Below are 123,007 nucleotides of genomic sequence, written 5' to 3'. Positions count from 1 at the left end.
CACTTCTCCCCCTTTCTCTAGGGGCAGGGATGGGTGCGTTTCCTGTGTGCTGTGTGCCACTTTGGCCACCAGGTGGCAGTGCAGCCCCACCGTGGCAGTATCACAGCCCTTGGGGACTGGAGCAGCCTGTGATGAGCAGGAGCTGGGCCTGGGGCAAACCCCACTGCCACTGCAAAAGGCACTAGCAGAGGGACTCGCTGGGGATCTCTGCAGGCCCTGCCCCTCTTCTACTTTCTATTGCCTGGGAATCTCCAAACTCCCAGATTGGCATCAGTTGAAGACGGTCTGTGACCTAGGCTCACCTGTAGGCCTCCAGCCCAGGGGTCTGAAAGAAACGTAAGGTGCATGTTGGGCGCCTCTGCTTGGCCAGACAGCATAGGCTAACATTAGGGACAGGGTGACCCAGGCTCAGTTTACAAAGGGACCAAAGTCAGCAGGGGATCTGGACAGTGGCAACTGGAGGCTGCCCAGGCAGAGGAGGCCGGTGGTTTCCGGGGAGGAGCCACTTCCTGTATGCGATGACTGGCGTGGGGGTGGGGGCAGGCGACTGGGGGTTGGGGTTAGAGAGAGAACCTCCTCTTTCCTGCCTTTGGAGTCTCCAAAGACAGGGTCAGGGAGGGGAAACAGGTGCAGGCTGTAGTCCTAGAACCCAGCCTCACCACCCCACCCCATGCCCGTGACCACCAGTGCCCAGCCCCCTTTTCTCAAGGGCAGGTGGGGGAGGGGATAGGGAAGCCCCAGGTACTGCTCAGTCGTTGCTTCTAGCCGAATGGGGTTGGAGCAGCTGCAGTGCCAGCACAGATGGTCCTATAAAGTGAGGATGTGGACATGGGAGTGCCACAGTGGTGACCATGAATTACTTGTTTTAAAGATGCATTTATTTCTTTATTTGAAACTCCGAGTTATAGGGAGAAAGAGAGAGAAAGAAAAAGGGATATTTCCATCTGCTGGTTCATTCGTCAATGGCCACAACAGCTTGGGCCAGTCCAGGCTTTAACCAGAAACCAGGAACTCCAACCAGGATGTACCACTGAGTGGTAGAGACCTACGCAGGCCATCTTCTGCTGTCTTCCCAGTGCACTGGAGGGGAGCTGGATTGGAAGTGGAGCAGCTGGGAGCTGAACGGGAGTCCATACAGGGTGTGTGCTGATGGGACCCCCATGTATGAGTTCTTGATGAGCCAGTAGGACTCACCTGTGTGCACATGTGGCCTCCAGGACATAGCATGGCTCAGCTGCTGCTGGAGCCCACCAACCCAAGCCCATTCCTCCCTTGAGCCTTCCCACTTGAAGCAAAGATCCCTCTAGGCTCCCAGGCCAGACACTGTCCCAGAGTCTCTTTCCCTTATTTGGCCAGGGCAGCTTTTCCTTCTCTCTGATCTCCATTCAGGAGTCACCTCCTCTGTGAAGCCCTCCATGATCACTTGCTTTAGAGAAGCCCCCATGTTTCCACTGTGCTGACTCCCAAGTGTGTCTGCACTTTGGAATCTCCCTGGGTGATGGAATAGGAAAGGGAGACTTCAAAAGCACCCCTGCTGAATCTCACCCACACGGGTGATGGCAAAATGCTCTCATAGCCTGGGCTTTGGAGCAAACCAAGCCAGGTGATTCCAGTGGAGACTAGCGTGGGAATGGCTGTTCTCATGCAGTATATGGTTGGAGTCTCACGTATGGCCGATGAGAGATGGTATCCTACTCACTCCAAGTCCCCAGCCCAGACACCCCCTTTGAGCTCCTGGAACCAAGATTCCCCACATACTAGCTCACTTAAATCTTACAACAACCCTCTGGGGAACCGTTAGGATTTCTCTCCCCATCCCTGCTTTTTTTTTTTTTTTCTTTAAGATTTATTTACTTATTTGAAAGGCAGAATTACAGAGGGAGACAGGGAAAGACACATATTTTCCATCTTCTGTTCACTCCCCAAATGGTCCCAATAGCCACGGCTGGGCAGACCTAAGTCAGGAGCTTCATGAAGCTTCTTCCAAGGAACCAAGCACTTGGCCATCTCCCGCTGCTCTCCCAGGCACATTAGCAGGAAGCTGGATCAGAAGTGGAGCAGCTGGGACTTGAACTGAAGCCCTCATGGGATGCTGGAGATGCAGACAGAGGTTTACCCTGTTGTGCCTCACGCCAGCCCTGAGATCCCCACTTTACAGAGGACGAAGTCAAGGTACAGAGAGGTCAAATGATTTCCCGAAGATCAATAGGTGGCAAGGGCAGGGCCTGGACTTGAAACCAGGATACAGTCATCTGTGGAGTAGTTGGTACCATCCTACAAGTAATGTCCTCCAGTGAACTTGCCTCCTCTGTGCCCCCGGCCAGTCCCTCCACCCATCCCAGCCTACCCCCGTGGCTCCTCTCATCCAGGGTATGACCCTCGGTCCCAGAGGGCACTACCAAGTTGTCCTAATAAATCTCCCTGTTTCCACACTTGTCTGTTCTGCACACAGAGCCAGACCTGTAGCGTCAACATCCCAGGTGGCACAGCAAGTTAAGCCACAGCATGCAATGCCCGCATCCCATATTGGGGTGTCTGATTTGGATCCTGGCTACCCCGCTTCTGAAATCGCTTCCTGCTAATGCACACTCCCCGGAGGCGGGGGGGTGGGGAACAGCAGCAGATGCTGAACCAAGTGCTTGGGTGTCTGCCACCCGCCTGGACCCAGGTGATCTTGCTGGCTCTTCTCCTGCTCTGCCTTTCAAAGAGATGCATGAGCCGTCCAGTACACACATGGCACCCAGTGGCTGTTATCACACTCGGAGCAAAGCCCTGCCTTCTTGCTGTGGCTTCCTAGGGCTCACCCAGTCGCTCCTAGCCCAGCAGGTCTCACCTCATCTCCTCCGCCCTCTTTCCCAGCTATAGTGCCCTCGTGTTCCTTCCCCGAAAATGCAGCAAAAGGCCTGTACTGAACGATGCTTGCCATCAAAGCAAGGCAGGTGTGAGGTCTGGGGCGCTCCACCTGGGCGCTCTGAGGACAAGCACAGGTGCGTGGCTCTCAGGGCAGCTCAGCGGCTGGCGCACGGGGGCGCGCGATCCCTTCGGCTGAGTGGGGGGCGAATGGACGGGCGGACGCGGCGTGATTGAGCGCAGGACAGCTTTGACCCGTGAAGCATCCCTCAGGGCGCTTATAACGCGCGCAAGGGACACAGGAGCCTCCCTCCCCGGCCCTCGGCCCCCGGCCCCGAGCCCCTTTCCCAGGCAAGGCCACCGGGGCCGGGGGCGTGACGTAGCCGGGGAGGTGTGTCCGGGACCGACCCCCCGTGCGCTGATTGGCGTGCGCGAGGCCGCGGTGACCACACCCCCGGGCGCCGTGACCGTGGGAGATCCCACGAGCACGGCGAGGTCACCGCGTGTGTGGTCGGCCACCGGGCGTCCTCTGCAAACAGCCGGCCAGGCGGAAATGGGAACTGGGAGGGGACGTGCGCGGCGGAGCGGGGGGTGTGGCCGCCCCCCGGGCGCCCATCCGGCCAGCGCAGCTATTTCGGGGGCTCTGAGCTCAGCAGGAAAGTCCCCGCAACAGCCGCGCCCTCCGGCCCTCTCCCGGACACCTCCACCTCTTCCTCTACCCCTGACTCGGACCCCAAAGGCGAGCGCGCCAAGGTGCCCGCGGATCCTGGAGTCCCTGAGCCTGCGTGGTCTTCAGCCAGGGTCGCCCTTGTGATCAGCAGCCAGCGCGGCGCGGTGACACCTGGGGGGAATGACGCGGCGTGTCGATGTCCCGCGTGCCCGGGGACGCAGACGCTGTCCCTGTCCTGACATGTTCTGCCACCTAGAGACATTTCGTCTAACCATTACTGTGGCTGTGGGCATGGCCTGGCCAGCTAGGACCTCCTGAGTCATTCACTGGGCAGGACCTACCTCCTGGTTCCAGCCAGCATCTGCCCGGTCCTTTCCAGAGGGCCACCACCACCACCCTCTGCCCCTTCTTTGCCCATCTGTCACCACCTCCAGCTCTGGGTCTCCTCATCTGATCGATTGTCCTGCTCTCTGAGATGGCTCTGTGACCCCACGACTGGGGCCTCTGGGCTTTGCAAAGGCCCTGCAGAGTCTGTGGCTCTTCAGGGATGTTTTATTGTTGTGTTTGTTTGTTTGTTTTAAGACTTCATTTATTTGAAAGAGAGTTATGGAGAGAGAAATTAGGCTGTAGCCGGGAGCCTAGAACTCATCCAGGTCTCGCCAGTGGGTGCAGGGCCGCAGGCACGGAGGCCATCTTCTGCTGCCTTTTCAGGCGCATGCCCAGGAGCTAAGTGGGAAGTGGAGTAATCAGCTTGCTCTTGCTGCTCCCCGTGAGAGGCAGCAGTGATAGCTCCAGTGCTTGGGAAACCTGTGGGCAGTCCAGGCTCCTGGCTTCAGCCTGGTCCAGCCCTGACTGCTGTAGGCCTCTGGGGGAGATGGGGGTCTCTCTCTATGTGTCAAATGAAAAACTAAAAATTAAACAAGGAAAACAGATTCCTGCCACTGGCAGAGTTGGAAAGACCCCCCACCCTCACCCCAGGGTCTCTTCATGTTCTCCCGAGGTGGGTCACTGCCTGCTCAAATCCTTCTGTTGAGGACCACTCAGCAGAACTCCCGGGCTGTGGCTCTGCCTGGGTCTGCCAGGGCTCCTCTTCTGCCTGCTGCCTGCCGCTCGTGTCCCCATCCCCGTGTTGCACACACCGTCCTCCCGAGCAGGGGTCAGGTCTTCCCCAACCCAACTCCACACCTTGCACCTGGCTGACTGCTTCTTCTAGACCATCCAGCAGAGAGGAGGTGGATTCTGTCCCCTAAGAGGGACTCCTGCTCAGCTGAGCGCAGGCACGACCCTTGAACTCAAACATGCCCCTTCCTCTGCACTTCCCTCCATTTGCACTAAACTAGCAAAGCCCTAAAAGTGCCTGTCTTGAGCCTTGTATGCACTGGGATCCCATGTGGACACCGGTTTGTGTCCTGGTGGTCCCACTTCCCATCCAGCTCCTGCTTGTGGCCTGGGAAAGCAGTCAAGGATGGCCCAAAGCCTTGGGACCCTGCACCCGCGTGGGAGACCTAGAAGAAGCTCCTGGCTCCTGGCTTTGGATTGGCTCAGCTCTGGCCATTGCGGTCACTTAGGGAATGAACCAGCATACAGATCTTCCTCTCTGTCTCTCCTTCTCCCTGTAAAATCTGACTTTCCAATAAAAATAAGTAAATCTTTTTTTTTTTTTTTAAAGTGTCTGTCTTACCTGATTCTGGGCTGTGTACCTGCTGTTGTCCCCAGCCCAAACTTCCTTCCCTGCTTGTCCCTGACCCTCTGTGTAGAAGTCACGAACCTCTGGGACTAAGAGGTTCCAGGGTCAGCCCTTACTGTACCTAGCATGCACTTGCTTGGCACCTAATAATGTCTTTCTCCCCTCCTTGAATGGCAGAGTAACCCTCTATCCACACCTGTTCACGCTGTTCACAGATCTGCAGAGGCAGGGAGCGCCTGTTTGTTTTTTATTTTGTTTTTTAGGATGTATTTATTTAAGAAAGGCAGAAAGATGGAAATACACACACACAGAGGTGTTCCGTCTACTGGTTCACTCTCCAAATAGTAGCACTGGCACTGACAGGCCAGTCCAAAGCCAGGATCAAGAAGCTTCTTCTGGGTCTCCCACATGGGTGCAGGGGCTCAAGCACTTGAGTTATCCTCTGCTGCTTTGCCAAGCGCATTAGTAGAGAGCTGGACCAGAGCAGACAGAACTTGAACTGGCACCCATATGGGATGGTGGTGCCATAGGTAGAGGATAGCTCCTGCTCTGCGGCAGCACTCCCCCCAGTTTCTGACCAGCGTGCCCAGTGCTGAAGAGCTTCCCTGGGCCTGAGACGCAGCTAGGATGTGCACCTTGTCTGAGGCGCTTGGTACAGAGCCAAGCCCTGGTCCACCAACCATCCTGAGAGTACATCCAGGCTGTCATGGCCCCAACAGGGTCCCAGGTGTCAGCCCTGGCTAGGCCCCACTCTACCAGGGTCCCCTTGCAGGACTGGAACCTAAGAGGCTCCGCCCAGCCTGTTTTCCCCTTGCCTGGAGTAGCCAGCCAACACCAGCTGGGCACAGGGAGCCCAGGTTACCATCCAGAGCTAGGAGGCTGGGAAGGAGGCACTTGTAGGTGCAGTCACCAGCTGGTCGTCATGTGCTTGAGGGGCTTGAGGAAATGAGCCTTAAGGGCAGACTGGCTCTTGTCCAACAGCCTTGCTAAGTGCGTTGCAACTCACCGCCCCCCGGGAGGGGACTGCTGAGGGGAGTCTTTCTAGACCTTGTCCCAAGGGGGGGACATGCCCAAGGAGGCTAGGAGGCCCAGTAACCCTGGGCTGATAAGGTCCTGGGAGGAATTTCAGGAATTCAGAACTGAGAAAACTCCCCGCCCAGCAGTAACCCCAAAGAGCGAGGCAAGAGGAGATGGGGAGAGGTCAAAGCCATGGCCAGAGAAACTTCAAGCTGAACCCCAAGCTGAACCCTGACAGACCAATGCCATCTTTTCCTCGCGGTGCCCACTGGGGCTGCCATGTGTGATCTCTGCCACCAGTTCGGCTGGCATGCTCGCTGTTGCTCCCTGTCTCGGGGCCAAGTTCTTTCTCCTATCCCGGTTAACCAGGCCGGCTCTTGCTCTGCAGGGACAGAGCAGGGTGCCATGGCTGCAGGGAAGTTGGAGACAAGGCCCTCAGAGCAGCTGGCATGGGATGCCCCCAGCCTCATTCCACCCCCAAGCCAGCCCCTTCAGGCAGAGTCCATGGTGTCCCCCCACCCCCTCTTTTTTAATACTTATTTATTTTATTGGAAATACAGATGTACAGAGAGAAGGAGAGACAGAGAGAAAGATCTTCCATCCACTGGTTTACTCCCCAAATAGCCACAACAACCAGAACTGAGCCAATCAGTTGGTAGGAGCCAGCCATGAGCTTCTTCAGGGTCTTCCACGTAGGAACAAGGTCCTAAGACTTTCTTTTGGCCATTCTTCCCTGCTTTCACAGGCCTCAAGCAAGGAACTGGATGGGACATAGAGCAGCCAGGATGTGAACCAGTGTCCATATGGGATGCCAGCACTTGTAAAGTAAGGATTAGCCAATTGAGCCATTGACCCAGCCCATGGTGCCCATCTTACAGATACACAAACTGAATTTTCTGCTGGAATGCTGTGTGCATACGGGCATAAATTTGATATCAAATCAAAACCTGATATCAGGGCCCGGTGGCATGGCCTAACTGCTAAAGTCCTCGCCTTGAACGCCCCGGGGATCCCATATGGGCGCCGGTTCTAATCCCAGCAGCTCCACTTCCCATCCAGCTCCCTGCTTGTGCCTGGGAAAGCAGTCAAGGACGGCCCAAAGCTTTGGGACCCTGCACCCACGTGGGAGACCTGGAAGAGGTTCCTGGTTCCTGGCTTCGGATCGGCGCGGACCGGCCGTTGCAGCTCACTTGGGGAGTGAATCAGCGGATGGAAAATCTTCCTGTCTCTCCTCCTCTCTGTATATCTGACTGTAATAAAAAATAAATAAATCTTAAAAAAAAAAAAAACCCTGATATCAAAGCCGGACTTCTCTCTGTCTCTCCCTGCTTACATGCCATGTTCCCAGGCTCGTTCTGCCCTATGCACCCCAAGGACTGGAGGGTCTTTTGGCTCCTGTTCCTGACTGCTGGGCCCTACCTTCAGAGGGAAGCCTCATTTGTGCCTCGGCAGCAGCCAAAGACCAACCAAATGCCAGGAATCACCCCTACTTCTGTCACTCCCCCACCCTGCAGAGGGACCCAAACAGTGGCAGAGGAGCTGTGCTGCAGGGACTAAGCCCTTGAATGTGACCTAGGCCACTTCCTTATGGCCTGAACTTGAACATGCTCCTTTCCTTCTCAGAGTTTCAATCTCAGGTCCACAGAAGGGGTGAAACACACCCCAAGTCACAGCTCTTCCCTCCACCCTAAGTCCTAGCCCCTCCCAGCAGTTCCTCTGGCTGTCTTGACCCCCTGAACGCTATGCACCACACAGCAATCCCGGATCGAGGGGAGGTCAGGACATGCCCCTCTCAGGCCCCTCTCGGGTCTCCTAGTGTCCCTCCTCTCTCTGGCCCACCAGGCCCTGCCTGTCCCACCTCCTCACCTCCCATACTCTGCCTCCTCCATTCCTGCTGCATTGGCTGCTGTGTTTCAGCTGGCCAAGCTTCTGCCTGAGGTCTTTGATCTTGTTCTTATCCCAACAGGCAGGGCTCCCCCCAGGTGGGCTCCCATCCCTCACTTAGATGTCTCCCCTCATCCAGGGGCCTGCCCTGGCCACTCCCTAGTCTCGCACCTGCTTTCACATCCCTTTTCTTTTATATTTATGTATTTGAAAGGCAGAGTGAATGAGTGAGAGAGAGAGGCGGAGTTTCTTCCAGGTCTTCCACATGGGCACAGGGGCCCAAGGCCTTGAGCCATCCTCCACTACTTTCCCAGGTGCATTAGCAGGGAGCTGGATCAGAAATGGAGCAGTCTGAACATGAACCAGCCCCCATATGGGATGCTACCCAATACACCATAGCGCCAGCATCTACTGTCACTTTTCTTTCTTTTTCCTTTTTAAAGATTTTTTTTTTTTTATTACAAAGTCAGCTATACAGAGAGGAGGAGAGACAGAGAGGAAGATCTTCCGTCCAATGATTCACTCCCCAAGTGAGCTGCAACGGCTAGTGCTGTGCCCATCTGAAGCCAGGAGCCAGGAACTTCCTTCAGGTCTCCCATGTGGGTGCAGGGTCCCAAGGCTTTGGGCTGTCCTTGACTGCTTTCCCAGGCCACAAGCAGGGAGCTGGATGGGAAGTGGAGCTGCCAGGATTAGAACCGGCGCCCATATGGGATCCCGGGGCGTTCAAGGCAAGGACTTTAGCCTCTAGGCCATGCCACCAGGCCCTACTGTCACTTTTCTTACCACTATCAAGTAATACATAATGATTACAAGTCCCATGAGATCTCCTGTGGTTTCCTAACCTCTCAGAAAGACAAAAAAAAAAAAATGTAGACAACTGTCTAGAATGCCTTGTACCTAGACAAGTGTTGCATTAATGGGATAAAAATAGCCAATAGCTGGCAGGCATTCTGGGACTGGTTAATGCCAAATTTGTGTTAACTATACCAGTACACCAGCATAACTGACTATTCTTTTTGTTATTTTATTTTATTTTTTTATTTGTTAAAGATTTTTTTATTTTTATTACAAAGTCAGATATACAGAGAAGAGACAGAGAGGAAGATCTTCCGTCCGATGGTTCACTCCCCAAGCAGCCACAACGGCCTGAGCTGAGCTGGTCCGAAGTCAGGGTCCAGGAACTTCCTCCAGGTCTCCCACGCGGGTGCAGGTTCCCAAGGTTTTGGGCCGTCCTCGACTGCTTTCCCAGGCTATAAGCAGGGAGTTGGATGAGAAGTGGAGCTGCCGGGATTAGAACCGGTGCCCACATGGGATCCCGGGGTGTTCAAGGCGAGGACTTTAGCCACTAGGCCACCACACTGGGCCTTAATTTTTTTTATTTTAAAGATATGTGCAGAAGGCAGAGAATGCTGGACCAGAACAGCCCACCCTGGCCTCTAGACAGGGGGGCTACAAATTGCCTGGGACAGGGAGTCTGTGGACTTATTAGAGTGGGAGTGGCTGAGGGCACGTTTGATAGGGCAGGAATGACTTCTGGGAGCTTTCATAGACCAGGCCACTGTACTCACAGGTAGGTAAAGGAGCTGAGACAGGGTGGTTTAGAGGGAGGAATTTGGAGAGCATGTCTGGGTCAGGCCAAGGCACCCACCCATGTGGGATTCCTGAGCTGGGCTAAATAGTATCTCCCACTGCACACTGGTGCACACAAAAGCTGGGACTAGGGTGGGGGGAGGGTAAGCCTGGCTGGGCTAGGCTGCAACACATGCCAGCCAGAGCTGAGACTGCAGGTGGGTCATGCCAGGCTGGGTTGAAGCACCTGCCAGAAAGCACAAGATCTGGGGCTGGGAACAGGCCTGGTAGAAAACTCTGGGGGCTAGGTTGCAACTCCCACTTATGAGCATGAGAGCCAGTGCTGGGGTAGACAAGTCTGGGCAAGGCTGAAGCACTTATAGTCATGCATGTGGGCTGGATCTGGAGGTGGACTAGGCATCTCACTGGCACTCACAGAGCCAGAATGCATGTGGAATAGGCCATGCTAGGGCATGACACTTGACATTTCACATGGGAGCCAGGTCTGGGGGTGAGCCAAGCTGGGCTAGGCTCTAACACCCACCAGCAAGAGCCGGAATGGGTGTGAGCCAGTTGGGCTAAGCCATGGTACTTGAAGGTGAGTGCCAGGACTGGGAACCAGCCATCTCAGACTGGGCCACAGCACATGCCTGCATACACAAGACCCGGGGATGAGAGCTGGCCTGGTAGGGGAACTTCCAAGACTCCCTTGCTAGACTGCTGCTTCTCCTGGTGAGATTAAGAACTGGAACTGGGGGTGGGTCAGATTGGTTTAGGTTGCTGCACCTGCTGGCAAATGCCAGGACAGAGTGTAAGTCATGTCAGGCTGGACCACATTACCCCCTGGCAAGCGCAGGATCCAGGGCTGAGAGCAGGCCTGGTAGAGGAACTGTAGGCCTTCCCTTCTAGGCTATAGCTCCTACTGTTAAGCACGAAAGCCAGGGCTAAGTGTTGGTCAGGCTGGTCAAGGCAACAGTACATGCCGGTATACATGTGTTGAGCTAAGCTGCAGCACCCATGGGTGTGCACGAGAGCCAGTTGAGGTGCTGGATGGACCAGGGTAGGCCCCAACACATGCTAGCACATGTGCTAGGGAGGGGCCTGGTGGGGATTATTGGGTGTTGCCCCTACCCAACCTGCTGGTGTACATGAAGACCTGGCCTGTAGTGAGCTGGCTGTGCTAGGCTGCAGCACCCATCAGTTAGCATGAGACATGGACTGAGCATGGAGCTGACCAGGCACTGCATCCACCAGTATGCGTTTGGCTGATGCAACTGACAGACTGAACCTGATCCTGCATTGGCTGACACACATGAGTCAAGTCTGAGGTCATTCCAGACAAGGTTTCTTTTTTTTTTTTTTTTTTTAAAGATTTATTCATTTTATTACAGCCAGATATACACAGAGGAGGAGAGACAGAGAGGAAGATCTTCCGTCCGATGATCCACTCCCCAAGTGAGCCGCAACGGGCTGATGCGCGCCGATCCGATGCCGGGAACCTGGAACCTCTTCCGGGTCTCCCACGCGGGTGCAGTGTCCCAAGGCATTGGGCCGTCCTCAACTGCTTTCCCAGGCCACAAGCAGGGAGCTGGATGGGAAGTGGAGCTGCCGGGATTAGAACCGGCGCCCATATGGGATCCCGGGGCTTTCAAGGCGAGGACTTTAGCCGCTAGGCCACGCCGCCGGGCCCAGAGACAAGGTTTCTTGAGGGATTCCACAACTGGACTGCTGGACTCACCCCAGTCACAGGGAAAATTACAATTTATGTATCCTCTCCTTGGAGTGCATATCAAGACTGGGCCTCCTCAGTGGCTGATGCCTGTGCAGTGGACAACATACCCAGATACACATGGTGAACATGACAACCAGCTCATCTAGGCCAGAGGAAGATGGAGAGCAGAACAGGTTGGACCACTCTCCTGGCCAAGCTTTGCAGCATGTTCCTGGGCCTGGGGATGCATTAAGGTAGACTTGGTTGGTCAACAGACCTTGGAAAAATTTTCTCAACCCTGATACAACAAAGTCTCAGAACTTTATCAAAACCACTCAAATAACACCCTCAGAACACTCTCCCACAACATTGTCTCTAAGGCATCACCAAATGACTGGCCTCTATCCCTGGGTCCCAGTGTGACTTGGCAGCAAGGAGTGGCCCCTCTGCTTTCCCCACTGGGGACACAGGAGAGAGAAAAAAGAAAACATTTGTCCCACCCACATTCCTGCAAACCTTGACCCTGCACACCCTAATCAGAGACCTACTGGGGGGTGTGCATCCCTCTCAACTATGTAAACAATATTAAAATTAAATTAAAAGAAAAAAAGAGTCTACTAGGAAAATTATGAAAAAGAAAAAGAAACAGCACCAAGAACACAGGACTACCACCACTCCCTGTAACAATGTTTCAAGCCTCAGTAATGAAAACAACTCGGTTTGGGCTCAGGAAGAGACAGACTCACGGTCTAGAATAGAAAGTCCAGAAATAGCCGCAAGTGCACACGGGAATTTCGTATTTGATAAAGGTGGCATCTCAAAGTGGCTGAGGCCTCTTTAATGAGTGGTGTTGGGACAGCAAGGCCACCAACTGGGAAAACAAAACAGACCTGTGGCTTGCATGGAGCACCTGGAGCAGCGCCCAAGGGATCAAAGATTTAAATGTCAGGAAAATCAAAATGCAACCCGGAAAGCAGCAGAGGAAAACACGGGAGAATTTATAATCTCATGGTAGAAAAGGGCTAACCTGACTCAAACATCAAGCAGATATATATATATATATATATATATATATAAAAAGATTGATAAAGTCAACTATATTAAAAATCAAAAGCTTCTTTGTGGCAAAACACTATAAATCAAGTCATATGACAAACGACAAAACACAAGAAATATTTGCAATATTCCTGGAAATTGAAGGAAAGGACCGATAAAATAATAGAAACATATACATAGGATATTAACTGACAGTTCCCCAAAACGAAATACAAGTCAGTTAAAAATCACTCAAAAAGGGCCCGACACGATAGTGTAGCAGCTAAAGTCCTCGCCTCACATGTGCTAGGATCCCATATGGATGCCAGTTCTAATACTGGCACCCCTGCGCTTCCCATCCAGCTCCCTGCTTGTGGCCTGGGTAAGTAGAACAGCCCAAAGCCTTGGGATCCTGCACCCATGTGGGAGACCCAGAAGAAGCTCCTGGCTTCGGATTGGCTCAGCTCTGGCCAGTGCAGCCACTTGGGGCGTGAATTATCGGATGGAAGATCTTCCTCTCTGTCTCTCCTCTCTGTATATCTGATTTTCCAATAAAAAAAAAATCTTAAAAATATGTATATATCACTCAAAAAGGAGCTGGTTCACAGTGTAGCTGGTAAAGTGGCTGCCTGCAGTGCTGGCATCTCATATGGGTGCTGGTTCGAGTCCTAACTGCATCACTCCGGTCCAGCTCTCAGCTAATGGCCTGGGGAAGCAGTGCAGGCTGGCCTAAGTGCCTGAGCTACTGCCACTTACATGAGAGACCTTGAGGAAGCTTTTGGCTCCTGCCTTTGGGCTGGCCTGGCTCCAGTTGTTGGAGCCTTTTGGGGGTGTTGAAACACTGCATGGAAGAGCTCTCTCTCTCTCTCTCTAACCTAACCCTTCAGATAAGTAAAGTGAATAACAAAAAGAAATGCAATCAGGAAAAGTATACTGATATACCACTTACCAATTTTAATAACAGACTGGGAGCATTTCTCTAGGGACATAGGACATTCACACATGTTCCCACAGCTTCTCGCACATTTGAATATAAATTGGTACAGATTCCAGAAAGACCATGTTGACAAAATGTATCAAAATAATAAACTGCATCTGGGTATCCAACTTCAAGGAATGTATTCTTCTCAACTCTTGCCTAAGTGGGAAGTGATACGGTTAAAGTTATTCACTGTGGCCAAGATAAAACTGGCAGAGGGTTGGATTAGTAGGTGCAGGATGCACCCACCAGATTGGATAGACACTGTTTGGGACGCCCTCGTTACAGGCTGTAGCATCCCCAGGATGAGAGTGCCAGTTCTGCTTCCAAGTCCAGCTTCCTACTAATATACATCCAGAGGGAACAGGTGATGGGTCCCAGTACTTGACTCCCAGGCTGAACCCAGGTTTGATCCAGCTCCACTCTTTGTTGACACTTAACAGTAGCTAGCATCTCACCAAAAAAAAAAAAAAAAAAAAAAAACCACAAACACACAAAACCTAAGTGATAAATAAAAATGTTTTTGAAGGGAGGTTGCAGGACAGACTATGTGAGATGTCACACCATTTGAAGGAAAAGAGAGATAACACCTGTCCCTACTGAGTAGCTACATAACCAGCCGTTAAGGGCAGAAACTCGGAGTTCCAATACAAGTTCTGTTACTCCACTGAGTGGAAGGTCAAATTGGATCTCAACAAAAATCATGCCCACCCAGATCCCAGGAATGTCATCTTGCTTGAAAGTTGAGCATTTGCTGATATAATCAAGATGATATAATTTATCAGGGTGAACTAAAAAAAAAGATTTATATATTTATTTCTAAGGCAGAGTTACAGAGAGGGAGAACAGAGAATTTTTTCCATCTACTAGGTCACTGTGTGGACAACCCTAACAAGGATCCTGGAATTCCATCTGGGTGTCCATGTGGGAGCAGGGGGCCCATACACTTAGGTCATCTTCTGCTGGTTCCCAGGCACATTAGCAAGAAACTCCATCAGAAGTAAACAAAGTGGGACTTGAACCAGTAACTACATGGGATATTGGCATTGTAGATAGTGACTTAACCTGCTATGTCAAAATGCTGTACCCCTAAGGTGGGCCTTAAATCAAGAACACTGGAACACTACCTTACAGAAGGTAGACAATAGCACCCCTTTCCACCCCACCCATACCACCCTGTCCCACTCCCACCTGTGATGCCAGAATCCCATGTGGCACCAACTCAATTCCCAGCTGTTCCACTTCCAACCCAACTCCCTACAGACACACCTAGGCAAGCAGCAGAAGATGGTCCATGTCTTGGGCCCCTGCACCCACATGGGAGGGGTTGGGTTCCTGGCTCCTGACTTTAGCCTGGCATAGTCCCACAGCCAGAAGCTATTTCCTTCTCTATAACTCTTGCCTTTGGACACAGAGACAGACCTGCAGTGGGGAAAGCCATGAGAAGACTGAGGCATAGGCTGAGGCGTCTCAAGCCAAGGAGGGCCATGGCTGCTGGCACTCCCCAAGGCTCAGAGGGGTGAGGGCCCGAAGCTGTGTACAACACAGCCCCAGAATCCGCAAGGAAAGCTCTTCCACGTGTATAGCCACCCAGCTGCGTTCATTCGTCATGGGAGTGCCAAGAAGCTGACGCAGGCACACAGGTGCTATGCAATCTGGCACAAGTTACTGGGCCTTGCGGTGCTCTTGCTTGCTTGTCTCTAAAGCAATTATCCCCCCACAACGTAAGATTGAGTCCTACACCTGATGCTATAACCGAGGATGGAGGACAGAATGAACTGATCATCTACCCCAGCCAAGTGTTGGCAGTGAATATTTGGGCAAATGGAAACTCTAAGGTGGACTGTGTCAGCCCGTGGATTCTGGAGAGATTTCATCGTGATTGGAGTGGCGAGATTGGCAGCAATTCAGAACTGTTGAGCTATCAAAACCTCTTGAGCAGAACCCTCAGAGTGTGCCCCCCATTGGGGACCCTAGGATGGTTGGGAGGCTGGGTGTGCCTTCTCCCCTTATCTCCCCACTTTCCTCAGATACAGGAAGGAAAAAAGAGAATGTGGAAATAATAGTCTTACCCACTTTCCTCAAGCCCTTCACCTTTTGCACCCTAATCAACTATGTAAAAATCATCAAAAAATTAAAAAAAAAAAGATTGGGTCCTAAGAAGACTCAATGAGTTAGCTCTTTAGAAATGTAAAACAGGGACCCGGCATGGTAGCCTAGTGGCTAAAGTCTTCACTATGTATGTACTGGGATCCCATATGGGTGCCAGTTCGAGTCCTGGATGCTCTACTTCCCTTCCAGCTCCCTGCCTGGGAAAGCAGTGGAGGATGTCTCAAAGCCTTGGGACCCTGCACCTGCATGTGAGACCTGGAAGAAGCTTTTGGCTCCTGGCTTCGTATCGGCTCAGCTCTAGCTGTTGTGGCCACTTGAGGAGTGAATCAGTGGACAGAAGATCTTTTTCTCTGTCTCTCCTCTTGGTATATCTGACTTTCCAATAAATCTTAAAAAAAAAAAAAAGGTAGAATGGGGGCAGCTTCACTTGCAATGTCACGATGCTGGTGTCCAATCTGGATGCCCATTCTAGTCCCGGCTGCTCCTCTTGCCATCCAACTACCTGCCTGAAACAGCAGTGCAAAACGACCCAATTGCTTGGGATCTTGTGCCCACATGGGAGACCCAGAAGCTCCTGCCTTGGACTGGCCCTGCTGTGCCTATTGTGCCCATTTGCTGAACGAACGAGGGGATGAAAGATGAAAGATCTCTCTAATTCTTCCTTTCAAATAAATAAATAAATAAATAAATAAATTCTAAAAATCAAACAAACAAATGAAAAACATAGGACAAAATATGACCCACAGGGCCCAGTGCAATAGCATAGTGGTTAAAGTCTTCGTCTTGAACATGCTGGGATCCCAAATGGGCAGCCAGTTCTAATCCTCGCACCTGCGCTTCCCATCCAGCTCCCTGCTTGTGGCCTGGGAAAGCAGTCGAGGATGGCCCAAAGCCTTGGGACCCTGCACCCACATGGGAGACCCGGAAGAAGCTCCTGGCTTCAGATGGGCTCAGTTCTAGCTGTTGCGGCCGCTTGGGGAGTGAACCATCGGACGGAAGATCTTCCTCTCTGTCTTTCCTCCTCTCTGTATATCTGTCTTTTCGATAAAAATAAATAAATCTTTTTTTTTTTTAAATGACCCACAGTAGGTGCTATAGAAATGTTACATGGGGCCCAGAGCTATATGGCTCAGTGGCTAAATCCTGGCCCTGCATGCACTATGATCCCATATGGGTGCTGGTTCACGTCCCAGCTTCTCCACTTCCCGTCCAGCTCCCTGCTTGTGACCTGGGAAAGCAGTTGTGTTCTAGGCAGCTTGTTCAGGATCATGAGGTTGAAAAACACACCTCCTTCACCTATGATGCTCACCTAGAACCTGGGGCGGGGGGCAGTGTTGTATTGTTGTGTAATCACTGCCCTCACAAGCCACCATGATGAGGGGCTCTCTCTTGGTCACGTGCTTCCATCACACTGATACTCTGAGTCTTGGCCTCCTCAGTGCCTGCTTGCCCTCTGGCTTCACACGGGCAGATTCTGAGGACAGGTATCCCCTGAGCATGGCCCCTGTAGGTCTGTATTCCTCACCTTCTGTTCACTGCTTGGGTGAATCAGTGAAGATGCAAATACTAAGATGCTTTGTATTTCTAACTTGTATACTTTTAAGAGTTCCAGGAGGGGTCCAACGCAGTAGCATAATGGTTAAAGTCCTTGCCTTGAACGTGCTGGGATTCCTTATGGGCGCCAGTTCTAATTCTGGAGGCCCCACTTCCCATCCAGCTCCCTGCTTGTGGTCTGGGAAAGCAGTTGAGGACAACCCAAGGCTTTGGGAGACCCAGAAGAAGCTCCTGGCTTCGGATTGGCACAGCACCTGCCGTTGCGCTCACTTGGGTTTGAATCATTGGACAGAAGATCTTCCTCTCTGTCTCTTATCCTCTCTGTTATCTGACTTTGCAATAAAAATAAAATAAATCTTTTTTTTAAAAAAAAAAAAAGCTAAATGAATGTGTGCTTTCACCTGCATTATTTGCATCGTGGAGGGACAACCAAGAAATTCACTAACACGGCTTGCAACAGGGAGGGAAGAGAAGACAACGCATATTGTGGCACAGCCAGGTGAGTGCTAGCTCAGGTCCTGGCTCCTCGGCTTCCCATCCAGCTTCCTGCCAGCGAGCCCTCGGGGACTGCCGGGGAGGACTCCAATGCCAAGTCAAGTGCCAAGTCTCCCACATGGATAGAGTTCTGCCTCTTGGCTTTGGACCTGACCCAGCCTTAGCTGCAGCAAAGAACTGGGGAGTGAACCAGCAGACAGAAGATCTCTCTCTCTGCCTTTCAATGAAAGAACAATACAAAAATAAATTTTAAATCACAGACATGAACTGCAGAGGGGGTGTGCAACTTTGCACAAACTGCTTTTTAATACTTTTCCTACACTTTCCTTTGGGCTCCAGGTGCTTTATATTATCTGTTCAGAAATTAAACATGATCTTTGAACATAAGTTTTAGCTTCTGCTCAGAAAACCTCCAGAACGTTCCCATCCCATTTTCAATAAAGTGGAATTTCCTTCTGGTGGCTGCCAAGGCCCTCCCCTGGGTACCATGGATTCCTTCCCTTCCCCCACACACTCCCCAGTGTCCCTGCACCCCAGGGTCTTTGCACAGGCTGCCCTACAGCTTCACTCAGGTCTCTACTAAATAGCCTCTCTGCAGAGAGACCTTCTCTTGTGGAAAACATAAATCAATAAAGCAGCCCTGACCCCTAACTGTCAGTCTGTCCTGACCCTTGGCCTGCTTTATATGCTGCGCCCACCCCACCTGCCTCCCACCCCGTCGCCCACCCCAGCACACATCCCCTCCCACTGAGGGTTCTGAGAGCAGAAGGGCTGGTTCAGGCTGTTCATGGCTGCTTCCTCAAACCTTGCCCAGAGCCTGGCACACCCCCTGGGGATTTGCTGGCTGAATGAATAAACAAAGAGACAGCCATCTGTAAAAGACTCAGCCCAAAGCCTGGCCCAGGTGGAGGCTGGGTGGATACGGGTCCCTGCCCTTCCCGCTACACCTCCCTACTGTTCCCCCTCCCCGCCCTTCCAGGAAATGTCACCCCCCACCCCTGCTCTCCATTTCCCTCCCAGCTCTGCTCTCACCCTGCCTGCTGGCCTTTCTATTTGACTGTTGACCTAAGGGTGTGATGTGTCCCCGCCACCCGACAATGGTTAGCCTGTGCAGGGACGGTGGGAACTCTGTGGTTCCTGCTGGCCCCGTCTCCCTCCAAAGCCAGAGCTCAGCCACAGGAGCTGCCTACGGGGATGACATGCCATGTCCTGACTCTGGGGAGGAATTTCCCTCCCTCTGGCTTGTTCCTCCTCTCTGTCAGTAAGTGCCTTCTGCAGTCCAGCTGGCGTCATTCTTGCTGCAATAAAGAACCCAAGTTTCCTCTTAGGTTACCCAAGGGCCTCTGAAAGAGGAGCTGGGCCAATATGTTCCTGTTATCTTCCACGAGTTGTCAGAGTGTAGGCACTGCTAGATGGCCAGTCTAGGCTCTCAGCAGCTTCCCTTTATTCAGAGTGAGAATCTCAGGGAACCATGGGGGCAGCCAGCACCCCGGGACTGACTGTGGACCGCCAGGCAGCTCGGACCCAGGCACGAGACACAGAGTGTAGGAGCTCGTGAAACTGGATGGTGGAGAACTTGACACTGATAAACTTGACTACTTCACTTTTACCCACTCTCCTCTTTTTTTTTCTCTTTTTTCCCACTCTTAATTTGTTCACTTGTGCGCTTCAGAGCAAACCCATCATCAAATAGCATCACTTAGGGTCAGCACTGTGCCATGCAGGTTAAGCTGCCGCCTGCAGTACCAGCCTTCTGCTCCACTTCTGATCTGGCTTCTTGATAATGCTCCTGGGAAAGCAACAGACGGTGGCCAGAGGGATTGGGCCCCTGTAACCATGTGGGAGACTCAGAGGGGTCACCAGGTCCAGCCCCAGCCATTGCCTTTCAGGGTGTGGGCCAGTGTATGGAAGATCTCTCCCTCTGTCCATTGTCTCTTTCTCTCTCCCCTCCCCCTGAAATTCTGGCTTTCTTTTTTTTTTAAGATTTATTCATTTCATTACAGCCAGATATACACATAGGAGGAGAGACAGAGAGGAAGATCCTCTGTCTGATGATTCACTCCCCAAGTGAGCTGCAACGGCCGGTACGCGCCGATTTGAAGCCAGAAACCAGGAACTTCCTCCGGGTCTCCCACGCGGGTGCAGGGTCGCAATGCATTGGGCCATCCTCAACTGCTTTCCCAGGCCACAAGCAGGGAGCTGGATGGGAAGTGGAGCCGCCGGGACCAGAACCGGCGCCCACATGGGATCCCGGGGCGTTCAAGGCGAGGACTTTAGCCGCTAGGCCATGCCACCGGGCCCGTGGCTTTCAAATAAATTAATAAACCTTAAAAATAGGTACCAGTGTCATGGCGTAGTGGATTAACTTCCTCCACATGCCTGTTGTCCCATGGGGCGCCAATTGGAGTCTCAGCTGCTTTATCTCTAATACAGCTCTCCATTTGTGGCCTGAGAAAGCAACAGAGGATGGTCTAGATCCTTGGGTCCCTTCACCTACATGGCAGAGCAAGAAGGAACTCCTGGTTCCTGGCTCCTGGCTTCAGATCAGCCCAGCTCTGGCCCTTGTTACCATCTGGGGAGTGAACCAGTAGATAAAAGATCTTTCTCTGTATCTCTTTCTATAAATCCATCTTTCCAATAAAAATAACCAAGTCTTAAAAACAAACAAGATAAAGTGCTGCCTGGGGCAGGTATTGGGCACTGGGGTTAGGATGCGGCTTGCTATGCCCTCACCCAACATTAAAGTGGTTGCTTACGACCCTGGCTTCCTGTCAATGTGTGCCCTGGGAGGCAGCAGGTGACAACAGAAGCATCAGGTCCCTGGCACCCTGGACTGGGCTCTCGACTTCCAGCTTGGGCCTGGCCTAGCCACAGCCGCTCTGGGTGTTTGGGGTGTGAATCAAGCAGACAGCAGCGCTCCCTGTCTGTCTCCCCCTCTCTGACTCCGCCTTTCAAATCAACCAAGATTTTCAAGTGCTGACTCTGCTCTGGGCACCAGCTCTATCTCCTCTAAGTCTCCTCCTCGTTGTTTCTCACATGGGGAAACAGCAGCAGCAGCTTAACAGGCGTGGTAATTATGAAGACCAGGCAGTTGAAGTGTGGGAGGGCTTCAGCCAGTGATTTCTTGCAATTCGGTCAGCAAGCTCTGGAAGCAGCGTTCTCTGGGCCAGCACTCCAGACCTGGGCCTAGGCCAAGCCAAACTGGATTACTGATCCCCTGATGACCAGGCCTGGGGACTGCTTCCCCCTGTTCCCCTCTCAAGGTCTCCAGACGTCCAAGGGAGGGGGTGCAGGTGGGCCCCAGTCAGAGGAAGGAACAGCCCAACCAGAGGGGGCGGGGGAGACTCTGGCCCTGCAGCTGAGAACCACAGAGAACCACAGCACCGAGGTAGCTCGCTGCACATTGCACGAGCGTGTGGCGAGCGTGTGGCCACAGGGCGCAGGGGCGCACTGGGCAAGCCTGGCACCCCACCAGGGAGAGCCCACACCTCTTCCGTTCACCACGCAACAACACCTGCTCTGAGACCTCACGGGGTCACTGAAGCAGGGCCGGCTGAGGGAGGGCCCAGTGCTGTTCCCACGGAGGAACCAGGGACCTCAAAGCCCAGAGGCTGTAGGGAGGCTGCCAAAGGGACCCTGGCCACATGGGAGCTCTGAGACACACAACGCCCTCTCTTTCTGTGGGGAGTCCCGCTCTTGACGGGAGGCTGCTGGGAGGGCAGACAGGCCTGCATACAGCCCTCATCTTCTGTGAACTTCCAGGATCCCTGGGCAATTTACCCCCAAGTACTGCAGTCTTGCAAGCCACAGGGACGCCACTTCTCCTTACCCCTCTGCCTTAAGACTTTCATTCAACTTTGACCCTCTAGTCCCCCTAACATATGCCAGCCTCGTGTGTCATATGTAGCACCCCATTTTCTTTTTTTTAGAGGTTTGATTATTTATTTGAAAGGTAGAATGTCCTAGGGGTAAAAAGAGAGAGAGATCTTTCTTGGCTGATTCACTCTCCAAATGGCACAATGGCTGGGGCTGGACCAGGCAGAAATCAGGAGCCTGGAACTCCATCTGGGTCTCCCACACGACTCTCCAAGCACTTGGGTCATCTGCTGATTTCCCAGAGGAATTGGGAGGGAGCTGGATTAGCAGTGGAGCAGTTACGGAATGCTTTAGCATGCAGGTGGTGGCTTAACCCACTGGACCACAATGCCAGCCTCTTGCACCCCATCTTAACACTTCAGTCCCTGACACATGCCAGCATCCTGTCTACTGTGCACCCCACTTTAATACCCCCAGACCCTTCTAGGTGCGTCCGGAGTACTCTAGCTCCACGTGGGTGCTCTGGGCCTCTGTGACTGGCCTGTCCTAAGGGAGGGTGGCCGTGCTGCCTTCCTTCAGTGGCTCCCATGAAAGTTTTTAATCTGGCTCCTGCTGCCTCTCCTGCCCTCCCAGGGCTCCCCTGCTCCTGGACCAGGCACAGGGCAACTGGCATGCCCTTGAGGGGCTGCTGTGGGTTGACCCCATGGGCTTCCCTCCAGCCAAGCAGAGACCAACCATCGCCTCCAGCAATCTCCTGCCAGCCCCAGGATAAGGCCCCACTGACCAGAAACACGGGAGCAGTCACCAAAGGCTAAGGACACTCAGGACCCTGGCCACCTACCAGGTTGACTTGCCTGAGCATCCTGGGCCAGGGCAGTCCCTGGCTTCAGCCACCACTCCTCGCCACTGTCCTGTGGCTCCATGGTCCTCCCAGTGAAAAGACAGGCAGGTCAAGGCTAAGCACAGTGACCCGGTTGGGCCTGTGGTGCCTGGGGCAGGCTGGGGTTTGTGCATGGCCTGGTGCTGCCCATGTTCGCCCCCTTCCATAAGGGCAGGTACATGCAGAGCCTGCTGAGTCCCTGTTAACAAGTTATAGGTTCGGTGTCTGGAAGGAAGTAGACTCCAAAACCAGTTGTGCTGTGCTTCCCAGGGGCGCATCTTTCCCTCTCTGAGCCGCCACAGCTTCCCCTGTGGCACAGAGGTCATGACCTTTGACCTGCTCCCTCACGCCTCCAGTGAGACAGTGGTTAGAAAAGGATGCTTCTGGGGAGGGCGTGCAGCAGCACGGTGAGGTATGTGCTGCTAAGGACGCCTGCTTCAGAGTTCTAGTTTAAGTCCCATCTACTCTACTCCTGTTAATGCAGCATCTACATCTACTCTGGCTCCCTGTTAATGTGCCTGGGCGGCAGTAGCTGCCATCCTCCAGGCTCCTGCCTCCCCTGTGGGAGACCCAGATGAAGCTTCTGGCTCCCAGCCTCATACTGGCCCAGCCCTGGCAGTTGCAGGCATTTGGGATGAACCAAAAGATCTGAAAAAAAAAAAAAAAAAAAATATATATATATATATATATATATATATATGTACCTATATATATATACCTATATATATATACACACATATATACATACATATATAAGCAATGAATCATTCAACAAATATTTGCTGAACACTTATTACGACACATAATCCTAAGGCATTTATTATTTTTTTTAAAGGTTTATTTATTTATTTGAAACTTATAGTCATAGAGGAAAAGGGAGAGAAAAATCACTTGTTGATTCCCCTAAATGGCTGCAATGGCTGGGCCTTGGCCAGACGGAAGCCAGGAGCCTAGAACTGCATCTAGATCTCCCACAAGGGTGGCAGAGGCCCAAGGACTTGGACCTTCTCCCTCTGCGCTTCCAGGAGCATTAGCAGGAAGCTGCTTTGGAAGTGCGATATCGTGCCAGAATGCCGGCCTGGGTGTTGTTATTTCTCGTTCATCAATCAGTTGACAATTTTGAAGGCACTAGAGTGAGAGAAATCTTCCATCTGTTGGTTCACTCCCCAAATGGCCGCAATGGTTAGGGCATAGCCAGGAGCTTCACCTGGGTGTCTCACATGGGTGCAGCGGTCCAGGTCTTTGAGCCATCTTCTGTTGCTTTCTCAGGTACATTAGCGGGGAGCTGGGTGTGAGAAAGAAGAACTAGGACACAAACTGGTGCTGTGTGACATTTGGTGTGGCAGCTGGTGACTTAACTTGCCATGCTACAATGTGAACTGCCTGTTTATGTTCTTGGCAACCCTTTGTTCACTTGCCATGTGCGAGGTATTTCCTCTCCTTTTAATAATTGCTTATTTGAAAGTCAGACTTACAACAAGATAGGGCGAGACAGAGACATCTTCCATTTACTGGTTTACCCCCTAATTGGTCATAATGAACCCAGGAACCTCCTCCAGGCCTCCCACATGAATGCAGGAGCTGTAGGACTTGGGCCATCCTCCACTGCTTTCCCAGGCACTTTAGCAGGGAGCTGGATTGGAAGCGGAGCCAGGACTTAAGCCAGTGCCCATATGGAATGCAGGCATCGCAGGATTTACCTGCTACATCACAGCACCGGCCCCCAAGCCATCATTTCCTTTTCTATCTGTCCCAGGAAACAAGCAGAGCTCATCTTGCCACATCGATGGGGACACTTTAGCCTAGAGTGATTGGGTCACTTGCCTAAGACAGCAGAGGTGACACTTGCATGAGAGCCACACTGCCCCTCCCTCTGAGGAAGGGGGGGGGGTACCAGCCTGGCTCCTCCACAGGCTGGTGATGAGCCGGTCAGTTCCTGGGGGTCGTGGCGGGGAATCTCCAGTGCTGCAGACCCCAAGAAGACACCTGAAGGCCCACTGGACTTCACAGGCATCCTGTCCCACCCAGACCAGGAGCCAGAGGCCCAGAGACAGGCTGACACACTCGAGGTCACACAGCCAGTTGGGCACTAGCTGTCCTAGCCAGGACAGACTTGCTTCCTCGGAAAAAGCACGTGGTGTCAGGGGCCCCCTGGAGGGCGATATCAGCATCACAAGCGGAAGCTTAAATCACTGTGCCACACCATATCAGCCCCCATTGATGATTCTTTAAATTGTATTTATTTGCAAGACAGGCAAACATGGAGAGGGAGATTTCAGTCATGCCATAAATGCCCACAACAGCCTGAAAACAGAAGCCTGGAATTCCATCTGGCTCTCCCACATCAGCAGGAGCCCAAGCACAAGGGCCCAAGCCGTTGGTCATCTTCTGCTGTCTTCCCAGGTATATTAGCAGACAGCTGGCTCAGAAGCACAGCAGCTGGGACTTGAGCTGGCGCACTAGCATGAAACACTAGCATTTCAGGCAGCCACTTAACCTGCTTTGCACCTGCCTGAGCTCACATCTCGCTGATGAGACAACTTTCCTTCATCCACTGCAGTTCTTATCAAAAAGACAGGATAAAGGTTTTATTCTCTATGAGATGGTGTGTGTTTTCTTTTTCACGAACATGTTTGCATGTTGTGGCAATTCTGTGGATAGGGAGAAGGGGATGGTGTGGGAGAGGGGTGATAGAGCGCCTGAGGGCCTCAGAAAGCACACGGACTTGGTTGTGGAGGGAAGAAGGATAAAGGGCAGGACGTTGGAGGGTGAAAGAAAGAACACGGCCGGTCATCTAGGCAGGGCCAGAGTTGGTTTCCAGGGAGAGACAGGGAGTGGCAGGGCCAAGTAGAGTCTTTCCGAAGCTGGGCATCATGTGTAGCAGGTGGCATTTTCCTTCCCCCTCAGAGAAGGTGCCAGGTAGGATTCCTGCAGCTGAGTTCCCTGCAGGGAGGAAGAAGAGGCAGGGCAGTGGTGGCAGAAGGACTATAGGAAGCAGGCAGGCTGGGAGCAGAAGGGCCAGAGGGAGAGGGCTGTTGAGATGGAAACCGATTAGCACCTACAATGCACTCACTGGCTTTGCAGCTTTGGGTTTTGTTATTGTTGCTTGTTTGTTTGTTTTTAAAAGGCTTATTTATTTTTATTGGAAAGGCAGATCTGCAGAGAGAAGGAGAAAAAAAATCTTTCATCTGCTGGTCAACTCCCCAAATGGCCACAACAGCCAGAGCTGTGCCAGTCTGAAGCCAGGAGCTAGGAGCCTCCTCCAGGTCCCCCGCATGGGTGCAGGGTTCCGAGGACTTGAACCATCCTCTGCTGGCCCTCCCAGGCCACAAGATGAGAGCTGGATGGGAAGTAGAGCAGCAGGGACTCAAACTGGTGCCTACATGGGACCATGGTGCCCACAAGGGGAGGATTAACCAATTGTGGAATCGTACAGGGTCAGGGCTTTGGTTTTGATATTAGGGTTCAGAATTGCTTTAGGGATCAGTGCTCTGACGTGACCTTTGTTGCTGACATCCAGAATGAGTGTAAGTTTGAATTCTGGCTGCTCCACTTCGGATCCAGATCTGTGCTTGTGGCCTGGGAAAGCAGCAGAAGAGAGCCCAAAGCCCTGGGACTCTGTACCATGTGGGAGACCCGGATGGAGTTTCAGGCTTTTTGCTTTAGCCTGGCCCAGTCCTGCTGTTGCGGCTCTTTGGGGTAGTAAACCAGTGGACGGGAGTTTCTGTCTTCCCATCATTCCTTCTCTCTGTACCTCTGTCTTTCAAATAAGTAAGCACTTCTTTTAAAATTTAATGAAGGAGCATATGAGCAGGGGCAGGAAGGATAGGGGGCTGGGGTCAGAGAGCAGGGTTCTACACTCCCCTCTTGTGACCTCTTTGTCTTCTGCCTGCCAATGTCCTCTGTCACACAGGGGGCAAGACTGGGCTTGTGTGATTCCTCCCTCAGACTCAGGCACCTGGCTTGGGACAGAATAGTGATGCAAAGCTTTGAAGTCTGATTGAATGAATTAATGAACTGTCATTTATATGACAGTACCATTGGCCCAGCACTCACATGAAAACTCACTGATTTCTCCACTAACCTCCTGGATTTGTTTCCTTCCTTCCTTCTTTCTCTCCATTCCTTCTTTTCTTTCTTCTTTTTTCCTTTCTTTTTATTTTTTATTTAATGGAAACTCCTAGTTACATAGAGAGGGAGAGAAAGAGTGAGAGAGAGATCTTCCATCGGATTCACGCCTCAAATAGCCACAATAGACAGGCGGGACCCTGGAACTCCATCTGGATCTTTTACATGGGTAGTGGGATACGAGCATTTGGGTCATCCTCAGCTGCTTTCCCAGGTGCATTTGCAGGGAACTGGATTGAAATGAAGCAAATGGGACTCAAACCGGAGTATTGGATGCCAGCTTCATACGTGAGGGCTAAATCTGCGGCACCACAAGGCAGGTCCCCTAACCACGACCAATCTGAATGGATGAATAAGAGCGTGGAATCACCTGTCTCTGTCCTGAGTAGTACCAGGTGGTCCCTGGGACTGAGAGCCTGGATCTGGTCAAGGTGCTAAACAGTGAGCAGAGAATGATGCTATGCCAGATCCCAAGGGACTTGAGGAGCCCTCCCTCTGGTGGGTTGTTCACCTGAGTAGGTCACCTCTGAGAAGGTGACACTCCAGGTGGGAGATGCAAAGGAACAGGAACAGGGGTGGCAGGTGGCACAGCAGTTAAGGCAGAGCTGGGGACATCCACATCCCATATGGAGTGCCTGGGCTCAGGTGTCCAGCTTTGTTTCTGATCCTGGCCTTCCTAATTTTTTTTTAAGATTTGCGCATTTATTTCTTATTTGAAAGGCAGATTTTTACAGAGAAACAGACACCTAGACCTAGAGAGAGCTTCCATCTGCTGGACCAGAATGGCCAGAGTTGGACTGGTCCAACGCCAGCAGCCAGGAACTTCTTTCAGGTCTCCCACATAGGTGCAAGGTCCCAAGGCCCTGTGTCATCCTCTGTTGCCCTCCCAGGCCATTGACAGGGGGCTGGATTAGAAGTGGAGTATCCGGGACACAAACCAGTAACCCTCTAGAATGCCAGTACTTGCAGATAGAGGATTAGCCTGTTTAGCCACAGGGCCAGCTCTCCCAATCCCTTTTTATTTTTTTTTCTTAAAGAATTATTCATTTTTATTGGAAAGACAGATCAGATTTACGGAGAGAAGGTGAGACAGAGTGAAAGACCTGTCTTTGGATGTACATGAAGTTTAGCCAATATAAAACCAGGAGTCAGGAGCTTCCTCTGGGCCTCCCATGCAGATGCAGGGTCCCAAAGCTTTGGGCTATGCTCTCTTTGCTGCATTCCCAGGTCATCAGCAGGGACCTGGATAAGAAGTGGAGCCGCTGGGACACAAATCGGCTCCCATAAGGGATCCTGGCGTTAGAAGCGGGGATTAGCCAATTGAGCATCACCCCAGCTCCACCCCATACCCCCCAGCCTTCCTGTTAATGTGCACCCTGAGAGGCAGCAGGTGATGCCTCAAGTCCTTGGGTCCCAACACATTGAGTTCCTGCCTCCTGGTTCAGCCCAGCTGTTGTGAAAGTGAACCAGCCAGTGGGAGGTCTTTGTGTGTCCTTGTCCCTGACTCTGTCTCTCTCTGCCATTCAGATAAATACATAAATAAGAGTCCGCACAGGAAAGGGCAAGGGAAGAGTGTCCTGGGAAGAGGCAACAGATTGCAAGAAGGCCCGAAAGCAAAATTCCATATATCTCAGGAACTGAAGAGGATTATAGTGTGGGACTGGAGAGGTGGCAGAGACCAGGCCCCCAGGCAACCTGGGAGACCTTGCAAGTTTTTGGATTCTATTATTTATTTATTTATTTTTATTACAAAGTCAGATATACAGAGAGGAAGATCCTCCATCTAATGATTCACTCCCCAAGTGACTGCAACGATCGGTGCTGTGCTGATCCGAAGCCAGGAGCCAGGAACTTCCTCCAGGTCTCCCACATGGGTGCAGGGTTCCAAGGCTTTGGGCCATCCTCGACTGCTTTCCCAGGCCACAAGCAGGGAGCAGGATGGGAAGTGGGGCTACTGGGATTAGAACTGGCACCCTATAGGATCCAGGCATGTTCGAGGCGAGGTCTTTAGGCACTAGACCACAGCGCCGGGCCCATATTATTGTTGTTGTATTTTACTTGTGTTAATTCATTTCAAAATGAAAGGTAAGCCACTGGAAGAGTTTAAGCAGGGACCAATGTAGCCCCTCTGCTATTCTACAATGCAGGAACGATTGGTTTTTTTCTGTTCATTTGTTCATCCAGTGCCTGAGCCTTAAATGTCTTCATTCATTCTGCCTTACTTTTAGTTCTGCATTTATTTGATTCGTTCACCTGCTTATGTTTTTGTTTCTTCGATGGAGTCAAACATTCTTCTTCCCAGAGCCCCTGTTGCTGTGTGCCAGGCCCTTGACAGGCAGCTGAGATGGCTGCAAGAGCCGGGCCTGGTACTGACTCTTGCCACTCCACGTCCCCCAGGAGCCAGGAGCCAGCAGCGCAGCAGCAAGTGGAAGTTCCTGGGAGCCCCGCTGAACTGGGGTGGGGCGTGTGTGCGTGTGTGTGTGTGTGTGAGTATGTGTGTGTATCAGGGAAGGTACCCTGCCCAGACTTCCTGAGTCAGGCAGGACAGTCCCTTCATTCCTGGCTCCTTTGCCCCCCAAGGCTGGCCCCTTGGGAATAATGCTGTTTGTTTGTGAGCATGGGAACCAATGGCCAGTCAGGGAGCTTGCCAGCCGTGGGAGGCCATCCAAGTTCCTGCATCTTCCCTGGAGCTTCCTGCTCTCATTTTCCTAGGAGAAAAGCATTCCTATCTGTATCCCACCACTCTCTGCTACCTGACAGTCACACTGGAACACACCTGGGTGTGTGAACACACACAACTCAACACATCCCTCCCAGTCACAAACACACATCTGCCTGCATCACAGGTCCCATCAGTTCACTGAATTGTTGCTCGTAATCTCAATCTCAGTCTCTCTCACTGTCATCCTCACTGCCTTCGAAACTGTTCATAGTTCATAGTTCATAGTTCATAGTTCATAGTTCCTCCCTGCTGCCCCACCACAGCCACATGCACACGCTTTCCCATCAGCCTTCTCTTCGCTGCCCCCACGTCTCTCTCACCCAGGCAGGGGAGATTTTTCTGGTGCTTGGTTTTGTTTTTGTCTTAAAAGCTTAACTAATCTATTGGAAAGGCATAGTGGCAGAGACAGAAAGAGATCGTTCTGCTGGATCACACCCCATGTAGCCACAATGGCAGGTGCTGGTCGAAGTTGAAGCCAGGAGCCAGGAACACCATTCATGTCTCCGGTGGGCTCAGGGACCCAAGCACTTGGGTCATCCTCCACTGCTTTCTCAGGTGCATGAGATGAGCTGGGATGCTGGCATGCCACGGTAAGTGGTTAAGTGCAGCACCGCATGAGGACCCCTGGTGCTTGGTATATAAGGCTGGGCAGCTTCACCTGCACTACCATCCACCCACTCTGTTAAAAAAGTAACAAAGGTAGAGAAGGGGTGGACCCCAGGCTGAGGGGTCACACATCACCACTGGAGGAGAAGATTGGGGCTGTAATTGACTTTAAAACTTCTAAAACTTCTAAAATTTATAAAACAGGCACTCGCCTGGCCCATCGCGAAGGTCCCTAGTTCCTCCTACACAAGCACTGCGACTGCATCCAGAGCCGCTTTCGATGACGGCGCTCTGAGGTTCTCCGGTTCTGCACACCTGCTCCTCGGATTCCCAGCACCAGCTGGGGCTTCCCACATCCCCACCCCCACCCCAAATCCAACAAGGATTCCTGAAGCGCAGGTGCTTGGGGTCAGCCTGCCCCTCCGCAGAGGGTCTTCAGGAAAGGCATTTCGTGGGCAATCGGGGACTGGGGAAGGATCCCTCGCGCAGGGAGTGGGCTACGGGGGCGGGAAGTGAGGGCAGGCGCGCCGGGATCTGGGGGCCCCTCCCCGCTGTTGGGCAGCCAGGTCGGAGCTGGGGCGTGACAGTGAATGCTCCGCCACCACTGCCACCTACCCGCGGCAGCAATAAGAGAAGTCCAAGGCGGCTTCCTCCCTCCCTTGCCCAGAGGGGCCGGCTGGCAGAGGCGGGCAGCACCCAGCTTCTCAACCACGCTGACACACCTGGCTGCAGGAGCCCCTGCTAGCTTGCCCAGGCCAGCCAGAAACAGGTTCCTTTGGCACCAGGTAGGTGGCCCAGACAGGTGGGGGCTGGGAGGGGCGGGGAAGGGGCGGGCAAGGCGGGTGGGAACTTAGACCAGCTGTGGAAGTTCAAGGCTGTGGGGACCCTAGCCCAAAAAGCGCCAGGGCGGCATAAGGGCAGAAAACTGGAGGTCTAACGTGAAGCAAGACTGAGGGCATCTGGGACTTTAGAGGGGGTCCGGCGGGGTAACAGGAGGGCCCCTGCAAGGCGAGATTGGTAGGATCTGGAAAGTGGGGTGACTGGGGAGGAACTAAGGGGATCCTGAAAGGGAGCATTTAGAAAGCAGCTGGGAGGATCAAGCGTGGGCACTTGCGGGAAGCAGGTGCGGGAGCATTTTCTGAGCGAGTGGATTGAGGATACAATTCCGGGGGCCCAGGGAGTCCCCCAGTCCCGCATTGGCAGAGACAGGGGATCAAGCTTAGCCAGCAGGGCCAGGGAGGCCGCCCGGGGCAGCTGGACCCCAAAGCGGTCCCGCACCGCACTGGAGGGGCTTCCTGGGGAAGTCCCCGCCCTCAGCAGGGCCGGGCCTCGCCGGGCGTCCGCAGCTCGCCCACGGTGAACGTCTCACTCCGCATTCCCCGGGATCCGGGAATTGCTGGCCGCCCCGACGGAAATCCTGCCTTTGACCGTGGAGGCGTGGAGGGGCTGTGTCCATGGCAACCAGAGGGCGGAGAGGCGAGCTGGGCTCTGGCTGCTGCTGGGCTCCTCGCGGCGGGCAGGCCGGCGCAGACCCCAGGCTGTTGGCTTTCGCCTTTGCCAGTTTGGGTTCTTTTGGGTGGACGGCAGGACAGAAGGAGGAAGCGGTGATGCTCCATGTTCCAGGGTTCTGTAGCCTCACAGATGTGGGCTCTTGGTCACACTGGGTCCTCAGTTGCTGTGTTCTCTGGGCCTCCTTCTTCCTGTCCTAGCTGTGGAAATAAAGCATACTGAATAAACCTGCCTGCCCCAGACCTAAAGAGTGAGCTTTGCTGAGGGTCCTGAAGAGGCTAAAGGACTCTATCCTTTACCTTCTTAAAAACTTGGAGGGGCCTGAAAGCCTACTGCCTGGACCTTGGGGGGCCAGGCACACAGCAGGTGTCTAATAAATGGATGCCTGTAGCACTCTTGAGGACCCATACCAGGGAGGTCAGTAGGACTGAGGTCTGTCCTCCCTGCCCCTGGGTGCCACACCCAGGTAGCGTAGCCACCATCCAGGCCAGCAGTCCCTCAGGAATTGTTGGGCCCAGGCCTCTTTCTGCCTGTGTCGGTGAAGGGAAAGCAGGCTGCTGATTCCCATTCCCCAGATGGGAAGATGGAGGTTTGGCAGCTGATGATCAGCAGGACCAATAGCCAGGACTAACAGTCCAGGGCATCTGGGCTGCAAGACCTGAGCACCTCCCCTCATCCCTGCCACATTTCTTAGCATCCCCCAGCCCTACCCAGGGAGGAGGAAGAGGTACATGAAGGAGGAGGATGTGGGGTTCCTGGGCTCCACCGCCAGCTCCTGCACCCACAGAGGGCGCGAAGCTGTAAGTGAGGGTGTGACAGTGTGTGCATGTGGCTGGGGCGTTTAGTAAATGTGCATGAGCCTGGGAGAGTCCTTGTGAGACAGGGCTTGTGCTGCACCCCTGAGGCTGCTATGACAAAGGAAATGGCCCAAGCTTGGGAGGCCCTTGTGCACACAGCAGGCTGAGCTGCCCAAGGTGGGAGAGGACGGGGACACCCCCCATCCAAGGCCAGGGAGGGGATTTCCTGCCTGCCACATTGTGGAAGCCAGACTCCTAAGCCCTGAGCTCCTCTCTGGATAGTGCCTGGAGCCTAGCTCCTGAAAACCCTGTTGCCCAGGCTGGATGACACAGGGCACCGTGTGTTAGATTTCTGGTGGAGGAGGTCCTGCACAGGTAGGAAACCATTTTCCTGGGGGAGTTTCCTGAGTCAGTATCCTCAGGAGCCAGCTTGAGCTAGATAGGCCACCTGCTCACCCCCACCCTGCCACTGCAGACACCCCCACCTTCCCATCGTGAGGAGAGACAAAGTAGACTGCACCTGCTTGCCCCAGGTTGGGTCAGAATCAGGCCTAAAGAGTGAGCTTTGCTGAGGGTCCTGAAGAGGCTAAAGGACTCTATCCTTTACCTTCTCAAAAACTTGGAGGGGCCTGAAAGCCTACTGCCTGGACCTTGGGGGCCAGGCACACAGCAGGTGTCTAATAAATGGATGCCTGTAGCACTCTTGAAGACCCATACCAGGGAGGTCAGTAGGACTGAGGTCTGTCCTCCCTGCTCCTGGGTGCCATACCCAGGTAGCGTAGCCACCATCCAGGCCAGCAGTCCCTCAGGAATTGTTGGGCCCAGGCCTCTTTCTGCCTGTGTCGGTGAAGGGAAAACAGGCTGCTGATTCCCATTCCCCCAGGGGACAGCAGAGGCTTCTGGGGATGTGTTCTTGGTCCCTGGGGGGTCAAGACAGGACAATGTGAGAAGTGGGCGTATGGTTCACCCTGGGCAGACTTCAGTGGGTGCAGGGATGGAGATGCCCACAGCTAGGAGCTCTGGGAGTGGGGACATAGTGATGCTGGGTTTACCTGCTTGACCTCACAGACTTTCAACTGTGCGCCCCCCAATTCCATGCCCTGCCTTGCCTCTGCCCAACAGAGCCCCGAGTAGAAGCCGGAACTCTTGCAGGACAGTGGTTTCCGGCCACTGCCTAGAGTCCAGTTCCCTCTTGGTGAAATCCCCCACGCAAGGCTGGGGCCAGCTCAGCCCTCTCAGCTCTCCTGGGAACTTCTCTTTTCTGTCTGCTCTGTCCAGTTCTGCCCCCTCGGCCTTTTCCCCACTGCACTGCAGGGCCTTCCTCAAGTGAAAAGGAGAGAAGTGAAAAGTTGGCTGAGCACCCTCTGGGGGCTTGTGTGGAGATTTGTCTCCCTGTGTGATACGTAGCCCCAGCTACAGCTGGGGGGGATGGTGGCAGGTTGTGGGGGTTGGGACAGGATTTCAGCCCCAGTCGGCTTCTAGATCATGCAGGCTGGGGGTAGAGGGTCCCCAAAACATCCTGTTTCTACCTCAAAGCTCTGATGTGGCATTTGGAAGTATGGGTTTCCAGAAAGGATGGATGGGATCTGGGACTCCCTAGTCCAGAAGTGGGGGGCCATGGCGGGGCAGGGGAACTGCCTGGTGTGTCCATTGGTCAGCGGCCCGGTAGAGAGTCAGCATTTGGCAGCTGAGGCCAGCACAATCTGCTCAGGCTTCTCTAGCTCTGAAGTCCCTGTTGGGCTGTGTGACCTTGGGCACATTGCTTCCCCATCACACACAAACAGGTTGCAGCAAGGTGGGGGGGTTGGATGAGTGTGAACTGGCCCCTGGGGGCAGTCCTAGCTTTGCTACCTGTGGATGTCAATGTCACGGGGTCACCACATGCCTGGCAAGAGCCTCACATCATTGAACCCTGATGGCAGCTCTGCAGAGCTCTGCAGACAGTATGGTTCTGCCCCTCCTCCAAAGTCACACAGCTCCTGCTGAGCAGATTTGTGGGGGTGGAAGGGAGGGCTGTCCAGGGGCATCTGCTGGAGGTGGGAGCAGCAGGGTCCAAGGGCAAGACTGCTGTTCTGATGCCCATAACAGGATGTTGCCCCTGACAGGGCTTTGGCAATCGGATGCATTGGTTCCTACCAATCAGACGTCCAAGAGGCAAATTTGGCAGCTGGCATTGGGGCGCAGTGGGTTAGCCTCTGCTGACTTATGATGCTGACATGCCAAAATCAGAACACGGGGGTGCTGCTCCGCTTCAGAACCAGCTCCCTGCTAAGTGCCAAGAACGTCGCAGAGAATGGCCCAAGTGCCTGGGCTTCTGCACCCACCTAGATGGAGTTTCTGGCTCTTGGCCTCAGCCCCGGGCAGCCCTGCCTGTTTGTGGACATTGGGGCATGAACCAGCCAATGGGAGATCTCTCTGTTTCTAACCCTTCTCTCTTTCTATCGCTCTCCTTTCATAAATGAACACATATTTGAAAATAAGAGCCACGTTTGTCCGACAGCCCAGGTCCCAGCAGGGTCTGGCAATGCTGTGGCCACCGTGGGCTGCTGTTTGGTGTTAGCAGGCTGCAAAACCTGGTGCTGGAAAAAGAAAGACAGGTGTGGCTTCACATTTGGTGATCAGCTGAGAGATGCTGGAAGGAGGATTGAGCGTGAAGCACACAGCAAGTATTCGTTCAGACACACATTGTTACTCCTCGTGGGACAGTCAGGAGCAGTGCTTGGAGCAGGCTGTGGAGCTGGCTCCATGGGCGTCGTGTTGTTCTTCTGTCGCTCACCTGGCTGTTGGCATCTCCATGCCTCAGTGGCCACATCAAAAGGACAAGAGTTGATCACAAGACCTGCCTTTGAAGGGTCCCAAATGGTGCCACACGTGGGGACTGCTTGGCACAATGCCAGCTGCAGTGTGATTGTTTCATAAACTAGCACACACACGATGGATCTGTTTTGCAACCCAGACTTGGAGGAGGTCACATTCCTCCCCATATAATGGGAGGCACAGGTGTGCGTGCAGCCAGAGTGGGGGCTGGGAGGGTGACATGTGGCATCCTGGGGACCATGGTCATGCAGAGCCCTGAACGGAGGGCACTCGGCTGCTCCCTGGCCCTCACTGCCTTTGTGTCTAGTTCTCTGCCTGCCTCCTCCTTGCTTCTATTTGCCTTTTTCCTCTGCCTCTTCCCATGTCTCCCTGGCACTCCTTCTCTTCACCTTGCATTTCTGTAGCTCTCTCTCTCTCTCTCTCTCTTTCATTGTCCCTTCCTGGCAGTGATATAGTCAGCAGAGCCAACTTGTGCTGGCTCAGGCTGGTTCCGCTTCTCTCCTCCCAAGCCGGCATTCGGGGCGTCACTCTGTAAGCTTTAAATCAGCCACCAGAGGAACGGTGCCCCCCGGGTGCCAGTGGGTGCTGCAGCCCAGCATTTCCTTGCGAGAGGCAGACTGCAGCATGCTGCTCTGCTCTCCCTCTGCCTGTCTGTATGTCTCGCAGGCTAGCTCAGTCTCTTTATTTTTCTCTCTCCCTTTCTTTTTAAAATATGAAATATGCTGTCCAAAGGGTCACTCTCCAAACACCCCCAGCAACCAGGAGCCAAGAACCTCACGCAGGTGGCAGGGACACAATCCCCCAAGCTTTCATCCCCTGCTGATGCCCAGGGTGCGCACCAGCAGGAGCCCAGGCCCCCTGATGTGGGGAGGTAGGCACCAAGGTGAGTCTTAGCCCCTAGACCAGATGCCCACACTCCTACTCCCACCTCTTCTATGTCCTCATGTCTTATTTCTCTTCTGACAAAGCCACGGGAGCCAGGACACCTTCAGTGCGGCTCCCTGTGTTGGGCCAAGTGGACCCCAGGACACCATCTGCTCCCCTCCACCCTCAGCATCCAGGTCCTCAGAGAGCCCGGCCCAGCTAGGGCTTCAGGCCGCATCAAGCATGGCAGTCATAAAGCCCCGAGCATGGCGGCCTCTGCTTGCCGCCCACACTGACGGCCCTGCCAGGGTTCTCCTGGCCCACAGAGCTTTCAGCCTCCTTGCCTGGGGCAGACAATCTGCCACCAGCACTTCAGAACAGGCCAGGGACAAGGCAGGGCTGACGCGACCGACCCACTGCGACACTGGGCACGCAGCTGTTGTTAGAAGTGACAGCAGTGTGTCTACGTGTGAAGACGTGCACAACCCTGGAGGGCAGAACCCTATGCGGCTCTGAGTCCCAGCGGGACACTGCGCCACTGACACAAGGCAGAAAAGAGCGGCTGAGAGCCAGCACCCAGTCAGGATACACCCTCTGTGTAGTGCAGGGCAAATTAGAACTTTCCAGGGGTCTCTGTGGTCTCATCATCAAACCCAGGAGCCCAAGTTTGCCCAGAGTGCCTTAGGTGGAGGGCTCTAGCCAGCGCCTGACTGGTCCTGTGCGTCCTGGTCCGTGCCTGCAGATCTTTGGAGAGGTCACATGTGTGCAAGGTGGATGGGCCTGGAGGTGAGCATCTGTGGGGAGCGTGACCACAGCACCAAGGCAAAGGAGCCACGGGTCTCCCGAAGAGGCTGTGGGCTGCCGGGGACGTGGGTTAGAAGTGCTGTGTGGATCTGGGGAGCCTGGGAACTGAGAGTGGTGGTACAAATGTGAGTTTTCTTGCAAGGCTTTACTTCTTATCCAGGAACCCTTTTGCACATCAGCCCCAGCCTGGCTTCTCTCACAGCCCTGGCCCTTCCCTTCCACGCCCCCTCTGTCCTCTCTCTTCACCATCACTGACCCTGCACCTGCCTGGGGCCCCATGCTTCACCCAAGGGGAGGGGTCCTAGGCAGAAGATGTCAGCCTGGGCCCAGCGACAGTGGCTATTTTCAGGCAGGTCTCTCACCGCAGCCTGCTTCGCTGTTGACCACATGGGTGTCACCCCACCCCCCACAACACACACGGGAGCACAGTGACAGCGGAGGGTGACAAGGCCAGTGGGGCCTGGGTGGTGGAGAGCAAGGCAATGAGGAGACAGAATCTTTGACCAGGAAACTGGGCCCAATAGATCCAGGAAGGCTTCTTGGAAGAGGTGAGTGGTGCTCACAGGAAGGGCAGGCCACACAGAGAGGAACAGAATGATACCAAGGGGACTACCTGGAAGTCCAGAGGGAGAACCTGGGAGTTCCTTTAACCAGGACCTTCAGGCCCCTTGGGGAAAATCGGAGTTCACTGGGCGGGCCCCACCCTAGCGCTGCATTCCTGCCACTGCTTAGGAAACCCAGCCCTGCTGGTGGCTAGTTCCTCTCTGAGTGGTGCAATGGCAGTGGCTATGTGGGGGTGGGGATCCTTTGCTCAATGACCTCCCCACACTGGTGCTCAAGGCGATTCAGCTACAGGAGGAGGCCTGGATCACAGCTGGTTGGGGGCTGCCCCAGGGGCACTGGCAGCCCCAGCTTCTGACTCTCCTCTACGTGAGGATGGAATAGGGCTTTGCAGGTGGGTGCCCAGCTTACCTGCTCCACCAGAAGCCACCCAGGGGCACACACAGCCCAGGCAGGGTGAGGCAGGGCTGGGAGAGGGACTGGGGTTTGTGAGATGGTGATTGGGGTCCCTGGGGAACGAGCCAGACTGGGGCAGGGAAGGGGAGATCCACCTAGAGATGGCCCAACCCAGCAAGCTGAGAGCACTCGTGTGGGTCCACTGTGCTGCGAGGGAGGCGTACCTGTGTGTGTGGCCAGATATGAGTCCATGGACACATGCACACGTGTGCATAGATGGATATGTTAGTGTGTGGACTATATGTTGCTAAGCTCACGCTTATACCCACGTATGTTGGTGAAAGTGTGGGGTTTGGGGGTGCTGGCCTGCAGGGGAGGGTTGAGTGCTATTTCAGCGCGGTAACAGAAGTCACGCTAGGGCCCAACCCGGCTGTCCGACTTCCCTCCAGGGCAGAAGCCAGGCCGGGTCATCCTCCACCGTGTCCCCTTGCCTCCCTGCAGGTCCCCAATCCCTCCAAGCACCATGGTACAGCCACGCTGACGCAGAAGTAGGGGCCTCAAGGGTGAGTAGTCGGTGGGGAGGGGAGGACTAGGGACTTTGGGGATCAGGAAACAGAGTGGCCTTGCTGAGCCCCACACCTCCTCCTAGCCCCCACTCCTCCAAGGGCCCTGTTGCTAGGTAACGGATGGGGGAGCCAGAAAGAGGCAGCTGGATAGGCCCAAGGCTGGACCGATGACAGGAAATGGTCTTGATCCCCCTCTGCAGGGAACCTCCAGGTGCTGGCACGCACTCCCGCTCACACACGGTCCATGTGCTATCACCATGGAGCTGTGCACCCGGTCACAGACACATAGACACAGCTCTGGCTTCTCACACAGACCTGCATGCACACACACACACACACACACAAAGGCACACTGTACAGATGTGCACATACACAGGTACACTGTACAATCACATTGATGCAGACTTGCATACACTCAGCCAAGCAGGAGCAGAGATGGGTATTCACACACACACACACACACAAAGGCACGCATGTGTGCAGACTAGCATCCTAAGAGACACACGGACCCAAACGCCCCGAGGGAGTCACAGGAACACAGCCTATCGCAGCCATGGGAGGCAAAGAGCTGAAATGACCGCAGCAACATCCTGATGTCGAAAGGCGGGCTGTTGCTGTGGGCTGGAGCCCGGCTGCAGGAGCGGGCAGCGGCCACTGAGAGGCGGACCCAGGGGGCTGGGGAGAGGGCCTGTGCCACCTTCTCAATTCACAACAGGGGACCAGCAACCCAGGTCGGGCTGTGTGTCTGTGCGAGGACGTGTGCAGGTGTGTGTATGTGCGCCTGTGTGTGCAGGTGCGTCTGGAGCACCCTAGCAAGGACCCTGTGGTGAGGTGTGCCCTCTCAACCTGTGCAGCAGGGCACCTGGAATGGGCTGTTTGTTCTGCAAGAAGCTGGAACGGGGGTCCAAGGAGGATGATGGCCTGGAAGGGAACTTCAGGGCCTCTGGGGCTGCTAACCGCTACGGCCCCGACCCCACACAGGGCCGGCCGGCCTCCTCTTTCACCCACATCCCCAACTACAACAGCTTCTCCCCTCAGCCAACCAGTCACACCTTCCTTGGAGCTAGCAATGTCAAGGGCATCTCAGGTGAGTGGCGGAGGTGGTGGTTGGGGAGCCGGGAACAGGTGCTGCCTGAACCTTGGCAGAGATTGGGAGGTTGGGGAGGGGAGACATGGACTTGACCCCAGGAGAGCAGCCCTGTTTCCAGGACTGCATTGGCTGGCCATGTGGGGGCCTTCCAGGGAGTGGATCCAGCTCCTCCCCCAATCTTAGCGGGACCTGGTGGCACAGAGCCCCCTGACCTTGGCCACTTGGGTGCATAATCCAATTAGGAGATCTTCTTGATGGGGGTGGAGGAATGAACAATATGGCACCCCAGGGTGGGCAAAGGAGTAGGGGCAGAGATGCACAGGGCATTGGCAGCCACAGTGCTCAGCCCTGAGCCTGGCTGGACAGTGGACTTCTGGGAAGTATGGCCCCTTCAGGGCTGCTGGCTTGTGCCCCGCTTGGCTCAGCGGTCCCTGCCCTGCAGGCAGTGGGGTGACCCTGTTCATCGCCCTATACGACTATGAGGCCCGCACAGAAGATGACCTCACCTTCACCAAGGGCGAGAAGTTCCACATCCTGAACAACACGTAAGTGACCCAGCTCAGCTCAGACCCTGCTCTGAAGTCTTTTTTTTTTTCAAGATTTATTTTGTTTTGATTGGAAAGTCAGATATATAGAGAGGAGAGACAGAGAGGAAGATCTTCTATCCAATGATTCACTACTCAAGCGGCCGCAACAGCCGGAGCTGCGCTGGTCGGAAGCCAGGAGCCAGGAGCCTCCGCCGGGTTTCCCATGCGAATATAGTGTCTCAAGGCTTTAGGCTGTCCTCGACTGCTTTCCTAAGGCACAAGCAGGGAGCTGGATAGGAAGCAGGGCCTGCCAGGATTAGAACTGGTGCCCAGATGGGATCCCAATGTGTACAGGGCAAGGACTTTAGCCACTAGACCATCATGCTGAGCTCCCTGATCTGAAGTCTTACCCTATCTCTGCCTTCTGAGAACTGTCGCCTGGCTGGCCATATAACCCCCAAGTGATAGCTGTGCTAAGGGGTGGAGGGACCCTGAGGAACAAGAAGCACAGAGAGAAAAAACACACCACCAAACAGGTTGCCCAGGGTGGTGATTAGAGCAGGCTTCCTGGGGGAGGTGATTTTTAAGTTGAGTCTATAAAAATGAAAACTAGCAAAGGAGAAGATGAGCAAAGAGGATGAGAGTGAGAAGCCACCAAGTGGTTTGTCAGGTCCAGATGAATGATGAAGGATCAAGTGTGGAGTAGAGAGTGCAGAGGCTGGGCAGCCGGTGGCAGTGGAGTCTGCGAGGCTTGTTCACGAAGGCTTGCTTTCCAAAAGGGAAAAAGAATTCGTCAATAAGTTCATGGAAAATCTGTATTATGAAAAGAAATGAATTTTAAATATGTTTGCAACAACATGAACTCATCCTTTCTATGCTCTCTTTTTAAAAAAAAAAAAGACTCTTTTAAATAAATTGTCACGTGAAAAGCATATTTATAGAGAGACAGAGAGAGATATCTTCTGTCCACCGGTTCACCTCCCAAAATGGCCACAATGGCTAAAACTGAGTCACTCTGAAGCCAGGAACCAGGAGCCAGGAGCTTCTTCTGGGTCTCCCATGTGGTACAGGATCCCAAGACTTTGGACCATCCTTTGCTGCTTTCCCAGGCCACAAGCAGGGAGCTGGATTGAAAGTGGAATAGGGGGATGCGAACCAGAGCCCTTTTGGAATGCCAGTGCTGCAAGATAGAAGATTAACTTGTTGAGTCATCGCACCAGCCTATATATTCTCTTGTAAAATATTTATTTGAAATGGCCCAGTGCAGTAGTCTAGCGGCTAAAGTCCTCACCTTGTACATGCTGGGATCCCATATGGGTGCCAGTTCTAATCCCTTGGCCCTGCTTGTGGCCTGGGGAAGCAATCAAGACAGTCCAAAGCCTTGGGCCCCTGCACCCATGTGGGAGACCCAGAGGAAGCTCCTGGCTCCTGGCCTCAGATTGGTTCAGCTCTGGCTGTTGTGGCTGGTTGGGGAGTGAATTGGGATGGAAGATCTTCCTCTCTATCTCCCCTCCTCTCTGTATGTCTGAATTTCCAATAGAAATAAAATAAATCTTTTAAAATATATTTATTTCAACGACAAGTTAGAGAGATGGAGACTGAGAAAGAGAGAGATTGAAACTCTTCTGCTCATGCCCCAAATGGCTCCAACAGCAAGGGCTGGGCCGGCCAAGACCAAGAGTCAGCAGCTATATCTGGGTCTCCTATGTGGGTGCAGGAACCCAAAAACTTGAGTCATCCTGTGCTGCTTTCCCAGGTACATAAACAGAGCTGGATCAGAAGTGGAGCAGCCAGGACTTGAACCTGCGCTTATATGGGATAAGGGCATTGCAGGCAACAGCTTAACCCATTGTGCCACAACAGTAACGCCTGAACTTATCTTTTAATTTCATGTTTTCTTTAAACTTTAAAATTTATGTATTTATTTATTTACAGTCAGGGACAGAGCTGATACACTCTCTCTTTAACATTTCTTTTCCATAGAGTATACATACTGAGAAGTGTTCAGATCAGCGAGTTTCTTTTGTGATCTGGTCACCCTTCTAACCAACATGGTTCACTTTCCAAATGCCTGGAACAGGAGGAGCGGGGCCAACCCCAAGTCAGAAACCTGGAACCCAATACAGATGGGCCCCATGGGCAACGGCAGGGACTGCAGCACTCAGCTTTCCTGGCCACCTGCCTTCCAAGGTCCCAGTGAGCAGGAAGCTGGGCTGGCGCCAGGGCCCGGATGAAGGCACTCTGATGTGCACTGTGGGCATCCCAGTCAGCGTGTTACCTCCTGGGCCGACACACACACCCCTTGGTGTGTCCTTGAACTCTCCTTATGTGGAGCCCTTGGCAGGCTTTCAGTGGGGAAACAACATCCTCTGCTCTTTGCCATCTCCCTAAGCCCCAGGAGACCCGTGTTTTCCCACTCTCTTCTTCTGTGGGCAGAGCAGACCAAAGTCCCTGCTTAGGGAGAGGAAGGGGTGTATGTGTATCCCAGGGGAGGGGACAGCTGGGCAGTCTCCAGCAAGCCTTTTTATGGCCCTATGTGGCCCTTGAGGTGTCACAGGGGCATGTGTGTGTGTGTATGTGTGTGTGTGTGCATACACGCATGCAAACGCATCTGACATGCCCTGTTCTGTGCCTGCAGCGAGGGTGACTGGTGGGAGGCTCGGTCTCTGAGCTCCGGACAAACTGGCTACATCCCCAGCAACTATGTGGCCCCCGTGGATTCCATCCAAGCTGAGGAGTGAGTGTGGGCTGGGGCAAGGTCAGCTCTCCGGGTGACACCCTTGGGGCTAGATGGTAAGGCTACCTCTGGGCCAAGTGCTTGTGTGGGCCCGAGCCTGGCTCTTTGTTTCTGACTCTCGCAGGTCGTGCAGGGAATGGTGGGGAATGGTTGTAAATGATGGGGACAGGGCACAGGGGTACATGAGTCGGTGGCACCCACACTACAGCGCTGTACCCAGGGCACAGATGGGGTACATTCTGGGTAGCAGCAGAATCCAAAGCTCCTGGCGTCTCCTTTATCCTCCTTATAAAGGAGGCAGCTGGGTCAAGGAGGAGGTCAGTCCCCTGCCCACATTCCCAAGGCTCGGGAGTGACTGGGCCGGAACGTGACCTTGTACAGTCTGGCTGCACTTGCTGGGCCATACAAGTGCTGACAACGGTGAAGGGCCTTTACAACATTGCCAACTGCCAATACACGCAAAGAAGCATATCTCAGGGTTAAGCATGGTCCTGCCACTCACGGAGCCCCTTACCTCGGTTTGTTATTAAATTCCCACAATATGGTCACTGAGATGGCTATGATTCCCATTTCACAGATGAGGAAACTGAGGCCTTCCCACATCCTGCACATCTGGGGAATGAGAATTCAGGAGATGTTGTAGGAACTTGGTGGCTGATGGGCTGTTGGATACAGGGAGTGAGAGGACCCAAGGGGGACTCAGAATCTTCCTTGCCAGCTGGGTGGGTGGTGGTGCCATTCACTCGGGGTGAAGGGTGAGGAGATGAACTCAGGGGTCGGAGGCTTGTTGGGACTGGGCTGAGGCTCCTGGAGCCCTGGTTGTGTTGTGCGTGTTATGCATGGGAGTCACCCGTCCAGCCAGGACCAAGTCAGGCCCCTGAGTTAACCCAAAGGAAGAGACAGTGTCCCTCACTGTCACTAAGATGCCTGCTTGTCGCTGGCATGCCCAGGCTGCAGTGGAAGCCAGAGCGAGGCTGCCAGTACAGGCTGCCTGGGAGGCAGGAGGGAGGAGAGGGAGGGAGAGGCTGGCTTGAACCCAGCTCTGAAGAGCGTGGCCTAAAAGCAGCCAGTAGAAGGGGAGAAACACAAGGCCAGGCCCATCAGACCTCTTGGACAAACAGGAGAGGCAGTGGGGGTGAACCTGGTGAGAAATGGGGATGAGATGGGGTGAGGGTGCAGGCTGGACAGAGTCCAGCGGGAGAGGACGGTGAAGAAGTGGAGACACAGGTTAGAAGCTTCGGGGGGGAAGGGATGGCAGAATGTGGGTTACAAGGTCTGACTGGACAGAGCAGGACAGGTGGGCGCCTTCAGGCAGGGTTCAGGCTTTTTGTGTCCCGCTTGGGGTGATGGGTGGGAGGCAGCACCTGCAGCTCGGGGACGCTGGGCGCGGTGGTGTGGTTAAGTGACTATCATGGTCAGGAGCACAAACCCAGAGCAGGCGCTGGGTTCCTATTCTGAGCTCCGTGGCCACGAGCAAGCTGCTTGGCCACTGGGGAGCGTGATTTCCTCTTGCATCTGCTGAGGGGTAACAATAGCCCCCCATTTCAACTGTGGTTCTGAGAGGTGAATGGACACATGCAGTAAGGGCTGTTATTCTTAACATTGCTTATTAAGGAAACCGCTGACATAGGAGAAGTGGCTGGGGGCAGGGCCATGAGGAAACCTGGGCATGCGTGTCCTGTCTACACCCTGCCCCCACCTGTCTGAACTCCCGGACATGAGACTAACTGCCTATGCCTTCTCCTGCTCCCCTAGTACTCGGCCTAGTACCCAGGTGTGGGCTGAGGGACCATCCCAGACTTCGTGGAAATTTCCACCTCCTTTGAAAAACTATGCTCCTTCTAATTCATCCCAAGATGACCACAGGCCAATTTTGTCATCCCAACACATCTGAGTCTCCTCCGACACTGTGGGGCCGTCAGACTGTGACTACACGCTGGCACAGCTGGTTTATGGCTACAGTGTCCCGCCAGAAAGGGTCATCAGCAAAGAGCAGGAGTGCTGAGGACACTCCGAGGGGCATACTGGGATGCAGGACACCTAAGAGAGTGGAGGAGAAGCAGCCATCGGAGGAGAAGCATCAGGGAGAGACTGCTGTTCCACAAGCCAGCAAGGAAAGGGGCTGGGGACGGATCTGCAGGACTGCTGGGGTCATGGGTCAAGGGCTCCAGGTGGGGCTCCTCCTCAGCCAGATGCATAGGTGGTCACTTCCCCTCTCTCTGAGTGAGGGGCCCAGATCTCCAGACTGCTGGCTCACTCCCCAGATGCCAGCAACAGCTGCAGCTGGGCCAGGCTTGAGGCAGAAGCCAGGAACTCCAGCCCCTAGTCATGCTCCTGGGTGGCAGGGGCCCAGGGACTTGAACCATCAACTGCTGCCTCCCAGGGTGCATGGGAAGATGGGATTGAGAACCCAGCCAGGATTCAAATCCACATGCTCCAGACTGGCAGCGGGTGGATGCAGGTGTCCCAGCTGGCATCTGAAATGCCACCCCAGTAAGGGGGGGATAGTTAGCCTTCACTGGGCAATTGCAAGGGGCCAAGGGATTGCACAATTCCCACCTCCCTTTCTTGGGGTCCTCACAGCCAGGTGCTAGGCGAGTGTGAGAGCATTGAATGCAGAGTGATCTGAACGGCGCGTTCCTGCCCCTCTCCTGCCCATTTCAACAGGTGGTACTTTGGAAAGATTGGGAGGAAGGATGCTGAGAGGCAGCTGCTGTGCCCGGGTAACCCGCAGGGGACCTTTCTCGTTCGGGAAAGTGAAACCACCAAAGGTAGGCACTGAGCCTTAGGGTGCAGGGCCAGGAGGCCTAGCTATGATGCTGAAGTCAGAGCCAAGCTAGGGTCTGGGCTGGAGAGCTGGAGACCCCCTTCAGGGATGGGGTCTGCCAGAATGAGACTCCCCAGCCTGTGGGGGCTCTTCTGGTTGGTTACCAGACAGGGCCAGCAGATGGATCCATATTGACCCTCTCCCACCCGCAGGCGCCTACTCCCTGTCCATCCGTGACTGGGACCCGAGCCGAGGTGAACATGTGAAACATTATAAGATCCGCAAGTTGGACACGGGCGGCTACTACATCACCACGCGGGTCCAGTTCGACTCAGTGCAGGAGCTGGTGAAGCACTACAGGGGTGAGGATGGGCACCTGTGGCCCCCGGGCCCACCTGCTGACACCCTGGTTCACGTGCAGACATGAGGCATGAGGGGCCATACTCTGGCGAGGCGGGGAAACCGAGTGCTGGGGCTCCAGGTTCAGAATCCCGCCCTGAGGGATTCACCCGGAGACAGAGGCGGGAAGCCCACCATGGCCGAGCAGCGCCCCCTACCTTCAGAGTAGAGAACTGGCCAGTTTCTGGCTTCAAGGCCGGAGTCCCTGGAACATCTGTCACAAAGTCTTGAGCAGTGGTGAAGGCCTTCCATACCCTCGGTTCCCAGGATATGGGGATACCACAGGGCCCTGGGCTCTGGAGAGATGCCGTGCCTGTTGGTGGGGCATAGATGCCAGGGATCAGATGGAGAAAGCAGTGTACTGGCAGGCAGAGGCCACCAGGCTGGGGGTCAGCAGGTGCGGATCAGCACTCTGCCTGTTTCCCATTTGGATTGGTCAGGCAGAGGATATGATGGCATGGAAAGGTATGGGCCTCACATTCATACCTTGGGAATCCCCATCCCACTTCTACCTGGGCCAATACTTTAACCTTTAAGGCCCAGCTCCTGCGTACCAGCCCCCTCATCATCACAAAGATGTTCTGTCCCTCGGGTGGCACACCCTTCCCAGGGCACTCACATGCTCACCAGTTCAGGGACTGGGATGGGGGATGCTCTCCCAGCCTATGCCCTTTTGTTGGGGGGGGTTGGTGTTCCAGAGCAGGCTGCAGGGGGATGAGATGTGGGGGTGTGGTCCTGGTCCGACTTCCATGCCCCTCCCCTGCAGAAGTGAATGATGGGCTGTGCCAGCTGCTCACTGTGGCCTGCACCACCATGAAACCCCAGACGCTGGGCCTGGCCAAGGATGCCTGGGAGATCAGCCGTGCCTCCATTGGACTGGAGCGCCGGCTGGGCAGCGGCTGCTTCGGGGACGTGTGGCTGGGTATGGAGTGGAGGTTGGGGGCAGGGTGGGGCAGGGCGGGGAAGGGAGCAGGTTCTGATGAGTGGCGCTGGGGAGGGAACAGGCACGTGGAACGGCACCACCAAAGTAGCTGTGAAGACGCTGAAGCCGGGCACCATGTCGCCAACGGCCTTCCTGGAAGAGGCACAGGTCATGAAACTGCTGCGGCACGACAAGCTGGTGCAGCTGTATGCTGTGGTGTCAGAGGAGCCCATCTACATTGTGACCGAGTACATGTGCCATGGTGAGGGCGCCAGCTAGGCTGGGCACGCAGGCTCCAGGGCATCTTGAGGTGGGGTCTCTGGGAACAGAGCACGCACGGTGATTGGCAAGGGGACCAGTTGTGTGAGCGACTGACCCCTATGGGTGAACTGGGTAGGGTCCTGGGAGTGGGGGCGGAGCCTCGGGCATGGTTGGGGCATGTCAGCTGGAGGGTGGGGCTTGAGTTAAGGAAGCCAGGACTTGTGCTGGGCAGAGCCCACATGGGACATGTCCAGGAGGAGAGAATCCCCAGTTTTGACCCTATTCAGAAGGCCTGGGCTAGGTCCTAAAACGGGTTCTGGCTTCTGGCCCTCAGGTAGCTTGCTGGAGTTCCTCAAAGACCAAGAGGGCCAGGATTTAAAGCTGCCCCAACTGGTGGACATGGCAGCCCAGGTAGCTCTCAGCACCCAGCCTCCCTGCCCGTAGTCCCCTGTGCCCTGGGGATATCCCTTCCCCTCCAGCTCCTACGGGTTATGATCCTGTGATGTCTCATGAGCTCTCGGGTCTTCTCTCACTTTGACTCCCAAGGTGGCTGAGGGCATGGCCTATGTGGAGCGCATGAACTACATCCATCGTGACCTGCGGGCCGCCAACATCCTGGTCGGGGAGCGGCTCGTGTGCAAGATCGCCGACTTTGGCCTGGCCCGCCTTATCACAGATGATGAGTACAACCCCCGGCAAGGTGCCCTGCTCAGCCTGGCCCCCCTCCTCCGCCCCCATGCCTTAGTTTCCCAGGACTCTTCCCCACTCTGGGTCCCCTGGGGCACCCTCATCCCCAGTGTTCCAGTCCCAGCCCACCCACATGCCAGCCTTGTGGCATGGGCAAGCTGTCCCTCTACTGTGAGGGGCCCTTCCATGTGGAAATGGAAAACAGGCAGATGGAGTGGGCTGGCCAGCCACTAGCCCTGGGCCGGGCTCTGCAGTGAAGAGCAGCAGTAGGAGTTCTAGCCACCGAGCTGAGCTCCGAACCCAGGTCCCCAGCCGGCCGGCCGTATGACCCTGTGACTCCTGTGACCCTAATGAGTCACCTACCTGCTGTTCCTTATCCACTGCCCTGGGCTCCTGGGCGTATTGATGCACATCTGTCACTGCCAACAATGTGGGCACGCGAGGGCTGCAGCTCTCACAGTAGGGCTGCAGTGTGGGCAATGTGTCCCCTCCCCATATGAGGTGCCCCAGTGCGTCCCAGATGGAGCCTATGTATTCAGGACCCCCAAGCTCTCCTCTCCCTCTACCTCCTAAATTTAATTATTTAAAAGACAGATTGACAGAGAGAGCTGTACCATCCTCTGGTTTGCTCCACAAATGCTCACAAAACCCCAGGGCTGGCTCAGGCTAAAACCGGGAAGCCTACACTTCCTCTAGGTCTCCCACGGGGGTGGCAAGGGCCCCAGCACTTGAGCCTCCCAGGTGGACATTAGTGTGCCACCTTCATTGACTTCCCCTTCTCCTGCGATCTCTCCAGGAACCAAGTTCCCCATCAAGTGGACGGCACCAGAGGCCGCACTGTTTGGCAGATTCACCATCAAGTCAGACGTGTGGTCCTTTGGGATTCTGCTCACAGAGCTCATCTGCAAGGGCCGAGTCCCCTACCCAGGTGAGCAGAAGGGAAGCACTTCCTTCCAGCTGCCAGCACACACACACGTTGGAGGGAGTGACCCTGCTGACTGATGGGGTCCTCCTTTGCAGGTATGAATAATCGGGAAGTGCTAGAGCAGGTGGAGCATGGCTACCACATGCCATGCCCTCCGGGCTGCCCCGCATCGCTGTATGAGGTCATGGAGCAGACATGGCGCCTGGAGCCCGAGGAGCGACCCACCTTTGAGTATCTACAGTCCTTCCTGGAAGATTACTTCACCTCCACGGAGCCACAGTACCAGCCTGGGGATCAGACCTAGCCAGTCCCAGGTGCCACCCATCTTGCGGAGATGCCCAGCAGCCCTTGCACAGCCCCGGGACTCTCAACTAGAGCCTCTAGGCTGTGAGCCCCATAAGGTCAGGGTCAGAGGAGGCAGGTGGTCTGACACCTGTCAGGCCATCCTGCTTTACAGATGGGGGCAAGGGGCTCCTGGAACTCAGCCCTCCTCCACTCTGCCCCAGGCGCTGCTTTCCCCCTTCCCACCTGTGTCCCCCACCCCAAGCCTCTCTGTCCCGCCCCCCAACTCAGACCTTGTGTGATTATTTATAGCACTGCAGAACCCCTTCCTAGCCTCCATTCTGCACCTGCCTTCCCACCCTCCTGCTTCCTGTCCTCCTGTTCGTCCTCCCTGTCCTGGGCCCAGGCATTGACCCCCCTGGCTACTGTGTCACGGTCTCTTGGTGTGTGTATGTTGGGGGCGGTTCTGCTGGGTAGAGGTCATGATGGCAGTCCTGCACTAAGGGGGCGGACTGCTGAGGGCTCGCCTCCTCTGAACAGTGTGTGTTCACTGATTGTGTAAATAAGGAAAATGACAATATAAATCTTGAATAGGGGCCTTGAGCATCTCCCGGGTGGCCTCTGGGCAGGACAGTAGTCGGAGAGGTGAGGGGCACAGGTGGAGCTCTGAGGAGCCGATCGGGTGGGTAAGACTGTGCCCAAGCATCTTGCGCATAGGGGACACCCGAAAGTGCCACCGGAGACCAAAGAGGATTAACATGTGCCTTTGCTTTTGATCTGTGGGTGAGGGGCTTACTCCTGCTTTGCCAGGGTTCATACATTTGCCACCCATCTGGGCCCCACCTTCACAGAGGCAGGGCAGCTTTGAGGGTGAGGTAGACACCACAAAATGGAGGAGGCTGGGAGAACTGAGGGCTGCCTGGAGCTGACTAGCTCTCTTTGGGGAAGTTCTGGCCCCAACGGGAGAGATTCTGTGGCAGCTTTGTCACGTGACTGAGGGCTGTGACCAGGGATACAGAACAACCTGCAATACACATGCGCCGGGCACCGCTCCACTTCTGGCTCCCCTTTTAGAAACTCTGGCAGTTAAAGGGCCTCCCTTCTCTGGTTGGAGAGAGCAGGGAAATGTGGGATGTCCCCTGGATCAGAAGGGGAATAGGGCTGGCAATCACTATGCCATTGACAGCATGCCACGGACCTCCACAGGGCCCTTGGCTCACCTGGAGCCACACTTAAGACCTAGATCACTAGCAGGCTGCAGAGGAGCATGGTGATGGTGATGATGATGATGATGCAGTGATGGTGGCTATGGTAATTGTGATGGTGGTGATTATGTGGTGGTGGTGATTATGTGGTGATGGTGGTGATGATGCGGTGATGGTGGTGGTGGTGGTGGTAATTGTGATGATGGTGATGATGTGGTGATGATGGTGATGGTGATGATGGTGATGGTGATGATGGTGATGGTGGCGGTTTTGGTGATGGTGATGATGTGGTGATGGTGATGATGGTGATGATGATGCGGCAATGGTGGTGGTGGTGATGGTGGTGGTGATGATGGTGATGGTGATGATGGTGATGGTGGTGGTGATGATGGTGATGGTGGTGGTTTTGGTGATGGTGGTGGTTTGGTGATGGTAAGATGTGGTGGTGATGGTAATCATGGTGATGATGCGGTGATGGTGGTGATGGTAATTGTGATGATGGTGATGATGCGGTGATGGTGGTGATGGTAATTGTGATGATGGTGATGGTGGTGATGGTGGTGATGATGATGTGGCGATGGTGGTGGTGGTGATGATGGTGATGGTGGTGGTGGTGATGATGATGCGGTGATGGTGGTGGTGGTGGTGGTGATGGTGGTGATGGTGATGGTGGTGGTGATGATGGTGATGGTGATGATGTGGTGATGGTGATGATGGTGATGATGATGCGGCAATGGTGGTGGTGGTGATGGTGGTAGTGATGCTGATGGTGGTGATGATGCGATGGTGGTCGTGGTGGTGACGGTGATGGTGGTGGTGGTGGTGATGGTGACGGCGGCGGTGGTGGCAGTATGGTGATGTCAGTGATATCTGCCAAGTGGCAGCTGTTCCGTCTGTCCTTTTATCCCTCTAACCTCCAGCCTGGCTCTCTGATTCATGCCATTTGCAGATAAGAAGACTGAGATTCCAAGGTTCTATGACGGAGCCAGGTCACACAGCTGGATGAGAGAAAACTGGGATTACCTCCAAAGCCAGCAGTTTTTCCTTTTGATCTCCTTGCCTCTGGGCTGTGGGAAGAGTGTCTTCATGTGTGAGTGTGTGTGTGTGTGTGTGTGTGAGAGAGAGAGAGAGAGAGAGAGAGATTGAAAGAGAGCTCTCCTCCCTCCAGTCATTAATGGAGAGTTTCTGGCAGCAACCTCCCCGCCCCACCCCCAAGGGCTTAGTGGTCAAAGGAAAGCAGGGCAAGGCAGGGGGAGGGGACCCTGTGTACAGCCCTGCAGAGGGACTGCTGACAGGAAGCAATGGGGTGGAGGAAGGCCCTGGGCTGCTCCCAGAGCTGTGGCCTCTGCCCTGGCACATCAGCCAACATGTGGCCTGTGTGTCTGCTGTGGAGCAAGCAGGCAGGAACCAGGGCTGAGGCTGAAGTAGAGGTTGGGACTGGAGCTATGGGCTTGGGCCTGGGGCTGTGGGCCTGAAGCTGGGACAAAGACAGAGGCTGGGGCTGTAGGGTTGGGGAGGAATAGGGGGCTGGGCAGGGCTGTGGGGGCATTGGGTAGGATTGAACAGGGCTGGGGCTGTGGGGATTGGGGCTGAGGGGCCTGGGGTGACTCTGCCCAGCCCTCAGCAGCTGGGTGAAGATACTCACCTCTGTCTCCTCACCTGGGAGACAGCATGGGGACTGCTCAGGGTGAGTGGTGGCCCTCGTCACCACTCTTCTCCATGCCCTGCTGAGTGTGCGCAGCTCTTTACACCTTGCACGCCCACACCACCAAGAAGGCTACGGGCCCTTCCTTTGGCAAAACACAACACCAAGGTCCAGTGAAGTCCATGAGTTCCTGCAAGGTTATAGGGCCATATGACGTGTAGGAGCAGGGGCTTTAACCCCAAACCAGTGCACCCAGTCTCTACAACTTCCCTTTGGAACCTGAATGTTCTTTCTTGCCTCACGGAACCCGGCCTGGCACCAGGATGCCTGTCGGGCTTTGGTGCAGGGCCATGCTGGGTGGCCATCAGGCCCTGACTACTGTCCTCCAGGGGCCCCAGATTCTCCAGGGCCTGTGCTCCCAAGGCCAGCCGTTTCCCCGTCTCCCTTCCTTCCACCCCCAGTGTAATCACGTACATTCTCTTCGGCACCCCCTTTTACTGGCAGCCCTCTGTTCCCTTCAGATAGAGCACAATGCAATTGATTAGGTCTCTGCTTTCTCAATTTCAATCACATCCTCGCCCTGCCTCCCTGAGATTACAGGCGGGTCACCTTGATTGCGGTTTGCACCATTCACAAAACTCTTCAGTCGTTTACAAAACCATCTCTCGCCTCATTCACTCCCCCACCTGGCTCTTGTCTGCCATGCGTGGATTTTACTGGCTTAAGACTCAGAGGGCAATTTTATTTCCAAGTTCATGGCAGGGGGGAGAAGGCCACCTAATTGGCGGATGCTGAGTGCTTCACATGCCTGCTCTAATTGGATCCTCACAGCAAGGCAGTGCTGAAGTGTGATGGTCCCCATTTCACCAGGGAGAGGACAAAGACACTGGGCAGCTGTTACACTCACCCAAGGTCACCCAGTTGGTTGGCAGAGCCAGGATCTGAACTCAAAGTCTTGGGCGCCCTGCATTGTGACAGCCCTTTATTTGATGGGGCAGGTGTGATGGCAGCCGGCATCAGGCCCTGGGAGTGCTTGGAGCACCCCACACAAGCTGAGGAATAGCCTCCTCAAAGGACTTGGCCAGGTGCTCGTTTGGCACACACTAACTGACGTCTCCTGCAGGTTGGTCCTGTGCAGGAGGCAGAACCGTCAACAATGACAACATGACAGGACAAGGTCATTCTGGGGCCCCAGGGAAAGTTCTCAGAATTACAGGAAAGAAAACTCAGCCTTATGAGGGAGCTAAAGAGAGGTCATCTCTGGCAGAGGGAATAGCATGTGCAAACTGCCAGAGGCAGGGTAAGGCAAGGCCCACTGGGGTAAGTGCTAAGATCACGCGCAGGAGGACCGATGGTCAGAGGAGACAGAGAGGAGCGTTGGAAGGGGATCAGAGACATGAAGTAGGAGAGGGAGCCAAGAGATAGGGCCCATGAGTTGTGGGGAAAGATGAAAAGGAAGTCGGGGGTTCAGGGAAAAGGACCTGTTGGGTCAATCTATCCTGAATCCCACTGTTCCAGGACTGGGCTGGATAGATCCTCAACCCAATCCAGGAGTTGTCTCCCTGGTGCAGTGTGGGTGCCTCCCTCCCTCCTCCCACCTCTACCTGTCACTCCATTTCCCCCTCCCCAACACACATGTGGGCTGCCTGGATGATCCTGCAGCGATGTCCATGCTCCCTCTCGTGGGAACTCGAGGTACTACAGAAAAGACAGATGGAAACTTTCCCCTGGGATCTTCAGAAACCTCCCTTCCTGAGAGGGGGTGGTCAAGCAGGTACAGCACAACCCTGTCCCACCTCCAACCCCAGAAAGGTTTAATGGTGATGGGAGTTAAGGGAACAGACACGGGCAGAGAATGTGGGTGAACAGGGAGGGTCCTTTCTCAAACGGCAAGGGGAATGTCTGGACGGCTTCCACAGAGAGCAAAGAGTCAGGGTTTGGTTGGTAAAGAAGGTAAGAGGAGGCATGGCAGACAGGACAGAATTAAGTGAGCTTGGAGACAAAAGTGGAACTGTGCAGGAAGTCAGGGTCTTGCTGGAGCCACGGGTGCTGTCTGAGGGGAGCAGGAGTCAGGGACTGAAGGCAAGAACGGTGAGGTCTTATCGGCCATACACCTGCCTGGGCCTGGCAGGGCTCACAGGCTGAAGTCACTTTTGTGAAGGAGCTGTCTGGCAGAGGCCTGACAGGAAGACAGGAAGTGCAGAGGGACAATTGTCTTGGACACAGGTCACATGAACAGAAGGACATGCAGCTTTGATGAGGCTGGGAATCGGGCATGTGCGTGAGGACACCTACTGATGTGTCAGCAGGACCCCGGGCTGAGCACCCGCAGACAGATGACTGCTCAGACCCGGTTAGACCGGGACCCCAGAGCCAAAGGCTGCAAGCACACAGTGGCCCCTCGCTCACCCTGGTCATGGCTGGCGGCCAGCGAGCGCTGTGAACACTGTGATGGACACAGGAATTCACACACACACACCGTGTGGCTGTGCAGGGCCCTCCCCTGCCCCCACGGGTCTTCTCCAGGTCCCTCACCACCTCCGGCAGGAACAAAGCTGCCCTCTGCCCTCTACCCTCTGGCCTCTCCTCCCACACCCCCTGCCCCAGAGGGAGGAGCTGTTTGAAGTCTGGACTGCAGCTGGGGTTTCCTGTAGCCTGGAGGAATGTGGGAGGACTGGGGGGGTGGGGGAGGGAGAAGGGCTGGCCCAGGAGGAGGGCTGTGGGGGCCTGAGGCCCCCCACCTCCAACTCTGCCACAATCAGGGGAGCTTCCTGCTTCTTGGGCGTCAGCTCTAACCTGTTCTCATTCAAAGGAGGGAAAATCCAGGCGGGCCAAGGCACCTCCAGTCCCTCCATCTCCAGCTCAGCTCAGGGGTTAGGAGGGGCCTAAGGCTGCCTCCTGCCGCCCAGGCTGACCACTGGCTCCACAACATAGTCTGTCCATCTCTGCATTCTTTCTTCTGTCCTTCCAGGGAGCCCAGGACCTGGTTCACATGACGATGATGAGCAGGCTCCCCTTGCCCTTGATGGCTTTGCCAGTGCACTCCCATCTGTGTGCTCAGTGAGTGTGCTCAGCAGCTCTGTCTCCGTCTTACACACACACACACACACACATACTTAGACCTAGATGGCTGAGGACCACCAGGTCTGTGCTGCTCCTCACCTGCACAGGCTCTCACCTGTGGGGTGTGGCTTGACCACCTGCTGTTCTCAGGCCCTAGGAGTGGTAGGAGGCAGCTAAGCCTGCAAAGGGATGAAACAGGCTCCTTCCTGCAGCACCTGGATCCCCGCTCCCCAACCCCACCACCCGCTTCTGGCATTGAGGCGCCCCGCCAGCCCACAGCTGCACAACAGTTTCAGGCATGAGACAGTAGGTGGCAGCAGCGGTCCACAAGAAGCCTGGGCTGGCGCGTGGGGAGACCCTGACAGATTTGCAGAGGGGGGGGAGAAAGATCAGCCCCCAAATAACAGCGAATCCCTGAAATGATTGCTTCCCATGGGGCAGCTGACATTTTAGGGGGTTAATGACACCCCTCTTTTGTGGAGAGGGGCAAGTGAGTGGTGTGGGGTGGAAGGGGCACAATTAGAAGACCCTTCCTACCTGTCCTCCCCTCCCACTCATGGAGTAAGGGGTGGTGGTGAGGGGGGTGGAAGGGTCACTGCCCCCTCCCAGGCTTTTCCAAGCTCACCTTCACCCAGTGTACCCGGGGCTGTGCACCTCCTAGAAGCCCTTCTGTGCTGCCTCCCAAAACTTGGTGTGGATGGGGTCAGGTCCTCATGGCCATGGGCAGAGCTGGTGGGTGAGGAGTGGGGGACATGAGAAGGATCCTGGGCAGGCATCTGGCACCCTCCCCATTCCAGCGTCTGTTCTATGGGGGCCAGCTCAAATGAAGCACCAAAGCCTCACCTACTTGTAAGAACTTAGGATTCAGGTAACAGAGCTGTGAAAGGGTCTTCTAACGGCACGAACCCCTGCTTTACAGCTTCCTCATTCCAGAGCACTTCCCGTCCAAAGAGTAGGACTTTGAGCACGAGGCCTGATGTATCTGTACAGATGCTGCCCCTGGAAGGAGGCCTTCCTGCTGGTATGTCAGATCAGCAGGTGTACTGCTTGGAGTTACACCACTGCCCAACACCGTGCCCCCTTCCCAAGCAAGAGTCAATGGACCGTGTCCCTTAGACCCCGATTCTGTCTTCTGGGGGCTCCAGCCTGTTCAGTACCAGGGGCTCAAGAAGCATGTAGGTGTGGGGAAGGTGCATCCTGGGAATCAACTTCAGCAAAATGCCATCCCCTGCCCTGGCCTCACAATGTTGTCACCCTGTATGTAGGCTGAAGGAGTCAGACACAGGTGGGCTGAGGACAATGCTCAAGCCAGAAGGAATGGCAGGTCAACCACTTGGTCAAGGTGGGCTGGGACAGGACCTCAGGGCTGGGCTTGGCCTACAGCGAGGCCAGGACAGCAATGGAGCAAGTCCCCTGCACGGCGTGCATACCTTAGGGGACATCTGTTGAACTGAAGTGCCCCGGGAGGACACAGATGCACTAAAGGGAAGGTCACTCCCAGCGGGGGTAAGGCAGGGGACTGGCAGCTCCCGGCCTGTGGCCCCAGCCCAGGGAATAAGCATATGGGCTCTGGAGTTAGCCAGACATTGCTGGTTCATATCAGACTGGGCTCAGCGCTTCCCAACTGGGCTGCCTCCCTCCCACCCCCAAATGGAAGTAACAGCCCCCCTTTGCCGGGATGCAGCCGGACATCAGGGCCCTGTGGGGCCCGCGTGCCTGTGCTACTCCCGGGGCTGTCCAGCAGGGCTGAGGCCCTGGGCAGTACACATTTCCATCTGCGGGTCAGGCCAGGCAGGGGGCCCCAGGGGCTGGGGGCTGCAAAACAGATGTGACCCGCAGAGGAGGTAGGTGAAAGTGCTGAGCCCAGCGCAAGGCACAGCAGGAGCTCCGGGCTAGGAATCTCAATGGCCGGCCACTTCCTCCGCGTGGGGCTGCCTGTGGGCACAGGAGGGGCCGCACCGGAGCTTTGAGACAGGAGCAGAGGAGGGGTCGCTGACTGAGGAGGCGTGTTCCTTGGGTCAGAGCCTTGGTCTTTACCGAGTAGGAGGGTGCCCCCGCCAAAACTGAGAAACTCGGTTCTCTTCTTGCCCTCTCTCTGAACCGGGACGCCCCAGAAAGTCGCAAACCCCGTGGGCTAATCCTCCGCCGCTTCCCCGTCCCACTCCCATTCCAGTCTCAGGCCCCGCCCCTTCGCTCCCACCCGCCACCTCCGCCCGAGCCCGAGCGCGCAGCACAGGGCGCAGGGCGCCGCGCTCCCGGTCCCGAGCGACCCTCCGCGGCGCCCTCCCACAAACAGCGGGCACGCTCCCCGGGCCCGAGCGGGGCTCTCGCGCCGGCCCGCTCCCCGTGCGCCCCGAGCCGCCCCGTCGGTGCAGCCGCGCGCGCCCCGCCCGCCCCGCGCGCGCCGAGCGGCCGGGGCGGAGACTACAAGTCCCGGCGTGCCGCGCGCGCGCTCCCCCCTGGGGTTCCGGATGGTGAGCGGCGAAGGTAAGGCGAGCTCGCAGAGGCAGCGGCGGCGGCGGCGGAGACGGAGAGCGGCAGGCAGGCAGGGCGAGGGCGAGAGACGGAGGGCGGGAGCGAGCGAGGCAGAGCAGACAGACAGACAGGCGGGCGGGCAGAGCGAGCCACCCGCCAGGCTGCGCTCAGCCCCGCTCGCAGCGGAGCGAGCAGAAGGCAGGAGGAGGGAGGGGAAGAGGGGGAGGGAGGGAGAGAGGGAATCCAGCTACCACCACCCAAAGCCAGCGTCTGCTTTCTGTCATCATTTCCTTTTTCCACCCAGCTCGGGGAGCAGAGAAAGGCAGAACGAGCGAGGAGGGAAGACAGCCAGAGAGACAGACAGACAGCCAGACAGCCAGCCGGGGAGCGCGGGAGGGCGGAGGGCGGCGGAGGAGGAGGAGCAGGCGGACTACGCGGGGCGCGTTCCCTCCCAGGTTTGCAATTGGGGGGTGGGGGTGTCCAGGGCCGAGCGAGTGTGTGCGCGGCGGGGGGAGCGAGGGGCGCCGCGAGAGCCGGGAGCGGCGAGGCGGGGGGCGCCGCGTCCAGCGGAGTTAGCGGCGGAGAATGTGAGCCGAGGCGCGAGCCATGCTGTCAGCGACGGCGGGCGGCTCAGGGTTCCCCCACGACTCCTCTCCCCAGCAGCCCGGCGCCCGCGTCGCTGCTGCCGCTGCTGCTGCTGCTGCCGCTGCTGCCGCGGCCGGAACACAGACGCCCCCCAAAAGCCCCTCGCCTGACTCGGACCCGCGGAGCCGGCAGCAGCCCAGCACTCCGGTGAGTCGCTCCTCCTCCCCTACCCTACACCCCCGCCGGGGGGACTGGCCGGCCGGGCTCTTTTGTGCAGCGCGCCCTGGGGGGGCCACCCCCCAACCTCTGCACCCCCGGTCCGGTCCGCCGGACCCCGCGGCTGCGGTGCCCGCGGTGCGATCGGTCTTTGTTTCCACCGGGGCCCGCGGCTCGGCTGGGCTCGGCTCGAAGCCTGGCAGGCAGCGCCGGGAAGGGGGAGGGGGAGGTGGACTGGGAGGGGGGGCGGAGAGGGGGGGTTCTCGGGTTTCCTGGCCGCCCCGCCGCTCCCCCGGCTCGGGGGCGAGGTGCGCGCCCAGCGCTGCCGCGCGCCCCCTCCTCCTTCCCCCTCCCTCCGCCTTTGGATTTAAAACTGCAATTTGCTCTCCAGCTTGCTGAGAATGTGGGGGGGGGATGAAGGGGGACCGTGGGAGCGGAGAACAAGGCTGGATTTTAGGATCGGCACTGGAAAAGGGGAGCCTGCGGAGGGAGGAGCCCCTCCCCTCCGACCCCCCAAATCCCAAGGTTCCACAGGCGCTCTGGGAGTTGAGGGGCGGGGACCCGATGACCCACAGGGGGTGTGGGGCGGAGGAGGGATTTGGGGGCGGCCAGGACCGGAGGGGTTGGGCCGCGTGCCCGGTTACCTGGCGAACAAAGTCGACTCACTTTTGCATAAATAAATAAATAACCGCCTATCAATGCGTCTCCTCTGGGGCTCTGATTGAATCGGACCCCCTTCTTCCCCAGGGGGTGGGGTGCTGAGTGACAGCTGTCAGCCCCCTAGACCGAGAGCTGGGGGTGAACCGTGGGATCTGGGTCCCTGTGCTCTTCACCCGAGGGCGCCTTCCCCTGCTGGGTCAGGGTCCCTGGGCTTAGCCCGAGGGGCAGGGGGCTGGCTTGGAGTCTAGGAAATAACCTTGTTTCCTGTTCGACAGGAAAAGGGACAGCAACCCAGAGTTCGGGGGCTGGGGGATGAGGACTGATGGGAGCTGGAGCTGGGGGGGTGGTGACTCCCCAGCAGTCTGACCCCCCAGCCTCCTGCCTGGCGAAGGGTCCAGCTGAGGGAGGAAGGATGTGGCCTTGCTGGCCGGAGGCGGGATCTGGGGCTGTCCCTGAGGCGGGCAGCGGGCACAGAGCAGGAGGAGGGAGAGAGAGAAGCGGGGGCGGGAATTCTCTACCGCAGACCCTGGGGGCCAGGGCCAGATGTGGAGGGGTGGGGAGGCTCCCCGCCCTCCCAGCTTGCCCCCACCCCCCGGCTGAGCTTGGGAGGGGCTGAGCCTGGTGCCCTTGGTTCTGCACCAGTGGCTGACTGGCAGGGCCAGCTGAATTTGGGCCCAGGCGTCACCCCGGGAGGCAGGGCTGGGCTGCACCAGTCTGCTCCTTGAGCCCGAGGAGGGACCCTTGGGGGCCTGAGCTGGCCTGGCTGGGCAGGCGTTTCCCGCCGGACCAGTTGGTGTCAGGCGGGACTTGGCCCCAGCTCCCTGGACTGAGCTGAGGGTGTGAGGACAAGCTTCGCCTCCGGGGTCAGGGTGGCCACATTTTGTCCGCTGCTGCTGCTGCTGTTGCTGCCACTGGCAGGGCGGGGGCATGTGCCTGGGCCTGGGCACAGTCCTGCCAGGGGCATTTGGGGTGTTTCTATTGTTGGCTTGTTCCTGTTCCGTGTGGCCCGGTGTGTGTGTGTGTGTGTGTGTGTGTGTGTCTAGGAGCTGGGGCTGGGAATGAAAGGTGACTGTGTGTCCATCCTGCCCCCCTCCTCCAAATCAGGGTGGTAGGCAAGAAGGCTGGGCTGTGATGATGAGCTGCAGGGGGAGACCCCCCAGGTGGCGTGGGCATGCTGTTGCCCTTACCCTCCTTTGAGCAGATGCATATTTATTTTTGTAGTAATGGAAAATCAAACTGGAGAGTTAAGTTGAATTCATTTTTTTTTCTCCTGCTGTGTCAGTGCTTGGAGTAACCCCCAGACACCGGTGAGCTTCTGCCCCAGAATGCCCACCCCTCAGAGGTGGCAAAGACCAGGGAGGACTTGCACTTTGGGGCCAGTGAGCACCAGTCCGCTGCAGTGACTTGCCCCCCCCCAGGGCCTTGAGCTGGGGCAGGTGCCCAGGTGGGCAGGTATAGCCTCTCCCCCAGAGCCTCCCCCCCTCCACGCTCCGCACCCCAGGGTGCAGGCTGGCTTCTTGCACACCTCCCTGATCAGTGCCCGTGATGTGCCTGAGCCTTCAGGGACATTCCCCTGGTGGGCTGTCTCCCCTGCCTGGGCTCCCAGCCCACGTGCTGATATTTATTTTCTGTAGTAAAATCCATTTTTAATGCCGTTACTTTTGAAATAATATAGAGAGAAACAAATGTGATGTGTTTAAGTTGCCCTCTGTGAGTTTTTAATGTGATCTATGGCTGAGGTAGTGATGGAAGGAACTGTTGGGCTTGGAGAAATTTGGTGTCATAAAGAAAAAGAGCTTGCTGTTTATTGTGGTTGCTGGGCTCGGGGTCTGGGGAAAGGATTGGGGGGCTTGGGGGGCAGAGGGCTCCCACCTCTAGGTGCTGGGGGGTGGCCAGCTTGGCTTCATGTTTAGCCTGTGAGAGTTCCAGGAGTCATTCTGCCTTGCTTCCCAGCCCATGGTGGGGATTTTGGTGAAGGGGCTTGGGAATTGGGGGCTCAGTTCTTCCCGCTGCCCGTGCTTAGTTAGGTCTCAGCGGGGAGGCAGCTGGTGGAACTCCCTGCGGAGCAAAGCAGGGAGGTGTAGTAGGAAGGTTGGACTTGCCATCTAAAGATTAGGGGCTGGGGTCTCCACCCCTCTGGAGGTCGCTGGGGGCTGAGGGGGCTCAGGCACATGTTGGGGTGTTGCTGGAGTGGTAGAACCAGGGGATGGCCAGCCCTTCCTCTGATCTGCCTGAGGCGTTGACTTTGAACCACTCCCTCCTCTCTGCCTCTCTTCCCCATTGGACAGGGGCTTCCTCCAGGCAAACCTGACCGCCCTCATTTTCTTCTTCCCCCTCCATCCGTCCCACCCCCAGGTCAACTTTTTTTTTTTTTTTTTTTTGGTTTGTGGAATACAGAGCTCTGTGTCTGATGCCAGCCACCCAGAGCAGGAGGTGCCATGCCTGCGTACCAGATGCCCAGGCCCTTCTGAGCTGGCTGGCTGAGGTCAAGCAGACTCAATATTATGGGATGGAGCTGTCTCTGGGTCCCCTGGGTCTCTTGGGAAAGGGGGGGGGGCACCAGGATGGGGTGGAGCTAGAGACTGCAGGAGAGAGCAAGGCTAACATTGTTGCTAATGCCAGCAGATGGGCCCCCCAGGGAGAGAAGAGGGGGAGTCCAGAGGGGTGGGGAGGAGAGAGGCCCAGACAGCCACATGCTGGGGAAGAGGGGAGGATGGAGATGGAAGCCAGGATGCCACTGGGGGCCAGAAGAAAGCAAAGCAGGGCCTGGCTCAGGGTCCCTGGCATGGGGCTCCGGAGCTTCTCCATGTAGCCACGCCCACCCTGCAGTAGCCCAGCACACCAGGATCAAATACTGGGACTGTTTCCTAGGGAAGCAGATTGTAGAGGGTGGGACAGGTGGGGGTGGGAAGGGGGAGTATGCCTCCTACTGGGGAAGGAGAATGGGGACCCCAAGGCAGGGAGAGGAGACCTAGTTGAATGGGAACTGAGCTGAACTCTCCCTGGGAGCTGGGGGGGTGGGGCCTAAGGTGGGTCCAGCACCCACAGGTTGTAGGGGTGCTCTGTGCCAGGAAGCCTCTAGGTTACAGAAGCAGGGAACCATTAGGGCCCCAAAGCCATTGGCATCCTTATCCTGCCCTGCAGGACAGGAGGCTGCCAAGCCTGGAAGAGGGGAGCCACTGGGGCAGGTCACAGGTACTGCGGGCTGTGATCTAGGCTCTTGGCACTGTGCCTTCCGGAGCTGGAGAAGTGGAGCAGCTGCAGGGGGCCTCCTGGGTGCTGAGGGGGCTGTAGCCTGGGGAGAGGAGCAGGGAGCAGGCAGGCACCCTTGTGGCCAACCCCCCCCCCCAGGGGAGGGGGAGGCGCCACTGCCATGAGAGAGAGGAGAGAGGAGGGGAAACAGTGAGTCAGGCTTCCAAGAGCTAAGGATGAGAGCGCCAGAGCCGGAGGGAGAGGGCAGGGAGGGCTGCTCGGGAGGGGGAAGAGGGAGGGGGCCCATCCAGGGGCAAGGAGAGTGAGAGCAGGCGGGAGCCAGGCCCTGGCCCAGACCCAGCGGCAGCAGCAGCAGCAACAACACCAGCAGTGCTGTGTGGAGGGTGCCGCCAGTATGGACTTTGCCCGCGGTGGGCCAGGAAGGAACCAGATTCTGCCCCTGCAGGCAGCATCTCTTTCCTCATTCCTCATTTATGATCCTCTTTCCCCTGCCCGGGGTCTCCCGAGGGATACCGGCATCTTCTCCTCCCCTCCTCTCGTACCTCAGCTTCCTGGAGGCCCAAGTGCTTGTGCTGGGGTGCTGTGAGCCTTGGGAAGGCTCCCCAGTGAAGCCCTGGAGTTCATGTCACAGCAGTGGGTGCTGGCCTAGGGGAGGTGGGATGCACTGTGGGGGTGAGGCCCTGGTCTGGCAGTGGTAGGGGCTGCTGGGGGCTACTCAGGATGACCAGTACCTGGACAGGAACATGGCCCTCATGTGTCAGGGACAAATCTCCACTGCTTCCAGAGCTGGGGGAAGACGCTATGGGGTGCCGTCCTGTTGCACTATGTAGCTCTGGGTAGGTGGGGAGTAGAAGAGCTCCCATGTAACTGGCAAGAGCTGCCTGTCCAGCCCCTCATGCCCTTAGCTGGGAGCAGGGTGGGAGGGGTCCCCAGGGACTGCCTGGAAGGGAGGAGGGAAGATGCCCTCCGCCACTGCCTAGCTGACAGGAAGCTGTGGCTCCCAGCTCCTTCTTCCTGCAAGGCCTGGATCCCAGGTCTCTTCCCTAGGCCAGGCAGAAGGAAGGTTGGCACTGGGGGGTCACTGGGCTGCAGGCCTAGCTTCGCAGGGAATGGAGAAGTAATGCCCGCAGCCTCACTCCGCCCCCACCACAGGCTCAAGTTCTGCTGCAGTGAGGCCCTGCTTTCTCTGCTCTGGGGTCCTTGGCCTGGGAACCCAGGGGAGAGGCTGCGCCTGCAGCTGGCTGGCCCCGAACTCCCTGTTCAGCCCAGCTGTTAGTGAAGCTTCCAGAAGCTGTAGTTTGAACACCCCCCTGCATCCTGGGAGCCAGGGGCGTGGGGGGTGGACTTTGCTGACCCGGGGCAGTGTGCCTCAGGAGCAAGTGGGTCCCCTTGAAAGGACTAACACAGGCAACCAGACAGATGGGCAGTGGGACAGACAGAGAGAGATGCACAGATGGACTGGGACAGAGAGAGAAGGACGGACGGAGGCACTGGCAGAAAGAGGAGCCTGAAACCTTGGAGGAACCTGATGGGAGGGGGCAGGGAGGAAGAGAGGCAGAGACTCTTGGACTAGCCGGGGTGCCTGAGATGGGAGGAGAGAGACAGAGAAACAGGAAGAGATAAGGAAAGGGGGAAACCCAGCCGAGAAAGAGAGGAGAGGCTCTAGGCTACAAACCACAGGCAGGGATTTGAGAAGAATCTGGAAGGTGTTTTCTGCCTGTTCCCTCCCAAAACCCTGGGGCCAGCCAAGTCTCCATTCCTTCCACCCCCTAGCTTTGCTTCCAGCTGCTGAGGCGGTCAGAGGGAGAGGGAGGGAGACAAGCAAGCCCTCCAGAACCCCCCTTCCCTGCTTGGCTTCCCTGGGGAGGGGCAGTGTTGGGGGTGGGGCAGGGTGGGGAAGGAGATGGGGGGGGAAACAATTCCTTGAGCCCTGACCCCACTGCAGATGTGCTAATCTCTGTCTCCAGAAAAAGTCCCCTCACACTCAGTGCTTAGCAGAGGGTGTCCTTGTGAGCGCAGCCCCCACATTCACACCTGTCTGCGCAGGCCCTGCTCCCCCTTCCACACACACAGACATTCATGCTGTATCTCACAAACAGAACAAATGAATGCAACCCATCCCTGACCCACAGGCCCTGTCGTAGGATCTTAGAACACACATACACTCATAGGCACATTCATGCCCTCACACCTACAGTGGCCGTCTCACACTGGAGCAGAGAGAGGGACTCCCACACTGACCTAGCTGGCAAGGTACAGGGACCAGAGGGCATAGCATGTTAAGGGCAGCCCTCCTGGGAAGGTGTAGGACCTGGTCTGGATCCCAAAACAGCCATAGGTGATTTGGGGTGGGGAGCAGGGGGAAGCAGCTATCTGATAGCTGGTGAGAATGTGTGTGCACACATGTGTAGGTAGGAGAGATTGTGAGGGTCTGGCTCCACAGAGACCCAGCACTTCGGGCCATGGGATCTGTGTGTAACAGGGAGCTTCAGAGTGTAGGGAGTGGGTGGGTGTATGCATGCCAGTGCCTTGTCAGGTATGGGAATGTGTGTTCCTGTGATGTGTGTGCAAGACGGGTGTATGTGACAGCACAGGGCTTGCTGAGTAGGAGTATGGAGACATAGTAGATTGCATGCGAATGAAGGGGTGCAGGAGCCATGTGTGAGTGTGGGGTGTGTGCTAATCGCAGGGTGTCACTGCAGCTATGAGGCCTTGAGCTTGCTACCAGACTTGGAGAGGGGCTGTCCAAGGCTCCAGGGTCACCTGAAAAGGGACCGTTAGTGCAGCTGTAGGAGAGGCAGTGTGGGCTCACAGCTGGGTGCTGAGCCACACAAATGTACCCTAGGACAGATGAGTCTATGGCTTCCCTCCTCTCCGGGAGGGCTTTCACCGAGCAGGCCCTGCCCCAGCCTGGGCCTCTTGTGACACAGTGGTGCCCTCCAGGCCGCTTGGTGGGAGCTCCTACCTAGACCACCTGGAGGCAGGTGGGGGGCCAGGACCCCTGCTGTCCCCCAGAGATCTTGAGATGGCCCTTGCTTCTCTGGCTTGGGCACATCATCTTCTGACTGGATGCCGCCACCAAGGTGCAGCAGATGGGTTCTAGCAGGTTGCCCCCCAGCTTGGCCCCCAAGCCAGGACTTTGCCCCTGGACTCCTCAGGGGAGCCTCCCCCTCCTCCAGCAGCTCCAGCACCTCTCTGGGCACAGGGATCTGACTACAGCCCCCAACACCTCCTAAATAAACAAACACAACTGCCCCTCACTCCCAGCCCTTCCAAACACAGCTGCCGGCTGCTCGGCACCACTACAGATACACACACATAGCTACTCTGTGCCCCCATACCCCTGTGCCTCCCTTCGGGGCCGCCTACAATTCCAGGACTCCAGGGGCACCTGGTGGCTGGCCACAGGTATCCTCCCTAGCCCCTAGCTCTCGATCAGACACAGGTCCCCACATTGGTCTTTCCACAAACAGCAGGTAGGGAAGATCTCAAATGCTTCTTGCACACAGCTCCTGCCCCAGTCCAGCAGCCCCTCTCCGACCCTCGCAGCCCACCCTCTTCCCCATGCAAGTCCCAGCAACTTCCAGAGACACTGCCCCAAGCTCCTCCCCCAAGCCCTGATTGCACAGCCCTGATAGCCCTCCCAGCCCCTTCCACTGTATTCTCAAGCCATTCTACTCCCTCTCCCCTCTCAGCGTCTTGCCCCTGTCCCCCAGGACCTGCTTGAGACAGCGCAAGTTCTCTTCCATATTCAAACTCCCAGAGTGCCAGCTCTGCAACCAAGTACCCTCTCCCTGTCGCCCCGGCTCTACCCCAGCCCGGCAGCTACACACACGCCACACTCGCTCCAGCAGGAATGCTCCGTGTCGCTGCAGCAGCTCTCAGACACAGAGGTGTTTTACATCAGCTTTGCATAGCTCCTGCAGACCCCAGTAGGCCCCAGGAGTCCATCTTGGCCCCACAGGTGCACACCTGCAGCTTCTGTGGGTCACCCCTATGGCCACAGCATTCACCCCTTTATGCTCTGAGCAGTGCCTGCCTGTACCCCGCAACACCCTCTCTAGGAGCTCATCTCACTCCCACCAGCCACACATTCCAGTCCCAGTGTTGCCTCATCTGGCAAGGTATCTCGGCCCTCCACTGCCCCATGCCATCCATGCCTGCATGGTGAGGACCCCTCTTAAGAGCTCCCCAACTCAAGACCCTGTGCTCTGCTTCCATCCCACCCCAGCCTGGGCTTGGGATTAGAAGCTGCTTTGGGAGTGAGGCAGAGCATCTTGACACCCCATTTTCCCCAGACATGCCCTGGCTCTGGCATGTCTTGGGGAGTTTCCCAACCTGCATTTCCCCACGGCTTGCCACCACCCTCCCTGCCCCTCCAAACCTAGGCTCACCTGGGAGGGCCCTGGAAAGGGTTGGAGAAGCTGCTGGGTTCACAGCCCTCCAGGCTTCAGTGCTTGGTCTCCCTAGGAGTCAGTTCCGACAGGGAAGGTTACTTTACGGGAGATGCATGATTTTAAACGGAATCTCCACCATCTGTTCCACCCCCTAATTACAGATGCACAGAACCCGCCTTGGAGGGCAGCGAGCTAGGGGAGTGATTTAGAGGCAGAACTGCTTCTGCCTGCATTAGGGCTGGGGATGCTGGGCTATGGGTGAGGGGAGTGAGGGGGCGGTTCTGGGTATTGCTTACAGCACCCCCCCCCCAGTCCTGTCTCTTTCACAGGGGCCCCTCATGCCTCTTTTCTTGCTGGGGGAAGGCTCATGGAAGGGGCTGCTTGACCACCCCCCTGAAAGAAGCAGCTGCAGTGCTATGGGGGGGTCCCCAAGACGGCCTGTGCGCTAGTTCCTCAGATCCTGGGATGCAGGTTCATTAGGGCCTTAACAAATGCAGTGCACCGATTTTCTGCCTGCCTGCCATGGCCTGGGGAGCCCCAGGCACAGTCTTGGCCACTGTCTGCCCCCTTCTCCCCACTGCCCCAGGGTTGCAGGGATGGGTGCTATAGGGAGGGGACAGAGCAGAGGGAAGGGCGACCATGTCCTGGGAGACCAGGCACAGCAGGTGTGCCCACCCACCAGGTGTGTCGCCTTCCAGTGCCCTTCTACCTTGGTGCAGCTGGCATGATTGGCCCCTGCCAGAGCCACGGTCGGTCTGCACCAGGGCCTGGGCCTGAGAGAGGCTCCAGGGACACACTGAGGGTGGGCCTGTCTTGGCCCAAGGGTGCCAGGGCCCCAGCCTATTCAGTGATGGTGACAGCAGCAGCAGCAGCAGCAGCAGCAACAGCAGACACACTGCAGTAGGCGCCGGAGCATTCACTGCGGGGAGAAAGGCTGGGCTGGAGGAATTTTAAAGATTGCTGCAGGCAGGAGGGTCTCGGGAACCCTGCGGAGCGGGCAGTCATGCAGAAGTAATCCTATGGCTGCTGCCCGCCTGGAGGAGCAGAGTAGAGGGGGCTGGGAGGGAGGCAGGGCCCATCCACTGCCCCTATGCCACCGGTCCTGCCTCCACCAGTCCTGCAGGGGCCCCAGGGGCCTTCCGTAAGGAGGCACCTTCTCGGCTTCGGTCCACCGTGGCATGTGCCCCCTAGAGGGTCAGTGCCACAGCTGTTGCTCAGCATTTTATAAATAATGCAGCACCAAGGTGGGGGCCAGCTCCACCCACAGTCACCTTGGGTCACCCACTGTGGTGCCTCCAGCTGGCAGTCCTGAGGCAGAGCCCCTCTCCCAGCCTGAGCCTCCTCTGCTGTGTGAGCTGAACCCAGAGGCCCAGCCACACTGGGCTGTGCCAGGGGCAATAGAGTGTGGAAGAGCCTAGAAACTCATCCTTTGTCCCACCCACCCCCAGCCCTCACAGGTAACCTGGCAGCTGGCTCAACCAATCCGGGTCCGAGAGGGATAGCCTGTTCTACCAGGTCCTCACCAACTCCTGGCCCTCCATTTTGCAGATGGAGTCACCGAGTCCCAAGTCCCAAAGGCAGAAAGATGGTCAAGGGCGGCCAGCTGCTGAACTCCCTCCTTCCTTCCCCTCAGGCTCTTATCCTAGCCTCTGCTCAGCCGAGAGCAGGGCCTGGATGGCGGTGGGGCGGGGGGCGGCGGGGAAGGGAATGGTATGTTTGGGAAAGTGGTTGCGGCTGAGAGGTTGCCATGGCGATGCTGCAGGATGCTGAGATGAAGTGGGGGTCCCACAGGGTCTCTGGAGCCCCCAGCTCCACACCCCTGTGGTCTGTTCCTCCCCATCTCCTGTCCCCCACCCAGATGCCTGTCATTGTGGCTCCTGTGACAGGCGGGGTGGGTGACAGGTGGTGCAGGTGATGGACTGGGTGGGTGACGAGCTGGGTGGGTGACAGGTGGTGCGGGTGCGAGGCAGGCAGGTGACAAGCTGGGTGGTGACAGGCTCTGGGGATGACAGGCAGGGGGTGTGGCTGGCAGGGATGCTGTCTCCTGGCTGGTGGCCTTATGCCGCCCCTTACCCTGGTATGTGTGCATGCCCAGATTCTGGGCTCAGAGCTTGGGGCGAAGATACTAATGAGGCTCACTTGTGTGGAGGGGCAGGTGCCTAGGCTCCCTAATAAGAGGCCATTAATGAATCAGGGAGGCAGCTAGGGGGCTTCATGGAACTCGGCTGACCCTCGTGGGTGTCCTGGCCTGGCCTTCATTCTCCAGCCAGGTCAGCAGCCCTCCTGGCCCTCTCCGCATGCTTCAGTTTCCGTGCCACAATCCTGACTGTGGCCATTACCGTGTTGGGTGTGGGATTCGGCCCTGGGTGTGCATTTCCCCATTTTAGCTCAGTGGTCCTGGAGGGAGGCACTAGGACTCCATTGTACAGAGGAAGACCCTGAAGCACTCATGCTCTTAACCACCCTACTGGCAAAATTTGGCTCTAAGTGCAGCCGCAGAACCTTTCTTAGGGCCTGCTTCCCTCTTCGGAAAATGCACTGGATGCTGGAGAGACCATCCCCAGGCGCTCCTCAGCTCGGGTGTGGGTAACTTTAGGGACTCCTTTGAGTAGCTGTCACAGCCTTACCCTGGATTCTGGGTGACATCCTGCACTGGAAAGGAGGCAAGCCTTATCACGTGGGCGGAGCAGAAGGGGGGATGCCTGGCATGACTGTGCCGCTTCCTGCATCATGTGGAGGGGAGGCAGAGGCCCAAGGCAGAGCAATGAGGGCCCAGGGTCACACCCCTGAGCTCTGTTGGGTCCCAGGGGACCCTAGGGCTCTTGGTTGATTGGAAGGGTGTGGTTGGGTGTGGTGGCAGGGCTAGGAGGTTCCCTCCTCCAGGCCTCTTCCCTCCCACCCCCCGTGGCCTGGTTCTCTCTGGATGTTGGGAGCCCCCAGCTTCCTGGAGGCGGCAGAGGCCTGTTGGCTGGCTCTTCTCTGGAGCCCTGCTCCCTTCCCATCAATCTGGGCTCCTAGTGTCAGGCAAACCCCTCCCTTTGGAACCCCCTGGGGTGGAAACTCCCTGGCAACAGCTGATGGATGGGTTCGGGGCCTTGACATTGGCTCCAGGCCACAGCATGGTCCTGGAGGGACCAGACTGGGGCTGGGGGGCTTGGAGGGGAATTTAAGGGAGAAGAAAGAGGCTCATAAATCCTACAGCATCTAGTTTCTCCTCTTGGACCTTAATCTCTCACCAAACCTGCTTTCCAGCTGTTCCTCTAAGATGCTGGGGCTAGGGCCAGTGGGAGCCCACCTGCCCACTTCCTTCTCCTGCCAGCTGAGGCTCAGCATATCTCCTCCACAGGTTGCACCCTCCCTGGGGAAAGACAGCCACTGTTGTTGGCAGGGTTAAGATGGTGGTGTCCAGGCTGCTGGGTTTTGCCCATGAGTCATCAGGGGAGGTAAGGTAGAGGGCTCACTGCCTTAATTTTTTCAACTTGGGGTTGGTATCCTCCCCTGGAGGTTTTCAGCTGGGACCCGCAGTCTCGACCTGCCCAGAGTGCCCTGCCCCTGGGAGGGTCACACAGCCCTGCCCCTAAGGAGCCCTCAGAACCTCAGGCGAGGTCTGGGGTCCAGACTAGGGGCATGCTGGGTGGCTGCCCTGGCAAGACTTTCTCTAGCAAAGGCTGGGGAGGGCTTGAAGGGGAGCAGAGGAAGCAGGCTGGGGGACCCGGGGAGCCAAGTCCGCTTGGAAGGCTCTGGCTTTCCCACGGGCGCAGGCAACAGTAGGCTGGAGTTCTGGGGCCCTCCCAGCTCCCCAGGGAAGCCGTTGCTGCCTGGCCCCAGGGACCCAGGCGTCCTGGCGGGTGAGGGCGGGTCTCCAGCAGGCGCCCTGCCAAACCCCGCAGCCTGCTCACCAGGAATCTTGTTGCTGAGAGATGGAAAATCCCGGCCGGCCGGGCCTGCAGCTCATCCCTCCCCTCCGGGAGGAGGAGGGGCCCAGAGATTCCTTCCTGCACCCGCCCCCCCTCCCATCTCGGGACAGGGCCCTCCTAGGCAGTGGGAGGGGCTGGGGGCCCAGGACAGGCCTCTAAGGCCCGGTCACATGTCCTGGAGCCCTGCCCAGCCCGCAGTGGGCACCAGGGCACTCTGGAGTCAGAATGAGCCTGGCGCAGCAGAGGGGGTGGGGGTGGGGAACTGAGGCCAAAAGGGTGCCTGGGTAGGGGCTGCTGCCTGGCTGCAGCCCTACTGGCTCCCCCAGGGTAGAGGGTGAAGAGTGGGTTCTCTTCCTTGGACAGGAAGACGAATGATCCCATTATGGGAGCGTGATTTTATTCCACGTGTCACGGAGTCTGAGATTAACTTGCTCACCAGTCTGTGACAAACCTCACACACCCACACACGCATAGACACACACAGCTCTCACACAGATCAGTATTTCCACACAGAGACACAAGTACACACTTACACTTGGCTATGCCAAGGTCTGGGCCCACCAGCTGAGGAGCACAGCATGGCCTGCCGGCACTCATGGCCAAGGCCACCCAGATCCATGGCTGGCAACAGGCGGTCCAGAGGATCTCACATTCTCTTGCCTAAGCACGCACAGAGTCAGGGACACACGGTGTCTCTGACACACACGGAACCAGACACAGTCATGCAGTAGGCGTTGACCAACAGCCACACACCCTGAGACAAAGGCGCAGACATACATGGAGACAAAGACAGGCGCAGGCACATGGCCGGCTGTGCTTGCACAAGCACAGGCATGCACACCCGGACACAGACAAAGACAAATAAATGCCCAGAGGTTTTGCTGTGGACAGATGTGGAGGCACACGGACATCTGGGCTGCCTCCTCGACCTCCCTGCCTGGGGACATGGTAATCTGGCGCCTGTGGCTCCAGGGAGGACGCAGCAGACTCTTCAGCTCAGTCACAGCCCCCCCCCCCCCCCGGCAAAGCCTGGGCCCCCCGCCAGCCCCCACCTCTGGCACTGGGCCTGGGACTGAGGCCACAGCAGCCACGCCCTTCACAAAGCCCTGATACCTCTTCCCATGGCTTGCCAGTGGTCACGCTCCAAGCACACCAATTTTTCCACACATGCCCTGTACCCATGTTCCCTTCCCCCTCCAGGCTCTGCATGTCTTCCCCAGCAGACACATGTGTCATGCACACATACACACGCGTGCCCACAGCCTCTGTGGTATGCACAGACACACATACCCTCTCACCCGCTTCTCATGCCAGCTAACCCACAAATGCAACACGCATACCCGTTCCTGCCTCTGGGCCCACACCTCTTTCTTGCACGCACATGTGTACACACCCTGACATGGACGCTTCTCTTCCTGCATCTCACACTCCTGCCCTTTGCCCAGAGTGCAGCTTGGCTAAGATCAGCCCTGGCAACATCTGTCACTGCGTCCTTGGCTTTCCTGGCCTCCACCTCTCCCCTTCCACCTCCAGCCCTGCCTGTTATGGCCTTGTAGCTTCTTGTCACTGCTCTGCTTGGTCAACAAGGACAACCAGCATTCAGTTGGCAGACACCGATGAGCGGGGGCTACAGGGTGAGCCCTGGGGAGGCTGCAGTAACCAAGGACCACGTGGGCCCTTCACTCAGGGCCCTCCATTCTGTGATTAGTCTGCTTGTTGGCTGCCTGTAACTGCCAACAAGATGATCAGGTAACCCTGGAGTTTGCATGTGGAGAGATGTGCAGTTCACAAGGAGAATGTGGAAGGGCATTCCAGGCTGAGGGTGCAGTGTGCACAAACCGAGGAGTCAAACCAAAGTCTGGTGTGCTGGGAAGACAACACAGGTGGTGCTCGGGGCTCAGAACAGATGCTGCAAAAAGGCAGAAGCCACATGGCCCCAGGTGCAGACGCCATGCTCAGTGGGCCACAGGAAGTCATGGCAAGTCTTTGATACCAGGACTCAGTAGGCAGCACAACAGGTGGGCAGCGGTGGTGGTCGAAGCCAAAAAAGGCGAGCTAGGTGGAGAGGTTGATGGAGTGGCCTCAGAACCTGAGCAAGGATCACTGTGAGGATGGGGCAGTGCAGGGGATTGTCACTTATTGGCTGGGCATGGGGGGAACCTCACAAGAGATTTCCCAAGCCCTCCTGAGAGCTAGGTGCTGGGGCGTGGCCCATAGGCAAACCACCCCAGCTTCACAGGGCTGCCCTGAGCATGCCATCTCACAGACAGCAGGAGCTCAACAAGGGCTGGAAGGCCAGCACCCTGGGAGCTTATGGCCCCTGCCTGGCTGTGAGTGATTTTGTCGGGCAGGCAGCACAATCTATGACCAGCAGGCCCAGGGCCAAGCTCAGAGATTGGTGGAGTCCTGTGCCTACCCAGTGCTACTGTGTGGGACATCAGACAGGGAGCAGCCATGCTGAGCGGTGCTGGGGGGCGAGACCTGGAATGTGACCACTGAGGATTCCACTCTGCTTTGATACTCACCCTCTCCCCACCCTGTTTGCCCATCTGTGCCATGAGCTGATGGGTTTTGTCAGGGAATTCTAGCATTGGGTGGGGAGGGGCCTGGGCTGACCACCTGAAGTACTGTCTGTGGCTTGGGATTCTGGGCCTCATCAGTGTGTTCTTCCAGAGCATTCTGAGTAGAAGGGCACATGGTGGTTGGATTTAGGGGACTCCCAAATGAGGGGTGGCAAGCTCAGTGCCAGATGAGAGTGCTGTATCCAGATCTGACTTAAAGTCTCACAGAGAACCAAGGAGAGTAGCCTAGGTTTCTTGTCCCTCCCGCCTTGACCTGTGCAGCAGTGGCCTGGGCCATGTGCCCAGGAGGGCATAGTGCCCAGTCTCTGGCCTGGGGGTGAGGACCCTTCCTGCCCACTGACCCGGAAGAGGGCTTGGGTTCAGGAATGTGACTCAGCACTTGGAGTCGGCTGGGGGTAAGGAGCCAGGAAGCCAATGTCACAGTGGCCAAGCCCAATGAGTGCCATTGCACTGAGGTTGCTGGGAGGTATAGTCTAAGAGTTGTCTGATGGGTCCCCATGACCACTTGGTTGCCCTGGATCTTGGCTGCGAGGAGCCCTTTAAACATCTCACCTGTGAGGTGGGGTTGCTAGAGAACTAATTTCCTGTGCTATTTTAATTTTTACTGTATTTAATTTGCTGTTTATTTTAATTAATTAGCGGCGGGTAATCGCGACCGTAACTTGCTGCTGCCAACTCTTCCTTTCGGGAGGGGAGGAAGCCAGCCAGGTGATGGCTGGGTAGGCTGTGGGGGACCGGGAAGCTCTGGTGGGTAGGCCCCCCTATGCGCATCCCACCCCAGGGTCTTCCTCTCTCCCCCTGGCTCACCCCAAGAGGCCCTCTGCTCCCCTGCTCTGCCTTTCCTTCACGTGGGCTTTGGCCCTGGCCTACAGTGTGGTGAGGAGTGGCCATGTCTGTATTGTCATGTCCTGGGATGCTCACAGGGGTCTTGCCTTGGGCAGTATGGGCTGGTGGGGAAACTTTTGAAAAACAAATTTTAAGTTAGTTTATATTATTTTTGAAATATTTAATTTTGTCTGAAAGGCAGATTTACAGAGGGGCGAGACAGAGAGAGATCTTCCATCTGCTGGTTTATTCCCCAAATAGCTTCAGTGGCCAGAACTGTGCCAATCTTCCTCTGGGTCTCCCACATGGGTGCAGGGTCCCAAGACTTTGGTTCATTCTCTGCTGATCCAGCACCCATATGGGATACTGGTGCTTACAGGCAGAGGTGTAGTCTGTTGAGCCACAGCTCTAGCCCCTAATTTATTTTTATTTTATTTGAATGGCAGAGAGCCTTGGAGACAGAGATTTTTTTCATCCACTGGCTCATTCCCTAAAAGCCCGCAACAGCCAGGCTGAAACCCCGGGGCTAGAAGGTCAGCTAGTTCCCCCATGGGTGGAAGGGACCCAGGTAATTGAGCCACCCCTGTCGCATCCCTGGTGTGCATTGGCAGGAAGTTGGATTGGAAGCAGATGAGGCTGGACTCAGTAAGACTGTCCCCCAGACTGTCCCCTCAACATGCACATCTGCTGGACAAGCTCGTAGTGATGCCTGGGACTAATTATTAGGGGCAGTGCCACTTCCCAGCCTGGTGCCCAGCACCATTCCCTTCAGGTGTCCATTCACCTCAAGGATGCCCCCCTCGGGCCTGAGGAAATGAAGAAGCTGAGGCTCAGAGAGGCCCAGTGACTTGTCCAGTGCTACAGAAAAACAGGGTCTGCATCCTGGCCATCATCTGTCCAGCCCCATGACATGAGTTTGCAGCAGCTGGAGGGAAGGGAGGGAAGTGTAGTGGAGATGAGGATGGGGAGACTGGGTCACAAGTCTGCTGGGACCAGGAATGGGATCCCTAGCACAAGGGGTTTCTGGAAGGTCCAAGAGCTATTTTGTCTCGTTTCCGTGCTCTGGCTGGCCTCAGCTATCCATCTGCATCTGGGGTTACTCTGTCACTTGTTTTTTACTCCACCGCAGGGACCCTTCCATTGGCCAGGAGGAGCCCTGCTTTTATGAGTTTGCCCAGTCCCAAAATTCTGCTGATCCCTAAATACATATTCATTTCATCACCACAGCCACCCTAGGATTATTGTCCGTACTTGGCTGAAGGAGCCTTTGACCTGGGAACTAGAGTTCTCCTTTTAAATCTCCATGTTGTCTTGCCCCAGGAATTTCCTAAGGGGAGCTGGGAACCCTGAGTTTCTGGGAGGTAAGGTGTCTTTGGAGAGTCTGTAAGGCCCAGCCTTGCCCTCATCACCCCTAAGCCTGATAGGGCAAGCACAGCCCACAAATCAGGGTCTGCTATGGGTGGACACATGTGGGAAGTCCATGTGTACCCAGATGATGGGGTGCCACTTAGTGGTCAGAAAGATTTGGGGAGCACAGTGCATGTTTCCACAGTGCCAGGCACCAATGGGGGCATGTGGCAGGGCTGGCCCCAGAGATCTCACTGTGTAACCAACTGGCAAAGTGAGTGGTTGGTGGGAGCACTTCCCAATAGTTGTAGAAGACAGTGGGAGAAAGTCATCGTAGATGACCAGGATGCTGGTGAATGGGCCTGGACTTTGAATCCTGTATGAGCTTAGTTACTTGACGCCTCTCTTAGCCTCCGCTTCTCATCTGCCAAGAGGACTTGATGGTGATGGCACTGTCACCAGAGGGTCCTGTAAGCCTCAGAAGAGAGCAGGTAGGGAGAATTTGACCTTGGAAGCTGGGGTGCGGGGGCGGCGCACAGGGAGAAACTGCCTAGCCCCTGGAGAAGGAAAGGTTCTTATCCCTGGGTGAACTTTAGAACATATCAGGATGGGAAGGGTTACAGACCCCAACCATGGTAACTCATTTGTCCTTCGTCAGCCTTGATTTCCTTGTCTGTAGAACGGGTATAATGGTAGCTTTTCCCCAACCCACCCCCACCTCCAACCTCCAGGGAATGAGGGTTAAATTGGTTAATTTATTCAGTAAGTAATGTTGAGCACCTGCTGCATGCAAGATGCGTTTGCAGTCACTGCAGAAGGTAAGGGGCTACAGCATCTATTAACACTTTTTTTTTAAAGCAGTCTTAATGTTATCATCCTCATCTAGAAAGGCAGCAGCAGGCTGGTTGGACAGGAGAAAAGAGAGGGGCCTGAGGCTTTGAGAAGAGAGTTAGCAATGTGATAAAATGCTACCAAAATAACAGGCTGGCATTGATGGAGTGCTCACTGTGTGCCGGGCACATCCACTTAGGAATCAGGTGCTCAGATTATCCCCATTTCGCAGATAGGAAGCAGGTCCAGACAGGTAGAGTGAGATGCCCCAGGGAAGTCAACTTGTAGGAAGAGTGGAACTGCCGGCTGAGAATCCATCACTGTGCTGTCAGTCACAGAGCTTTAAGCTTAAGAGATGGGGTGCAGGGGGGCTGCAGGTGCAAAAGAGGAAGGGAGGGAGACCTTTCTGGGAGGGGGCAAAAGGAGTAGAAGGGAAGGGACAGAGGTGGGCTAGGCCTCAAATTCAGCAAACAACTGGAGGGTGGGCCAAATCAGCCAGGGCTCCTGCAAGCTTTGTTTTATTTATTTTTAAATCAGTCGCAAGGCCTTAGCTCAGGAAAGGCAGCCCATGAAGAGTAGATGGAAGGCTTCCTGGAAGAGGTGAATCTTGAGAAATGGGTGACGTCCACAAAGGCCCTGGGGTCAGTGGGGTTTAGGGCTGAGAAGTGGGAGGAAATGGCTGAGCAAAGTCTGAAGGAGGATTAGGAGGGCTCATGGCCTCCAGGCCACAGGGAGGGTGGCAGCTTCAAGAGGCTTTGCTAATGCCGAGATGGAAATAACCCCCATGTAGACTGGAAATAGAGCAAGGTGACAAGAGGGCAGACTCCAGAGTCAGGTCCCTGCGAGGTAGCTTTCTACCGCCGCCGGCTGGGGCAGGTCCCCTGACGACTCATTTTCACGATGGTGGTGGTGGTGATGATGGGCTGTGCCTGCCACGTGTGGCTCACAGAAAGCACCTGATTCCCTCTCTCCGCTCTCAAATGCATCCTTGGTACCAGGCACTTTTCTATTTTCTGGGACACAACAGCAGTGAACACAACAGAGAAAAATCCTTGCCCTCCATAAGCTTGCAGTTAGTGGAGAAATCAGACAGTGAACATGTGGCTCGACGGTGCTGTGAGATGTGGAGGATGAAGCAGCAGGGGGTGGTTTAGGGAGAGCCAAGGTTCAGGGTCATGGTGGTTCTAAGTAAACTTACACATGGGGGCTGCACTTGGTGTTATCTGGGTAGTGGGGCATATGAGAAAAAGGCACCTCCCAGCCAGGAGTGCTGTGTGATGTTCAAGTGTTGCCATCCCCAGTTTCTAGAGGACCCTCCAACCCCTGGGGGTCCTGACTTAGAGGGCCATCCTCAGGTCCCTGGGACGTGAGCAGAACTGTTTGAAAGTGAGAGGAAACAGACTGAGAGAAGTAGATCAGCGAGGGCGGAGGCAGTGCCCAGGCGGTCCATGTCCATGGGTGAGTGGAGAGCCGGGGCAAAGGCTCATTTCCATGCAACGGACTTGTGGTCCGCTTGCCCAGGCCTGGCTGCTGAGGGTGAGCCCCGGGAGTGGCTGACCCCAGGGCCAAGCCCCAGGGCAGAGCAGGGACAGTAGGCCAGGTCTGAGACACTGTGGTTGAGCAAAGGGGCAGACAGTGTCCAGAACTGAGTGAGCCTGTGGGTGGTGTTGAGACTAAGGCTGGGAGGGGTTGGCTGGGGGGGGTGTAGTCAACTGGTCACTGGAGAGGGAACAGCCGGGGGGTTGGCCAGTCCGGAGCTGGCCATGAAGGCCCTTGGATGTCAGGCCCAAACCCTCAGCCTTGGCATTGTGGTTAGCGGTAGAGAGCTCTGAGACCTTTCCAGGTAGAGACAGGGTCATGAAATCCCTCTGCCCTAGGTGGGGCACATGGCGTCCAGGTGATTGCACAGGGGCCCCTAGGGGACTTCCTCAGACAAGCAGGTGAGAAATGATGGGTCAGGTCGGAGCTAGCCTGAACTGGGAGAATGTCTAGGACCCAGGTGACTGTTTCCCTGGTGCTAGCCCTCTACCTGACTTTTCTCTCTCTGCCCTACTTGGGCTGAAATTCAAGCTCCTTTTCCATTTATTTGTTTATTTATAATAAAAAGGCAGATTTTACAGTAAAGGAGAGAAAGAAAATCTTCCGTCTATTGGTTCATTTCCCAGATGGCCTCATGGCCAGAGCTGGGAGCTCCATCCAGGTCTCCCACTTGGATGGCAGGGACCCAAGTATGGGCCCATCTCCCACTGCCTCCCAAACACATTAGCAGGGAGCTGGATCAGAAGTGGAACTGCTAGACGAATTCATGATGTTGTTAAAGGGGCAGAACAATCCTATGAAATAGGCCCTGGTATTATTACTCCATTTTTATAGCGGTGAAAACTGAAGAGGCCTAAATAGGGGGAATGATTGGCTCAGGGTCAGAGCTCAGGTCTTGACTGTCAGCTACAGGACCTGAGATCCTAACCACAAGGCCAGGCCAGGGTTCTCGGACTGAGGAAAAGAAACATGGCAGGGTGAGGGGCAGACCCAGGAGGATTCTTCAAGGACATGGAGAAGGGGGCGGCTGGAGGTCAGGGGGGAGGGGGCAGTGGTTCCTCCTCAGCCAGAGGCAACCTCAGTGGGCTAAAGGTGAGGTGCCCCCCCCCCCCCCGCTGCCTTCCAGAGGGCTTGGTGCCTGTGCCTAGGGAAGCTCTGGAGCCCACAGGGCAGGGGTGTGGCGTATGGGGCTGATCTGCTCTTGGTCTGCCCCTTTGAGGAGGTGGACCTCCAGAGTCAGCCATGCCCTCTCCGCCCCATGCTCCATCCCAAAGCCATGATCTGTCTGGGGGAGTCCTCCCACCCCAGAGAGGAGTCCTGGTACCCATTTGCCGAGACTTGAGGAGAACCTGGATGCGAAGCTCCTTGGGGCCGGGGTCAGGCTCTGGTTTAGATCCTGGTGACAGCATCTTCCAGAACCACAGCAGGAGGTGGTGTAGATTAGAGCAGGTCTTGGCTCTGACTGGAATCCAGATTTCTGGGGACTTGGGTCTGTCAGTCATGTGGGACAGGAGTTTTCTGTAAACAGCTGGAGAGTAAGACTTCCAGGTTTTATAGGTCATTTGGTGTCTGTCCTGAGTACTCAACCCTGCTGTTGTGCCTTGAAAGCAGTTACAGACAATGCAGAAATGAACTTGGCTGTGTTCCACACAAATCCAATGACAGGCCAGAGTTGGCCTCTGGGCCACAGTATGCCAACCCCCTGGTCTAGACGCTTATTCTTCTTAAGGGCCATGTAGATTTAAAAAAAAAAAAAGAAGAAGAAAGATTTATTTTGGAATGTAGAGTTACAAAGACAAGGGGGAGAGACAGAGAGATTGTCCATCTGCTGCTTCACTCCTCAGGTGACCATAATAGGCAGCGCTGGCCCTCGCTGAAGCCAAAAACTTCATCCCTGTCTCCGTGTGGATGCAGGGGCCCAAGCACTGAGGTCATTCTCCACTGCTTTCCCTAGGTGCATCGGCAGAGAGCTGGATCGGAAGTGCAGCAGTGGGCACACAAACTGTTGCCCATGAGATATTGGCATCTGAAGTGGTGGTGGCTTTTACCTTCTCTGCCACAGTGCTGGTATAGATATCAAATCTGATGGGGACCTAAGAGGGCAAGCTTCGGGGGGGGGGGGGTCAGACTGGAATCTAGATCTGTGGCGGGTTAGTGTGGAAGGTGATCCAGGGCCGCACTCCTGTTGGGCTCTCTATTTTGAGAATTGATAAAGAAAGGTACCAGATGGTGGTTTCAATCAGATCCCTGGTAGAGTCTTGATTTCCAGACAGCTGGGGTGGGGAGGTGCAGAGACTGAGACCCACTTATCAGGCTGTGGTCTGAATATGGGGCAGTGGGTGAGGTAAAGCCACACAGATACTGATCTGGAGCAAGCCGAATGCTGGCCCCAGGCCAGGGCGCCACAGCATCTCAGAGCAGGTGTGTACAACAGCAATGAAAGCCACATAGTACAGTTTAAAATTTTCTAGTAGCCACATGAAACAGTCAAAAGATAATGTGAAATTTATTTTTTAACAATGTATCTTATCTAGGCCAGTGTATCCCAAACATTATCCTTTTAACATATAATCATTATAAAACAGTATTGAGATGTTTTACGTTCTTTGTTTATAGGCCTGCAAAATCAGGTGCATGTTTTATACTCATTGCACATCCTGATTCAGACCAGTCATCCTACTGGTGCCTAGGCACCACAAGTAGCCAGTGGCTACTATCTTGGGCAGCACAGGTTTAGAATTATGTTTTTCTTGGGGACCATGAGCCAGAGGAGTCATAGCAAGAAGGATCTGGACTAAATAGGGCTGGATGTGCCAGAGGTCCCACCCTTAGGCGACGTGAACTGGGTGTGGCCAACCCAGCCCAGGAGAGCATTTGGACTTGGGGCTGGCCTAACACCACTACCACTCTCCTGCCCCCAGAGTCCGGACCTTCTGGTCCCAGATGGGACCTGTGTTGGGGCTCTGCGTCCCCCAGCCCCTGCATTCCTCCCTCCCTCATCCCAGTTGTCACCTCTGCTATCTAGTCCGGCCTGGCAGGTGGGGCGGGAGGCAGGGTGGCAGCTGGACTCTTGTGGGAGCTGAAGCTCCACCCCTCTCAGCCAGCTGCTACAAGCCTTCCTGGACTGACTGTGGAAACAGGGGGCCCAGAGACAGAAATAAACTGCCAGGTTTCCGGGGCGGGGCTGGGGGGGGCTGCCAGTCTTTGTGCTTCCTTGCTGGGGGGTAGTGGTTAGCAGAGCCTGTCCTAAGCTGTCCCCCCAGTATGCCATCTCTCCTCACCCCAATGACACTGGGGCTAGAATTTGATGAATTACTGCACCCTGGACTTCTGGGACACTTAGCTGGGAGCCTGCCAGGTGCTTAGACAGGAGTAATGGTCCTTGGGTTGGGGAACCCACCTTTGCTAGTCACAGCTGGAGGCAACTGGCACATCTTGCCTTGAGCCTAAGTCCCCTCCTCTGTACCAAAAATGTGATGTTTGTCCTGTGCCACTTGCGTGACCTTCGGCGGGTCACATAGCAACAAGGGGGCTCGTCATCAGCAACAAGGGGGCTAATACTGCCTTCTCCATGGGGACCTAATAATAGGTGAACAGGGGCAGCGATGGCCATCACCCTTGAGCGGGGGTGGGGCTGAGGTGAGTTCCAAGTGAAAAATTTATGGTCCAGGTGTGAACGTTTTTCCAGGGAAAGACTCCTCAGGCCTCCTCACTTTACAAGTAGGAAAGCTGCCCCCACCTCAAAAAAAAAAAAAAAAAAAAAAAAAAAAAAAAGGAAAGGAAAGGAGTGTGGCCAGCCAAAATTGGATATGGTACTCACCAAATAAAGCCCGATAGCTCGTCCCCAATTCACAGGTAAGGAAATCGAGTTCGCTGATTGGCCACTGGTGCCCATTGGCGCTATCCAGTGAGGCCCTAGTCCGCCGTCGGCAAGGGTGCGTCCTGGTCGCCTGCGCTCCCCGAAGGAGGGGAGCGCAGGTAGCGGGCGCCCTGGAGCCAGCGCCTGAGCCAGGCGCTCTATTAATATTCGCACCGCTTGGCCCCAGCTGAGAGCGTAGGTCCGGTCCGCGGCAGGGCGCCCTGGGCCCCGGGCCCGAAGCGCCCCTCCCCCCGCCACGTGACCCCTCTCCTCCCCCACCCTACCCCCTCTTCTTGGGCAGCCGAGGGCCGGGCCTGCGGGCGGGGGGCCAGGAAAAAGCCGAAAACACCAAGGCTGGGCCGCTCCCCTCCCGCTCAAAATAGCCCCCAGTCGGGGCTGCCACACATTCCGCTGGGCCCGGGGCGCGGGAAAGGGTGGGTCCCCGCCCGACCCGACGTGGCTGGCCGGCCTGGTTGGACGGGGTGGGGGGCGAGGGCGGGCCGCGCGGCCGGTCGGCCGGCCGGCATGTGGCTCTCCTTCGGGGATCCTTGGGATCCTTGGCAGTCGGGGCCGCGCGCTGCGCCGGGATGATGGAGAGCTTCTGGAATTTCCTGCAGCTGGAGAGCGCGCGGCCGGCCGGGGAAACGGGCCGAGCGCGCCGCTGGCGCAGGGGCGCCCCGACGTCCGGCCCTAGGGGGCGCCTTGGCGGCTTGGGTGCTGGGAGAGGGCTCCCCGCCAGAGCCCCGGCTGCGCTTTTCTCCTCCCCGCCCTTTTAGAGGCTGGCGGGGGGTCCAGTCCCGCCCCTCCCACCCGGGCCGGGAGAGAGGGGCCAGGTGCAAGCACCGCCCCTCCCCCAGCCGCCTGGTTTCCCTCTCGGCCCGTCACCTCCTGGAGTTAGGAGCTCCGCGGCCTCGTCTGGGAGGGGGCGGGGGTGGCCAGGTAGCCTGGGAGGCGGCGGCGGGAAGACAGCGAGGCGGACGGACCGATGCCTCCCGCTGCAGTGAGAGGCGTCTCAGGGCTTCCAGGACGGGGTCGAGACCTGGGTCTCCACTGCCGAGCCGGTCGGGGGCGGCCGGGCTGGAAGAGCCTTGGGTTCTCTCCCCGACGGCGGGAGGAACCTTCTCTGGTGGCGGCCCTTGCACCTTGCCGGACCGGGAGGCCAGAAGAAGGGCCCCTGGGCGAGAGGGGGGGCCTCATTTTCCTGGAGCCCTGAGACCCAGGAGAGTAGGTAAGTGAGTGACCTCCTGGGCTCGCTGTTGGTACTGCTGTGGATTGAGGGAGGGAAAGAGGTCCACCCTGTTCTTTGTGGGGGAGGGGAGCTTTCCCACCACGCCATTTGGTGCCTCGCAAGCTGTTGAACGTTTGGCTACTCCGCAGGCATCTCCCCCGCCTGGGGTGGATTCCCCCGCCCCCTGCACCAGTGGCCCATGTTCAGTCTCGCTTCCTTCCCCGCCTCCCAGCCACCCTTAGCAGCTTACACAAAAACCTTGAGGATGGGCGCAGCTGCAATGCCTTCTGTGTCACTTGCTGGCTGTGTGACCTTGAGCCAGTCCCTTCACCACCTCCCTTCCCTCGTGCCTGAAAAACTGGATGTTATTGGGGCCCCTAGTCACGTGGTGCGTTCAGGTGCAGAGAGGGTGCAGTTTGCCCACAGTCGGGAAACCTGTGTGCCATCCAACCTCAGTGAGGGGAGCAGAGGCAGCCCTTGAAAGTGCTTGAACTTCCGCTCCCACAAGCAACACTGAACTTGGGAAGGATGGAGAGACCGAGTTGTGTGGAGTTCGCTTATTTGTGCCCTAGATGCTAAAGGGAGAACCTTCTGTGTGGGCACTGGGGACTGAGAGACCTGCTGGTCACTGAATGTTAAAACTAGACAGACCCTTTGGAAGGCCTTCATGCCAGACCAACTCTTAGAACCGATGGGGAAACTGAGACCCAGGGAGAGGGCCCAGCTTGCTCACTGTGCTCTCTTGTTACCCCACTGGGGGGAGCGGCTGGCAGAGTGGCTCTGTCCCAGCCCCCCATGCTGGTGAGGCTGGTAAGGCCGGTGAACTCTGCCTCCATCTTCCCGATAGTTCACTCTGCCACTGCCAGAGGGATACCCAGAGTCAAATCCATGTCTTTCGCTGCCCCTCCACCCCCAAGTCCAGTTCTTCTTGTCACCTGCTTAATTGGCCAACCTTGGGAGCTGAGAAAGATGTGGTATACTGCAAGGGGGTCAAGGCTGTGTTTGTTGTCTATGTGGGCTTGAGCAAATGACCCCACCATGGGCCTCAGTGTGCTTTCTTGCAAAGTGATGTTGATATCAAAACTACCTCTCAGAGTACCTCTTCATCCATGCTCCCCATGGGTTCCTAACAGACATCTATTAAATAAGCTAAGGCAGGGAGGTCCTGGAACCGGAGGGCAGTTATGTTTAAGGCCAGGGACGGGGAACAGGGAACACACCCTTCCCTTTGGTTTGGGTCAGCAGCTTACAGTGGGGTGAGGGGACAGGAAGTAGAGCAAGGATGTCCACAGGTCGTTTTGGCAAAGCCTGGGCTGAACCACGTTCATGTGCCCAGGCTCCTGGCTGCCAGGTGCTCCCATCTGAGCACACTGGACAGTTCTCGGGAACAACACATGGCCCCTCCCAGCCAGTCCACTCCCACCTCCCTCTGTCTTAGGGCTGACTGTGTACGCCACCCCCACCCAACGCACGCCTCTCTCTCTCTCCATTTCTCTCCAACTCCTAGAGGGTTCCCAGGGAGGAACTGCCAAGAGAAGGGCCTGCTGCAGCAGCCGGCTGTGAGGCTTCAGGCAGCAAGCTGAGACCCAGAGAGCCGACTCTCTGACTCTTTCTTTCAGCTTCCTGCTGCCTGAGGAGGCGGCTGGATTAGTGCCTCCCTAAGGCATCTTCTAGCTCCGACAGGCTCCTAGCCCATGTTGACTGATGTATCCTAGGAGATAGAAGCACACAGAGAACCCTGTCAGCTGGGAGATTCCTGTCAAGGTATCCCCCCCAAGGCTGCTCCCTCTCTGACACACCCTTCAGGGATCCTGGTAGGGGCTGGGGATGGTGGAGGGGGCCCCATCTCCCAGGTGAGTGGCAGTGCTGACTTCCAGGACCCCCTCCGCCTAGCTGCGGAGACCTGAAGCTCTGGAGCTTTTATCAGCGGGGCTGTGAGGCTGCAGAGCCCAGCAAGGAAGGTGTGAGTCGGGGACCAGTCAGGCAATTGGGTGCTAGGCACGAAGCTTCAGGCCGGTGAGTCCAGGAGAGCTACCACAGGGGCAGTGTATGTGCACAACAAAGAGGCTGCCCTTGCAAGGAGGGGAAGACACACAGGAATCCTAGCAGCCTTCCAGGGCGGTGAGGAGCAAGGGAAAGCTCAGCCTTGCCTGTGCCTGGGTTTGTTGGCTTGTAGGTGGATGTTGAACTCAGAACTACAGTTGTCGGCGCTGTTGTGGGGCTGTTGTCCAGCTTGTCCAGGCTGTGTGGACAGGCCTGCAGGACCATCTGCAGCTCCTGGCCCTGTGACGTGTATTAGAGCGTATCGGGGCCATCATCAACTGGTGTTTTCTTCGGGCTGGAAGGTGTTCTGGAGCCTCGTTGCCCTTCATCCCCTGTGAAGGGAGAGGCCCCAGGATCTAAGGAGGGACATCCCCAGGCTCAGTCAGTCCTCCGCAGGTAGGCAAGCAAACAGGCAGGCAGTCACAAGCCAGCTCACTCTCACAGTAATTTTACCACAGTGCCTAAGTCAGGAACAGGCGTGAATTGACCTTTTAACCCCTTCCCCACCACGGGATTAGACTCTGTTTCCTGTTCAATCTCCTCCAGAACCAGTTCTAGCCCGCCTGGTTTCCCCCCCAAGTGGATAAGCAGTCCCCCCTCCACCTTTCTTCTCTACCCCCCACAGGCCCTGGGGGAGCCCGAGGGCCAGGCTGGTGCAGGGTCTGGCAGGAGCTAAGGGCCCAGGCGGGAGTGATAAATATTGAAGAGGAGGGATTTCGGTGTGGGCTGGAGCAGCTGCAGTGGTTCGAGTGTCACACTATCTCTCCCCAGGTTTACTGACCCATTTCCATTCACGCGGCTGCCGGTTTCCTAGCAACGGCAACAGTCCCCCCAGAACAGGCGGAGTGTGTGTCTGCCATTAGCGACTGCCGCAACTGTGTCAAGGTTACCCAGCTCCCTGCAAACCCACCCCGGCGGGTTTGTTTTCTGCCAGTGCCTGGCACACACCGTGCCAGCCGGGGAGGAGGAGGGGGCTGGGGGCCAGCCCAGGGGCTTGGATGGGGGTGGGGGGCTGTGGAAGTGCTGCAGTTCCTGGTCCAGTGGGAGCCAACTTGGACTGAGGCCGAAGCAGCCGTCCTTCCTCCACACACCCCCCCTTGGCTGGTGGAATTCCTGAGCCTGAGGGGAGCAGGGGGTGGGGCTGTCCCTCAGCCCTGACCCCCGAGATTCCAGAGCCTGGGGGGAGAGGTGTGGGATGAGGGGCCTCTGGGAAGCCTGCCCGGGTCTGACCCCACCTGGCTTGTACTCCTGCCCCGGGTTCCTCCCACTCGCGCCGCCGCAGCTCCCTGCTCTCGTGCCATTCCAGCTCTTTGTCCTGGCGGCCTCCACGCCTGCTCTTCCCCCGTCCGACTCCCCAGGGCAGGGTTGTGTTTCTCCCATCAGACTAGGGGCTCCTGGGGTTGGAGTTCATGACACCTCTTTTTCTTCCCTGCCCTCAGCACCAACTCCTGACAGTTTCCCCTAGTGTCCTGGGACATGGGATTAAAGCATTTAGCATGGCAAAGGGCAATTTTCCTTGATAGAGACTAGCCTGGCAGATACCCACACCCCCACCTCCACCCCGTGCCATTCCCCTCAGGCAGCAGACTCTGCCTACACACACTTCCCCGCCACCTACAGCCTTCCTGTGAGTGCCAGACTGCAAAGGGTTAAAGCAGCACCCCACCCTCTACCCCCATCTTGGTATTTGAGCTCCCCCAGGCTGGGGGAGGGACAGGATGGGGGGCTGTCACCTTAGAGCTGAGACCTGACCAGTCACATTCCTACCCAGGAGGGCTAGGGCAGGTGGCAGAGGGCAGGGCAGGGGCAAAAGGGGGGGAGTGGTGCCTGGAGGGCCAGAATGTGGGGATCAAAGTGGGCAGGCCAGAAGATGGGGCACAGGCAGATGGGAACAAACCTTGAGCCTAGGCCTCACCCTCCCACATCTTTCCATCTTCCTGGTGATCCATGTGTCTTGGACATAGGTGTGAGTCTACACAAAGTGTGGCAAAGGTGGTTCCTGACAGGCAGGGCAGCGCAGGGGCTTGTGGGTAGCCTGCCGTGTGACTTTCTGGTGCCCGGCGGAGGTTGGCTGGGGCTCTGGCTAGGTCAGAAGCCCTGAAATCTAGGGTACGGAGCAGACCGTGCTGGGACAGTGGAGAGAGACCTGGGCGGGCACCAGGCAGCCTGGGTCCCTGCCCAGCCATGGTCCCTGATTCCTCACAGTCTCAGTGTCCCCACTGGAGTACTGCAGGCTGGTGGTCTCTGACAACCTGCCTGTCTTGTTAGTGGCCCGGGTGAGAGGTGGGGGGCCATGGTCCGGAGGGATGTGGGAAGCTGTCAGCTCCAGGGGGAGTTTGCAATGTGATCCCTGAGCGAAAATAGCCCAGGTCATTTTCAGCTGCTTGGGCGGAGGTATCTGATCCCCGCAGGGCAGCTAGGGCAGGGAGGAGCAGCTCTGTAAAAGCTGTCTGGGAAACCGGACCCTGAGACCAGGAGGGGAGGAAAAGGTTGGCATGCCCAGCCGGGCTTCCTGGGACCCACCAGCCTGGCCCTGCTGGGGAACCCAGAAGAGATGAGGCAGGGACAGGGTTAACTGGAGGTGAGGGCTGGACTCCAGCCCCCTTTGGGTCCTGGCCTGGAGGAGGTGAAAGGTCAACCCCCAGTTGCAGGAGCACAGCTGGGGAAGAAGTAACCCGATCATTCTCCCTAGCCAGGCTCTGGGGATCACAGCGCCGGCTCCCCTAGGATAGGTGCTTTGAGGGCCCTAGCAAGGAGTTTGTTTCAGCTTGTTCTCAGCAGGGGCTTGGGGGCTAGGGGAGGGGCTGGGTCCTCCAGGTCAAGGAGAGTTGCAGGCACTTCCCCCGCCATTCCTGGGGTCGAGGGAAATAGAGGTAAACCTGTGGGAAAGGTGCATGGTGGTCTTTGCTGGCTGCTGCATTGTCACTCTGGGCCCCCATCTGTAATGACTCTGAGGGCCAGTATCCAACATGGGGGGGGGGGAGCACAGAAGAAGACACTTCCCCTGCCCCCCAGTCCATGTTCTCGATTAGTGAGAAAAACCAGCCCAGTGACATTGAGGTGTGTTTGGGCTTTGCTGCCTGGTTTGTGGACTGTGGGGCACTGGGAGTGCGAAGATGGTAAGGTAGGAGACCAAGGCGACAACACCCGGGTGAACCTGGTGTCTGTCAGGCAAATTACTGCCCTTCTAACCAAATAGGACGACTACCGGGTGGGATCATTAGGATTGCATGAAGTAAGTGCTCAGTAAAAATAATCACCTTAGTAAGACGCCTTGCGGACCACCAAGGTCATCCAGTGTACACCTGGCATCCAGAGGAGTTGGCAAATTGTAGACTAAGATGTATGGGAAGGGGCTCTTGGAGATGGAACTGGGGCAGTGTTGTGCCCCTGCTCCGGGGCTGCAGTGCAGGTGATGTGACACACGATGAGGTGGGCGTTCTTACTGCCCACCTCCGGATCTGTCCACAGCCGCCTTCCCCTCCCCGCCCTGGCAGGCTTTGTGAGGCTGTAAGGGTGTAGCTGTCCCCTGAGTGTGGCTGTAGGTATGTTTGAGAAGGCGCAGGCATCCCAAGCAAGAACAAGTCCCCTTTTGTACAGATCCAGCCCCAGGCTGGGCTGGGCGCTCTCTGGGGGATCCCCTGTTTCCCCGCCCAACTCCCCGCCCACGAACCCCCGACCTGTGGGGTGCGGTGAGGTAGGGCGGGCTGAGCGCCTCCTCCCAGGTACTGGGGGGTGCGGTGTGGGACAGGGGGCGTGCCCGAAGCCCCTCCCCCCTGTGACGACATTCCAGGTGCGGCCAACCCCGGGAGCTCTGCCTGTGGGCGGCCCGCCCCTGGCAGGCACCGCTCCCCTGGGCTTGGGCCGCGCAGAGGGTGGAGTCGGCAACGGGAGGTGGAGGAGGAGGCAGAGCTTGCCCATGGGGCGGGACGGCTGGTGCAGTCCTCTTTCTTCCTGCTGTGAGCGAGGTTGTGCACGCGATCTGGAGACCTTGAAACTCCCTTCCCTTGCAGAGCCGTCCAAGACCCCATCTCCCCTGGAGGGCTCAGTCCTCTTGCCCAAGCCTTGCTACTTGCTGCTTTCTGCTGGACGCCTCCCCTCCCGACCTGTTTTGGTTACACCTGCCTGCATGAGCCATCGGGGCCCTCAGCAGGAAGGCCAGCTTGTTCGGGGGTTTATAGACACCGTGGGGTTCAGAACAGGCACTCCTGAGGGTGGACGGCGGATAAGGAGACAGGCCTGTGGGCGGAACAAGCAGAGCTAGAAACCAGGGCTCCAGTGGGTGGCCAGAGCTGCTCTCAGGGCCTTCCCAAGTTCTGGAGGAGGGCCTCTTCCTCTGTAGTGCTCACATCACGGATGAGAACCCCTGGCTTCCGGCAAGAGGAGGGCACAGTGTGGGGTGAGCTGGGGGAGATTTGCAGGCCCCAGGGGACAGAGCTGCACTGCCTGGTTCCTGTGGGCCCAGTGCCTGTGGGTACCAGTTCTGGGGGAGGCACGGATTTCACTTGCCAGGTGGGAGGTTTCACATCAGGCAAGGAGATGTGTGGGAGCCATAGTGTGTGGTGGTAGTTCGGGGCAAGGGAGGTAGGGATTAAGCCTTGCCAGCACTGCCCCCGCCAAGAAGCCTGTCCTGTGGAATGCTGGGAGGCCCTGGGATGGGGCCAGGCAGCCAAGGTGTCTCTGGTGGCAGGGAAGCAGTTAAGAGCTGCCTCAGCCCGTCCCTTCAGACAATTAGTGACATCTCGCTTGACAACACCACACTGAGCCGATGCAGACCTCAGCCCCCCGCCCGGCCCCCCCACAGCCGCTTCAGCTGTTTATTCTTGGGCTTTAACAATTGGGATTCTGACTTGGAGGAGCGGGCGCCCCGCGCTGCCCTCTGACCTGCCGTCGCCTTGGCAACTGGAGCCCGGTAGGCCTGGGCTCTGCGTTAGGATTACAGATCCTGAATTCACAATCTTGCTGCTCCTGTGCAAGCAGATACAGCGGTAGTGGTGGCAGTGACGGCAGCAGCATGCCAGATCTTCAGCTGGACTCGGGGGGGTAAGAGAAGGAGGCCCAGGTAGGCACCTGGGATGCCCGCGGTCCTCCTGGAGAGTGGTGCCCCCTGGCAGCCCCCATGGAATGGAGCAGGGTCCTAAGATCCACTTCTCCCAGCATCTCCCATCCACACTCTCTAGAAACTTACTTTCCTGTTGAGCCCTGGGGGCAGGGGTGAGGCTGCTCCATCACACCCCCCTCCTTTCTTTCCCCCTCAGCCAGCCCCCTACCATGCCCAGAGCTCCAAGTGCCAGCAGACTGTGCCCCTGCCGTGCCCGCCGCCATGGCAACAGGCTCCCCTCCCTCGCCAGCTCAACTCCTTTTCCCCCTACCCTAGCAGCCAACTGCCCTAGCTGAAACCGGAGCCCATGCATCTGTGAGCCTCATGCCCAGGCCCACATTCCATTTCGGTCCTCTGTCCCCCCTAGCTCTGGCGATGACATCTCCCCTCCTCCTTTCCTCATACCCCTCCCTCCTCGCCCCTGCCTCCTCTTGCTGTTCCCCCACCGTGCATCACTTGGTATGCCCCCTGCCCACCCAGCCGTTCTCCAACAGGGTCTCACCCTCTCCACCGTCTGCTGGCCTCTGGGTGGGTCGTGCCCTCTGCCCAGCTCCAAATTCTAGCTCCCGGCTCGCGTGTCCCCGTATTTGGCCATCTGTGTTTGGGGAGGCTGCTCTGCTCCTGCCCCCTCTCCCCACAACCTCACCCCAAGTGTGTCTCTTCCTCTTGCTGTGTGTGTGGGGCTTTGTCTCTGCATCCTTCTCCTAGCTCTCTTTGTCTTCTCCTCCTCCTCATTTCCTCCTGAGGTTCTCTTGCTGTTTCCCTCCATCCAGCCCACTCCCCCTCTCTGCCTTTCATCCTCTCCTAAGCCTCATCGGCCCTGTGTTTCCTGACCTCACCTTCTCCTTCCTTCTGTCTCGTTCTCTGCCTTGATTTCTCCCGCCCCCTCCTTGCCTTTCGGGTCTCCTTCCTCTACTTCCTACTTGATCATTTCCCTTGAAGCCCTGGGCTGGAGAGCAGGGTGTGGGGTGTGTGTGTGTCTGCACTTCCTACAGTCATCCCAAATGATTCCCCTTCCTGGTAGGGACCAGGTGTCTTGGAAGCCACTTTTGGCGCGCAAGGTTGAACCTGGAATGGGGAGATTTGGAGGTTAATGAACCTGCAGGGTCTGTCCTCGGTCCATCTAGTCCACCTTCTGGCAGCCCAGGCAGGGGCAGACAGTAGTTCCAGGGGCTGTGTCCACCAAGAACCCCCTGGATCCTGGAATTTGTCTCTCCCAGTTACAATATATTTGTCCCAGACCATACCTCAGTTTCCACACATGGCTTAGGGTTTTTGTGCTTGCTTGTCTATGACTTCTCTAGAGTAGTTTGGGTTCCTGTGGTGAAGTCACAGTTGTGAGGAACAAGGACAGGCTCAGATGGCTCCTACTCTCTTTACCAGTGCCACCAGGAGGGCTACAGGCAGGCAGGGCCAGGGCCCCCAGGGAATCGAGGCCCTGTCTCCTTAAGTGGAGGGTGGGGCATAGGACTGGCCGCCCTGCTGTCCAGCCTCCTTCCCTCCTTCCCTCCCTCCCTCCCACTTCACCGCCTGGCCTGGGCAGTGGCCTCCCGGCCTCCCCTCTTCAAGGAGGAAGCTTGGACTCCTGGGCAAGCTGGCCCTGCAGTTGGGGAGCCAGGCCCCAGGGCCCAGTTCTGGCCTCTGGGGGCGGTGAGACCTGGTCAGGCAGACAGTTCTAGGACCCTGGGTCTGAACACTACTCACCGAGGGGCCAGACGGGGGAGTAGGGGTGCCTGGGGGAGGCGGGTTGCACGCAAGGCATGCTGGGCCCCCTCAGCGGGTGGGTGGGGGGGAACAAAGCTGGCATCGAGGCCTCAGCTAAAATTAGCCGCTTCCCTGCGCGGGAGCAAGCATGCCTGCCAGCCGCCCAGATCGCCGCTGCCTCGGCAGGCCATCTGTCGCCACGTTTCGCTCAGTCCCCGGGGGCCCTGCAGCTCCAGCCACCCCCAGGGGCTAGAGGCTGTCCCTGACCAGCTCTGCCACTGTCCTGCTGTGTGACCTCAGGGTAGGCCTGTCCCTCTCTGGGCTCTGGTGACCTGAGCAGGCCCCAGACATTGACATCCCACATACCACATTTCTTCCAAGCAGCAGGTGCTAGAGGGCTGCCATGTGCCTTGCCCCCGTAGTCTTAAGGTTTAAAGGTGAGCTGAGTGGCATTTAGGGTAAATGTCAGAAGGGGTGTGCAACAGACCCCTTGGCAGATCCCACATGGTAGGATCACACTAAATCCAGCTCCACACTAACCACCCAACACATGTGCACACCCTCCTGCAAGCAGCCATAAAGAACAGTTCCAGGTGGGCTGCCTGGAGCAACTGCTGCTACTGGCCCTGTGGCTTAGACAAATGTCCTGCCCTCTCGGTTTAGTTCCGCCCCTCTTCCATGAGATGCTTCCCAATTCTCAAGAACCTGCCCACCTGCTACGACACTGTCCTGCAACGCTTACTTTACTGTCCCTGCTTTACGGATGAGGAAACTGAGGCATAGGAAGATGGGATTCTCTGTAAAGAAAGGAGGGATCTAGGGGTAGAGTGGTTTCCTAGATCCTTCCCTTCCCCCTCCCACAGTGGTTTCCTGGATCCAGCCCCTCTCCCCCTCCCCAAAGACAGAGAGGCTAGGCGGCTGCTCCAAGGTCATCCAGCTTGGCCCGGGAAGAGCTCACACTTGAACCCCAGCCTCTTGGCTGCTGGCCTCCCTCACCACTCTGGCCAGCAGGCTGGGCCTGTTCCCTGGGTGAGTCATGCCCCTGGACTTTGGCCTCCTTGTCCCCGGCTCTGTGGCCTGAAGTTGGGAGAGAGGGCCTTTATAAGGAAGAGGGGGGACCCCTGGCAGTAGCTGGGGACCTGGGCCCTTATCCCACCCTCTCACTGGGTGCCTGGGGAACAGCAAACTACTCCCCACCCACCTCAGATCCTGCCCCTCCTAGGAGCCACAGCTACCATGTGGAGTAGAGGTGGGGCAGGGTAGGGGCTTGGGGAGGTGGTATTTTCCAGGCTGTGTGTCCAGCAGCTTCCTCCTGGGCACTTTTCCCCGGCCCCATCAACTCTGGGTTCCCCAGGTGGAGACCACAGCACCTCCCCTCCTGGTGCCCAGGGAGCAAGGTCACACCCAGGGCCCTGCATGTCTCCACCTCCTGGGGCCAGTGGTGTTTATCACTGGGGCAACGTGTGGCTGTACCCGGCCCTGGCAGTGCTGGGGTGACATTCATGCCCTGTGAGCTGTGACACTTCTGCAGGCCAAGGATAGCACCCCCACCCCTGGGCTGGTGGCGTCAGTGGGGGAGGGGGTGCATTGGGCTGCTACCTGGCTCAAGCAGTCAACGAGGTGACATGTTGTAGACCCATCCCACAATTCTGGAGGGAGAACTCAGTGGGGGGGTGGGGCAAGGCTGTGCCCGTGCCTCTTGCTGGGGGGCAGTGGCGGGAGGCCTGTGCCTTTCTCATTTTGTGGAGCTTGGGGTCAGCACTGTGACGGTTCCTCCCTCTGCGTGTCTCTCATCCGGTTAGTGGTGTGTGTGTTGGGGGGTGGCTGCTTATGTTACAGCACCATTGTGACAGGTGACAGCCCATGACCTGTCTCATGCCATCTGGGGACAAGAGATGTGCCCATTGCACACTTGGGGAAGCGACAGGTTATGTGCTTAACTCTTCCTGTTGGGAGGGTTGTCGTGTGCCTGTTTCTCTGGCTGTTGTGTGTGAGCAGTGTCACCATGTGTCCCTGTCGTGCTGTTGTGGGGAGTGACTTGTGTTAGAGCTCCTGTTGGGAAGTTGTCAAGAACTGGGGAGCTTGTCTGTCACCCCGAAGAAGACAACCCGTTACCCTGGGATGGGGAAGCTGGCAGCTGGTGGGCCCTTGTGGGGTAGAACCCGTAGCCCAGAGGGCGGGCAGGTCTTGGTCCCGTGTCACCCACCTTGGGGCTGGGGCACGAACCCTCAGGACCACTCCTCAGGAGGAGGGGCCCCGCGTTTTCCCAAGGTTGTGGACAGGGGTCCCTAGGCCCTCAGGGCTGGAGTGTGAGTGACTAGGCAGGTGAGATGAGTGGGGTCTGCAAGAGGATGGGGGGAGCTGCATCCCCACAGGCCTGGAGGACCCTGTTCCTTGCCTCTTCTGCCCCTGAAACTGTTAAACTAATTAAAGCTGTGGAGCCGCAGGATTAATCGGGGCAGCTCGGCGCGGGCCGGGAGCTCAGGTAGTCGATTAGTGTGCCGCGAGGATATTGGATTTCTGAACCGCAAGTCAGCACTATTCGGCCTGTTATCTCCCAGGCCCTGGGGTCAACAGGCACGAGGCCGGCAGCCCACTCCCCGGCCCGCCTCCATGCCAGACTCCCGTGGCACCAGCTGGCCCCCATGGCCCTGTCTCCTCTGTCCTTGCTGGCTGCAGACTCACCCTATGCCTGTCTGACCCCACACCCAGTCCTCAGCCTCTGCAACCACACCTCCTGGTCCTTTCCGCCTCCACCTCGGGTCGCTGTCCATCTTCACTCTCTGGCTCTCTTTTTGTGTCTATGTGTGCCTGTCCCTCGCCCTTTCTGCCTGTGTCTCTAGTGTCCCTGTCTCCCTTTGTGTGTCTCTATCTCCCTGTCTCTCCCTTTAGCTGGCTGGCTGGCTCTCTTTCCTCTCTCTCTCTCTCTCTCTCTTGTGTGGTCTCGGCTGGTGTCTGCAACCAGAACAAATCTCCCCCAGCCGACACCCCCTGAACAGGGAGGCCAGAGCAGCTAATGGGAAACATGTGATGCTGCTTTGCGCCTGGAGCACCATGAAGGGAGCCTAGTCGCAGCCCAGCCGCATTCCCCCGCCGTGCTGCCCTCTGCCTGCCTCCCAGCCCAAGTAGGCACAGTCCGGGCTCCCAGACCCTCGCACTTGCTGGGATTGTGGGGCGGCCAGCGCAGCCTTGCTCCTTAAATCTCCCTGGCCCCCGCGGCTGGGCAGAACTCTGTGGCTCCCCCACACACACGCACGCATACATCGCCGTGTGCAGCAGAACATGGCCAAGAGGAGCTGAGTGGTGGGGACCTGGTTGGGGGGCAGCCAGTCGGCCCCCACCAGAGGGCTCCAGGGCCATCCAGATTTTTATCTTTTCCACCTTCCTGGGCCTCTGGAGAGCTACAGAAGTGGGGGCTCCCTGAGGGCTTGGGAGCTGCTGGGCTGCATTTCTGTGCCCACCCAACCACAGGGAAAGGGGGGAATGGATCAGAGGGAGGCTCTGGCAGGTTGGAATTCTCCTTCTCTGCCTGTGGATAAATTGTCCCTAATCCAGGCTTGGGGAGTTGTCTGGCTCCTACAGAGAGAGAGAGAGAGAGGGAAAGAGAGAGCAAGCAGGAGCGAGGGAGGAGGGAGGAAAGAAGCAGGAATATACAAACAGTGACACCAGCACACACACACTGTCACACAAATGGGCTTCCCTGTGCACACACCCGGACTGCACGAAGGGGCCATCCAAACGCCGAGGCACCATCACTGTGCACTGGCGTGCCAGACACGCAGCTGTAAGGGTGCAAAGACGACGTGCCATGGCACAGGGCCCCACCACCATACCCAGGCACAGTGGGCAGCTGGGCAAAGCCACACACGCAAGAACACACCCATGAGCACACACAGACCCATGGGGATATTGTGACCACTCACACAGAGGCCCTAGGGGCCAGGAGCAGAGTGGAGGGAAGAGGGAGACAGGGCTGATGTCCAGCAAGACCAGCACCCACGGTCACAGGCCTCGCAGTAGGAAACCTGCGGGGACAGTGGAGGATCAGCCGCCCACGCACACCCTTCCCCCATCGTACACGTCCCCAGAGCTCTGACACAGGCAGGAGCCGGCTTGGCTCCTGACACAGCGAGATTCACAGCCAGGCAGAGTGAGTGCACACGCCCGCCCTGTCACACACAGGCATACACTCCACCTCTGAGGCCTCATGAGTGGGCACACAGCGGGAGGGAACAGAAATCTGAATAAGCTGAATCAGGCCCTATGCTCAGAGGACTATAGCCCCCACAGCCAAGGCGAGGGATCCGCGGGATCACACCACGTTGTTACTCTCGAGGGCCAAAGACACAGAGCAGCACGTACAGGTGTGCAGACAGTTTGGTACCATCAGTCAGGCTTGGGTATCCACACTGCTGAGCAGACAGGTATGCATCTTGCAGCCAGAGTGTGACATACAGTGGTCAGAGCCTACAAGCAGTCCACAAGGCCACCTTTCCATATTCTTTGCGGCTCCGGCACAGAACCAAGGGAGGCAGGCAAAGGGGCAGGAAGCGGGGCCTGCGAAAGAAGGCTATCAAAAGGCAAAACTCAAGGCTGGTTGGTTGTTGATGGAGACAGATGAAGGCCAGCCAGCTTGGGGGTGGGTGAGGGGCCGTGTGGAAACCTGCCTTTCCCATCACTCTGAACAGCACCTCAACCTGCACCATGCCTGACTTCCCCGGAGTGCTGCTCCTCATTGCCGAGATCGCTTCCCGACTTTGTAGCTGAGAAATCTGAGTCTGAGAGGTTAGCCCACTGGCCAAAGATCACACAGACAGGGTTGAGCTGGGGACTGACCAGCAGAGGCCCTGCCACCAGTTTGGGTATGCACGTGTATGTGCATGTATCCATGTTCCTAGACATGCAGGCACTTCTCAGTAGGCCCCCAGTTCCCATCAGGGTGGAGGTCAGATCTGAAAAGGGGGTCCCCATCTAGGATAGCCTATGGGCTTCACATTGTTCTGCCCCTGCCCTCTGACCAGCTCTGCCCGCACTTATGCCTACGGGCCCTGTGTTTGCTTCCACAGATGGGAGCTTGCCTGACTATCTACCCATCAGCCTGGACCCCAGCGCCTGCCCAGCTGAGCGTGTGCAGAGGGCCCTGGGTGAGGGGCACCTCTCAGGCCACAGCAGACACCACCCTGGAGATGCTGGTGGAGATAGGCCTGTCCTGCTAAGCGAAGCCTATCGGCACAGCCTGCTCAGGTAAGGAGCCAGGCTGCCCCCAGGAAACTCCTTCCCACTCCCCACAGTGATCCCCTCCCAGCTTGGACCAGAGAGACCCCAGAAGACTCTGGGCTTACTGAAGCTTCCCACTGTCCAGAAGGGGAAATTGAGGCTCCTGGATATACAGTGAGTCCCCCCAGCCCTGATTGCCCTGTGCCTGAGGACACTGGGGGCTGTAGAAGCAGAGCTGGGAGGCCAAGGTGAAGTACTACGAGTGCCTGCAGAGGCCACAGAGGGCGAGGGGCAGGGCCGGCCCCAGTGAGCCCACCCACCTCTGGAGCTGCAGAGGCCAGGTGGGGCCACCCTGCCCTGCAGGGGCAACACCCTCAGTTGACACATGAAGCCTAGGGCGCCAGGAAGCTCCCTAGAGCCAGGCCTGCCCAGGGACCCCACCCAACTTCCAAAGGAGCATTCCTGGGGGCTGAGGTCTGGGGGTGGGGCCTCCAGGGATCACACGGCTGGGGAGCACACCTGTTGGCACCTGACTATGAATATGCTGGCCAGCCAGGCTCATGGGCAAGCAGATGTGTAGGTGTGCAGGGCTTGGATATACAGGTTATATAAGTGGATGGGGCCACAGGAGGGTCAAGGGCTGTGTATGCAGTGTGGTGGAATGGTGAGTGAACAGGGTCCAGGGAGCGTGCGTGCTGGGCAGGTGTGGAAATGCCTGATGCATGTGTGCGTACTGGATGGGTGTGGGTGGGTGCAGGGCGCTGATGTGCACTCACTGAGATGTGGGTAGATGCTCCACACCCTGGGGGTTGGGTGGGTGTGCCCAGAGGGAGCTTCGTGTCCACAGGGGAAGTGGGTGCTCGTGGTTCTGGGTGCATGGTGGGGGTGGTGTGTGCACGTGGCTCCGTTTGTGCTTTGGAGGTGGCTGGGCAAGTCTTGAGCCGAGCTGGGCTCAGCAGTGCCCAACCTTGTGGCCAAATCGCTGAAGTCACTTCCTTTGCAGCAACAACTTTCCAGGAGGAGGAGTCCTCCAGACCTGGGCGGGGAGGGGAGGGGGGGCGGAACAGGGCGCTCTCTGGGGAAGGAGGTGGGCGGGGGTGAGAGGCTGGGGGAGGGCCTGGTGGGGCTGGAGGAGAGAGTCCTCAGGAGACAGAAAGACAAGGACAGGAGTCTGTAAGGGCCAAGGGCAGGAGGGGATGGGGGCGGAGCAGGGCGGGAAGCACAGTCCCTGGGTGACCTCGGAGGGAGGAAGGGAGGGCCGCCGGCAGGGTGACCCTCAGGCCCAGGGAGAGCTGGCAGTGGCGCCCGCACACCTGGCACCCGGGGCAAGGGGCTGGCAGGGGGCGGTTCTGGGGCAGACCTGCTTGCCAGGTGCCCTGCTCTGGGCAGGAAGGGGGTGGGCGAGGGCTGCACAAAGGAGCTCTGTGTGGCTAGAGGTAGAGGAGGATGGGGTGGGGTGTGCTGTGCTGGGGGGTGGGGGGGCATGGCCAGTTCCCCTTGGGGGCATCAGTGGCTCTGAGGGGACACCTAGTGGTGAGGGAGGGTAGTGCATGTGGATGGCTGCAGTGGGAGGTAGTGACCAGAAGCTAGGAGGAGGCTAGATTAGAAGTCAAAAACTGGAACTGATGGCTCAGGATGAGGACAGCTGGAGGAGGCAGCTTGGGAGGGGGCTGAATCTCTGGACTGCAGAGTGGTTTGGTATGCAGGAGCCCAACAAACCTCAAGTCATACTCCAGCCCTATTGAATGACGTGGGTGTTTGTCCTCGGGACAGAGCCCAGCCTCTCTCCCTCAGCCTTCGCCTTCATGCCAGCTAAGTGATGGCTGCAGTTCTTTCCATCACACTGATTGTTGTTACAGTGTAGGGACCAGAATGAGGGCAGGCAATAATCTTCAGATATGATTGGGTAGGTAGGGGGCTGAAGCAAGAGACAGGTGAGACCCAGAACCAGTTCGTGATGGGAAGATCCTGGGCCATGTGGCCCCAGGAGGGGAAAGACCTCCCAGCAGAGCAGCAAGGAAGATCCCCTTGCACGCAGTGTTTTCCATTTGAGGACATCCCTGGGCCTTCAAACCAGGCTGGGAGGGAAATGGAGGGGGCGCAGGGGGGAGTGTGCAGGCTGGAGACACAGGGTCATGAGGCCGGAAGTGAGAGCTGGGGCTGGCAGGCTGGCTCCCCTGGGGAGGTTGTGGGTGGGGGAGGGGGTGGGGAGCTGGGGAAGAGGTGGGGTGGTCACAGCCACAGCGGGGGAGGGTGGGGCTGGGGACTGAAGGATGTGGGCTGGCGCTTCCCGGCACTGCCTACAGCAGGTTGGGGCCCCCAGTGTCCCCGCGGGCAGGGCCAGACACACTGACCCAGAAGCAGACAGGCAGACCAGGGCTAGGTGGTACCCTTGGGAGGGGGCCAAGAGAATGGCTGCCAGGGTGTGGGAGGGAGGGGAGCCAGCTGCTTCCCTCAGATCCTGGAGCAAGCGAGCAGGCACGCAAGCTGGGTGACCAGCGTTGGAGGACGTGGCCAAAGGTCTTCACGGGTGGGTGGAACAGAAGCAGCCATGGCCTCCAAGGAGGGTTCTCCCTCCTGCCAAGACCACACCCTCACGCCCCAAGTGGGAGGTCTGCTGGGCCAGCGAGCCCCACCCTCAGCCAGGGTGGAGCCCGTGGCTTCTGGGAGCACCTCAAAGGGGGAGCTGAGCTGTTGGTAGGAGGCCTTGGGGGTTCCAGCGTTGGAAACCCTTCCCTCCATGTGTTGTGAGGGTGTTCCCCAGGTTTGCCTGTGAGAGCACCTGCACGCCCAGTCCCCCCACAGCACCCTGGAGTGGAGGGAGCCTGAACTGAGAGGGGCGTGGAGGTGCACAGGACCCTGAGAGTCACAGATGGGACCTTGTGGAGGAGCATTGAGGCCCAAGGACCTGCAGAGGCAGAAGGAACAGTGGGCAGAAGGCTGTTGCACCTGGGCAAGCACCAAAGGGCCCTTTCTGTGCCATTTTGGGGCCTCCACGAAGTCTCTCTTCATCTTCCGGTCTCTGTTTTCTCACCTGCCAAATGGGTGGGATACAAGATGGCACTGGAACAGTGTACCCTCTGGGGTGGCTGCTGAGAGATCCAGACCCCTCTGGAACCAGGCCTAGGCACTCGGGATGACCCCATGGCCTGGGTTTGGAAGCCAGTGGGTTAGATTGGGAGGTGCCTCCTGGCCTCCAATTAGACTACAGGTCCAAAAGAAGCTAAGCAGGACTGCAAGGACTGGGAGAAGAGGAAGGCTCTGGCCTAAGGACAGGATTAGGACTGCTGCCACCTAGCAGCTGTGTGACCTCAGGCAAGTTATACAACCACTCTGAGCCTGTTTTAACTCAGGAGTAATAAACCATGCCACCCAGGTTGCCGTGAGGATTTTGTGGGTCACCCGTGAGGGAGTTTGTAGATTGCACATGGCAACTTCTGGCTTAGGGGGGGCAGGGGGGAGTGTTTCTTTCCACACTGTCTTGTGTGGTCAGCTCTGCAGTCCTGCTGGGTGACTCCATATGTCTGTAGGTGGTCAGGGCCAAACACTGGACAGTGGTCAGGATCTGTCTTTATTATTGTTTTTTTTAAAGATACACACAGAAATAGAGAGATCTTTGATCTGCTGGTTCACTCCCAGATGGCCACAATTACCAGAGCTGGGCTACACTAGAGCCAAGAGCCAGGGACTGCTTCCCAGTCTCCCACATGGTTCATGGGGGCCCAAGCACTTGGGCCATCTTTCGCTGCGTTTCCAAGTACATGAGCTGAGAGTTGAATCAAAGATGGAGCTAGAGCAACCAGGACATAAACCGATGCTCACATGTGATGATGTGGCTTTATGGGTGGGAGAAGCCCCCACAATGCTAGGCTCCCAGGGGTCTGTGTTTAAAACCCACCCCCGTTCAGCCCCTGGAAATCTCAGTTGCTCAGGCTCAGCCATGGTCCTGAGGCTTCAGGCTCCCTTGGGAGTCCGAGGTGGCTGGCTCTAAATCCCAGCTGTGCCCTGACCAGCTTAGGGAGTCAGTCAGTAAATATTTATATAGCATCTGTAGCCCAGGCCCCAGGGTCAGCGGTTGCTGTGGCAAACAAACCAGATGTGATCCATGGCCCTACAGAGCCCACACCCTCTAAGCAGGTACCCTGAGCAGCCACACCAGTAATTGACTGCAGTTGGGATAGGGACCCTGGCCGTGAGATGGTTGGGGCCCAAACAAGGACAGAGATGGGACAGAGCGTCGGAAAGGGTCACCCTGATAAAGATGGAAGAGGGGTCAGAGAGTGTCCTGCCTATGCACAGTCTTGTCCCTTTTCCTGCCTCAACATCCTTCTTGGGTCACCTTTGGTTCTGAGAATCAGAAAGCACTTTCTGGGAAAGGTGTGCGGATTTGCTCATCCCACCAGTCTTCCTAGAAACCCTACTGTGACCCCATGCTGTTCTGGCTGCTGAGAGCCTGGGACAGAAAGGGACACTCCTTGCCCTCAGGGTGCCTGGCGCCATTGTGGCGGACTCTGCAACCCCCCTACTTGCAAGTGTGCAGACGTGGTGGGCAGGCAAGTCTGTGTCACATGCCTGGCCCCATGTTGGTCACCAGAGACCGCTTTCTGAAGGTGTCTGTTGTCTTTGCGGGACCACCGAAGTTCGGTGCAGCTCCTATCTCAAAAGTAATGAAATCATTCACCATGTCCATGTTTGTCTGCCCTGGTGCTGTGCCAAGTGGGCACTCCATAAGGAGCAACATGAGAGTGGGTGATGTTCCTCTCAGAGCCTCCACTGGCTCACATGTGGAATGGACTTCGTCATAGCCTACCCCTCAAAGGATGTGGATGCAGAGCTAAAGGAAGTGATGCCCAGGCAGCTTGTGCCAAGTCCCTGGCACATCTGGGGCCTATTCCCTAAACCCAAGCTGCATTGCTTCTTTCCAGGTGCTATCCACGCCCAAGACCTGGGCTGTGCAGCCCTTCCAGCTGACAGCCAGCGACTGGCAGAACCCGTGAGTACAGGGCTCTTCTCTTTCCAGGCCAGCAGGGAACAACATGGGGGGCTTGGGGTGGTGCCTGGAGGGAGGCCACAGCAGCAGGTAGTTGGGCTGTGGGTGGATTTGTGGCAATTCAGGTTCCTTGTTAACTTCTCTCGTTGTCCACAGAGATTTCCAGTGTGACAGCCCAGGCGGCAGAGCCGAGGGTGAGTGGCCAGGATCCTCCTGGCATCCTGGGGCTGGGGCCAAGGACCCTGGGGTGCCCTTCTTATCCTGTGGTGAGGCTTCCTCCTGTCCTGGAGCTATAGTCAGGGTCTACTTGGGTGAGACGCCGTGGGGAATGAGGCCTGGGGACCTGGGGAGGACAGAGGTACTCACTGTGGGCCCACCTGCCCCTCCTGCCCTGCAGGTCCTGGTCCCGGCTTCTCGCACCCTCATGTCAGCCCCGGCCACGCCCGGCGGCCCGCGGAGGACAAGGTCAGGATGCGTGTGAAGCCTCAGGGTCTGGTGGTGACTTCCAGTACCGTGTGCAGCTCTCCTGACTACCTCCGGGAGCCCAAGTACTACCCCGGTGGTCCCCCTACCCCCCGGCCCCTGCTTCCCTCCCGGCCCCCTGCCAGCCCACCTGACAAGGCCTTTTCTACCCACGCCTTCTCCGAGAACCCACGCCCACCCCCACGCCGGGATCATAGCACCCGGCGCCCACCAGTCCTTGCCAAGGGGGACGATCCACTGCCCCCGCGGGCAGCCAGGCCCATCTCACAGGCCCGCTGCCCCACCCCGGCTGGAGACGGCAGCAGCTCTCACCGCCGCTGGGACAACGGGCGAGTGACTCTGCGACCAGTGGTGCAACTAATTGACATCATGAAGGACCTGACCCGGCTTTCCCAGGACCTGCAGCACAGCGGTGTGCACCTGGACTGTGGCGGGCTCCGGCTCAGCCGCCCACCTGCCCCTCCACCCGGTGACCTCCAGTACAGCTTCTTCTCCTCCCCCAGCCTGGCCAACAGCATCCGCAGCCCTGAGGAGCGGGCCACCCCCCATGCCAAGTCAGAGCGGCCTAGCCACCCGCTTTATGAGCCCGAGCCTGAGCCAAGGGAGAGCCCCCAGCCTGGTCAAGGTCACAGTCCTGGAGCCACGGCTGCAGCCACTGGCCTGCCCCCAGAGCCGGAGCCTGACGGTCCTGACTACTCTGAGCTCGCTGAAGCTGACATCCTTAGTGAGCTGGCCTCCCTTACTTGCCCGGAGGCCCAGCTGCTGGAGGCCCAGGCCCTGGAGCCGCCTTCACCAGAGCCAGAGCCTCAGCTCCTGGACTCCCAGCCCCGCTTCCTGGACCCACAGGCCCTCGAGCCGCTTGGGGAAGCTTTGGAGCTGCCACCCCTGCAGCCGCTGGCTGACCCTCTAGGGCTGCCATCCCTGGCTCTGCAGGCCTTAGACACCCTGCCCGATTCCCTGGAGTCACAGCTGCTGGACCCCCAAGCGCTTGACCCCCTGCCCAAATTGCTTGATGTCCCGGGTCGCCGTCTGGAGTCTCAGCAGCCCCTAGGGCACTGCCCGCTGGCTGAGCCCTTGCGCCTGGACTTGTGCTCCCCCCACGGCCCTCCTGGGCCTGAGGGCCACCCCAAGTACGCCTTGCGGCGCACCGATAGGCCAAAGATTCTGTGTCGCCGGCGGAAGGCCGGCCGGGGGCGCAAAGCAGACGCCGGACCTGAGGGCCGCCTGCTGCCCCTGCCCATGACCACAGGGCTGGCAGCTGCTCTGGCCGAGCCACCGCCACCGCCACCGCCACCTCCTCCTCCTGCCCTGCCAGGTCCAGTTCCAGGCCCAGTTCCAGTCCCAGTACCACAACTGGAACCAGAGTCTTCCCAGACAGCAATGGTCCCCAGCCGCAAGGGCAAGTGCCGGGGCGTGCGGCGCATGGTAGTGAAAATGGCAAAGATCCCCGTGTCTCTGGGGCGACGGAACAAGACCACATACAAAGTGTCATCCCTGAGCAGCAGCCTGAGTGTGGAGGGCAAGGAGCTGGGCCTGCGTGTGTCAGCCGAGCCCACACCCCTGCTGAAGATGAAGAACAATGGCCGCAACGTCGTGGTCGTCTTCCCACCCGGCGAGATGCCTATCATCCTCAAACGCAAGCGTGGCCGTCCCCCTAAGAACCTGCTGCTGGGGCCCGGCAAGCCAAAGGAGCCAGCCGTGGTGGCTGCTGAGACGGCCACCGTGGCAGCCGCCACCATGGCCATGCCAGAGGTCAAGAAGCGGCGGAGGAGGAAGCAGAAGCTGGCGTCTCCCCAGCCATCCTATGCGGCAGACGCCAATGACAGCAAAGCCGAGTACTCAGATGTACTGGCCAAGCTGGCCTTCCTGAACCGCCAGAGCCAGTGCGCCGGCCGTTGCTCCCCACCTCGCTGCTGGACGCCCAGTGAGCCCGAGTCAGTGCACCAGGCCCCTGACACGCAGAGCATCTCGCACTTCCTGCATCGTGTGCAGGGCTTCCGGCGGCGCGGTGGCAAAACAGGTGGCTTTGGTGGCCGGGGCGGGGGCCACGCAGCCAAGGCAGCCCGGTGCTCCTTCAGCGACTTCTTTGAGGGAATTGGCAAGAAGAAGAAGGTGGTGGCAGTGGCCGGGGTCGGGGGCCCAGGCCTCACCGAGCTGGGGCACCCACGCAAGCGGGGACGGGGGGAGGTGGACGCAGTGACCGGGAAACCCAAGCGCAAGAGGCGGTCCCGGAAGAATGGGACTCTGTTCCCAGAGCAGGTGCCCGGTGGCCCTGGATTCGGGGAGGCGGGCACCGAGTGGGCTGGAGACAAGGCGGGCGGTTGGGCCCCTCACCATGGGCACCCAGGTGGGCAGGCTGGCCGAAACTGTGGGTTTCAGGGGACCGAGGCCCGGGCCTTCACCTCTACAGGCCTGGAAAGCGGGGCCTCAGGCCGAGGCAGCTATTACAGCACAGGTACGCCCTCAGGCCAGACCGAGCTCAGCCAGGAGCGCCAGAACCTCTTCACAGGCTACTTCCGCTCGCTGCTTGACTCAGACGACTCCTCCGACCTCTTGGACTTCGCGCTGTCGGCATCTCGCCCGGAGTCCCGAAAGGCATCAGGCACCTATGCTGGGCCTCCCACCAGCGCCCTGCCTGCCCAGCGGGGCCTGGCCACCTTCCCCAGCCGGGGCACCAAAGCCAGCCCGGTGGCGGTGGGCAGCAGTGGGGCTGGGGCCGATCCCTCCTTCCAGCCCGTCCTGCCTGCTCGTCAGACCTTCCCACCAGGCCGGGCAGCGAGCTACGGGATCACCCCAGCCGCTTCAGACTGCCGGGCAGCCGAGACTTTCCCCAAGCTGGCTCCCCCTCCTTCAGCCGTGGCTCGTTCACCCACGGCCCACCCACCCACCAACACTTACCCGCCCCAGTATGGTGGCTATGGGACTGGACAAAGTGTATTCGCCCCAGCTAAGCCCTTCACGGGCCAGGACTGTGCAAACAGCAAGGACTGCAGCTTTGCCTATAGCAGTGGCAACAGCTTGCCAGCCTCACCCAGCAGCGCCCACAGTGCTGGCTACGCCCCACCGCCTACTGGGGGCCCCTGCCTGCCTCCAAGCAAGGCCTCCTTCTTCAACAGCTCCGAGGGGGCCCCCTTCTCTGGGTCTGCCCCTACACCCCTGCGCTGTGACAGCCGGGCCAGCACCGTGTCGCCTGGTGGCTACATGGTGCCCAAGGGCACCACAGCTTCTGCAGCCTCTGCCACTTCCTCTTCATCCTCCTCTTTCCAGCCCTCGCCTGAAAACTGTCGGCAGTTTGCGGGGGCGTCTCAGTGGCCTTTGCGGCAGGGATACGGGGGCCTGGACTGGGCCTCTGAGGCCTTCAGTCAGCTCTACAATCCTAATTTCGACTGCCACGTCAGCGAGCCCAACGTGATCCTGGACATCTCCAACTACACACCCCAAAAGGTAAAGCAGCAGACAGCCGTGTCGGAGACGTTCTCAGAGTCGTCCTCCGACAGCACCCAGTTCAATCAGCCCGTCAGTGGTGGGGGTGGCGGCTTCCGGCGCGCCAACAGCGAGGCCTCAAGCAGTGAGGGCCAGTCGAGCCTCTCCAGCCTGGAGAAGCTGATGATGGACTGGAATGAGGCCTCGTCGGCCCCCGGCTACAACTGGAACCAGAGCGTCCTCTTCCAGAGCAGCTCCAAGCCAGGCCGAGGACGGCGGAAGAAGGTAGACTTGTTTGAGGCTTCACACCTGGGCTTCCCAACTTCCGCCTCGGCCACTGCCTCGGGCTATCCATCCAAACGCAGTACAGGGCCCCGGCAGCCACGGGGAGGCCGAGGCGGTGGGGCCTGCTCAGCCAAGAAGGAGCGGGGTGGTGCGGCGGCCAAAGCCAAGTTCATCCCCAAGCCCCAGCCGGTCAACCCGCTGTTCCAGGACAGTCCGGACCTGGGCATAGACTACTACAGCGGGGACAGCAGCATGTCCCCACTCCCCTCGCAGTCAAGGGCCTTCAGCGTGGGAGAACGGGACCCCTGTGACTTCATGGGACCCTACTCCATGAACCCATCCACGCCCTCCGATGGCACCTTTGGCCAGGGCTTCCACTGCGACTCACCCAGCCTGGTTGCCCCCGAGCTTGACGGCAAGCACTTCCCACCACTGGCCCATCCGCCCACGGTGTTTGACGCTGGCCTGCAGAAGGCCTACTCACCCACTTGCTCACCCACCCTGGGCTTCAAGGAAGAACTGCGGCCACCGCCCGCAAAGCTGACTGCCTGTGAGCCCCTTAAGCACGGGCTGCAGGGGGCCAGCCTGGGCCACGTGGCTGCAGCCCAGGCCCACCTGAGCTGCCGGGACCTGCCACTGGGCCAGCCCCACTACGACTCCCCCAGCTGCAAGGGCACAGCCTACTGGTATCCACCTGGCTCAGCTGCCCGCAGCCCACCCTATGAAGGCAAGGTGGGGGCGGGGCTGCTTGCTGACTTCCTGGGCAGGACGGAGGCTGCGTGCCTCAGTGCCCCTCACCTGGCTAGCCCACCGGCCACACCTAAGACTGACAAGGAGCCACTGGAGATGGCCCGGCCACCTGGCCCACCCCGTGGCCCTGCTGCAGCTGCTGCTGGCTATGGCTGCCCTCTCCTTAGTGACTTGACCCTGTCCCCTGTGCCAAGGGACTCGCTGCTGCCCCTGCAGGACACCGCCTACAGGTACCCGGGCTTCATGCCGCAGGCGCATCCTGGCCTGGGTGGGGGCCCTAAAAGTGGCTTCCTGGGGCCCATGGCGGAACCTCACCCCGAGGACACATTCACCGTCACCTCCCTGTAGTGCCAACTGAAGTGCCGACTGGACCGCGAGGTTTTGTTCCTGGGTGAGTCTGAGGATGTGGATGCAGTAGGCAGAGGCCTGGAGGAGGATGGCGTAGTATCAGCAGGGGAAGGGAGTGTGCAGGAGGTCTTCGGGTTATCTGCATGCAGGGCTCTGGCTTGACAACAGGAAGCAGGGACTCGGGGCCGGGTGTATTGTGCGGGTGGAGAGAGATTGGGTGTGTTGGGGGAAACTGCTTGGGGGGGGCTTGGACATCTCAGAGGTCCTGTGACTGAAGTGACATTTGGCAGTCCCTGGGTTGGTTCATCAAGCATGTGTCCCTTGTTCATGCTAGGGCTTGAACCCTAGGGAAATGCCTACCCTTGCTTGGGAGGCCCTTAGAGGGCCAGAGGAATGGTGAAGCAGATGGCAAATTGGCCACCCAGGGCTTGGCCTGAGTGCCAGCCACACCGGGCACCCCGCTTCCTGGGTACTCAGGGCTGCTGCAATGCAGCGACAGTGATCATGTTCACACACTGTGAGGACTTTATGGGGTGGCCGAAGGGACCCACCCTCAGCAGGGGTCGGGAAGCAGAGGATGCCCCACCGGTGGCTGTTTTGTAGTATCTTTAGCGTGTGATGGGCTGTGTGTGGTCAGCAGCTGTGAGCTAGGGGGCCAGAGATGAAGAGGGGTGGGGGTCTGTCCCATCAGGGTGCCAGGACTCCAGGGGAGCTGTTGCCATTCCTACAGCCACAGGCTCTTCTGCGAGTTGGGTTAATGCTGTGAGCTCTGCCCTAGGTGACTTTGATCAGGCACCGAGACCTCGTTAGTTGGAGTCCTTTGAGTACTCGCAAGATTTGGTGTTTAAAAAAGGAAAATAAAGGAGAGGGAGTGCCCCCAAAATGTTCAAAAGGAAGCAGGAACAATTTTCTTGAAGAACAACCTGCTCCAGAAATACAGGCCACAACTTGACCCCACATTGGGTCAAGAAGACTTCTCAGATTGGCTCAGGCAGCCACGGGGGCCAGGGGGTGCGTTAGTGGGTGGCCTGGAACCGTGGCTGAGCCCCTCACTTTCACCCCCCACTGCCAGCACAGCCTCCTGGGAAAGCTCCATCCTTTCCAGGTTGGGGTCTAGTGGAGTCCTGGAAGCCATGTCAGTGGATTCTGTGTCCCTGATGCCTGGTGGGTGGCAGGGATGGCACCTGGATTTGGGGGGAAGTCCGCTCCATGACTGACCAGCCACCTGCTACTGCCAGCTTCTGCCCTCCCCAGACCTCCATTTCCCCGTCCATCCCAGGAAATGGGATGCAGTGGCCTCTGAGGCTTTCTGCAGCTCTGTGTGGCCGAGACAATGGACCCAACTTTTTTTTTTTTTTTTTTGGCAGCATCTTTTCCTTTCTCGCGAGGCCAGGCCAAGATTAAAATGGCCTTCTAGTCCCCTTGCATCTCACTGCAGATCTGAAGCAGGCTAGGAGGAAGCTGCTTAGGGTTTAAAATGTCAAACTCTTGATCCTTCTCACTGGAGGGGAGATGTCTCGTGGATAATCCAGAAATGTGAAATAATCCAAAAACCATCTCTCCCAGGCTCGAGGAGGGAAGACGAGCGGGGGTGGGGGCTGGGTGTTTGGGCAGGTCACAGCTCAGTGAAATGCCTAACAGCCACCCAGGGAGGCCTGGACGCAGGAGAAACTGGGCTAACAGCCAGCCCCACGTCCTGGCCACTCTCCCCACTCATGGCTGGGACTTACCAGCGCCATCCTCAACCCCGTGCGTTCTGTCCTTCCAGAGACATCTGTTGGGTATCTCCAATACACCAGGCATTGTGGAGGGGGGGTGGGCACCACGGTGAATGCTGCAAATGAGGTTCTGGTCCTTGGGGGACTTCCAGTTGGGAGGGAAAGACAGCGAGCCGAATGACACAAAAGCATTGGATAATTACAGCCGTGGGAAGGACTGTGTAAGAGAAAACAAGCGAGGAGGCTGTGAGAGCCTCCAACAGGCTGACCAGACCTTGGAGCTGATGCTTGAAAGCTCGGAGGGAGAGGCAGCTGGACTACGGCGGTGGGGGGGGGGTGGTCAGCTTGGGGGAGGGAAGCACACAGTGCAGAGCCTTGGCACAAGGGAGGAACTGCTGAGGGGAGGCAGTAAGGCAGTGTGGCTAGGACCCGGAGCTTTCAGAGCTCTTGGCTGGAATGCCAGAGGTCACACTGGAGCAGGGCAGGGATTCTGAGAGGGAAACCACTGTGGCAGTCCGGCAGGCAGTGATGGGGAGCTCGGGCTCCGAGCTGACGGAAGAGCTGTCTCTCTTCTGCACCTGAGGCAGACTGCCTCATCTGTGGCAATCCTCCAGTGCCAGGGACGGATTGCCGTCATCATGGGAGTGAGAAAGGGCTGAGGCGACAGGAAGGAAGAAGAATTAATAAAGGGAGTTGCATTGTCAACAGAGAGCTTAAGCAGAAAGGACAAAGACACGTTCGTTCACCAGCAGGCAGCAAGATGTTGTGACTTTGGGCACTGGAGAAGCAGCCACTCGGCTCAGTCTCGCCCCATGAGCCCCTGCAGCTTGGTCAGTGCCACACGCTGGGCACACAAAGCACACGTGGCCCCTCGTTCTCGAACTCAGCCTCCACCCCAGGAGGCCGAAGCAGCATACAGAGCCTGAAAGCACCTGCTCGGCCCTGAAATGCCAAGTGTTACAGTCAGAAACTACTTTCCTCTGCCCCCTTGGCGAGACGAGGGATACCCATTTATGCTAGGCCTTTGGCCCAACACTGCCTCGCAGACCTGTGGGCACCCTGGAAGGTGTGCTGGCCCCTCCCCCCACCACAGGGTTGAGGAAACAGGTGCAGCTCTGAATCTTGTGCAGGGAATGCAGTTATAAAATGGTGGACCTGTTTTCTTCTTGTGTAAGATTTTATTTTTGTTTGAAAAGCAGAATTACAGACGAGAGAGAGATTTTCCATCTGTTGGTCCACTCCTCCAGTGGCCTCAAAAACTGGAGCTGAGCTCATCTGAAGCCAGGAACCGGAGGGTTCTTCTGGGTCTCCCACATGGGCCTTCTTCCACTGCCTTCCCAGGGATATTAGAAGAGAGCTAGATCAGAAGTGGCACAGCCAGGACTGGAACCATATGGAAAGCCAGTGCTGCAAATAGAGGATTAACCCACTATATCATGGCGCTGCCGCCTCCCTTTATTTTTTATTTATTTATTTTTGGTAAGATTTTTTTTTTAATTGGAAAGGCAGATATACAGAGAGATGAAGATACAGAGAGAAAGATCTTCCATCTGCTTTTTCACTCCTGGAACCAAGTTGATCTGAAGCCAGGAACCGTCAGCTTCCCCTAGGTTTCCCACATGGGTGCAGGGTCACAAGGCCCTGGGCCATTCTCTATGAGCTCGATGGGAAGTGGAGCAGCTGGGACACGAATCAGTCCCAACACAGGATCCAGCAGATTAAAGGCAAGAATCCAGCCACTAGGTCATTGCACCAAGCCTGCCCCCTTCCTTTTTAAAGTTTCGCTTATTTACTTGAAAGTTTAAGCAATAAGAGGGAAAAATTTTTCATATTCTAATTTACTCCCCAAGTGGCTGCATTAACCAGAATTGAGCCAAGCCACAGCCAAGAGCTAGGAACTCCATCCTGGTCTCCCAAATGGGTGACATGGGCCCAAGTACTTGGGGCCATCTCTGTTGCTTTCCCAGGCACATTAGCGGGGAACTGTATAGGAGCTGGCACTCTAACTTGTACTCTAGCATTGCACCTGATGGGCTTTACCCATTGTACCACAACCCTGGCTCAATGGTAGAAGCCATTATAATCGTGGACCCCACACTTCTCCTTCAAAGTTTGAAGAGTGCTCCATCCCCATAGCCCTGACTCGCCATCTGCAGGATGATGGCTTGGGCTGGACAGTTCCTGCAACTCCTTTGGCATCTGACATTTTTCAGAAAATGTTGATGTGGAAGAAGCTACATTTGATCTTGACCTTGAAGAATAGGCAAGATTAAGAGACTGGGGGAGGACATTCTAAGCAGTAGGAAGTATGAGGAAGGGCAGGTCACATCCCACTGTGGATTGGGATGTGAAAGGTCAGAGGAGAAAATGTGGGACCCAGCTGGTCTGAGAACTGTGGCTGATGGGACAGAGACAAGAATGGGTCGGGCCTGACGCAATAGCGTAGTGGTTAAAGTCCTCGCCTTGCACTCACTGGATCCCATGTGGTCGCTGGTTCTAATCCCGGCGGCCCTGCTTCCCATCCAGCTCCCTGCTTGTGGCCTGAGAAAGCAGTCGAAGACGGCCCAAAGTCTTGGGACCCTGCACCCAAGTGGGAGACCCGGAAGAGCTCCTGGCTCCTGGCTTCAGTTTGGCTCAGCTCCAGCCGTTGCGGTCACTTGAGGAGTGAACCATCAGACGGAATATCTTCCTCTGTGTTTCTCCTCCTCTCCATATATCCGCCTTTCCAATAAAAATAATTAAATATTTAAAAAAAAAGAATGGGTCAAGAGAGGGTGCCTTGAGCTCAAACAGAACCAGCCATGCTGGCTTCACAAGAGACGCCCCCCCATGGCCAAAGAAGGCCTCTCTCTCCTGAACCCCAGGGCAGGGAAGGGAGGAAGAGCCCTCTGAGGTATTCAGGAATCTCGAGTCCCTCTCCCCTCCCAGATCTGGACCTGAGGCCAAGACAAATGTCACATGTCCTGCAAGGTCACCCGGCTGCGGCCCAACTGGAGCAGTAAACCATTTCCAAACTCAGTGCTCAGTCAGGATCAGCAGGCCTCAGCTGTTCTGCGCTTTGTCTATGTAAGTCTTGAAACCTCAAGAGGTCGCTTGTTCCTGCCCCTGGCTCTAAGCAAAAGGTCTCAGGTCCAGGCTCTTCAGCTTGCAGCCCCTCTCCCAGGCCAAGGAGCCTTCCCGTCCTGCCTCCCACCTCTCCTGGAGCCTGGGGTGGGCTGGGCTCCCATTTCCTGAGAAGGTAACCTCTCTGGGAACCCAGCCTCTGACGCCCCTTCCTCTTGTTGCCGCACATCCGGGAGCAGGGCCCCCAAATGAGGGTGGTGGCTAGGGACCTTCCTGTAACCACAGACAGGCCTGGGGCTGTTGTTTACCAGTCAGGTGGCCTGTTTGTGTCTCCTGGGAGAATTTGCCATGGGTCTGTGGCTCCCATCCAGTACACTGTGGGCCTGTGAGCAGCGCTGGGGAGGGAGTGGTTCAGGGCTTCTGACCCAGTCTGTGGGAGGCACACACTCCTATCCCCCTGCTCTGCAGAGTCCCCAGCTGCCCTCCCAGGAAGGACTTGGCTTCAAAGGTGGGCTTGGGGCCTCTGAAGGGAGGTACCCAAGTACCACCTGGTCTTTCTCCTTAGAACCTGCACTGTATCCTCCTGGGACCAGGAGTGGGAGGAAGGGGAATGGAGGGGCCAAGATGAAGTAAGCCACTAACAGCCCTCTCCCGAGGAAGCAAGTTCATGTGAAGCCCTGTCTGCATAGTGAGGCACCCCAGTCCTCTGTCCCAGTGCGACCTTGTCACCTAGTATGACTTGTCCTGGAGCGTCTGCCACTGTAGTGCCCCCTTCCTTGCTGGGAGGCAAGGAGAGGAGGGTCAGCTCCATGAACACCCTATGTAAGCACGCAGTCTGCTCTGACCACAATGTCCCCCTCCCCTGGCCATTTGTCGAGCTTATAGCCTACACACAGTAGGCATTAGCAGTCCCCACGTGGGTGTCGTTCCCCAGGGTGGGGACCCTGGCGCCACCCCAGGGACCACCCCTTCCCAGCCCTATGAACAGAGCCAACAGCAGGAACTTGGTAGAGCCAAGAAATGGGTCTTGAATTTGAGATGTGAGCTCAGCCACCTGGGTCCCCGGCCCCTCCCCTCCCCCACCCTGCCCTCTCACATCATCCTCCCATTTTGGCCGCCAGAGTGCTTATTCCTCAGCACTTTTAGATGCATGGTGTCTGGAGCCCCTAAAATATTTATTGAATGAATTGATTAAAACACATCTGCTCCTGCGACTGTTGCTTAACACCTTCAGATTGCATTCTTAGTGCCGCAGTCTCTTTGCCTGTAACATCAAGACCCAGCTCCCTGACAGGGCATTGAAGGTATTGAAGACCCTGGCCTAGCACCCAGCCTCCTGTCAGCAACTCCTCCCCAGGCACTCCCTTCCTTACCAGCCCTGGGAATATGCTTCTGCTGTTCCTGGCCTGGGTTGCCCTTTCCCACCCACCATGGTCTCCCACCTGTCGATTCCTATCTTTGACTAATCCCTCACCTCTTCCAAGAAGCATTCCGGGATCTTTCCCAGACCCAGTGAGCCCTTTCTGCCCATGTGACAGGCCTTGCTGGGCATGGCCTCCCCTGCACGCCATTGGCTTCTTTAGGCCCATTACTCATTTCTGCCCACACCCCCCCCCCATCTCATTCTGCCTGGAATAATGTTTCTTTCTTTATTTATTTTTAAAATCTGAATCAGAGAGCCATGGCTGGAACAGGGAGAAAGACTGAGCATCAGAGAACGGGCATGGGGGGGCAGCCCCAGTCCCGATTCTTGGGGATCACTGAGCACAACACCTACCAGTGTACAGAGCCAGGAGGGGCCCATGATACCAGCCGATTGCATTGTTCTCATTCTTGGTCCAGCGCAGTTGCACATGTAAGCACCTGTCTTGCCATAGGGCATCTGCCGCTAGGCACCAGGGCTGGTGCGTGGCTATGGTGGTGAGTTGGAGAAGTGGAAGATGCACCCACAGTTGCTGAGTGACTGTGGACATGGACCCCCTCCAGTCCCAGTAAGGAGGACTTGAGGAGGTCTCCTCCGTGACCAAGGGAGGCAAGCAGCAAGGTCTCTGCGGAGGGCATGGCCACAATGTGAGGGATGTCCTTGTTCCACTGTGAGCACAGATTGTGGGGTTGGGCAACCTCAGGGACAGCTGGGAGCTGCAGGTCCAGCTAGCCTCACAGTCTGGCTGTCAGGTGTGACCTGAGCCATTGGAAGAAGAATCAACCCTGCAAGTGCTGAGGGTAGCTGGGCTGCCTCTCCTTCCTTCCCCAGAAGTCTCTTGCATTGCCTGTGCAGCCCCCCTGATTTTACCAAGTAGAAACTGAAGCTCAGAGAGGGTGAGCCTGCTCTGGGTCACACAGCAAGTCAGCCTCAGGTCCTCCTATGTTCTCTGGCCTTACTCAATATTGAGACCCCTTGGAGGGCAGAGGCAAGAGAGGGAAAACCTAGTCTGCGCCCCTTGCAGCTACCAGCTGGAGCCTTGGCCAGAGAGAGTAGCTCCATCCGGAGAGCCTGATTTATCTCTGATCTGTAGCACTTCGACTCTGCCCAGCTGTCCCTCTGCATTGCCAGTGCCAGCCTCTTCTGACAGGCAGACACCACTTCCTGTCCTGGCACCTCAGATGCTAAAACTGCCAGAGCCTGAAGACTTGGTGGAATGTGGCACCACAGTTGCTAGCTCCTTGTGGAGACACTCAAGGGTTAAGTCATGGGGCTGGTGGGTACCCCAGGGGTGTTGGGGTACAGAGGTGCTGCATGCAGGTCTATGCCCTAGAGGAGAAGGGTAGTGAATGCCAAGTGCACCAGTAGCTATAGCAACGGGGTGACCGTGGCCAGGGCACGTCCCAGAGACGTGTAAGCCTGAAGCTGGACCTTGAAATTCCAACTGCCCTCACAACCCTGTCCATTCAGTGTGCACACATTCTGACCCCAGTGCGTGCTGGGCCATGTACCTAACCATGAGCTCAGAGCCAGGCCTCTCCATTCTTCCTGAGCCCCCAGACTTCCCTTGGCACAGCCCCCCTCCACCTCACCCTGTGTGTTACAGCTGCCTGGCTTGGGGGTCTGCTCTGCTTCCTGACTGCTTTGTCCCCTGGACCCAGCACTGTGCTAGGTCACACTAACACCACCTCCTCCCCGCTGCCACCTCCACCCCCATTGCAGCCGCCTGGATCCTTGGCCTTTTGATTTCCCCCATCCCCCAGGTCCCGCCACAGCCTCTAGCTGGCCAAGTCCTAAAAGCTGGGGAGGGCGGTGGGAGGAGGAAGGTGAGCCTTGCCTGGCGGCTTAGCAGAGGGTGAGAAAGCCTCCTGCTGCCTGGCCGCGGGCACCGCAGGGGTGGTTCTGGCAGGAGCCGCCTGCTGGGCTGAGATCACCATGGAGACCTGGCTTGGAGAGGGTCACTGGCAGTGGCTAAGGGCTGAAAGGGGTGGGGGCGGCAGGGATTTGTGCAGAAGCTCCCAGCCAGCCCCTGAGTCCTTGAGGGGGTGGGGAGTGCTGGGGTTCAGCACCATTGGTTTGCCAAGTGGTTTGCAGCAGCCGCCTGAGCCTCCCACTCATTTGTTACCTCCACACACTATACCTGTCCACCACCATGGGGGTCTTCTGGCTTAGTAATGAAGCCTCCCTTTGGATAAGAGCCCTCAGCTTCCTGGCTGAGCCTGCATACCCAGATGTGATCACCAAACCATCTTCATCTGGATCACTGGCCTTGTTGGTCACCCTAACTGTGGGGGAGCCCCAGAGTGACTTGTCTACCTGTCCCCCACAACCCACTTCAACCCAGTGCCACCCTGGTGAGCACTGCTGTTAACTGCATGCTGTTAACTGCATCCACCCTTACTGTGGGCCTGACAGCCAGACCCACCTCAGCCCTCCTTTTCCCACCAGTACCTGCCCCTGGTCTGTGCACCAAGATAGGAGGCTGTTCCTGGCCCTCGGGGGAGTCCTGGCAAGTCCAGCCTCAGGACAAAAGTCCTCTCTGGGGCTGGCTGCTTGGCTGACAGCAGCCGAGGCTGAGTGGAATTTAAATGTGGACCCGTTGCAGAGAAAAGCCAAGGAAGGGGTTTGGAGAGAGGGGTTCCATGCCACCTGCAGGGAAGAGGGGCTTGGTGGCTCACCCCCAGACCCCTTGATTCACATGACAGCTGTCACTCACTGGAGGTGGGAGGCATGGGCCAGCCCTCAAGAGAGGATGGACCCTGATGGGGCCCTAAGGAGTGGCCTGGCCCAGCCCTGGCCTGGATGCCTTTTTACTCCCACCAGGCTGGGGTCCCACCAGATGGGGGTGTAGGTAGGGAGAGCAGGGACCTGAGTGTCTATGCAGCAAGATAGTGTTCAGCCACGTGTGGGTGGCACAGAGCTGGGCACCTTCCTGAGTCACTGATTCAGTGCCTCCAGATGGCTTTGTGGGGCCTGGGAAGTGGGCTGGATGAAGGAGGGGTGAGCAGGGTCCACACCTGTGCTGGCCAAGAGCCTGGTGTCAGCCCTCAATGTGGCCTAGACCTGGAGGTGACCAAGCTGTTCTCTCACACAGGGAGCCTGGGACTGTGAAGCAATAGCAAACAGTGATTAGTTTAATTCATCCTGCACTCGAGGGCCTGGCCTCATCTGCCCAAAATTACTGGGTCCTCTGACAGACCTCAGGGATGGTGGGTAAACTGAGGCTCCTGGGGTCCCATGAATTGCCAGGGTCCTGGAGAGCTGTTCAGTGGTACTGCCATTGGCACTCAGCTGTGTCTGGCTCCAGAGTGCAAGTTATCAGCAGCTCACCCCTCCACGCCCACCCCGGGCACATCCCTGCCTTGTTGCAGGCAGCCCTGAAGTCCTCCAGGTGCCCATGTGAAGTTTACTGGAAGAAAGAATAACACACTAATTCTTTCCCAGGGTCCTGGAGGAACAGCCGGGGTCCCTGGTACCTTACCACCATCCTGAGCTCAAAGCTCAGTGTGCACCGGCCACTGACTTGTGCCTCTTCTTTCTTTGCAGCTTTCAGAAAACCAACGCCGAGACCCCTCCCAGCGTCCAAACAGCCCTCTGGCAGGAGCGCCTGCCTCTCCGTGCCCCGCACCCCTCCGCGTGCCCCACCTCCCCTCACCTCCCCCTCCTTGCCCATCTCCTCCACGCAGAAGCCGAAGGTGAGCCCTTTCTGCACAAAACCAGCAATTGTAAATACTTTTTAAAAATGTACAAAACTTAAAAAAAACAAAACACAGTTTTAGAAAAAGACAAAAAAAAAAAAAAGCGAGAGAGTGCGAGCGTGTGCAAGAAGTTGCGAGCGGGGCCCTGAGGTGTCCAGAGCCCCTGCAAGAATGCACTGAGAAATTTATCTACAGGTCGTTTGACACAAATGAACAATATCCTATTTATTGTACATACTGTTTTATTATAAATCGTGGATTGTATATTGCATTCTGTAAACCTGCTGTGGTCCCGTGGTGTGCAAGTTCGCATGGTGGGGGGGGGGGGAGGGAGAAGAACCTTGCGGGAGCTTCTGTTTTTTTTTGTTTGTTTGTTTGTTTGTTTTCCTTATTTTTCACTCTTGGGTTTTTTTCTTCTGTTGTTGTTGTTGTTTTCTGTTGGCAGGACACACCCAAAGATCCAAGTTTGTATTAAAAAGAAATGAAAAAAAGCAAAAAAAAGAAAGAAAGAGCTTGTGTTTTGTGGAGGGTGGGAAGTGCGGGCGGATGGAATTGAAGGTGCCATGTGGCTGGGTCTCCTCAGAGGGGTTAAAGCACCCACATGTGTCCCCTATCTTCTGCCTGAGGGCTGTGTCACCTTTCCTGTGAACCCCCGCCCTTCCATCCTGGCCCTAAATCTCCCCTGCTGCAGGCCCCCCAGTCTTCTCCCCACGGCTTCAGGCCCCTGGTTCTACAACCTTCACTTTCCCCAGATGCTGCCGTGCCCCTCCCCCTGATATTCTGTCCCAAGTTCCAAATCTCACTAATCTTTCCCTGGACCCCCAATCCTGGGTGTCCTCTCCCTGAGATGGCCGCTCCCTGCCCCCATCTTGGGCCAGATTGTGGGTCTCCTCCATCTGCCTCCCTCCTTGCAGTGAGGTTCCAGGGCTTTGCCTCTAGTCCCTCTGTCCTGTGTGCCCCTGGGCTGGGTCCTCTGGTTCTACCCTGGTTCAGGGATGTATATCTCTGAGATATCCATTCCTATGTGGAGAACATGTGGACCCCGGCCTTCTGGGACTGCCACGTCCCCTGCTGCAGGGTCCAGGGCTCCTGGGCCTTCAGATCCCCCACCTAACTCCAGCACACTGATCTGCTGTGGAAAACCCACAGTAGGACCAAGCCAGCCACTCCCATATTCCACCTTCCCCTTTCTTTCTACCTTAACCCCCACATGCCAGCTCTGGGCATTCTTTAGGCTTCTGGAGGCCTACAGATTGCCAGCCCTGACTGTGGGGCACTCTTGGCCAAGTGCTGCCCATTAGGGTGTCCCTGGGTCTTGTGAGTGGGCTTTCCCATGACTGGGAACTTGTGTTACAGCTCTGCTGAGCATGACTTCTCTGTGTCCCTCCTTGGGGACACCAAGGACAGTTTCATGGAGTGTGCCCTCTGTGACCTAGCCAGCAAGACCTGGACTGGGAAGGTACAGAGGAAACTTCAGTCTGAGGGGTAACACAGCCCCTTGCTAGGCACCCCACAGGCTGGAGGACTCCATCTGCCAAACTGTGCTGGAGGTTAAGGTGTACCCACTGCACACCAAGACTCAAGGACAAAGACCTTGTCCCTTGTCCCTGCCCTTCTCCCACTGATTGGGGGGGTGGCACAAATCTCACACTGCAGCAGCCATCTCACACGGCCTCCACCGAGAGCTGGGCAGTGGGGCTTCCCGGAGGAGCTAAGGCTGGGGTGCTAGGCAGGAAAAGGGGGAAGCTACATGCAAAGGCCCTCCACAGTGCGGTGTGTTGGGGGCAAACCGGAAGTGCTCTGGGAAAGGACAGGGGTTTTGGAGAGAACCCTGTAGGCATGGTGGGGGCTGGGTGGGTATCAGGAAGCTGTGGGAATGGCCAGCACCAGAGGAGCCAGTGCCGGACCCCGTAAGTCACCTTCAGGGAGAAGAGGACCATGCACAGAAGCAGCGGGGACAGGGAGTTGGGGATCCTAACTGGTGGGACCTGGAAGGTTGAGCTGGGCGTGGAGGATGGGAGAGTTCTGCCCTGGACAGATGGACTGACGCTGAACATGAGGCACCGCGTGGAGAGCTGGAGGAGGGTGGTGAAGAGTGGACAGCCCGGGGCTCTGGCATGGGGCAGGGTCAGGGGACACAGGAAGGAAACAGTGTGGAGGAAAGTCAACAAAATGCAGCGAGGTGGGCCTTTGATTGAAGGGAGAACAGGCAGGGATTTCCTGGCCAGAGTAAGATGGGAACCAGAGAAGGCTCGGTACAGAGAACAGCGCCAGGGCGCCATGAGGGTGGGGAGGGCTTAGGTGTGGCTGGGGGTGGAAGGCTTTGGGGAAGTCCCTGAGGAAACCAGCAGAAACCTTGTTGCGTGGGAGGAGCAGGGCTTGGGGGGGCCCTGGTCTGACTTTTTCTGAGGTTGGAGTTCTACCGCAGTCATACCTGACTCCTAGAAGGTATGGGGGCAACATGGCTGCCAGCTGTTTAGATGAGGCACTCACCCAAGGGGCTTATTCAGGGCAACATCCAGAGGTTGTGCTGAAGGAGACTTTGTCTACTGATGAAAAGACAGGCTCTTGGAGCTACCTGAAGGAAGTGCTGCTAGTCCAAGGTCACACGGAAGTGGCGGGAGCAGGTGGACCGAGAATTGACTCCAGACCGTTAACTTTTTCATAATAAGTTAAGGAGAAAAAGAAATTCTCCTAAAACCCAAAAATCAATCCATCCCATGCTTCAAAAAGTTAAATGGAGGCCCAGCCCAGTAGCCTAGTGACTAAAATCCTTGCCTTGCACACCCACGATTCCATATGGGCACCAGTCCGTATCCCAGCTGCTTCTCTTCCCATCCAGCTCGCTATTTGTGGCCTTGGAAAGCAGTACAGGATGGCCCAAAGCCTTGGGACCCTGTACCGTGTGGGAGACCCAGAAGAAGCTCCAGGCTCCTGGCTTTGGTTTGGCTCAGTTCCAACCATTGTGCTCACTTGGGGAGTGAACCGGTGGTTGGAAAATCTCCTTCCCTCTGTAAATCTGCCTTTCCAATGAAAATAAATAAATCTTTAAAAAAGTTAAATGATAGAAAATATAGCAATAACAACAACAACAACAAAGATACAGCATTTACTATACACCAACTGTTCTAAACATGTTCCAGAGAAACTCATTGCCAGCAGCAAGGCCAAGAGGTTCCTTGCAACAATCACCCCCATTATACAGACAGGAAATTCCAGTGCAGGCCATGCCATGAGCAAGTGATGAGCCCCTAGGTTAAACGAGGCATCCTGGCTCAGGAATTTGCTTCTCCAGGCTCAACTCCAAGGAGCAAAGCCTGCTCTGTGAACATCCCCAGGCCCACAGGTTTAAGGCCATCCATCCAGATCAAAGGGTCTCCAGCCAACTGGAGAGCAACCATTTGCAAGTTTCACAAGGTAGACACCTGGCCTGGTGTTGCATGATACACAATGTGAAGACATTACCTGGGATGCCTGTAGCCTATATGGGAGTGCTGGGTCAAGTCCCAGGTACTCTGCACTTTCTGTTAACGCAGCTGGGAGGCAGTGGAAAATGGCTCAAGGGCTTGACTTCCTACCACCCATGTGGGAGACCAAAAACCTAGCTGAAGTTCCAGGTTCCTAGCTTTGGCCTGGCCTAGCTCTAACTGTTGAGAAAATTGGGGAAAAGTAGACCTTTCTGTGTCCCTCTCTATCACTTAAATAAATAGATAAATAAATAAGTGACCAACCCTAGCTGGCATTATTGTATTGCATATAAAACTGCCAGCATCCCACACAAGCACTGGTTCAAGTCCTAGCCGCTCCACTTCTGATCCAGCTCCCTGCTAATGGCCTGAGAAAAGCAACAGAAGATGGTCCAAGTGTGATCCCACTACCCATATGGGAAACCCAGATGAAGCTCCTGACTCCTGGTTTCGGCCTAGCTCAGTGCTGGTCATTATGGCCACCTGGGGAGTAAATTAACACATGAAAGATCTCAATCTCCCTTTCAAATCAATAAATAAATCTTTTTTAAAATTGTTTTTATTGGAAAGGCAGATTTACAGAGAGGAGAGACAGAGAGAAAGATCGCCCATCAGCTGGTTTACTCCCCAAATAGTTGTAACAGCTTAAAGCTGGGCCAATCCAAAGCCAGGAGCTTCTTCCCAAGTCTCCCATGTGGACGCAGGGTCCCAACTCTTGGGGCTATCCTCCTCTGCTTTCCCAGGCATAAGTAGGGAGTTCAATCAGAAGTGGAACAGCCAGGATGTGAGGCAGCACCCTTATGGGATGCTGGCTGTTACAGGGAAGAACAGCCAATTGAGCCATTCCACAGCCCCAATCAATGTACCTTTAAAAAGCATAAAATTTGAAAATGCTGATGCTCACATCCCACCCCAAGAGATTTTTTTTTAAGTTGTGTTTTTGGTTTTTGTTTGTTCGTTTGTTTGTTTGTTTGTTTTAATTCGAAAGGCAGAATTAGGAGGAGAGACAGATCTGCATCCACCGGTTCATTCTCCAAATGACTACAATGGCCCAGGGCTAAGCCAGGCTAAAGCCAGAGACCTGGGACTTCTTCCAAGTCTCCCACATGAGTAACAGGGGCCCAAGCACTTAGATCACCTGCTGCTCCTTTCCCAGACCAATAGCAGGGAGCTGGATTGGAAATGGAGGAGAGCATATGGGATGCCAGTGTCACAGGCACTGCTGTGCCACAACACAGCTTCCACCCCGAGAGTCAGATTTCACTTTTCTGAGGAGAGGCCTGGACATTGAAATATACAGAAAAGAAGATCTTCCATCTGATGATTCACTCTCCAAGTGGACACTACAGCCAGAGCTGAGCCAGTCCGAAGCCAGGAGCTGCAAGCCTCTTCTGGATCTCCCGCGCGGGTGCAGGGTCCCAAGGGCTTTGGTCGTCCTTGACTGCTTTCCCAGGCAGCAAGCAGGGAGCTGGATGGGAAGCGGGGCTGCCAGGATGAGAACCGACGCCCACATGGGATCCTGGTGCGTTCAAGGCGAGGACTTTAGCCGCTAGGCTACCATGCAGGGCCTGCAATTTTTTTACTTTAAAAAAATATACTATTCGGGCTTGGCGGCATGGCCTGGTGGCTAAGGTCCTCACCTTGATCCCATGTGGCTGCTGGTTCTAATCCCGGCAGCTCCACTTCCTCTCTGTCTCTCCTCCTCTCGGTGTATCTGACTTTGTAATAAAAATAAAATAAATCTTTTTAAAAAAAAAATATACTATTCAAGGATGGTCCAAGGCCTTGGGACCCTACACCCATGTGGTAGACCCAGATGAAAATTCTAACTCCTAGCTTCGGATCTACTTAAGCTCTGGCTATTGTGGACACTTATGGAGTGAATCAGCAAATGGAAGATCTTTCTCTCTGTCTCTCCCTCTCTTTGTAAATCTGCCTTTCAAATAAAAACAAATTATATATGTGTATATATATATATATATATATATATATATATATATATATATATACATATATATATCTTTCAGGAGGCAGAGAGAGGGACATCTTGCATTTGTTGGTAAAGATACTCAACCTGGGACTGGGCCAAGACCAGAGCCAGGAACCTGGAACTCAGTCCAACTCTGGTATGTATTTGAGCCATCACCACTGCTTCCCAGTGTTTGTGTAATGACAGGAAGCCAAAGTTAGGAGTCAAGAGTTCGGACTCCAACCGAGGTCCTCCAGCACAGGCATCTTTACCACAAGGCCAAAGAGTGTAAACTCTGATGGAATTTTACAAGCTCCTTGGATGGTTCCAACGTACAGCTGGACTAGAGAATCCCTCACTCAGTTAGTGTGCCAAGTGTAGAACGTGCTGTCCTTGACGTGTGACAGGTGCCTCCTCAGGCAAGCACTGAGGTGTCTGCCAGTGTTTTTCACTGAGTGTGCGTTCTCTGGGTGCAAGAGTCCCTGTGAGAATCCATTCGTGCAACACAAAGTTCCTGATCTCCTATAAGTTGCCAAGCACTGTGCCAGGCACTTGGGGACACACCAGGGGGTGTAACAGAGGTCCCACCTTTGAGTATATGATGATGGCATGGATAAGTCCGGTTGTGTGTCTCCTGTCATTAGCCCAGGGATCTGGAACCTGTGTGGACTGGTGAAAGGTAGACAGCTTTGCCAGGCTGGCATGTGTGTCCATATCTGTCCCCTGTGTGCACGTGTGACTGAGGGTGAAGAGATCTGGTGTATGTGACTTTCTGACTGAATAAATGAGGCTGATGGTGTGGTGTGTGTGTAGAGGTTCATGTGATCCAGGCCTGTGAAAATGCAGACACACAAGAGTGTGTGTGTGGAAGGGCTGTGCTGAATGAGGGCTGTGGGCAAGCCAGACACCAGCCCAGAAAGCCCCATTGAGGCACTGTACATACATACACACACACACACATGCTTGCACACACAGCCAGCTGTGAAGAGGAGGAGGCTGGGTTTCAGGCCTGGAACTCTGCTTGGGGAATGTGGGGGAGGCCCAGTTGGGGCTGGAAACTCCAGGGTGGGAGAGAGCTACAGGCACATGCTGGCTTGCTGTGCTTGGGCAGT

General features: G+C 56.7%; 2 protein-coding genes across 15 annotated transcripts; both read left to right on the top strand.

Moving 5' to 3' along the window:
• The first annotated feature begins 30,362 nt into the window (after window positions 1-30,362).
• On the top strand, window positions 30,363-49,223 carry FGR (FGR proto-oncogene, Src family tyrosine kinase). Of its 9 annotated transcripts, XM_058677517.1 has the most exons (14): window positions 30,384-30,500; window positions 37,347-37,461; window positions 37,965-38,026; window positions 38,884-39,116; window positions 39,562-39,664; window positions 42,285-42,383; window positions 45,051-45,154; window positions 45,363-45,512; window positions 46,316-46,471; window positions 46,554-46,733; window positions 47,067-47,143; window positions 47,279-47,432; window positions 48,216-48,347; window positions 48,440-49,223. In XM_058677517.1, exons 4-14 carry the CDS (start codon window positions 38,897-38,899, stop codon window positions 48,646-48,648), a joined length of 1,584 nt encoding a protein of 527 aa, XP_058533500.1. In that variant the 5' UTR covers window positions 30,384-30,500; window positions 37,347-37,461; window positions 37,965-38,026; window positions 38,884-38,896; the 3' UTR covers window positions 48,649-49,223. The 9 variants fall into 9 exon arrangements, with proteins under 9 accessions (XP_058533524.1, XP_058533492.1, XP_058533500.1 ...); XM_058677541.1 differs by lacking the exon at window positions 37,347-37,461 and having other exon boundaries at window positions 30,363-30,500; window positions 38,887-39,116; XM_058677509.1 differs by lacking the exon at window positions 37,347-37,461 and having other exon boundaries at window positions 30,363-30,500.
• Window positions 49,224-57,081: 7,858 nt separating this feature from the next.
• Window positions 57,082-116,960, top strand: AHDC1 (AT-hook DNA binding motif containing 1). 6 transcript variants are annotated; one of them, XM_058677470.1, is made up of 7 exons: window positions 57,082-57,469; window positions 57,678-57,806; window positions 96,128-96,305; window positions 101,204-101,296; window positions 101,422-101,462; window positions 101,666-106,600; window positions 116,308-116,960. In XM_058677470.1, exon 6 carries the CDS (start codon window positions 101,740-101,742, stop codon window positions 106,555-106,557), a length of 4,818 nt encoding a protein of 1,605 aa, XP_058533453.1. In that variant the 5' UTR covers window positions 57,082-57,469; window positions 57,678-57,806; window positions 96,128-96,305; window positions 101,204-101,296; window positions 101,422-101,462; window positions 101,666-101,739; the 3' UTR covers window positions 106,558-106,600; window positions 116,308-116,960. The 6 variants fall into 6 exon arrangements, with proteins under 6 accessions (XP_058533453.1, XP_058533444.1, XP_058533458.1 ...); XM_058677461.1 differs by having other exon boundaries at window positions 57,675-57,806; XM_058677475.1 differs by lacking the exon at window positions 57,082-57,469 and adding an exon at window positions 69,432-69,528 and having other exon boundaries at window positions 57,485-57,806.
• Window positions 116,961-123,007: the final 6,047 nt, after the last annotated feature.

The sequence above is a fragment of the Ochotona princeps genome, chromosome 2 (assembly GCF_030435755.1).
Source record: "Ochotona princeps isolate mOchPri1 chromosome 2, mOchPri1.hap1, whole genome shotgun sequence".
NCBI lineage: Eukaryota > Metazoa > Chordata > Mammalia > Lagomorpha > Ochotonidae > Ochotona > Ochotona princeps.
The sequence above is the reverse complement of the archived record's forward strand: the minus strand, read 5'-3'. Positions and strand labels throughout refer to the sequence as shown.

Bases quoted from the DNA above. Each gene is read 5' to 3' on its own strand.
- FGR (XM_058677541.1), top strand. From the start codon at position 38,897: ATGGGCTGTTTGTTCTGCAAGAAGCTGGAACGGGGGTCCAAGGAGGAT. The intron at 39,665-42,284 runs GTAAGTGACCCA...CTGTGCCTGCAG, and splicing joins TTCCACATCCTGAACAACAC to CGAGGGTGACTGGTGGGAGG. The intron at 47,433-48,215 runs GTGCCCTGCTCA...CGATCTCTCCAG, and splicing joins TGAGTACAACCCCCGGCAAG to GAACCAAGTTCCCCATCAAG.
- AHDC1 (XM_058677470.1), top strand. From the start codon at position 101,740: ATGCGTGTGAAGCCTCAGGGTCTGGTGGTGACTTCCAGTACCGTGTGC.